The sequence below is a fragment of the Brachionichthys hirsutus genome, unplaced genomic scaffold (genome assembly GCF_040956055.1).
Source record: "Brachionichthys hirsutus isolate HB-005 unplaced genomic scaffold, CSIRO-AGI_Bhir_v1 contig_916, whole genome shotgun sequence".
Classification (NCBI taxonomy): Eukaryota; Metazoa; Chordata; class Actinopteri; order Lophiiformes; family Brachionichthyidae; genus Brachionichthys; species Brachionichthys hirsutus.
In genome coordinates, this window is record NW_027180327.1 from 1 (window position 1) to 142,670 (window position 142,670).

At 41.0% G+C, this 142,670-nt stretch overlaps 10 protein-coding genes across 11 annotated transcripts; 7 read left to right on the forward strand and 3 right to left on the reverse strand.

Annotated features, from left to right (window-relative positions):
* Window positions 1-579: 579 nt before the first annotated feature.
* LOC137912852 (potassium voltage-gated channel subfamily H member 7-like) lies at window positions 580-16,216 on the forward strand (the record flags this gene model as incomplete). Its single annotated transcript, XM_068756983.1, has 10 exons — window positions 580-1,068; window positions 3,188-3,587; window positions 3,752-3,951; window positions 8,546-8,798; window positions 11,000-11,205; window positions 11,279-11,366; window positions 11,509-11,682; window positions 12,744-12,903; window positions 15,287-15,467; window positions 15,932-16,216. Coding segments are annotated over 10 exons (2,436 nt in total), but the record flags the coding sequence as incomplete, so codon positions are not given.
* A 4,672-nt stretch (window positions 16,217-20,888) lies between these two features.
* LOC137912827 (interferon-induced helicase C domain-containing protein 1-like) lies at window positions 20,889-31,131 on the forward strand. The gene is made up of 16 exons (XM_068756958.1): window positions 20,889-21,329; window positions 21,649-21,826; window positions 21,937-22,074; window positions 22,661-22,726; window positions 24,810-25,036; window positions 25,662-25,872; window positions 26,716-26,933; window positions 27,347-27,448; window positions 27,587-27,710; window positions 27,831-28,046; window positions 28,247-28,503; window positions 28,611-28,760; window positions 28,842-29,003; window positions 29,102-29,295; window positions 29,459-29,552; window positions 30,326-31,131. Exons 1-16 carry the CDS (start codon window positions 20,889-20,891, stop codon window positions 30,539-30,541), a joined length of 2,994 nt encoding a protein of 997 aa, XP_068613059.1. The 3' UTR covers window positions 30,542-31,131.
* Window positions 31,132-31,294: 163 nt separating this feature from the next.
* On the forward strand, window positions 31,295-39,273 carry LOC137912831 (dipeptidyl peptidase 4-like). Its single transcript, XM_068756962.1, has 26 exons — window positions 31,295-31,429; window positions 31,673-31,754; window positions 32,140-32,229; window positions 32,329-32,423; window positions 32,518-32,592; window positions 32,711-32,763; window positions 32,885-32,957; window positions 33,229-33,349; window positions 33,440-33,594; window positions 33,686-33,783; window positions 34,092-34,221; window positions 34,377-34,415; window positions 34,500-34,598; window positions 34,701-34,771; window positions 34,871-34,924; window positions 35,055-35,179; window positions 35,327-35,377; window positions 36,097-36,195; window positions 36,959-37,028; window positions 37,116-37,310; window positions 37,452-37,506; window positions 37,594-37,693; window positions 38,241-38,299; window positions 38,391-38,463; window positions 38,588-38,661; window positions 38,846-39,273. The coding sequence occupies exons 1-26, from the start codon at window positions 31,295-31,297 to the stop codon at window positions 38,945-38,947; spliced, it is 2,373 nt and encodes a 790-aa protein (XP_068613063.1). The 3' UTR covers window positions 38,948-39,273.
* A 548-nt stretch (window positions 39,274-39,821) lies between these two features.
* LOC137912840 (glucagon-2-like) lies at window positions 39,822-41,404 on the forward strand. Its single transcript, XM_068756970.1, has 3 exons — window positions 39,822-39,916; window positions 40,888-41,043; window positions 41,249-41,404. The coding sequence occupies exons 1-3, from the start codon at window positions 39,822-39,824 to the stop codon at window positions 41,367-41,369; spliced, it is 372 nt and encodes a 123-aa protein (XP_068613071.1). The 3' UTR covers window positions 41,370-41,404.
* A 3,903-nt stretch (window positions 41,405-45,307) lies between these two features.
* LOC137912832 (sodium-driven chloride bicarbonate exchanger-like) lies at window positions 45,308-66,729 on the reverse strand. The gene is made up of 23 exons (XM_068756963.1): window positions 66,700-66,729; window positions 60,987-61,068; window positions 58,740-58,878; window positions 58,119-58,279; window positions 57,410-57,595; window positions 56,454-56,542; window positions 55,009-55,166; window positions 51,848-51,935; window positions 50,934-51,080; window positions 50,739-50,842; window positions 50,102-50,276; window positions 49,799-49,932; window positions 49,271-49,516; window positions 49,034-49,139; window positions 48,516-48,677; window positions 48,174-48,287; window positions 47,907-48,068; window positions 47,569-47,820; window positions 47,105-47,173; window positions 45,891-46,064; window positions 45,627-45,746; window positions 45,468-45,532; window positions 45,308-45,383 (listed from the first exon to the last, which is right to left on the reverse strand). Exons 1-23 carry the CDS (start codon window positions 66,727-66,729, stop codon window positions 45,308-45,310), a joined length of 3,039 nt encoding a protein of 1,012 aa, XP_068613064.1.
* A 2,405-nt stretch (window positions 66,730-69,134) lies between these two features.
* On the forward strand, window positions 69,135-73,110 carry LOC137912833 (uncharacterized). Its single transcript, XM_068756964.1, has 3 exons — window positions 69,135-69,154; window positions 69,237-69,746; window positions 72,597-73,110. Exons 1-3 carry the CDS (start codon window positions 69,135-69,137, stop codon window positions 73,108-73,110), a joined length of 1,044 nt encoding a protein of 347 aa, XP_068613065.1.
* Window positions 73,111-75,711: 2,601 nt separating this feature from the next.
* On the reverse strand, window positions 75,712-79,212 carry LOC137912839 (T-box brain protein 1-like). The gene is made up of 6 exons (XM_068756969.1): window positions 78,533-79,212; window positions 78,133-78,287; window positions 77,874-77,995; window positions 77,567-77,725; window positions 77,190-77,251; window positions 75,712-76,555 (listed from the first exon to the last, which is right to left on the reverse strand). Exons 1-6 carry the CDS (start codon window positions 79,210-79,212, stop codon window positions 75,712-75,714), a joined length of 2,022 nt encoding a protein of 673 aa, XP_068613070.1.
* A 13,976-nt stretch (window positions 79,213-93,188) lies between these two features.
* On the reverse strand, window positions 93,189-97,131 carry LOC137912851 (TRAF family member-associated NF-kappa-B activator-like). Its single transcript, XM_068756981.1, has 7 exons — window positions 97,018-97,131; window positions 96,656-96,764; window positions 96,431-96,501; window positions 95,714-95,772; window positions 95,498-95,616; window positions 94,502-94,890; window positions 93,189-93,869 (listed from the first exon to the last, which is right to left on the reverse strand). The coding sequence occupies exons 1-7, from the start codon at window positions 97,114-97,116 to the stop codon at window positions 93,699-93,701; spliced, it is 1,017 nt and encodes a 338-aa protein (XP_068613082.1). The 5' UTR covers window positions 97,117-97,131; the 3' UTR covers window positions 93,189-93,698.
* Window positions 97,132-110,235: 13,104 nt separating this feature from the next.
* LOC137912828 (RNA-binding motif, single-stranded-interacting protein 1-like) lies at window positions 110,236-126,078 on the forward strand. 2 transcript variants are annotated; one of them, XM_068756959.1, is made up of 13 exons: window positions 110,236-110,526; window positions 112,815-112,990; window positions 114,861-114,919; window positions 116,656-116,747; window positions 119,653-119,810; window positions 121,151-121,230; window positions 121,749-121,864; window positions 122,337-122,386; window positions 122,486-122,573; window positions 122,847-122,897; window positions 123,374-123,484; window positions 123,627-123,710; window positions 123,807-126,078. In XM_068756959.1, the coding sequence occupies exons 1-13, from the start codon at window positions 110,470-110,472 to the stop codon at window positions 123,876-123,878; spliced, it is 1,194 nt and encodes a 397-aa protein (XP_068613060.1). In that variant the 5' UTR covers window positions 110,236-110,469; the 3' UTR covers window positions 123,879-126,078. The 2 variants fall into 2 exon arrangements, with proteins under 2 accessions (XP_068613060.1, XP_068613062.1); XM_068756961.1 differs by having other exon boundaries at window positions 123,630-123,710.
* A 1,966-nt stretch (window positions 126,079-128,044) lies between these two features.
* On the forward strand, window positions 128,045-130,913 carry LOC137912846 (CD302 antigen-like). Its single transcript, XM_068756977.1, has 6 exons — window positions 128,045-128,163; window positions 128,713-128,838; window positions 128,931-129,041; window positions 129,530-129,712; window positions 129,805-129,825; window positions 129,914-130,913. The coding sequence occupies exons 1-6, from the start codon at window positions 128,091-128,093 to the stop codon at window positions 130,114-130,116; spliced, it is 717 nt and encodes a 238-aa protein (XP_068613078.1). The 5' UTR covers window positions 128,045-128,090; the 3' UTR covers window positions 130,117-130,913.
* The last annotated feature ends 11,757 nt before the right edge of the window (window positions 130,914-142,670 follow it).

Sequence of the window (142,670 nt, forward strand, 5' to 3'; positions counted from 1 at the left end):
GTCGATGCCTAATAACTGCAGTGCATTTTTATTTGTGTCATTGTTGCTGTCAGATCAGCCCTTGGTGTGGGCCTCAGCAATAATTATCAGAAGTATTAAGGATAAGTAGTTGTTGGCATTGCTTCCACACTGCAAGAGGTTTCTGGATTTGAAGCAGCTCACTGTGTAAACTTCTCATACTCACCTCATGCCTGTGTCGGTTTCCTCTGACTTCCTCCCACAACTCAAATACATGCGGTTTAATTGGCAGCTCTACACTGAATGCAGGTGTGGATGTGAACCATTGTCTCCATAGCAGCTTTTTCCACTACAGGAGGAAGGCAGTGTGTTCCTGCTTCAGAGAGCATGGATGGATGGATTGTAAATATAGATTATAATGAATAGCAATTTTCATTCATTTGTCATCTGAACCATTGTCCGAGTCGTGCTGGAGCCTATCCCAGCAGTCAACGGGCGAGAGGCGGGGTACACCCTGGACAAGCTGCCAGTTCATCGCAGTTTATGCCAGATAATATTATTACTGTTATATTTGTTTTCTTTTTTTCAGTGAGTCAATTCAGCTGAGACTCCCACGGAAAGGAAGGACCGGTGTATTCCAGTGATTTTATTTCCCTTCCTAACCATCTTTCTACACTCCTCCAGGTCCTGTCACTTGGAGCTGATGTGCTACCAGAGTACAAACTTCAGACACCTCGCATTGACAAGTTCACCATCCTCCACTACAGTCCTTTCAAAGCTGTGTGGGACTGGCTGATCCTGCTCCTGGTCATCTACACCGCTATCCTCACCCCCTACTCTGCTGCGTTTCTTCTCAATGACCAAGAGGAGCAGAAGAGGCGTGAATGCGGATACTCCTGCAGCCCTCTTAACGTAGTGGATTTAATTGTGGACATCATGTTTATCATTGACATCCTCATCAATTTCAGGACCACTTATGTTAACCAAAATGAGGAGGTTGTCAGCGATCCGGCTAAGATAGCAATCCATTACTTTAAAGGATGGTTCCTTATAGACATGGTGGCAGCAATCCCATTTGACCTTCTTATCTTTGGATCAGGATCAGATGAGGTACGTTATCTCTAATGCATATATTTTTTTACCTGGTTTTGGTTAAAGGGAGCTTTGCTGCACATCAGGCTGACCATGCTTCCACTGTGATCCATTTACTAAGTCCAGACGTGTGCCCCTGAGCCACTGCATAATTCCTGAATCTTTCTGTCTCGGCGCGGAAAGGATTACTTTAAATTGCATGTTTGTTTTTTGTTTTTGTTTTTTGCTTCTTTTTTTTGAATGGTCCTCATTCTAGAATCCATTTACACAGATTAATGGCTTACCAAATGGCAATCAATGATGCATTTATGTGAGTAGCAGGCCAACGGGGCTGTGTGCACAGCTTACATGCAGATGTGAGCCAGCCACTGGTAGACTGCCTGCCAGGCCTGCTATCTTGTTTGTTGGTAGGATATGCCCCCTCAGGCTCTGGATCCACTTCAGTGCTTTATCGTGCTTTGTAGGCAGTCCATTACACCAGAAAAGCTCCTGATTATAAACCATAATCATCTTTGCTGCTGAGTCAGTTCAGTGAATGACAGCAAACCACTAAGAAAAAGGACATATGCCTGTGCAATAAAAACATCATTATAAACATCATATTTCCATAATAGACATGAATTTTGCTTCTTAGAAATCAATGCAGCTCATGAAATAACACTTCATATACCATAATAGCATGTTAATGTATTGCTTGAATTTATAATCTCTCGCCTCTCCAAATCCCAGTTGGCTGCATTGTCATTCAGAAACTAAAAGCAGCTGAGTGAGTGGCAGATGGTTTTCATGAGGCTCATTTATTTCATTCAGCAGCTTAATAAGATAAGCGCTTAATATGTGATCTATTAGATTGGGACAGGGAATATATTTGAAATAAATTTCAATCAATGGCTTGTTGATTTTCAGACAACTAAATCTCACAAGGAGATTAAACATACTGTGAGAAGAATTATGCAAAACTGACACCATGCTGTGTTTTATTATTATTATTTATTTTGAAATAGAAACAATATTTCAAGATGTTTTACTGGGAATGCAGAAGAAAGAATGTAAAAACCTCAGACCAGAGACACGGTTGTAAATACTGTGCTGCTGCGTTTCGTAACTGTTTGTGCAGGTAGACTTAATTGAACTTTCGTTAGATTGCGGCGTGCATTTGGCTTGTTCGTTCAAGCGCCACAATATTTTAAAGGGCAGAATTAATATTTTGTTTTATAATATGTCATCATTAGATTGTTTTGCTCGTACTGCAGGTGCTCACACAAAGTACTAACTATCCATTAAACTCCACACATACTGTGTACTTTTTTTTATTGCCAGTGTTTCTTTTTCACAGATGTATTCACAGATGTATTCCCACGATGGTAATATGTAAAATCAACACAGAAATACTTCAAAGAGAGCACTCAAAACAAATATTATTTTGTAAAGTAACCATCACTGAAAATGAACAGTCTATGAATGAACTAGTATAAAATGTAATTATAAAGTTTAAATTAATTATATTGATATAAGATGCAATGCTTATCCTGGATATAACATTTGGCAACTAAATCAAACTTAGACTGAAAAACAAGGTGCATAAATATCTAGACACAGAATTAGTGAAAATATCATATACACAATAAAGCAGTAAACTTTGTATGAATCAAATGAAGATTAAATGTATTGCTGAGTGGTTGGAGGAGGAGGGGAGCTCTTATGTGGAACGTTAAATTCATAGTTAAAGGTCATTCAATAATAATTGTTGGACAGATAAATGACTGCTAATAGGTATTTTGGTTAGTGATGCTAAAACCATTCTTGCAGACAGAGAAGTGGTGACAAACTCCCAGAGACCCGCCGATGAAGCATTGTTCAGTGTTACATGAATGAGAGTCGCTGCTGCCTTCAGTTCTATGTTTGATTGTTCATTGCGACTCAGACATTACATCAGCTTGTGAAGTGACTCTCATTTGTCACAGATTAAGTTAAGAAAAAGATGAGAGCACACAGCTTTCCCTGGTAGATCTGCAACAAATAAGACTGTTTCATGTTTTGCAGGACAGAATTTTTGTTGTTCCATTGCAATACTGTCACAGTTTTGTTAGACTGACACATTATTCCTATTCAAACTGCTGCTGTATGTTTTGTTTAGACCACCACTCTGATTGGCCTATTGAAGACAGCTAGGCTCCTGCGATTGGTGCGTGTAGCCAGGAAGCTGGACCGCTACTCAGAGTATGGTGCTGCTGTCCTGATGCTACTTATGTGCATCTTTGCCCTCATCGCACACTGGCTGGCCTGTATATGGTACGCCATTGGCAATGTGGAGAAGCCCTACCTGGAGCACAAGATTGGCTGGTTGGACAATCTGGGCGTGTCCATAGGCAAGAGATACAACTACAGCGATCCTAACTCTGGTCCCTCTATCAAAGACAAGTATGTCACAGCACTGTACTTCACCTTCAGCAGTCTGACCAGCGTGGGCTTTGGGAATGTGTCGCCAAACACCAACTCAGAGAAGATCTTTTCTATCTGTGTTATGCTGATTGGCTGTGAGTATGTTATTGTCTTTTTTTGCATTCCTTCAGAATAACTTCACGCTGTTTCTCTCTGCCAGAACATTCAAATTCAATTTTAGAAAACAGATTCTCTGCAAACACTTAAATTGCCCTGCAGATACTTGTTTACCACATTTATCCATCATTGTCTATTACAGCCCTCATGTATGCCAGTATTTTCGGAAATGTTTCCGCCATCATCCAGCGGTTGTACTCAGGTACAGCCCGCTACCATGCTCAGATGTTACGGGTCAAGGAGTTCATACGCTTTCACCAGATTCCCAACCCACTGAGACAAAGGCTGGAGGAATACTTCCAACATTCTTGGGCCTACACAAATGGCATCGATATGAACACGGTAAATGAAAGTCTTAGTCACTACAATCATATGCCAGTATTAAGGCACTGTTAAGTGATGCCATACCATATCATAGAAATATTGTTTGTTCGAGATTCTAAAAAGAGCTTTCTCTTTCTTGTCTGCTTTACATCTGGATTAACATCACTACGTTGGTAAGAGCAGGAGGTACATGTTCTAATTTCCTTACTCTTCATGGCCTAATTTGGTCCTGGAAGTGTTTGTCAGTTCTGTGAGAGTTTCACAATGTGAAATCACTTCCAAGTGAAAGTGAATTTTGTATTTGAATTTAAATCGCTTCTTAATTTGAATTGCTCCAGCAAGGCACATTTCAGACATAAATATTACGCTCACTTGTGTGTTGTGCTTATTTTTACTTTTGTGTCTAGTTTGACACAGTGTTACTGCCGAATTTCATAGAATTGTCTTGACTCTGGATAAAGCTACTATTCCTTTTCACATCTTATAATTTCGAGAAATAAAGGTTTAGACATTTAAGACTTTAAACCAAAGTAAATCTGTAGTTTTTAGTTAAAGCACCCTGTAAACTAGTGGTGCCCCATCATTTTCAGTGATTCGTTGATCCACCAACTCATTTGAAAAAGCAGGAAAGGTACAATAAGTAATAATGGAATATATATGTATGTGTGTGGAATAAAGCGTGAGAGTCGTGATCATCATATAAAGTCACACAGTAGTCTGTGTTTGTACTTTAACAAGTGTAACTTAAAGTGGATGCAAACATTTTATTTTTGGCTCCTGTAAGCGGAGGGATTTACGGTATTAAAACGCTGTTGTCTTTGGTGTCTGCATTTCTCCCACAAAATACTTTCTCCTCACTTTGATATTATGCGCTGCCAGTTCAGGAAACGAGGAGGTATCATGCTGTTTGTAAAGCTGAGAGTGTTGCGTACATAAACCCAGGCTGCAGTTATTTTTACTTATTATATTTATCTTGATGTTGTTTATATATAAATCCATCCATCCATCGTCATCCGCTTATCCGGGGCCGGGTCGCGGGGGCAACAGGCTAAGCGGGGAAGCCCAGACTTCCCTCTCCCCGGCCACTTCCTCTAGCTCTTCCGGGGGGATCCCGAGGCGTTCCCAGGCCAGCCGAGAGACATAGTCTCTCCAGCGTGTCCTGGGTCTTCCCCGTGGTCTCCTCCCGGTGGGACGTGCCCTGAACACCTCACCAGGGAGGCGTTCAGGAGGCATCCTGAATAGATGCCCGAGCCACCTCATCTGGCTCCTCTCAACGCGGAGGAGCAGCGGCTCTACTCCAAGCTCCTCCCGGATGACTAAGCTTCTCACTAAGGGAGAGCCCAGCCACCCTACGGAGGAAGCTCATTTCAGCCGCTTGTACCCGGGGTCTCGTTCTTTCGGTCACTACCCAAAGCTCGTGACCATAGGTGAGGGTAGGAACGAAGATCGACCGGTAAATCGAGAGCGTCGCCTTTCGACTCAGCTCTCTCTTCACCATGACAGATCTGTGCAGAGTCCGCATCACTGCAGACGCTGCACCGATCCATCTGTCGATCTCCCGCTCCATCCTTCCCTCACTCGTCAACAAAACCCCGAGGTACTTGAACTCCTCCACTTGGGGCAGGATTTCCTCCCCAACCTGGAGGGTGCACTCCACCCTTTTCCAGCTGAGAACCATGGCCTCGGATTTAGAGGTGCTGATTTTCATGCTTCACATGCGGCTGCGAACCGATCCAGTGAGAGCTGGAGGGCACGGCCTGCTGAAGCCAACAGGATCACATCGTCTGCAAAAAGCAGCGATCCAATCCTGAGGTCACCAAACCAAACCCCCTCAATGCCCTGGCTGCACCTAGAAATTCTGTCCTTAAAGGTTAAGAACAGAATCGGTGCCCTGGCGGATTCCAACCCGCACTGGAAATAGGTCCGACTTACTGCCAGCAACGCGGACCAAGCTCTGACACGGGAGCGGACACCCCGTATCAGGGGGCTCGACACCCCGTACTCCCGGAGCACCCCCCACAGGACTCCCCGAGGGACACGGTCGAATGCCTTCTCCAAATCCACAAAACACATGTGGACTGGTTGGGCAAACTCCCATGCACCCTCCAGGACCCTGCCGAGGGTGTAGAGCTGGTCCACAGTTCCACGGCCAGGACGAAAACCACATTGCTCCTCCTGAATCCGAGGTTCGACTATCCGGCGGACCCTCCTCTCCAGTACCGCTGAATAGACCTTACCGGGGAGGCTGAGGAGTGTGATCCCTCTGTAGTTGGAACACACCCTCCGGTCCCCCTTCTTGTAAAGAGGGACCACCACCCCGGTCTGCCAATCCAAAGGCACTGCCCCCCGATATCCATGCGATGTTGCAGAGTCGTGTCAACCATGACAGCCCTACAACATCCAGAGCCTTAAGGAACTCTGGGCGAATCTCGTCCACCCCTGGGGCCTTGCCACCGAGGAGCTTTTTACTACCTCAGCAACCTCAGTCCCAGAGATGGAGGAGCCCACCCATGAGTCCCCAGGCCCTGCTTCCTCACTGGAAGGCATGTCGGTGGGATTGAGGAGGTCTTCGAAGTAGTCCCTTCACCGATCTACGACGTCTCGAGTCGAGGTCAGCAGCGCACTATCCCACCATACACAGTGTTGACCGTGCACTGCTTCCCCCTCCTGAGACGCCGGATGGTGGTCCAGAACCTCTTCGAAGCCGTCCGGAAGTCGTTTTCCATGGCCTCACCGAACTTCTCCCATGCCCGGGTTTTTGCCTCAGCAACCGCAGTAGCTGCACTCCGCTTGGACTGTCGGTATCTGTCAGCTGCCTCCGGAGTCCCACAGGCCAAAGAGGCCTGATAGGACGCCTTCTTCAGCTTGACGGCATCCCTCACCACCGGTGTCCAGCAAGAGGTTCGGGAAATGCCGCCACGACAGGCACCGACCACCTTACGGCCACAGCACCGATCGGCCGCTTCAACAATGGAGGCACGAAACATGGTCCACTCAGACTCTATGTCCCCTGCCTCCCCCCGGTACATGGTCGAAGCTCTCCCGGAGGTGGGAGTTAAAACTCCTCCTGACAGGAGATTCTGCCAGACGTTCCCAACAGACCCTCACAATACGTTTGGGCCTGCCAGGTCTGTCCGGCATCCTCCCCCACCATCGGAGTTGACTCACCACCAGGTGATGATCGGTCGACAGCTCTGCCCCTCTCTTCACCCGAGTGTCCAAGACATGCGACCGCAAGTCCGGTGAGACGACTACAAACTCGATCATCGAACTGCAGCCTAGGGTGTCCTGGTGCCAAGTGCACATATGGACACCCTTATGATTGAACATGGTGTTTGTTAAGGACAATCTGTGACGAGCACAGAAGTCCAATAACAAAACACCACTCGGGTTCCGATCAGGGGGGCCATTCCTCCCAATCACACCGCTCCAGGTCTCACTGTCATTGCCAACATGGGCGTTGAAGTCCCCCAACAAAACGAGGGAATCCCCAGAAGGAGCACTCTCCAGTACCACCTCTAAGGACTCCAAAAAGGGTGGATACTTTGAACTGCTGTTTGGACCATAGGCACAAACAACAGTCAGGATCCGTCCCCCCACCCGAAGGCGGAGGGAGGCTACCCTCTCATTTATTGGGGTAAACTCCAACATACAGGCACTGAGCCGGGGGGCAATGAGTATTGCCACCCCTGCCCGGCGCCTCTCACCAGTGGCAACTCCAGAGTGGAAGAGAGTCCAACCCCTCTCAAGAAGAGTGGTTCCGGAGTCCTTGCTGTGTGTCGAGGTGAGGCCAACTATGTCCAGTTGGAACTTCTCAACCTCTCACACCAGCTCAGGCTCCTTCCCCGCCAGAGAGGTGACGTTCCACGTCCCTAGAGCTAGTTTCTGGAGCCGAGGGTCAGACCGCCAAGGTCCCCGCCTTCGGCTGCCGCCCAGCTCACACTGCACCCGACCCCTCTGGTCCCTCCTATGGATGGTGAGTCCACGGGAAGAAGGTCCCACGTTGCTTCTTCGGGCTGTGCCCGACCGGGCCCCATGGTCGAAGGCCCAGCCACCAGGCACTCGCCATCGTGCCCCACCCCCAGGTCTGGCTCCAGGAGGGGGCCCCGGTGACCCGCGTCCGGGCGAGGGACGCCCAGGACCAATCATTTTACTAGTCATTGGGGTTCTTTGAGCCACCCTTTTTCTGGCCCCTCCCCTAGGACCTGTTTGTCATGGGTGACCCTACCAGGGGCATATAGCCCCCGACAACTGAGCTCCTAGGATCATTGGGACACACAAACCCCTCCACCACGATAAGGTGGCAGCCAAAAACGTTGCTGCCTTATTACACTTGAACCTTTCCTTAGGATGCATTAAAGATGCAATGCTTGTGCATCCAACTGTGTGTAATAGTCTGTGCATATGTAACCTGTTATCATCCCATGACCTTAATCCTTGCTACTGTCAAGCTTAATAGTAATGTCTCTTCGTAAAGGTGCATTTATTTTACCACCAAAGCGACCCACAGCCTCAACCAGGTCACAGAACAATTACCTAAATGCATCTGTTTGAGGCGATCAAACCTGCAACATTTTGGACACTTTACTCACACATTATTTCTGCATCACAGGTGTTGAAAGGTTTTCCTGAGTGCCTGCAGGCGGATATCTGCCTTCACCTCAACAGGAGCCTCCTACACAACTGTAAAGCATTTCAAGGAGCCACCAAAGGCTGCTTGAGGGCCCTGGCCATGCACTTCAAAACCACTCATGCCCCTCCTGGAGATACTCTGGTCCACAGCGGTGATGTTCTCACAGCTCTTTACTTCCTGTCACGCGGCTCCATCGAGATCCTGAAAGATGATGTTGTAGTTGCCATCCTCGGTAAATGCAGTGTCTTACTGAGCATATGAAGCATCATAATGTGCAGCTTTAGTAGTGGGTACTAAATTAGCAGGAGACCGTTATATATAGTCATCAAAGAAATGTCTTATAGCTGGAGGAAGATTTTGAGATTTGAATTGTCTCCTTGGCGATGTTCTGTTCTTATTCCACCCTATTTACTGTCCATCATCTCTGTCTGAGATGTAGCAGCAGTCTGTATTGTTCTCAGGACCCCCACCCGTCACAGTGAGGCGAACAACTGTAAAAGGCACCTCGATGTTGTACAAAAGATCACACAGCTGATTGAATCTTGAATGTCAGCATCAAACCTTTTGATACAAGGTTATAAAACCCCTGGAGATCAAAACGGACGTACTGGTTGAAAGTCTGGTTTATCTGACCCTGTTTGGTTTGGGAATTTCGCAAGAGTTAATTTATTGCTTGAACCACTATGGCGTATACTCACATATGAATTGAAGGCTTCTGGTTGATTTAAAATGTCCACGCTCACATTTAAGCATGTCGGGGAGAAGATGCAATTTAATATACACAGGAGTATCCACTGTTGACTTGCTGTGAAGGGTATTAATTATGTAGTTTGTTCTACTTGATTGAAATATTTGAATTATTGATTAAGCTAACCCATCTCTGCCCAGGATGCTTTATTTTTTTAATGTGCCATTAGTTCTGAAAACGATCAACAGTAACAGATTATTGTTGGACATACATGGTTTTAATACCCATCAAGTGACATCAGTGCCATCTGTGTGTATATCAAACAATTATAACGTGAATCCATATGTGAAGAATGATTAACTCCTGACTGCAGCTCATCCACATCATGTACACATGTTTTGACAAGGATGGCAAGGCGTGCCTGCATCCCACCCTTCCTGTCTTGGCAGCAGGGCTGTTCATGTGGCAGGTTGGAGAGACTATGACATTTATATTAAGTGGCTCCATTAAAGGTTGACAAATTCAAAGGACAGAGTGGAATAGCTGCCACTTTCTTTTGACAGCACAGGGAAAAGACCTGAAGCTACAAAATAGAGATTTTTTAAAAAAAGACTGCTGATAAAAGCAAGTGTCAGCTCTAAAACTAGTAATAATATTTCAGTTCATATATTTATACATATGCTTTTATGTAATACAGTATTTTGCCTTGACTTTCCATTATTCAGTGATAGTAGATCCACATTATTCTCATTAGAATAATGAGTATTTACCTTTTTTAGAAGTGTGAATCACAACCAGGTGCTTCAGGCCAAGCTTAGATTAAATTTACCATTACTCATGAGAGTAATGCGCTCCAAAGCGAGACCCGACAGAATGAGGTTTAAGGTTAGAAAAGCTGCTGCATCGCACAAAACCCAGGAAAGCCACAGATCTCATCGATCATCACAAAGCCACAAAAATAATGCTCCATCAGCATCAGTTGGCTCCAGTTTGTTTGGTAAAAATTGAAAGTAGCGGTGGCAGTAAGATGATGTGGATGGCGCTCGTCCAACACGGCTACCAGCATTGGAATTAGCCTCTTGCCCAGAGATAGAGGCTAACAACTAGAAGGATGCTAATGGAGTAGAGATACAGAGGGTCATGCTGGGCTGCTGTCACATCATGCATGGAGTATCTGTGTTCCCTGAAGCCCTGCTTATACTACTGGGTTCAATGGTTGGAAACCAGGGAATTCTCAATCCATCACTGTATCCCCTTTATTTTTATTGAGTTTTAAAGCGAAGTCTTTGGTATATTCCACCACTTCCTAGTATTAGTTTTTTGGCTTTGTTATGCAATAGCCAATATCAGCACAAATGTTTTCCTTTGAAGTGCACAACAGTCTGTCTGTCACAATCTAACCCTCCTTTCCCTCCACTTCAAAGTAGCTTTGAGTTAGCAGTTATTCCTCAGTGTAAATAGTGGATCAAAGCTGGAAAAACAAGTGATGCACAGGCCTTAAGAGAGCATCTAGCCAGGGAGGAAAGGCTGTTTGATTTATGTTTTATTATCCTCAAAAAATAAACGTCTGGTGCCCTTTAGTGAAAGCTAGAGGAACAGCGAGACTGGTCCCGATAGACATCATGACATAAATTCTTCCCCATAATGCACAGGATTATTTGTTAGTTGAGATGATGTTCACATTTATGCCCCATCTCAATCGACCTTAGAAGACAATTTATGGTCCGTTTGTGCATTGATGCCAGGAAAAAATGACATCTTTGGAGAAATGATCCATCTCTTTGCCAAGCCCGGAAAGTCCAATGCTGATGTGCGAGCTCTGAGTTACTGTGACCTGAGCACTATTCAGAGAGAGGACCTGCTGGAGGTGATTGACATGTACCCAGAGTTTGCTGACTCCTTCTTCAACAACCTCGAGCTAACGTTCAACCTCAGGGACGAGTCTGTAAAGGTAGGCATTGATACACTGGTGTCACTGAGCCAGGAGCGCTCACATAGCAATACTAATGCTCTCATTATGGCAGTCGTCCTGCAACGAAGAACTGGGCCAAGATGTTGAGGCCTCTAAGAGCTCTAAATCGAGGATCTCCCTCACTCCAGACGCATCTAAAAGTAAGCAGAGTCTGATCTACTTTGTTGATTCTGTTTTTCCCTTCATTATTGTTCCATAAGCAGCACTCCCAGAGAACATGTGGTCCATGTGGAGTACACTACAGTGTTATTCCACTCATTACTCTTGATTGCCGTTCTTCAGGGGAAACCAGAGAGGCAAATAGGGACATGAGAGTGAAGGAGTCCAGCTCGTGCCTTCAGAAGAAAAGATCTTCAGAAGTCCTGAGTCCATCATCACCTGCAGTCACATGTCCTGCAGTCCTGGATTCAAATGTGGTTGTCAGGGACAACATGGAGAGGAGGCCATCTTTTGAAAGTAATACATTGTGTTTTGCAGTGGAGTTTAAACTTCACATGGACAAAAGCTTTCCCTTTTTGTACTGCTGCCATTTCTGATGTGTCTTTTGCTGAAATAGCAACTTCTGTCAGCAAATGTGTGAATGGAGTTCAGAGCCAGTTTGATCAACTGTATATCCATGACCAGTCTCAGTCCAAAACATATACATTATAATTTGTATGGCACACTCAAACTGGTCTAGGTTAAGTTACCAACTCTACCAAAGCAGATTGGATAGTATTGGCTATTTCAATTCAAGCATCATATTGTACCATTGTTTATGTTTGTGAGTCCATATTTATGGATATCAGCCAATCGAACAACCTATTCTCTAGGACACAGGCATACGTCCAATAGAGATTCCATTTCTGGCCGATATGTGTGTCCGATACGCACACACTAAGCCAATAAGTTTCAAATACACATGTTCAAAATGATAAATAGTGTCTCTTACTGAACCGGTGTGCTTAATAGTGATTGCACGCTCAATTGCTCTAATGAGACAAAACAAAATGCAGAATCCAGTGAAAATAGTAAATGTATAGCCTCCTTTGTTTTCTTCAAGTAGCCTGACATGGGGATTTAAAATGTGCCACTTTAAATGACTGTAATAACATTATATATAAATCTCAGAATTGTGTATGAGCACATCATACTGACATTATAGGCAAGACAAGTCAAAGGCATATACTGTATACTGTTTGTAGTCGTCCTTCAAACTCACCTGGTCGGACTGCAACACGTAGCGTAATCAGAACCATCTCTGTGTTTAAAGCACAAAGAAGCTCAACCGCCATCACAGGACTGCATGCCGAATAGGAACATGTGCCCGCGAGAGATAACAGCGGCATTCGTTTGCTATTGGAAAACACAGCATTAACAGTCCTCCCGATAAAAGGGGATTGATAAATTACAACAAAGACCTTACACACAGCTCTCCTGTGGAGATTAATGACATTCTACTTTCTTTGTCCGGTTAATGACATTGTTCCGACCCACATGTGAGAATGTAAAGCATGCATTTTGGTTTGCCTCTCCAGATCTGTGCTGTGATAAATGGGTCTGCAAGAAGCCTAAGGACATCCATGAGGATGAGTCAGCACAGTTCCAGGAGATGAGAGCGGACGATAATTCTGCCAGCGAAACCACATATGGAGAAGTGGAACAACGCTTAAGTCAACTTCAAGAGCACCTGAACAGGTACGTATTTAGAGTCACCATATGGCTGATCCTCATTTGATAGTCATCATCCATTAAATATGAATAATTCTGATTCCAGCTTGCCACTGGGCCACAGAGCAATTATGATATTCATTTACATGTCCATGCTTGCTATTTAGAAATGATTGTCTTCCACATTTATTTAGGTAAATAACCCAGAAGAACAATCTCAATGCTTCCTGATCATCTGATGAGATAATCAAATTAAAGTGTTGAACATTTTCACAACATTTATGACAGTCGATTCTTCAAAATCCACTAGTTAACCACAAAATTGGCATTTTACCTTCACACTAATTCTTTAACTGCAGTGTGTGATGCATTTGTTCTCTGAACAGAATGGTCCTCAGGTACACAAATAGATTCACCTGATTTGGGTATTTCTGTTTAGAAATCTTGACAAGTTGCAATGCGAAGAGTCGGGAGCAGCTGTTGACTCCACGGGCAGAGCGTTAAGAGTTTTTTTTTTTTTTTACCTGCTGCATCCAACAGCTCAATATGCTGTCTGGCTGTAGCAGTGGTTTACCATTCAAACAGCTGTTAATTTCAAATCCATGTGGAGACTGCAGATTTGGGGGAATGGCTATCAAACGATGCACACGAGATAAAGAAAGACAATAAACATCCAGGTCCACAGAAGATTTGAAGCAAACAGAAACCGGAGTTATTACGTCAAAGCTGTCAGGCAAAATGTTATGAGAATAAATTCCTATTTATGACTTTTCAAAACATAAAACTACAGTACAAGTTACAAGGTCCAATAAAATCTAAATATAGCATTCCAAATTGCTCACTTGGCTTCTTAAAAATAGCTGTCTCATTATACAAACATGATGTGCAATCAGTGAGGCTGATCTCAAGCATCATGGCAGCTGGTGTGCAATAATACTGAGTGTAGTATATTTTGATTATGTTTTAAACCTCTTTTTAATATGAATTCAGTGAAACTTAAATCATATTCATGCTATTTAATGGTGTATTAGCCATTATTAGCTTTCAAAGCAGTGCAAGTTTTAGCTGAAGGATTAAATCCAACAGTAAAGAAAGCAAGCAGGTGCAGGACTAAAGAAAACGGCGTATGCAGATATTTTTATAAGCACCTTTTTTGGTGTGAAGACATTTTGTTGTCATATTCCAAGGAAGTAACACAATTAAAATTATAAATATTCCTGATTATTACTTTTTCAGTCTGAGAGTTAATGGTGTGTTTTACTTCTTAAATTTGTCACCTCCCACACCACTAAATGTAAGCTACATCTCTCAATGGATTCCTCACTGGCAACATATTGTTTAATTGCCAATGTGCATGGGTGGGTGGAGGAAGGCGACTGGCTGGCAGAGGCTCTCGTCGGATTCAATCTACTTGAAGTGCGACGTGCCACACTTGAACTGAAACATGTTCTATGGTACAATAGAAATAGCTTTGAAGCACCTTTGGAATAAAATATTTTTTTGATCTAAACTGACTGTGATTTAAAATATGAATATATATCTAAACTACATTTCCAGAATGACACCCTTGCATTTTGGGCTCATTATTTCCGCTAGCAGAGAACCACTTAGTTGTAAAAACAGACCTGCATTCGATAGACCGCCTGAAATAGACACACAAATGACTAGCAGGCAGTATTTTTAGCTGGAATTATGACAGAGAGTGAACGACAGCAGAAACAGCCTAGATATTTATTTTTATTTTTATCCATTGTACTCCAGCTGGCCTTGTTTTTTTCCCATTAAACTAACTGGTTGAGCAGCACTTCTCTGTCGCTCTGTATTTTTGTGGATTTGAGTCGTCTGAAAAGATATGACAGAGAAAATGTCGGTGCAGCAAGTTCATATAAATAGCCTTTTTTTAATCTATTTGCTGCACCTGCACCAAATGTCACCTGAGTGACTGCTTTGACTGTAGCCTCATTTCAGCTGAGACCAGGAAGATAGAAGACACAATGTCCGCATTTCACCAAAGAAAAAGTAATTAAAATGCTATTCAGCATTAGCCTATTTGGCCTTGTGTGTATATATAGATTTTGGCTCAAATCTACTCATAATTAGATTGACCAAATGAGTGTGATCCTGTCATTTCCACAGTAAACGCTGTGTTCACACCTCCCACACAAAGCTAATTATCACTCCTAGCACAAGCAGTGTCTTTTGTCTACTACATTGGCACAGTGTGTTTCCGTGCCTTTAGCATTTCTCCATTTGTCAGTTAAGAAGCACAAGCTCCCTCTAGTGCTCAGTGAAGCCCAGCTGAGGGCGTTTTCGTCCTTGACGTGATCAGACTAGCCAGACAGTCATCTCCTCTCTTCTCCTGTGATTAAGGGTCCACCTTCCTTATTGTGTTTGTTTTGTGCTTGTTGAGGCTGGAGTCTCAACTGGCGTCAGATATTCACGCCATCCTGCAGCTGCTGCAAAGACAGCCGACGCTGGGACCTCCGGCTTACAGCACTGTGACTGCCAGTCCGACCTATCGCAGTCCTGCTGTGAAGGTTCGGTCAGTTGCGCTGACTGCAAGTCATCTCGTCAGCCATGCAGGAGCTCAAGTAAGGAAGTTGAAGTCAATGGAAGTTCTCATTGTTTCATTGTTTTCTCCTATGCAAATGGGCCATTGTATTTTTTTATGGCAGCTTGCTGAAATCATGCATGAGGTGCTTCCTACAATTACTAGCTGCATTCTCATTGTCATCAGTGATTGTCGGGAGACAATGGGGTTGTCTGCAAAATTTGACAAGCTCCTTCTGTTTCATGATGAACTTGTTCTTGCTCCACTCTGACTGCTCAGCTTTTATGATTGGGCTGTCTTTGCCAGTTAGTTGGAAAATTACACAAGAAGAAATTGCTCATCCATTGTCACAATTTTATATGATGTTTCAACATCTGAGTTGTCTGATGACATCATCAATATGAACAATGAATGAGAAAATGAAATAATGAATCAATCCGTCTGTCTGTCTATCAACAGGACAATCATTTGTATATATTTTGTCTCCTTCCTCTTTCTTCTCAGGGTTCCAACCTTAAACTGGAGAATATCATTCAGGAATCCAAAGACTCTCTGGTGAACGTGAATGTCTCCGTCGAGGACAGCCGTACAGCATTGCCTGTACAGAGACATACAAATTCACAACAACAAACACAGGTCATTGGGCATCAAGACTCTGCACTGGTCCTTCATCCAACTGATACCTCGACCACCTCACCCTCAACTTCCTCTCAATCTCCTGCTGAGGTCAGCCTCAACACAGATGAACTCCATAGGCCAGTCTCAGACCCAGAGCTTCCAAGGCCATGAGTTAGCGGCAGCACAGCGTTCTAACATCTGAGTTGTAATGCTGTCATTACTACATAATTATCAGCATGCTGGCCCAGACATTGGTAGTGTTCTTTTGCAATAGCTTGAAAATAGAATGAAGATGTTTGATTATTTATTCATTATGCATGTGGATAAAATGCTGCTTGCTGGAGATAGCAGTGTATTAAACTGGTTTCTGCTGTTACCAGTGTAAGGACAGTGGTTACGTACGGTAACAATAGTCAGCACTCTGATGACTCTTAGGATAATTACCCACCTATTCACACACCTTCAAAACCAATCAACCAAACAGAGATTGGCCCGATAATGAATGACACAGCAGTTACTACAGCATTATTCTCCTTAATCAGCACAGTTGGTTTCTATTTCATGCAGGCTTTGACTCTAATGGGCTCTTTTTGTGACTCTATTGCAACATTTTATATCCCAATATAAAACTTGTCACGCTGATCTAGTATGGGGCCACAAGGCTAGAGACAGCCATTGCTATCACAGACTGATGCCGCCCCTCCATAGTAGCTCAATTAGCATTTATGAATAAACTATTACCTAAATCTAGGCAGGCGTCAACTGTTCAGCCATCATTGCATCATATCATATGCAATGAGAAAACCCAGGCAATAGCTACCACAGGTCACTAGTGCAGCAGATTGATGTTGGTGAAACAAACCAGGAATAGCATGCAATTTATAACTCCGACCAACTACTCTTCAGTGTTCCAAGGCGAGGTTGAGTGCCATGCATGTGCTGCCATGACCCAGAAAACCATCCAATCTGCCCTATAAAGGTGCAGCTAATAAATGGCCTCTGACCACTGAGCATGCATGTGAACAGAATTATACATTCTTTTCTGCAGTTAGTAGTAGGGGTGTGCGATACATATAATTACTTATGTTCTGTTATTGATTGTTTAAACAATGTTTAAGCTGATATTATTGATAATGGCATAAAAAAATCAACGAAAACTCATCATGAGTCCTTTTCAAGAGGGAATGCAGTGTGTGTTAAGTGTGTGCACATGATTACAGCACCTCATAGTCAGTGTTACTGAAAAATTAGAGAATGTACAGTACAAAATAAAGGACTGATACCATTTGACTTACCTGTCAATCACAGATCAATGCCAGTTGCATATATATGGGCATAGTTTGGGTTTGAAAAGGCTGGTGTTGCAATGCCTTTGAATAGGCATTACCTCCACAGGGAACTCTTTTCAGCATCTCCAAACAATGCTGAAAGAAAGGGAATGATTCAGGAGGCGGCTGACCTCAACAGGCCAAAGTCAGGACAGGTATCTGGAACCTGCCCCCGTATCAATACAAAAACACATTCAGTTCAATTTGGAACAATCACTTCAAGAAAGGCAACAAATGGGAACAGATAGCAATCTCAAAAAACATCTTATTATATATAATTAATGACAAAAATTCCTCTATATCATTAGTGGGCAACAATTAATGTGCTACTAAAAACAGCAAGTACTGCAACACAAGTATTTGATGAAATATTTTTGAAGGATGCAAATCATTGCCAAATTATACTATATTATTATAATTTTTAATTTATCATCCCTTTTGACAAAAATCCACAAAGATATTTATACAAATCTTTCGTATATATCGCACACCCCTTCTTTGTAGTGTGATACAGCGTTATCACAGTGTGTAAGAACAGTTTTCTTACCCTTAGTTGATGCCTGTCTTCTCTGAAATGTGACTCAGGGGTTATGGAATATTGCACTGGAATATACAGTATAGTATTGAGTATGCTGTAGTTTTCTTCTTTTAACAATGTAAATTATTACTGCAGTCACTGGCACTGGCGTGTACCGAGTGTGCACCATTAAGCCAACAGAATGCATCATGCATGTTTGTCCAGGCACAGCTTAACATTCAGTATTCTCCTGTTGTCCCAGAGTTCAGCCTGATTCACTGTATTCACTGTATTATTGTGGGTCGGATGTGATAATAAGCTTGGTTTTGAAAAACACAAAATATTACAAAACGACGGCACGATAATTAAAGATTCTTGTCTGCCTCTGACAGACAAGTATGATGTAGGCATTTCTACAAGGTGATGCATGTGTTTTATATTGATATGGTTAATGTTTTGCACTGCTTATCAGCCCAAAGTAGCAAATAACATAAAATGATGTCAGTAGACTTGTCTTTTTTTAGGCTGCACTTCAAGGAAAGGGAGAGGAGGAAAGGGAGTTTGGGGAACACATTGAAAGGTTGTACTTGCATATAAACAAACCCCAGAGAGGGTCTTGTGCCTATAGACCAATCCAAATGCTCATTCTCCATCCTCATGTACTCTTCATTTTGTTACCCTTTACTGGTTTTGTTTGCAATGTACTGTTACGTCCTGATTTGTACTAATCCTACAGTACATTAATGCTAAAATGTTATTAGATGATTGTTTAAAAAATAAATGCATCATCTTGCCAGATGTTTAAAAAAAATGAAGTTGGTAAATTATATGAGAAAGTTATGAGCAAAAGAGTAATGCATATGTTTGTTTTGAAGCTTTGAGATGAATAAAGAAAAACACACTTACTGTATGATGAAGTAACTACAGTTTATCAATTAAAGTACTCTTGTTACGTTTGCATTGAGCCTATGTGTGTATTGAGAGAGACAGCAGTTGAATAATCCAGCAGGAGCTGCCCTTATGGTGCCCGGAGCACAAACTGTGGATGCCCAAGGATCCGTCAGCACAGGGGCGTCACTAGGTTTTAAGGACAGGGGGGGCTTAGCCCCCAGGCGATGCACAAGATGTGAGCAAATGTAGCGTACGAGCACAAAACCTCACAAACGGCTAACAAGGACTGAGAAATTATACATTATTATTATTTCAATCTGTTTTTAATACAGTACAACAACAAACAGTTTTAGACAGTAACAGGATGTTTACAGCATTAACAAGAAACAAAATGGCTAAAATTACAAGCTACTTGGTGGAAGGAAGCATCAAAGAACGCCGTCTGTTTCTAAGAGTCGATCACTCTGTTGTGATTCTGAAGCTCGTCTTTTTCAATGACTGCAAGACTGTGAGGTATTTTCTGCCCCGTTGTTTGACACAGCCAGAAATGCAACCGACGCGGTGCAACCGACGCAGTGCTCTAAATGACCTTTCACACGAGCAGCTGCTTACGGGCACCGTTAGGGCAACTTGGGTAGAACCTTCAGAGAGGGAAACATGTCTGAATCAAGGAGGTTGTGAACAGACAATATCTCTTTGGGAGAAGATCCAGCCTCTGTTTTCAGGTCACCAGAACCTCCTCTGTTTTCAGGCTGGAGTGTTTTGAGAATTCATTTAATTGTGATACTCAAGAAGTTCTCACATTTAGGCCTGCATGCTGGATGCCTCTGCATCTACTGCAGAATCTGAACTCAAGCTCGCCAGCCATCCTACCCACACAAGGGAAAAGTAACTCTCTTGTCTGAGCTGTTCTCTACCTTACGTCATGAAGTGAGGGGAAACAGATCCATGATCAGATTTAAGTCAATAATGACAGGTTACATGTTTTTAAACATATATTCTGGCGGTTTTAATAGAATATGTCGGCATTTTTGGTCACTGAACAAAAAAAAAGAAAAAAGAAAATATTTTTATAAAACAACCCAAAACTATTTAGGGGGGCTTAAGAATATTTTAGGGGGGCTGAAGCCCCCCTAAAATAGGCCTAACGACGCCACTGCGGTCAGCATGTAGGCTGGGATGACTGGGACTCCAACCAGCAACCGTCTGATAAGTGGCGATGCTTTGATCAAAAGTTCCAAAGATGGAGGTCAGCTGTTAAATGTGCATCTCATTATGTGCTGACCTCACATCACCTCCACTAGAATGGAACGATACTGCACTATGGATTCAGAGAGTAATGTGGGATATCAACATGAAGAAAGAACTCTGTGAAGGGGCCATGGATGGATAGATAGATAGATAGATAGATAGATAGATAGATAGATAGATAGATAGATAGATAGATAGATAGATAGATAGATAGGCAGGCAGGCAGGCAGGCAGGCAGGCAGACAGACAGACAGACAGACAGACAGACAGATAGACAGACAGATAGATAGATACATAGATAGATACATAGATAGATAGATAGATACATAGATAGATAGATAGATACATAGATAGACAGACAGACAGACAGACAGACAGACAGACAGATAGATAGATAGATAAATAGATAGATAGACAGACAGACAGACAGACAGACAGATAGATAGATAGATAGAATGGAGAAACGTGTCAGCTTGTTGAAAGCTGAATACCAGTGATAGTATTAGTACAGGTCTGTTAAAAAGTTGTCCTACAGCAAACACGCAACAAAAGAACGCCTTCGTCACTAATTCATACAATAATGTCATTTTCTGTTCGTCTGTAAATGCTTCTGAATATGTTGTTAGAAATCTTTTATCCTCACTGTTTTTATTGTTCTGCCTTTGCAGCCTTCACGTGTGCGCGCCTCTGAGATGTTCAAATACTGACACCGAGCGGTCGAAGCAAGCTATGAGTTTCATGTGGGAGTAAATGAAAGTGAAACTTCTTTATTGTCGAGTCATGCGTTTCATCCCGACGCGCGTAAGGCCGCATCGCGTTTGATTTCTGAGCCTTATCCGACGTGTCCGTCTTTATTATGGAGTCTGATACTGATAGCGATGAAATAAACGAGCGTCTCATTGAATATTTCAGGCCCAGGTTGCGAGGCCTTATCGAGGTGCAGCAGGTTCTGGATCATTTTCATTTTGTCGCTGACGATCAAAAGGAGCTGATCCGACAGAGGGAAGCGAATGACGGGAATCTATCGGCCGTGGACCTCCTGATCGACGGCGTCATCAGGAAGCCGCATGAGCGCGGCTGGTTCACGGCGTTCGTCGACGCGCTGGAACATTCGGGTTGTCGGCATGCAGCTGATTACATGCACGTCAACCTCCCGGATCCTAAAGTGGAGGAAGAGAACGATCACGCGGTGAAACTCATCCGGCTACTGTCTCCCAGACTGGTGGACATGAAGACAGAAGACGTGTGTCTCCATTGTCTCTCACAAGAGCTGATCACCGACGAAGACGCTGAGATTGTAAGTTCTCTGCTGAGGCGCGTCTCCGGGACCAGCTCAGATCCTCATCAACGAGACAGGATCACTGGTGACATTTAGTGATGGTCAGTGTAGTACTACTAACCCTTAACACGTGTCAGTGTAGTACTACTAACCCTTAACACGTGTATTTTCTGTACTTTTTTCCAGTCCAACTACTTGTACTGTACTGTAAATCGAAATGTGTTTTATTGGCTGTATTGACGATCATTGGCCACAAGATGGCAGACGTGCATTCATATGTTTCGAACCCTAACCCTCACCCAAGCAGTAAAGTCCAGTTATGAAACTCTTGTTTCAGATTGGAACGGCAACAACCAACGGAGGACGCAGGCGTGGAGCCAGAGAACTTCTGAGGAGGATCGTGAGAGGTCAACCAGGATGGTTCTCCAAATTTCTCCATGTTCTGCGTGAAACAGGACACGAGTGCTTGTATCAGGAGCTGACTGGAAGCACACCCGATGATGCTGATGAGCAAGGTGAAGGAAATCACTGGTTACACAAAAGCAGTGGCTTCCATCCATACTTGTTCTATCGATATTCCCATTTCATAAGGGAGTTCTATAAATGTGTCTTTATTTTTGATTAGACTCCAATGATGAACCTTCAGTAAAAGCTGAACCTGCAAGAACTGGAGCGTCTGCAGAGGAGAGTCCTGTAAAAGCTGAAAGCTGTGAAGTCAAAGAGTTAAAGGAGAAGAGCACAGACCCTCAAAATGAAGGCATGGGTTTCATTGAACTCCTCTCTGATCGGTGTTCAGCAAAGACTGGAACTGGACTCCGTTCTCTTCACCCATATCACAAACCACGTATTTCCTGGTAGTGTAGATAGTTTTTTTTATATGTGTAAGTTATAATGGGCAATATTCATAAAAACAAATATTGATGAAAATAAAACATGAAAATCCAGTCTCGAAATCTGAAACAATATATGAAGTGTTATCAAGTGGTTTATCTTTAGTGAATGGGACATGGATCATATAGTTTATCGTCAATGAAAGGACTGCACACTGTTCAGTTCACACATCTGGGAGAGGCAAGAAAACATTTCTCAAAGCTAAATGCCACCAAGAATGAATGTGGAAATTAACATTTACCTCCAGGAGGACGATGTGATTAATTTAATGTCATTTTAATTTTCTTAATGGAGGCATGTGCTCCTTGAATTCCCCTTTAATTAGTTGGTTAGTTTGTTGTGCTTTTACCTCTTGCAGCTGGCACTCCTTATACAATATGGCTCAGTGTTGAATGTCCTAATTCTTAAGTTCTCCACACAGCTGGACCTGAATTTTAAATGGACTGATGTCTTTGCAGACCTTTATGGAGACGCGAGCACGAACTCCCAGGAATTGCCTGACAGCTTGCAGCCCTCACAACCAGGTGCGATTGAGTCCCTCTCCTTCACCTTTGACCCCATGTATTTTGTTCAGATATTTCAAGTATGTATGTAACCTAAATAGTTTGGCCTTCATCTGTATAAGTTAAATAAAAAGCTGGACTTGAATTCAGTGAGGAAAGTACACACTGGATTGCTGATGAAGGCAGGATGGGTTTGGAAAGTTTTGTAAGTGGAGCTTTTCTCCATCCTGCCTGCTTGTCACTAAAGAATATGTTCCATGTGTTTGCCATGATGAATAGTACATAGGTCAGTGAGGAGGGAGCATAGCCAGTGTTGTGAATGAAAACCACATGCTGATTCTGCATCGTAAAATAATGCAAAGCAAAGGTTTAATCCAAGTCTTCCTGTTTGCCTCGAGGCATATATCAAGCCTTCTTTGTTTGGATTTTTCTACAGCTGTTCCCTCAGCAGCATCTTTCATTGCAGTGTGTTTGTGTAAAGTGTGTTTCGGACATTGTGTTCACAAAACAAATTATTGCTTCAGCCCAGAGCATAGATGACATTAAAAAAGGGCATAGATGTTGACTAATAAGGTAATGGAAACAATGATATGAAATGATGAAACACAGGAGGCGCCTTCATTATCCTAAAATGAGGTTATTCAATTCAATTCAATTTTATTTTTATAGCGCCAGATCACAACGCAAGGCATTTATAGGAGTAGCAGGGAAAGACAGAACCCAACTTGATCCACAAGAGCAAGCACTTTGGCGATGGAGGCAAGGAAAAACGTCCCTTAATCAGGCAGAAACCTCGGACAGAACCTAAGGCTCATAGTGGACAGCCATCTGTCTGGACTGGCTGGGTTGAGGAGGAGGGAGAGAGAGAGACATGTAGGAGCAGACAAAAACAAAATGTAACATAGAGGCTGCTGAGCAAGATGCTGACTAAAGAACATAAAGTTATAGAACAGCTTGTCTCGTTAGTTGCCACAAATGCCACAAACCGGACCGCAAAATAAAAACAAAAGTTGCAAGATTGTTCTTTCATAAGAGGCACTGAAATATTTAAGTCTTCTCAAATGAACTGAGCTAAGATTCACTTCACTTAATCATTATGATGAATACTTTTGTTCTCATTGAGTAGTACTTAACATATCACACTGGTAGAACTAGATTCTTAGATCTAGGATCTAAGAATTCAGACTCATTTTCTGCCTGAGACAGACCTTTAACCTCTGGCATACGAATCCTTAGAAGGAAAATGAAAGACGTCCGCACTGAAGGAAGAAACCCATTTTCTGTGGTTTTGAATTCCTCTGAGGTGAAATGCAGAGCTTTGAGTTGAGGAGAAAGGACAGCAGATGCCTTAGTTATGTTTTGTCCCTGTCACATTCTACTCTGGAACTAGCAAGAACGAGGAGAATGCAGAGAGAGAGACAAAAACAAAGTCTTTAATAATCCAAAACATGAAACACTCAGCAAAAGTACTGGGGCGGCTGAACGTCCAGTAACCAAACAAAAAAATCACAGCCAAAAGAAAACCAAGCTAAGTGGGACTGGAGATACAAAAATCAAGTCATGATAAGAATACAAACTTAAGCTTGGTGGAGGACGGAATGGCATCACGGAACACAACACAACAAACAGAGCACTGGGGAGGCATAAGCATCATCCGCTAACAGTTAGCGGCTAATTGGTAGAACAGGTGAGCAGTAAATCAAACAGTCTGGTGATGGGAAGACGGATCACAGGTGTGTCTGCTCCACTCTGCCAGTCCGTGCTCTGCCACGCCCACAGTCACGCCCACAGACACGCCCACTGCCGAGAGGAAAACAGGATGAATATCAGGAACAAGGAACACATAATCAAAATCAACTATCAATAACCAAACCCAGACAATCCCTAACCCACCCACTCCAAAAAGCAACCAAAAGGTTGCTTTTGGTTTTCTGTTCATAGCAGCAATATTTTAGCTTTTTAACTGTAGCATTCAGCAGACATTAGTCACAACCTGGCTCTACAGCCATGACAAAAAAACGTCAGAGGCACAGGTAGATGAGTGGAAGCAGCGGGTATGCTAATAGTCCTGGATCAATAATCTGTCTGTCTCTCTGCATTACAGATGGAACTCACTCGGCAGCAGCAGACAATGGCTCAGAACAAGCTAATATTGTTCTTCGAGATTATCAGATGGAAGTGGCTCAGCCTGCCTTGGAGGGGGAAAACACCATCATATGCCTCCCAACAGGAAGTGGTAAAACCAGAGTTGCAGTTTATATTACCCAAAAACATCTGGATGGCAGGAGGGCAGCGAAGCAGGAGGGGAAAGTGGTCGTCCTGGTGAACAAGGTACTACAGCAACAGTCTGGTGACTTACTGCATGGCTTCACTATTATTGTAACTGTCTGATACCCTCTTCAGACCCAAAGAAAATATTCTGTCTTTCGGTCAATGTGCTCATGTGGGCCAGCTCACCACAAATTACAGGCCATAAGGTTTGGAGACTCTGCTTTGCTTTGCTTTTCTGGATGGGATTGGCTCTGCGCTGAGAAAAGAATCAAACACAGTTTTCAGACTGTAAATCTATTTGCGTTTTAGCAGTTTGAGAAATAAAGACTATGAAACTCACCATAGAGGTTCATTCTTTAACGCTGGAAAGAACAGAATAACAATTGCAGAAAAGGGAGTGTATTTCCCCGATCCTTTAAAAAGAACAACAAATTCTTTACAAACATTGAATGAGTAATTTGAAACCATGCCTTAGCCAAAGGGGAACAAAACATGCTGCTTTATTTGAGCCAGACTGCTGTCTACAATGGCAGAACGCTGCAGCATGACTATGCAAACCTTCAAGTCCTCAGGAGGTTTGTAATAACACTCCTGCTAATAATAGTAATGGAAACTGCTTACGGTTCCTTATTCTTTTATTTTCTCTGCTTTACATTTACGTAAGATGCGCTTGTGTGTTTTGTAGATTCCTCTTGTGGAGCAGCATTACTCCTCAGAGTTCCATCCATTTCTGAGGCACACATATAAAGTGGAGAGAGTCAGTGGAGACTCGCAACTGAAAATCGCTTTCACAGAGATTGTGAAGGAAAACGACGTCATCATTTGCACAGCCCAGATTCTTCAGAATTACTTTGAGCGGTCTGACGAAGGAGGGGATGAAGGGATTGACCTGAGCGGTATGATTTTAGAATTTTACAAAGTTGATTCCAGAACTACAAAACAAAAGTGAAAAACTTTTCCTCAGCTCAGGAATCTCCTTTGGTTTCATTAAGCCAACTATAATTTAAAATTGAATGAGCTCACGATATAACTGAAACCCTGAAACCTTTTGTTAAATATCTGTCCAGGTTTAAACCACAGACACTGACACATATTGGAATGGAAAACAACCCAGAGGACTGAAAGCATCTCTCTTGATAATACCTGACAGGCTCTTGTCAAAGACTTGCGGCTCTGCTGCTCGCTCTTGTTGGCACTCGCCATTCCAAGGTGGAATAGCCACCTCAGTGGAACATATGCTGTCTGTTGAAACGCCTGAGAGCGTGCCATTTGTTTTTTCTTTTTTCCATCTCCTGCTGCTTTCCAGGCCACACGTCTGTTCAACCCATCAGTGTGTGGCTGATCAAATTCACATGAGAGCCTCGATCACCCACAATACATCAGGCTGCCACTCATCATACTTATTTCCTCCAGGGATACATTCGTTTCCCTCTGCATGAACTCACTTATATGTTGGTATAATCTAAAAAACGTAGTTAAGAAGAATTGTTTTTCAGTTATGCCATTCTCAGCAGCTTATTTTGTGGCTTTTAGGTTCCTAGAAAAGGACTGGTTTCCATTTGAAGATCTCAGAATATGAAAGGAAATGACATCCCAACCTTTCATGAAAAATATCAGAAGATGCATAATTCAAAATATTTCTGCTCATTGTAATCCTGTCATCACGGTACTCAAATCACAACTTGCTTGCTTTACATCACTGCAACACTGAAGTTTTGTTGTTGTCATGTCTTCGGTAGATCTGACGCTGATCATAATAGACGAGTGTCACCACACTCAAAAAGGAGAAGTCTACAACCACATAATGATGCGCTACCTGAAGCAGAAGCAGAGGAATAGGAAGAGGAAGAAGGAGCAGAAGCAGACCGTGCCCCTCCCTCAGATCCTGGGCCTGACTGCCTCCCCGGGGGTCGGTTCAGCCACCAAAATGGAGAAAGCTGAAGAGCAGATCCTGCGTGTAAACACCAATCTCAGCTTTCTGTCTGCACCCGAGTGGATAAAAGTTTAGCACACTGTACAAGAAGAGATGAAGGAACTTTTTTTGATGCAACATAATCGTCTACCTCAGATTATTTGTGTTGGTTCGAATTACATTTTACAGGTTACATTTCTTTCAGTGGTTTTATCTTTATTTTTAATTCCGTGTTCATTAAACTGCTACCTTAGTTTAGGATACGGTTCAAGCAGAAAAGCTGCTTCCAATATGCCTCACAGGCAGCCATAAAGACTTCTACTGCCACGAGAGGGAAAGGGATTAATAACAGCCTTTTGGCACTAATGCTGTTAAAGGCTGCAGATATTTTTACACCAGCATCACCAAGACAGAGACGTATGATTTTAATGAAATCTGTGAACGTGTGTCTGTCACAGATTTGTGCAAACTTGGATGCTTCCAGAATCATGACAAGCAGCCATGAGGGGCTCCAAAAGGAACCAAGGAAAACAGTTGCAACTGTTGAAGACAGAAAAGAGGTAAATGCATTTGGCTGGTGATACTTTCATGCGTCCTTTATTTAGACAAGTACGGTAATCGTGTTTTTGAATACATTTTCTTGACGATGACATTTTCTTGGTGATGACATTCGAAGTGTCAACAACATATTTTTTCAGGAACCCTTTGGTGATGTTATAAAGCGCATCATGAATTGCATTCATGTCCATGCTGGCCTGAGCCCCACTTGTGATCTGGGCTCGCAGAGTTATGAACAGTGGGCTGTTCAAAAAGAAGACAAAGGTGAGCACATTTTATGCTCCTTTTTATGACGACGTTAACCCTCGTTCTCACATACCTTCCTTTGAAAAGCAAATGAACCCAACTTGTAGGCATCTGAAATCTTGTCCCCATCTCTTTTAGCTGCAATAGATGAAAATCAGGTAGTGCGGGTTTGTGCAGAGCACCTTCGTCAGTACAGCGAGGGCCTGAATCTCAGCAACACCATTCGCATGCAGGATTCCTTCAGTTTCTTGAACAAATACTACGAAGAGGAGATAAAGAAAAAAACAACACCAGATGAGGAGCAGATCATAAAAATCACAGAAACTGAGAGGTTCCTCTTCAGTTTGTTTGAAGGTATCAATGTTGTTTTTCCAAGAAATTGATTTAATTTGTTAAGATTGCTAAATGTAAGACTGACTGCTAATTATATTAGCCTAGCATAAAGACGAGAGAAAGGTGAAATATGTGAACTTGTGCTAAAAGTCTTATTTTTGGAGTACTGCTAATCCTACTCTAGCAATTCACTGCAATCCTTTGTAATCTGTGTCTCCCAGACAACAAGCAAGAGCTGAAAATGCTTGCAAAACAGCCCGAGTATGAAAATGACAGCCTGTCAAAACTGAGAGCTAAAATTTTGCATGAGTTCAGCACCAGGGAGATGGCCAGAGGGATCATCTTTACCAAAACACGCCGTAGTGCCATCGCTCTAAATCAGTGGATTCAGGAGAATAGCAAGTTCGCTGACATTGGCGTGAATGCCTCTTACGTCATTGGAGGAGGAGATCAAAGTGTCGTTAAACCAATGACGGCTGTGAGTGCACAACACATGTCCTAGTACATTTGTCTCAAGCATCCCATTTACTTTATCCAAAGTGGATTTACCGGTAACTGCATCCATTTTGGGTGTGTGTTCATTAGGCTGAGCAAAAGGGCATCTTGAACCAATTCAGCAAAGGTGAAGTCAACTTGCTGATCGCTACCTCAGTGGCAGAGGAAGGTTTGGACATAGCAGCGTGCAATTTTGTCATCCAGTATGGTCTTGTGACCAATGAGATTTCTATGATTCAGGTCAGTGCTCCTCGTCACCATCAAGTCGTATGACAGCAATATATTCATACGATTGCTGAGCATTGTCTCTGTTCTCCACAGGCTGAAGGCAGAGGTAGAGCCAAAGACAGCAGTTACACTATCATCGACATAAAGAACTCAGGGGTGACTGAAAAGAACTCGGTCAATGAATACCGCAAGAAAATGATGTACAAAGCCATTGGCAGGGTTAGAGCCCTCAATCAAGTGGACTATGACAAACGGGTATCTTCACCTCAAACGTTGTTGTGTGTGTTGATGAATGATCACACCAAAAGCATGTTGTAATAATATTGTACTCAGCAATTCTTATCTCGTTTAAGATCCAGGAGTTTCAGGTTCAGGCTGTAAATGAGGAGATGGTTAGAAACAAAAGGAAGAAGCACAAAGGCATGAAGACTGAAAACCCTGCTGAGGTGAAGTTCAGATGCAGAGGCTGCAGCAAAGATGTCTGCAGCGGTGGAGATATCGAGATAATCGAAAGCATGCACAGGGTCAATCTTACGCCACAGTTTAGGTATTAAAAGTTGTCTAATATATTATTCTGAATCTTAGATATGTACTTAATTTTAGCATAAATATGATGCTGCTTTTCTCCTTTCACCCAGATGTTGAATGATATCTTACTGCACTTAGAAACTTGTCCAGAATCAAATCAAATACTGAATAATTTTTTGCAGTAAACTTTTCATTCTGCGAGAAAACACCACTCTTGTGGAGCGACTTCTTGATTATGAGACGAACGGCTACATAGCGTGCAAAGACTGTGGACTGGTAAGTAGATTTCAGGAATTTAAACTTGGGACTTGTGTGAAATGTGCATAACAGAGGACCAGGGAAATTTGTAGAATGCCAAAAATAAAAAATAAAACTGTTGGTAGTATTACACTAGTCAAGAGCTATATTGGTCCCAGATGATAGCATCATAATGGGGTGCAAACATAACAAGGCTGGCCGGATGAACAGACTCCCGGACATGAACTAGCTGTACAACTTTAGAAACTGGCTCACTTGTTTCTTACCAATAGATTGATAAGGGGATGGACAAGAAGTGTGGTAAATGAGTCACGGCACCAACAACACTATAAGATTTGTCATTCAAAGTGAGAGGAAAATGAATAACAGAAAGACACGTCCTTATATTTTTACACCATGACTTTTATAGTCAGCATTTTGTAACTCATTTCTGACCAAATTATATTTAATCAGGGCACAAACAGAATAAATTAAAGCTTTCATTTAGGTTGTCATTGAGCAAGGCTTCGTAAAGATCTGTGTTAAAGGTAGCCCGATGGTGCAACTTCAGAGTTAGCTTAATGGAGATGATTGCAACTTGCAACTTGGAACTGAAGATCTAAATCAAAGTAATACATTTATAAATACATCACTGGACATCAGACAGAAAGTAATGAATGCCTGATAAATAAATGTGATCACACAAACTGTAAGATGCTGGTGATGTGCGGGGATGATGTTTATGCCATGGCTTTTTTAAAGCCCTGTTGGCATGAAATAGTTAATCAGGCTCCACCATGTCATACCTGCAGAGATGGGGGTCCATGATGCTGTACCGAAGCATCGAGTGCCCCTGCCTCCATGTGAAAAACTTTGTAGTCATATTGAATGAGAAGAAGATCCCCAAATGCACCAGGTGGAGTGAACTCGCCGTCAGGTTTTCTGCCTTCGACTACGCTGGACACGCAAGCCGGGTGGCACAGAGCTCAGAGGAGGAGGAGGAGGAGAAGGAGGAGGAGGGGGCATAAACCATAACACACAGATTTCTGACTGTTGTTATCTTCACTGCGTGTCTAGAGCAGAATGGTGGTTAATTCTTGATAACCATAATCATGGGTGATGTATTTACGCTTTCTCAAAACATGTTTTATCTGGTACAAAAAAATCATTCTTTATAGATTTTATTGCACAGTTACAGTATATCACAGTTATGCTGTTTTGTCAATGTATTGATTTACAAAGTTGAATGAAATGCAAACATTCTCTTGAAGTAACAAAATGCACATATAACCAACTGAGGGGGGAAGCAGTGATAAAATGATTGTCCTCGCAAACCCCTGGGGTTTCATCATCTGGAGCTACTGAGTCTGTGATTGCCCCTCAGAGCCAGCCTGTCAAACACAAGTAGACTTTGAGACAAACAAAGTGCTGGTGAATGTCCATTAAATCCAACTGGCAATGAGTCACACTGTCCAAGCATCCAGCAGGGCTAATCTTAAAACGTTTATGCTATTTTATGTTAACAGGTAGATTTGATCTTATATCTTGGTTGTGCAAAAATACAAGTTGCATGGATTCTAATCATTAAAGTATGATCTGTATCTGTGTGAATAAATACGATGATAAAACGTTCCCATCAACATTTTTTATGGATACATATAACAGTACTGGTGTAAGATATGGAAAAATAAAAAATTGAAAAGGGAAGTAAAGCTATTGTACCCTCCCCCAGCAATCACTTTTGCTGATTAAGTGACTTGCGTCAAAGGTCGCCTTAAAACATGCATGTTGTTCGTTCTTTGAAAGTTGTGGGAGCTGCTGGCTTCAGGGAAGAATCTGTCTGGTGGCAGACTCCTCAGGAATGCAGCGGGAAGTGTGAGAAGCCTGTTCCTCCGAAAGAAGGAAGGAGCGTTGATGTAAAAACATTCCCTGAATGGTTTTTTTTCATTATTCATTTTAACAAGAGATTGTTAGCAAGGCTGCTTGTCCAAGAAGTAATACTTTCAAGGATTGTTAAAGGCTGACTGCTTCACGGGAAACTCTTCAGCATCATGGTCAGTAATGGATCCGTTCCAGTTTGCTCGTGGAAAAAAAAGTATCAAATCTCAAACGAATTTTGGATTTCAGTGTTTTTGCAACTTTTGTGTCACTTTCCACAGCGCTGCAGCAAGGTGCTGTGGTGGGTGTTTGGGGCGGCTGTCGTCATCACGGTAATAACAGTCCCATCAGTTTATTTCAGCAGTAAGTTCCGTCTCAGGTCTGTATGTGTCTTTGTGTGCGCGCTGCCGCCGCGTAAAAGCGCACCGTCTGTAGCTCTAAAACGTATGAAAACACTATTTTCGGCTCATCTGATTTGTTTCAAGTTTTTTTTTTCGTGAGCACCCTACGTTTTTAATCTTAACACGTTTGCTTGTTTTAGCGAGAAACGTACGAATGAACAGTGACAGTGTGATTTTTAAAGTTCCTTTTATCTTGGTGATTAACGTGCAGATGGCTTTGCAAAACTAATTGCGCCACCGCGTGACGCACAGATGGATTTGCTCATATTGTTGCAGAGTTAAAGAGTTAAATAAAATAAAACACATCTGGTGACAACCCAAATAACGCAGGGTGTCCATCATTTCAGAATCCGATGGCTCTAAAAGGAAATTCACCTTTGAGGATTACTTCAATGACACCATTACATGGAAATCCTACAATTTGTATTGGATATCAGGTATCACCAGGCAGACCAATCCTTTTTATCAGACATGCTGTTCTTTTGGGCAAGATAATAAATGAATCTTCATGTTCCATGTTGTTTCTGTGTCTGCAGACAACGAGTATCTGCATAAAACAAGAGATGGGAATGTGTTCCTGCACAACGTTCAAACGAAAGAGGAATCACTATACTTGAGCAATTCAACCTTTGTAATAAATCCCGTTTTCATAGTTTATAACAAGATATAATAGCAGCATCAATGTAGCGTAATAACTTATATTTCCACCATCATTTTCATTGTAGGCTCAAGTGAATTCGACACATTACCTGTTGTCAGGTGATTATAAATATATTGCTTTTGAAAGTAATTTCACAAAGGTAAGATGTTGCTTTTTTCATAACATTCATAAACATTTATACTGGTTCACTGTAAGTATTTCTTTTAGTTTGACCATGAAAAGGTCTGAAAACAACTTTTGTGTTTGCAATCCATCAGAAATGGAGACATTCCTTCACGGCTTCTTACTCCATTTATGACAGAGAGAGTTTGTAAGTTGCTTTTTATTACAAATTAAAGGGTATTAAAGGGACAATTTGGGGCCCCAAAAATCTGACTGAAGTCAATCAGCAATATATGGAAATATATTTCTATTTCTTCCATATTTTCCAGAACATTTGTTATGCCTGTGAGTCTTCCCTCTTTTGTGCAGTACTTTGCCTGGGCCCCGACAGGAAACAAATATGTAGGTGTATAACATGGTATTACTGATTACAATGTTTATTTTTTACATTCTGTTAAAATTACTGACATTGCAGCTCCAAAAAACATAACTAGTTTGTTCTGACTTTCTATGTATGGCACTATAGAAGCTAATGTGGCATTTTACAAAATAAATGTCAGCACATGTGAGTCTTCTGTGAAAGTAAAATTGCATTTGATGAAATAACATGAAGAAAATGAATGAATTTTTAGGCATATTTATGATTATAATTAATTAGAATTCTCTTTTCCAGGCTTATGTGTCAGACTTCAATGTTTTTTTCAAATCCAATGTCACTTCTGAAGTTGTACAAGTGACCCACAATGGGAAAGAGAATGAGATCCTTAATGGTGTTCCTGACTGGGTCTACGAGGGTGAGTGGACCCAGTCACTTTTTACAGAGGTGGCTCTCTCTCAAAGGTGGCTAAAATTAGTTTTACTTTTTCCCGCTTTCCTGATTTTAGAGGAAGTCTTTGCATCAAATGGAGCGATATGGTGGTCATCAACTGGAAAATTCTTGGCTTATGCAGAGTTTAATGATACAGATGTTCACAAAGTGGAATTCTCTTTGTATGGAAATGAGCAATATCCTCAGACAGTGGCGGTTCCATACCCAAAGGTCAGAGACATATTCTGCATAACTGCATAAATTGTTTTCTTGATATGCAATTAAATTTTTTAAAATGCATGTTTCATTCTGCTTGGTGCAGGCTGGTTCAACCCTCACCAAGGCGAAACTCTTTGTGGTCGATACCACGGATCCATCAAGTCGCACACTGGTGGTTCCCCCTGCATCGGTTTCTTCTGGGTCTGTATATTATTAACTTTATAACAGAAATGTTCAAAGCAGGAAGCATGACAAACAGCAGTTCTAGGACCATTATTTGTTAGTTGTGTATGATGGGATCAAACCATATTCCATAGGTAACCAGTTGTTCAGTGAACTAAAACTGGGGCCTTATTTCCATCTTTGCTTGAGGATAAACCCACTACTCTTTGAAAGCCCCTTGTTTGTGACATTGCTTACATCAAATTGCATCGGAAATTGAGTCAAATGCATTGTCTTTCTGTTCTGTCTCATGAAAGTCATGTCTCTTCCTGTTGTGTTTTCCTCAGTGATCACATTTTGTGCTCAGTGACCTGGGTTACAGACGAGCGTGTCGCTGTGCAGTGGCTCACACGGAAACAGAATTACCTGGTCGTACAGATCTATGACCTCGATGGAACCAGCTGGAAAGACAAACAGGTAAGGTAGCTCACCCTCCGGTGGTTACCACTCCAGGCAGGAAATCATGAGTAGTGTCCAGCTGGATCACCTTGAGGATCCTGACACGTTTATTGATGTTATGTTCATGTGATTAAATGTTAATTAACAGAAAAACACGTCTTTACTCCAACTAGACATTTGAGCAAAGGAGCAAGACAGGCTGGATCGGACATGTAAGTCTCTATAAATCTACCAATATAGATTAAAAAGGTTAAATTATTTTCTTGATCTGTGACTCTAAAATCTCATTTTTCCAGTATGTGCCTTTACCTCTTTTCTTTGCTGAGGATAAGTTCAGTTTCTACAAAGTGATGAGTGACACTCAGGGATACAAGCATATTCATTATGTGAAAGATGTAAGTATTTCTTAAGTAAAGTAAAGTAAAAATATTCCACACCATAGCATTCACCGTGTCTTTAGTGCTCAATTATGCATTCATTAAAGGCATTTTGTTCAGGGCAAAGCAACACCTGTGACTTCTGGGAAGTGGGAGGTGATCTACATATCCAAATTAACAAAAGATGCCATGTGAGTAATGATACCAGTGGGGGGAAAAAAATCATGAACACCGAAGAATGTAAGGAATGACATACATGCACATCTGACGTGTTAAATTCTTTTCAACAGATATTATGTGAGTAACGAGTACCAGGGAGTACCCATAAAGAGAAACCTGTACAAGTAAGGCGCAATGCTTCTCCAGGCAGCGACATCAACACGGATCATGCTTCTATGGCTCCCATGAAGCTGAGCGTTAACTGATGCTGATATTACATGAGCTCAAATGAAGTTGTTGATGGTTTGTTTTCAGGCTTCTGATTGGAGGCATCTCTTCTACCCCTCAATGTCTCACCTGCAACCTGAATAAGGACAGATGTCAGTACAACTCTGCTTACTTCAGCTTTGATGCCTCTTACTACCGAATGGATTGCTATGGTGAGTTGGACATTTCCTCTCAAGCAATGTGTCATCCATGGTGATGGCATGTGTGAATGATAAGCATGTTAAAAAAGTTAAAGCACTCCTAAAGTCCAATAATAGAATTCATGTAAAATTGTGCATGTCTTTATTTTTATTTTGCAGGACCTGGTTTTCCCCTCTACACACTCATGGACAACCAGGACTCAGGTGCAGGTCTGTGTGAAATGCACTCACACTAAACCCATTGCAAAACGATTTATTACAACTGGGCCATTTTACCGTTTATTTTACCGTTTATCATATTCTAATCCTATTCGTGCGGAGTTTGTATGTTCCCCCCATTTCCGCGTGGGTTTTCTCCAGGTTCTCCGGTTTCCTCCCACCTCAAAAAACATGCAATTGAAGTGAATTGAATACTCCAAATCTTTCCATATTCATTCATTCATTAACCTGCTGATCAGATCTAGACATTCTCTCTACACACTAAACATGTAACTCTCTTCTCAAAACATACAAACCCATATTATGAAGCTATTTTACATATTTTCCACTCCTTTTAAAATACTCTATGAATAATATAATAAACGTGAATCATGCTAGTTGTTTCTTTGTTGTGGTGTAATTTGCCCTGTGTCTCTTCCACTGTCTTTTTCATTCATTTGCCTCCATTTGTTGGCATGCAATTCTGTGTGGATTACCTTTAATAGATATCAACATAAGGATGCTATGAATCATGGCTTTATATTTTATCTTTGCCACAGGCTAGCCCTGGTAGTTACACAAAACGTATCAGACAGAATTTCTTTATAATTCAAAGAAGTTGTTAAACCTGGAAACATCATTTTCCTTAACTTTAATAATGTATTTTTGGGCACATCAATAATTTTCTCTATTACTTCAATTGCTCTCTCATGTCTGTTTGTTTTCGTCAGAGCTTGCCGTCCTTGAAGACAACAATAATCTGGAAAATGTGCTGTCAGAATACCAAATGCCATCAATGCAATATGGCACACTAGAGGTTGCAGGATTTGGTAAGATGTTTCAGAATGTCTGCAGCGATAAAAAAAAAAAAAAAAAAAAGGCTGCCTTGAGCAATAATCTGTTCTTTATAGCTATTTCACACAGAAAAAACTTTCCTTTCATTTAAAAAGTACTGCGAGATCTGTGGCGCCTAGTGGACCATGATTCAAAACCATCTGCACAGACGTGTTAAATTGATAAGAAAGGTTAAAAAAAGGACCTTCCTCCCACCAGCAGATTAATTTAGAAAGGTTCTACTGTCATACCATGATGCTTAAATGAAGCAGTAATAAGCAAAATTGTAATTAATTAGATATTTACTATGATGTTTAACCCTTTATTGCCAAAGATATCATAATTGATACACAACTTTTTCAGAAGTTTGAATTTCTATTTTTTCCCCCGAAAAAGCTGACACATGCATTTGCATTTTCCATGAAAAAATTTCAGATTTGGCAAAAGTTACATAAATTAGAAGACTAAAAATGTATATATATATATATATATATATATATATATACTTTATTTCAAACAGATCTTTGGTATCAAATTATGTTAGAAGGTTCCATTAAGACCTTATTTTCCAAAAATTAGAGTGTTCTGACGATTACTTAATGGTGCGTGTGGGCTTTAAAGGGTTAACGTCAAAAAGTGAATTTGCTTTACTCCTCTTGGTGTATGTAGTGTTTGTACTTTTAGTAAAAACAGTATTCATCTGTTTTTTTTAAAGGATGTATTTTGGCTTGAAACCTTAATGACCTTTATTTCAAACAGATCTTTGGTATCAAATGATGTTACCACCAAATTTCAAGAAGTCTAAAAAATATCCTCTTCTCATTGATGTGTGAGTAAACTGTGCTCCTCCACGTTTGCTCCATCCCAATACAATCCAGAGAATGTCCAGAGTAACATATGGCATCCTGATTTGCAGCTATGGTGGCCCCTGCAGTCAGCGGGTATCCTACCGTTTCAAGCTGAACTGGGGCACCTACCTTTCCAGTTCACATGGGATTATCATAGCCAGCTTTGACGGAAGGGGAAGCGGTTACCAAGGTGATGAAATATTGCACTCAATCTACAAACGCCTTGGTACATTTGAAGTTGAAGATCAGATGACAGCCGTAAGGTACAGTGAGTCAAGCCCTCCTGTGGCTTCACCTCCTCCCTACTATACTGTGATGCATTATATGTATTAAAATGGCTTTATGATGCTTTATTACATGTCCAAATAACTGTTTGTTTCTAATGGAGCCAATAAATGTTGCAGGAAATTCATTGATATGGGTTTTATCGACAAAGACAGAATAGCAATATGGGGTTGGGTGAGTTTTTATTCTTGTGTCCTTATCTCTATTATTCATTAATTTTTGTTTTTTAGTTAAATAAATTCATTCTGTTCTCTGCTTCAGTCGTACGGTGGTTACGTCACCTCAATGGCCTTGGGTGCTGGATCAGGACTCTTTAAGTGTGGAATAGCAGTTGCCCCAGTTGCCAAGTGGGAATATTACGGTTAGTACTCAGAGAGTCCATGCGTTTCTCTATCCTGTGAAAGCATTTTGCTTGTATTACCCACAATGCAGCACCACTGCCAATAGTTCAGTGAGATTCAGGTGTGCTATTTGAGCTCTGCTGGCATCAGCTGATCCAGATGAACAAAGCTATCATCAAAGATTGACGATTCATACATAATTTACTGTACCTATCAGTACCCGTTACCTATTTAAAATACATGATTACAACACTGACATGCGCAGCAGAGCCTCAACGCCTATGTTGCCACGTACGTCTACATGAGGTGCAGAAGTGTATTTTTTATTTATTTGTCAAACATGATCAGTGTGGAAAACAGTTTATAAAAAGTGCATGCAGATTTTGTACAGATGGCTTTAATTCTCAGATTACTCAGAGGATGAGTTCCCAGTTAACAATTTCAAAACCTTCATACCCAATATCCTTGGGGCAAAAATTAATATATGATGTCTTTCTGTTGAACAAGAGTTTTAGTGTCTGTTCAGTATTTATTGTACAACTATGACATCAACTCAGTCTGCTGCAGATGCTGTGTACACTGAACGCTACATGGGCACGCCCTCCGATAATTCAGATTCTTATAAGGTAAGCTAAATGCAAGTTGTCAGACTCACGAAAAAGGGCTCAAATCATTGCATAATTCTGATTACCTTTATTGTATTGTTTAACTAAACAGAATTCTTCGGTGACGGCCAGAGCAATGAACTTCAAACTAGTAGATTATCTATTGGTTCATGGAACAGCAGATGGTACGTCCTGTCATTTGATCCAAACACCCTTCTTTTCCATTTTTAAGCATGACAGTACAGCTTTTTCACAAATGAATGAGCTTTGATGTTAAATCACGTAGCTGAAGCACTCTCCTCCCTGCAGATAATGTCCACTTCCAACAGGCAGCACAGATCTCCAAAGCTCTAGTGGAGAAGCAAGTTGACTTTGAGGCAATGGTAAATATTGTCTCAGGGAAGTGGGGCAAATCCTGGCCTTGGTGGTGTTGAATTAATGAAGGTTACAAGTGGAAAAATGACTTATTTATCATTTCATCCAGCGTGTTTCTGATATAAAATGTGCATAGTTTCATAATGTTTTGCATATTTTCATGTGTTAATCCGGTTTTGGTGTTCATTTCAGTGGTACACTGACAAGGACCACTCCCTGAGCGGGTCAGCCTCCCGTCATACGTACACCCTCATGAGTCACTTTCTGCAGAAATGCCTTGTGGATCCCAAATAGATATGAAGAATGTGACGACATTTTCTGTTAACATCACTAGCATTTATTTTCTAATTTGTTCTTACAGATATACTGAAGTATCACGTTGTACTCTGTACATTTGCGTTGATGTGTAATGTTTAATTGCTGGTACAAATGGGCATTTGTATGTTATCTTGATTTGTGAAATATTTGTCAAATTATATGACATTAAATGCTTACTGAAAACCATTGCATGCTGTTCTAATGTGGGTATGATTTCAATAGCTGAATTGCCTTTCACTGCTTTATTTGAGAGTGTTATCATTTTTGTTGCAGTCAAATGAAAGTGAAATAAACATTGTTCAAACCACAATCTTATAATTCTGCACGTTAAATGTGTTTAGAAAAGATTTACCGCCTATGCAATCAGTAGAACAAGTTACCACTATTAATAAAATGAAATAAAAATGAGAATAATTTGTTTTGTTTTATGCAAGACATTATTTGAACACTTGAGCGCTAACGTTTCTCATTGCAGAGCTCATGTTTGACCATAACACCTTAAATAACAGCTTTAATCATGCATATATTGTTTTCTCAAAGTCAAATACATTTTGTGGACTGAAACGGAAGCTGACTAATGGATTGAGAGTAACACACATCTGTGACGGTGGTGTCCTCTGGGAGGATGATCCTCAGCTGTTCTATATAAGACTCAACACTTCAGGAGGGGGCAATGAAGCAGCTTCAGAAGCTGAGAGAGCCAATCAACGCACTTTACATTTCCGATCTGATACTCGACAGAAAGGAGCACAGGTGAGAACACCTTACTCCTTTCGAGCATATCTTTTTTATTTTTTTCTACATTAAAATATTTTCACAGAATCTCTGTCTTTTTTCAGCAGGTCAAACAATGCAAGGCGCTCACTCATTGGCTGGACTCCTGCTCCTCATCATCATCCAAAGCAGCCTGCAGATGGCTGATCAGGACCCAGAACAAAACTCTGTGTAAGTTCAATTTTTTTTTCACTCATATTTTCCTAAAACCTACCGAGACCTACTGGATTATTCAGATGCATAATTGAAATGTTTGAGCAAATCAGCTACAGCAAACCTGGTTGGTTTATTATGTCTCACGATTGTCTCACGATTTTATTATGTTCGCACAATGATAATAAAGTATCTTGAATCTTGAAAAAGAAAAGATGCAAGTGTCTGGTTAAAAGTTTATCCATTTCAGAGACTGATCCATCCAACCAGGTTTGCCGTAGCTGATTTGCTCAAACATTTAAATTATGCATCTAAATAATCCAGTAGAAAATCAATGACCAGTTGTTGTTGTTTTTAAAGATTCTATTTTTTCTATTAATTTCAAATAAATGTAAGTGTTTTGTTTTTTGTTGAGATGGCTGTGAAACTTGTTTTTTTAGATTGAGAATGCTGTGCAGCTTGACAGTTCCAGGTTTGATGCAAGTGAGGCATCATCTGTTAAGGAAAACATCTGCTGCTCAAATAAAGCCAATACGGTCAATTGTTGAGGATTTGTTATAATTTTTTTCAAAGCAAAAGGGTGTGTTTTTAACAACTAGGATGATATTTGGTATCTTTATATTTATGCTGAATTCTCTTTATTCTAAAGCTCCTGGTGGTTTCACATTGCTATTTTGATGGAATTACTGTGTGTTCCACTGAAAACAGGGCACCTCTTATTTACCAGAAACTGTTTGCACAAACTTAATTCAGGGCATTACTGCATATTGCAAATGAACCTATTCAGCACTCAAATAAAAAAACAAAAATCACATGATCAATAAATTCCAAATGCACATTTATTATTAATAATAAATTGAATTGTGATTCAATGATGATTGGTAGGGGATAATGATGAAACGGTAAATACTGTGAGGATTCCAGCAAGCACAGACGATAGGAAGAGGCAATGGCTGAATTGACATTTTAATTATCTCCATGTTTTCCAGGTTTCTTAATGAAAACTCGTGGCTGACTGAACCCATCGAAAGCCTAAACTTGAAGAGACATTCAGAGGGAACATTTTCCAATGACTACAGTAAATACCTGGAGACAAGAAGAGCACAAGACTTTGTCCAATGGCTGAAGAACTCAAAGAGAAACGGGTGAGTATGGTCTTTCCTTACTGACTCGATGCAGTCAGTGATCCCGTTAATTATATTTTAGAAGCATCAGGTCTGTTGTATTTTGTCTAACTTTATTTCTATGGCATGGTTCTTTTTATTCGTTCAGCTTTGATTCCAGAAATACTACAGATTACTCAAAGATATACTTTATCAAATACCACCTAAATGTGGTCTTTTTCCACAGGAGTTTATTTAGACGCCATGCAGACGGCACCTACACCAGTGATGTGAGCTCCTACCTGCAGGACCTGGCAGTAAAAGAGTTTGTGTCCTGGCTGAAGACTGCCAGAGGCAGAAGAGAGTAGCATCAAATGGAGCTGGCTCTGTGTGATTGATAATTTCACAGTCTGTACTATCCTCTTTTTACTTGCTCATGCAATTAAACCCCTCATCAGAATCTCTGTTGGCTTTCAGTGGTTGAAGGGTCTGTTGTTGAAATGCAATCATTTTTGTTTGAGGTCTTTATTTCTTTCTGGATTATTAAATCTGTCCATAAAGGTTTTAGTATGTTCACTATTGCTCTCACATAAACCTGTAAAAATCACCTTGTTGATCTGAAATGCAACTTCAGTAGAGTGTGTAGATTTTCTTGACATTCAGATTAAAGTCACATTTAGTTTTCAATAAAGAATTATGTACAATGTATGATTTTACTCTTTAAGAACTGAAGACATATTTGAAATACTGTTTTGGCAAAGCACAACTTTTTGATCTACTCTAGAGTAGAGCTACATTCTACTACATGCAAGCACATCTTGGACACAGGCGCAAACACATTTATATCCACCCAATCAAAATTAGAAGAAAAATTATTATTATTATTAGTAGATCATGATAGAGTAAATACTACTACTACTACTAGTAGTATTTACTCTATCATGATAATTTAGATTTGTCCAGCAGATCTTCATTTTATAGCATTTGGCAGAATGAAAATGGGTAACTCTCCATGGAGATACTGCATGTGATAGAATCGAGCACTGGGTGAGTCCGGTCTGCCCATGAAACAACTTGAACCGGGAGAATTCTGTATATCTCTTAAAGGCTCCCTTCCATGCAAGACATTATCCTGAGCTTTCTTCTCACCCTGGATTTGACCTCATCTAGGATTTGCACTCATGTGTCAGAAAGAAGATTCAAATGTATTCAAACTTCAATGCTTTCAGTCAATAATTAAATGCTTGAACCTCTCGTGAGAGTTGGTTATAAAGAGAAACGTTTGATATTGAAAAAATAATAGGATGAATTCATCCTATTTCCCAGTGAAACCAAATGCTTGGCGAGTCACTCTCCTGCAGCGGCGGAGCTTCGTGTGCTGTGGGATTTCTACCAGGTGGCGTGTGTCACTTGTCACTTGTTCACTGTTGAGGGATTTCTCATTGATGCTTTGACAGCATGCCAAAGAGGATTATGTGAATTGAAATAACATTAAATCTTGTCAACCGCCTTGACTCATTAGAAAACATGGCTGGATTTACATTCTGAAGTTTCTCTTGGCACTTCAGACAAAAACAGCAATTCACAGGAGCCAGCAGCTTGAAATGCTTTGGGATGTGCCACCTGTCTAAATTGTCGTCTGTAGCACATCAAACCATCTGGTGGTTAATCCCAGAACCTCTGCCCACTTCAGTCTATTTGTCGGGCAATTCTCCTGGGATTGAAATTGGACACTTTAGTCTGGCCTCATTGGTGACATATATCTCTACCATGTGCTCCAAATAATCACTTAGCAATTTAATTCAGATTAATCTGTGATTTGGGCTCAATAGGATTTTAAACACAAAGCATGGTGAGGATGCATCCTGAACCTTGCTGCATGAATGCTTTGTGTCTATTATTTGGAATGAGACCTGGAATAGATCAGGTGGAGGATCTTATTCGGGGGGGGGGGGGGGGGGGGTGATTAGGAGCTGAGGGGATGTAGTCATAACATCTTGGAATATAGGAGTCGGTGCCAAGGGTGGGACCATATCTCTGTGAGTTTCATTATCCCCGTGCATTCCCTATGATAGAGAAGAGGAAAATGTATTCTTTATGCCTCCGACTGTGGAAGAAGCTGAAACAATGAGTAAACCCCACACAAACACCCGGGGAATGTGTTCAGTTTGTGCAAATGGGTCCTGAGACATCCTGGGTTCAGGTCTGGGATCCTCGGAGGGGAAGCAGCAGAAATGAGTCATTGACAAAAAAGAATGGCCATACAATTTATTACGGTAAGTTAAAGTAGCACTGACAAAATGTACATAATAAAAATATATTTTCTCAGTACATTTTTTAAATAAATCAATGCTTTGTTCTTCAGCTCCATTTTTACAGGTTCGTCGTAATCTTTGGATGTGATTTACTTTACTTAGCATGAAATGCATTTTAAAGAAACTCTTGGGATTGTCTAAACTTTATACAAACATTAAAACAAATTAGATTATTAACAATTACAGTACAGTCTGTTTGGCTACAAAATATTCTTAGCAAACAGAACAGAAGTGATTTTTTTTTTCGCCACAACAAATTAAGACATGTGTATCAACTCAAAGAATTTATTCCCACTAGTCAGAATGCTGACATGGAGTCGACAATAGCCAAATGAGAGACAAGAAATGTGGGAAAAGGGTATTCAGGTGGTCTTCATGTAACAGATGTTTATCATAGATTTTCAGAAACTGTGTGTACAGATATGGTCTGTACCGTTCAGTCCAGCCTAGAAAATCACATTTGATTTCAAAATGAAATCTCCGTCTACAGAAAAATAAAAGAAGAGATAAATGTAGGTTATGAGTATAGAAATAAAGAAGTGAAGAATATTTTGAGGAATGGTATTCCAAAGTACCAAAATTACAAAATATTGCTTATACAAATACAGGCAAGACAAAAATTTGACGTGATCACGTCATCACCAAAAACCAGAAGTTCCTCCCTAATTTACATTAAATTTAAGCAACACACTAAGGAATAAATTTGACATTCATGAAATAAGAATGAATAAGAATAATACACAAATAAGTAAGATTGAATGAGAATAATGAAATAAGAAACAGAGGAATTCACTGGTCAAGCAACCAAGAACAAGCAAAAACAAGCAAGAATATTTGTGACATATTAGATGCATAACACAGCTATGAACTTTCTTTTTACAAGACTAAACTTGAAGGATTGATAAACAGCAGCATAAAATGCCGACACCCAGAAGGGAGAGGGACAAAGATTCACAACAACTGTTCTCCATCTTCATCACTTGTCATCTCGGACATCAGTGTTATGAAATACTGTAACTGAACCGTTGGTACAAGAAAAAAACATGGATAGATAATTATTAGTGAATAATATGATTTTCCTTCAGGCATTTAGATTATTTTCTGAAGTAAAAGTAGTTTAATTGTATTACAGGCAGTACTGCTGCCTTGGAATGACCTTTATACCCATGTCGTTAGGTTTGAAAAAAGCGTAACTAAGTTGTTATATTAATAGTAAGCTATTTTGAATGAATGTTTTATTTTTCTAGATGAATTTCTAGTCACATCACAAATAAATGTCATTTTGCAAGTTGGATGGTGTGCTTCAATTCCTTTTGCAAGTAACGTAACTATTGAAAACATTTGTGCCAAAAAGTTCAACTGGTAGTTAATACTGTCATGTTTCCCTCCTTTTTCATGCAGCCAATGTGAACTAGATCTTGGAATTTAGACAGCTGTAGATGAAGCTTAAAAAATTTCAATTTTAATATAACAAAAAAGCCCATATTAGTTCTGTTGAATTGGGTATTTGAGTCAAGTATATTTTGCTATCATTTAAATTTTTACGCTTTAACAAGTTATACGCTGCAGTAAACCTTTTGATAAATTCACTTTTTCAATATGCTGTTCAGAGTTGGAAGCTGATGTCACACGCGTGTGTGTGCGTAGGTGTGTGTGTGTGTGTGAAAAGTTATAACCATAATTTATCTGCAAACTCCTTTAAATCTAAAACGCCAAAACATAATTAAACAATGCAAATGAATTAAGGATATTTTTAACAACGTTTGCAAAATGACATTTGTCTTATGTATGAGTTTAAATAGTGTGCCTGTGTCCTGTACAGGTTATGATAATGTTCCCTGTAAAGTTTCCGTAAATTCAGTCAGGCCAGTTGCTTTTCTAAGTTGTAGGGTTTTTTTTAGATGTTTAACTGCTCTATCTTTATTTATTCTGTGTACTTATAAGTGTAGAATGCTTCACCACAGTGCTTTAAGGTCTTCCTCTCAAGAATCTTAGCTGTTGGCATTCCAAGTATTTCCAAAGGAACCTTTTGACATTTCGTCTGTGATGTTGATGATGGGTATCCCCCTGTGAAAACAGAAGCCAATGTGCTGTGCATGAAATGGTATTTAAAAAATAGTGTTGCAGCTTTGTGAGTATAATATAACTTACTTGTACCCTTCTAAAGGCACTTGCACCTCCCCATCGTCTTCTTCAGCAGTGCTCTGCTCCTCCTCCTGAAGCATGAATGAAACCGAGTTTAAATGTGTTTGAATGTAAATGATATTAACAGATGTGATGAAATAGTGCAGAGATAGGATACAACAGCACCTCTTCTGCATCCTCAAGCTTCTTCTTCTTGCTCTCTGGCATGAGGTCATCCAGCCAGCTCAGCTCTCTCTTGGTAAAGACACAATCCATGAGCTTCCTGATGAACACGAGAGCCAACACCTGTAGAATTAATACGATAGATTGAAACATCATCTATTATAATCATGGAGGAGGATGAATTTGAATGAGTAAAACGCAAATACTAGTGGTTGCAAGAAGGACAAAATAGGTTTTAGACTCTTTGTGTGTGTTCTTCTTGCACACCATCATAGGAAAGACAATGGCAGCCCTGGAAGTCTTGATGATCCAGAGCAGAATCAGACAGGTGAGCTGGATGATGGTGAAGAAGTGAACCTTCCTCAGAGGCACATGTCTCAGATAGATGAAATCTGGTTGGTGCTTAGCCGGCATACCAAACAGTGTCAGACGATCAAAGAACTGTTGGGGATAAAAGACAAGCCTGCAGTCCAAGAATTTCTCAATTTGTTTTGCTCTCTGTGTGCATTTTCATAAAAACATGTGTCTGCTGCAACCAAAAACAATTACTGAGTGGAAAAAGCAGAATAGGTGCAGCTGGACAGCTGAATGTTGACACGGCTATAAACTCCATCATCTGGGTATAGCTGCAGATTCAGATGATATTTCTCTGTAGGCTCATCATTGCTAGTGAGCCTTCTCAAACAGAGATTTTGTTATCATTTTGTTAGGTATTCATCCATATCTGCAGCTCTGCAGCGTGTCAGCATCAAGGCCATCATTTTGTAAGCTTTTTCTTTTGCATTACGCGATTACAAACCCAGCAGTACAGTATAGTTACTGAATGGTTGGTGGAAAGTCATCTATCAAGCTAAATGTTTCTCTGTGTAACTACCTTTACAACTAAACTGTATATTTTTAAAACATATTATAGGAAACACTTTGGCGACGTGAAAAAATGAGGAGTAAACAGAGCAAGTAAATCACCGTCAGGTGTTCTGTAAATACTGGAAACACACTGGCGGCTAATTAACAGGTTTGATCTCAGCAGCCAGATATTATGGAGCCAATTCCCTGTCATGGTTTAGGGAGGAAAAACAGGTTCAAAAGATGATCCAAAGCATCTAGAAATTGAAATTCATCCACACTGAACAACAACCTATGTAATTACAGCCCCTAAGATGATTGAAAATTGTGTGATACATAATCAACCACTTTCAACGGTTAGTTACATTTAATCAATTAAAACCAGGGAAGGTATCAGAGAGTGGTGTTGGCGGCGTGATTTAATTGCTGCAGCCCGATGCTCACTCATTGAGCTTGTTTCGTTGTTGCACTGTACTTGTACTGTGATGACAGTGACAATAGAAGCATTCCATTCCAGTCACTCTGATCAAATGTACTGCAATGCTAGGGGGTATCATTGTTTTCTTAATATAGTGATACAGTAAGATGTGAAGGAAAGACACGCAGTAAGTACACAGAGGTTTTTAGCAATTTACCTGAATGCCTTTGAGAGAAGATGCTCCCATGTACAAGAATACTCCATACAACACAGGCATAGGGATGAACTGAAGAAAAATTTACAGTCGGTGTTATGTCAATAAATCCTTCATTTTACATACATTGTACATTCGACAGTTAATCAATAAATATATATATTCAATCATTTTCCGGACCGCTTTGTCCGTTTAGCATAACCAATTCACCTAATTTGCATGGTTTTGGTGGAGGGAGGAAGCCGGAGAACCCGGAGAGAACCCTAGCAGACACGAGGAGAACATGCAAACTCCTCACAGAAAGCCCACAAGTCGGATTTGAACCTGTGACCTTCTTGCTGTGAGGCGACAGCACTTACTACTGGGCCACCATGCTGCCCATATGTATATCGTTCTGAGGGATACTCTGTATTATATTCAATAAGAATTACTCAAAATGTACTAATTACAAAGAATCAGAATCTGACCTTCAACACAGACGTCATGAAGACGGAGCAGCCCATGAGAGTGAAGATCATCAGCCCGGTAAACCTCTGCTCTCTGATTCCAAGGAATTTGGGCTGCTCCCCAGGAGCAGAGCACTCTGACTCAAGCTTCAGGCTGTTAACGTGGGTGATGGAGAGAACGGTGGCTGCTACAAACCACGGCAAACCCATCATGGAGCACACACCGAGCATCACCCCCACCATGAAGAGATCCAGGTGGTACCCGCAGCCTTTCTGATAGGAGAAAGTACAAGTAAGTAAAGCTGGGAAAAAAAATATTTGAAACCAGTCTAGAGTTGAAAGCTGTGACGGGAAATCACCTTCAGTTTGTGCTCCTTCCTGTTAATGATGACAGCTGTGATCTGCTGGTCCATGAAGATGAGGATGGTGCAAAGCAGAGCTGGGATTACCGTAATGACTGCTGTCCACCAGGGGTTGGGCCCCAGCGGGTTAATGAACCACCCTCGATCATCTCTCGTTGGCTGATTTTACAAAGTGTTGTTGTTTATAAACAGCATCTCATCTGATTGTTAAGAATGATGGTGCAATTTGGTGAACAAAATAATTTATTTTGTGTTCTGTCTCACCTTAAACACACTGGGAACCTTTAATTTTGGAGATGGGATCCCGAGGGCATAGTCCACTATGACCATGGTAAGGATGGTGATGAATACAGCAAAGTCACTGATAGTTGACCTCACCTATTACAGAGCAAAACAAATTAAAATGCCCCTAAATGAGGTATCATTTATTTTACCAGATCGAATCTCAAACATTGGGTTTAAATATCCTTGCAGTACCTGTATTTTACCATCAGGTGGTAACATAGTACCATGCTACATATTTAAAAAACATGCTTTTCAGCTGTCATAGATGCATCTTCATATAAGGGGCTCGCTAATGTTAAACTAGTATATAAAGAATAGTACCTTGGTGGGGAAGTAGTTACTGAACTTGAACTCCTTGAGGAAGGCGGACATGATGACAGTGGAGAAGAAAAGAATAACACACCAAAAGAGGGCATCAGGAACAAAGGGTCCATGAGGGCCGCAGGCGCTGCCCACAAACTCGCCACGCTTTTCAATGCAATCCTGAAACAACAGTTAGTGGGTGGTTATTTATAACCTACATATAATGTGCAATACACTTCCATTAATGCAACTAACCCGATCCCTATGTTGTTACAAGCCAAGTTTACAAGCACCGTGACAAGAAGTCAAATGAGTAAAAAATATTTCATTATAATTTTCAATGGGTAAAACAATATAATCCAGAATTTAATCTCTCTTTTTCATCGTCCTCCATCTGGGAGAGCATGACTGTTCAAGATGGAAAACCCACATGTGTTTCAGTCAGTCTCTGTAACTCAGAGATTCCTGCTGTTGTGTGACATCATGGCCGTCAAATCTGTTTTCCTCATTTTAATTTTAAACCAGGTGGGTGGTACCTTTGTCTCCAGTGCTTCCCAGTAGATTTCTGACGCTGTGACATTATTCATCTCCCAATACTTCAGAGTTAGATTGGTGGGGTCAGAAGGTTCAACACATGAACATCTGTGAAAGCACATGAACATCTGGGTTAAAAATAAATCCCTCATCAATCAGGGATTTACAGCACCTCAAAGAAATGTATTTAAAACGGCTTTCAACAGTATGTTGCTGTGCGAGGACAAGTGTCCGCATACGAGTACAAGGTGAGTTTGTCCAGGTTGTTGTTCTTGTTGAAGGGATAGTGGTCTCCAAGGTGGATCAGTTTCTCTAACGCTTCGTAGATGAAGATGATGCAGATGAGTGAGGCGAAGGCTTCCTCTGTGAAGCGTGTGATGTAACAAACAAGGGTGCTGGCATCTGTAGCCACCAGAACAAGACACAGGAAAGCTGTCCACAGACCGATACAGGCCCTCAGCGACAGATAGGACAAGCCGTACTCCCTGAGTGAGGATAAAGAGACGATATTCATACAAAACACATTATGTAGTGATTATATACTCTTTGCAATAAAGTGTATAAGACAAAAATCAATATCACATTAAGTGGTATATTTAATCAGAATAATTAAGGGCCTATAGGAGACTCGATTAGAGATAGCTCATTTGTGTCCAAACCAAGCCAATCAATGTAATGATAATAACCATGAACGTTGACAATGAACCTGAAATCACTGGTCATTCAGTGACGTGACTGATGTTAACACACACATGAAAATGACATACTTGCAGAATTTGAACAATATCTTTTCAAATACAAGCACCGGTCCTGTGCTGCCCAGGATGGTGAGGGGCTGACCAGCAAAAAGGGAATAGGCGATTCCAGTCAGCGCCGCTCCAAACAGAGACTCAATTGCACTCTGCCAACAGAAATTGACAGAGACATTGATAGATTGATATTTTAGAAGTCATCACCATTTTGAACAACAGCCGTTGTCTGCTCTCATTTCATGAATGGTGAATACAGTTTACAGAAGTACACAGCTAGCCTTGGCAGAGCATTGTGTGCAACTTGAGCATGGGGTTTACTATGCGTCCTTCTGTTGCCTCTCCCAGCAGTCCTCCAAAGGTGATGACAGGGGACATGCAGGCACAGTAGAGGAAGAGGAAGGAGGCCACACACTGTAAACTGAAAGCGTCTGTGTAGTCGGACAGGTAGCGGGGTGCCTTGCGTTTGATGTCTCGCAAGAGACCACCGAACCACCTGGAAATATGAACAAGATGTCAATGATGCCTTTATTTACATGGGAAATATTCATGATGAAGGACCAACTAAAATGTTTGTAATAGCAGTACACGTTAGCTTTCATTTGGAAAGCCTAATTCTTATACACACAACTAAAACTTGCTCTCTTTTTCTTTTTCTTTTTCCCTTTTTCTGTTTTACTGGCTTCATCGATTTACTGGCTGATCTCCCAGTATGACTCCTGCTTTCAGGGAGCAGGAGTCATACTGGGATGGTCAAACTATCATGAGACCTTTGCTTTAAGGTGCAATAGCATATTCAATCAATCAATCAATCAATCAAAATGTATTAATATTTAAGTCCAAGGGGTGACCAAAGGGCTTTCAAATAAACACAGGAGAATAAAATATATGTATTTAGTATTTCTTATGCTCTGTGTAAAGGCATATTTGATATTAAATATCAAACCAGCTTCGCTACCTTCCAGAACGCTGCAGTTCCGGACCCCCATGTCCACCGATCTCCTCCTCCTGATGGCCCTCTACCGTTCCATTAGATAAAATGTTGCTTTTCTTTCTCTTCTCCTGTTTAACAATCGAACCAGAGCAGTTGGATTCTTCTTTATCATAGTGATTGAAGGTTAATGAAGAAACCCACAAACCAAGCCTTGCTAACCTGAGATGGCACATTTTTGGGTGGCTCTATCCGTATTGATGGATCCCACTCTCCTGGAGGCAGGACTGTGACTTGATCCAGGAACTCATCAATCCCGGCAATCAGATCATTGCGGTCTTTAGCTTTGTAGGCAACATCATGGAAAACCTGGAGACAACAAAGTATAGAAGATCAAATAACTTAAAACATGGGGGCCTCCTGTGTAACCCTGAACACATGCTGAATCATTCATGTCTGCTCCAAACTCAGCAAACCATAAAAACACAGACAGAATCAAGGACAGGATACTGAAAGAACAACAATGTTAACTACTGGTTCAAAATGTCACACAAGAGAAAGATTCATCATGTCCAAGTAGCACATACCAAACTTTGGTCTAACCCAGACATGGGCAAACCAAGCCCCGGGGGCCATACTTAATCCGGCCCGCCAAACTTGTCCAAATTATATCATTAAATTAAATTTTATTATAATTAAACCTCATTCATTTTACCTTTTCCCTGTAATGCTACCTGTAAAAGGCCAAATCCTTTCATGTAATGGCTTTTACATGTCATTTATATTAGCTCACACAAATACTCCATCAATCTGCTCCTCGCCCGGCCCCTCTGCCAAATTTCAGAACCCATTGTCGCACCCCCCGAGTTAAAAGGTTTGCCAACCTCTGGTCTAACCAAATCCCATGTTTTCCTCAGTGATAATGGATGGCAGCTGAAATTAAAGGAGGACATGATGTTTGACTAATGCTGACAAACGTTCTGTTACTGTCACTGCAGGGATTTGGTGAGCGCTGACAAACTGTGAATTTATGCAATGTGTGTGCAGGAAATCAACATCAATTTTATATTCGTCTTGGTTCAAAAATCATCGACAATTATTACAAACAAAATAGACTTTATCCAGTGAATTCTTACCTCATCAGTCATCAGTGTTGCAATTGATCTTCCAATCTCGTGATACTGAGGTCCTCTACCTAAGGGCCCTAAAAGAATAAAAATAAACCTAAAAGAAATACACATATATTTTTTAGTATTATATACAGTACATCATTATACATTATTAATTTCAAATAATTTGAGTCAAATGATGCATGTTATGGGAATCATACAGAACAAAAATAAACTTTTGAAAACATTTAGTCAGGAAGACGATTTCTTGGTACACCTGAACCGTAGATTTTCTCATTCTATCCTGATAATTTTGCATCTCTCCTGCATGTCCAGTCTTTATTTTCTGTTATCATGGTCTGGCTTTGTCACTTCAGATTCTCATAAGCTAATCACATAACTACATCAGTTTAAACCCTCTGACCTGTTATGTGTTCAAGACTAATAGGAATAGAAACACTACATACCCTCACAGAAGCAGAGTAAAAAATGCTTTATGCATGTCACTCACACAGTCACACATTTTGCAACGATTCAAACTCAGTCACAAAAAATACAATTGAAAATTCTTATAATGAAAAACATTTTCAACACCTTAACTTAAGGAATAAAGTCTTATAACCTCCTTCTCCTGTCCATCTATTGTTTACGATAATGGGTCACTGCTGTATTAACTTAAATTTGTTTTCCTGTACATTAAATAATATAGGTAATCAAACAAAGTGAACCAAATCCATATTTCAATAATTATTTTTCTCCACTCAGGTAATTCAATTTATGTTCAATTTAGCCTGATATCCATAGTCGCCCATCACCTCTCTTATAGCCTAACCATTAGGCTTCTAAGCAAATTACAACCATTCATCTACAGTTTTTGACTTCAATTTATGATCTACAAAAGCTATTTGGCACACTTATAATACTGTTTTTATCCAATTAAAACAAAGCTACTGAATTTTCTTGCATTTGACCAAAGGACATTCTCATCATTTCTAATGTGGCAGCATCATTCAAAGCAGCATAGTGAAAAGTGTATTAGCTGCTTAATAGGTTGGATTGGTTCTTTGATGCAGCCTTTCATCTCCAAATCCATGAGCACATCCCTACAATTCCCACATGTACACCATTTTACCCCTAGACAGCCTTGGCAGGTGGTGGGGCACCATTCTGGCATTGGCGAATCATCAGGGTATCAAATACTAGCCCTGAATCCCTGAAAAAAAATCCTACTCCAACTTCCCTGTATTCCTCAAGTGTCAGTGTTTGAAGAATCTCTTGAGAAGACAGATGGCACAAGAAACAAGCCTTTCAATACAAATATTTACTGCAAATATTTAATATGTACAAATTATACTTTTGATTATTAGTTTTCTGAATGTTATCTATATCTGCATACATAAATCCTTAGTTCATCAATTACAACATTTGTAATTAATACCTATTTATAACTCACGTAATATTACTTCACAAGACTAAATCATTGTGACTCTCACTTGACACAAAAAAATATGACGGTTGTGCAACAAACCACCGACCACAGGAGGGAGCATGCGCTTCAAGGAACCATGATGTAATACGAACGCAGTGCATGTATGAAATGGGTGACTGGAATTAATGTATGGAGTATGGACATTATCAACAATGCCTCAAAATCAACCTCTCAAATGTAGAGCAAACATTACAACGATCAGAGGGAGACCACACAGCCATTTATCAGATGCAAAGATTAACAGCTGTGGTCTATGTGGGTGATAAATGTGAGAAAGTTCCAGGACGACAGAGAACATCCCAGTAACCAGTAAATCACTGTCACGCCTGCCTTGTTGTTCACAGTATGATAAGATAGAGACAATGCTGCCAGAAGAAGTGCTGATTAAGATCACACTGGACGGCCTGTACTGTAATAAATTACCATATAATGGGATTTTATTTCTCTCTTCTCCTGATGAATCAAATAACAGGGTTGGGTGACACTTTGAAGGATAGGGCCTGAATTATTTTTGGTAATACCAATTGAAGAATATCTCTAGATATTTTAAAGGTATTAAGTGATTTTTAGAAGCATTGATTCCTGCTGACCATGCAATTTAATGCCATTTATATTACATTTAAATTTACTTTTAGACTTCTTTTTTTTATTGACAGCAGGGAGATTCATTTTTACAACACTGTAAACACAGAGGGCTGCACGGTGGCACAGTGGTAAGCAAGAAGGTCACAAGTTCGAATTCGACTTGCGGCCTGTGAGGAGTTTGCATGTCCTGCCTGTGCCTGCGCGGGTTCTCGCCGGGTTCTCCGACTTCCTTCCAACACTCAAAACATGCAAATTAGGTCAATCAGTTACACTACATTGTCCATAGGTGTGATTGTGTGTGTTGTCTACATGTGGCCCAGCGATGAACTGGCGGCTAGTTAAATAGCGTGATGAAGAAGCAAGAGGAGCAGTAACAGCAGTTACTGTTCCAGCAGTTTTTACTTGCCTCTGTCTCCAAAGTGCTTGTGGGACAAGTTGGGTTCTGTCTTACCCTGCAGCTCTTTCCCTGCTACACCTGTAAAGTGCCTTGAGATAACTTTCTGTTGTGATCTGGTGCTATATAAATAAAATAAAATTGAATTGAATTGAAATTCATTTCTTAGTTTTGATGCAGTTATACAGATTGGGTATGATGACAATTAAAAAAATAGTATAAACAGCTTCCTACATTGGAAACAAAGCCTTTGAAAATAAATTTGATAGAACTCTAGCAGTGACTGACGTCATGTATGTCGTCACTGTTGAGTACAAATGCAGACAAGTTAGACAAAGAAGAAGAAGAAAGGAAAAAAAGCCTTTGTTGAGTATCCTTGACTCTTCATCACTGCCAACGAGAGCTGGAGTGATTGTGATTGCTGTAGGATTACTCATGTCTGTTGATCAGCACGAACGCTGAACACTGTCAACGTTGTCTCTGGCCAAGGAAGACATTCTGTGTTGCTTAAATGTAATTACACCTCAATCAAAGTAAAAGTCAGGGGTGATTTAAGGCCAAATACAATCAACTGACTAACCAAACCACATGCACTCTGTAGCCCAGTTGTTGTGCATCCATCTTAGCAATGGAGAATATGTATTTCTACACATTAACTAAATGTTTGGCAGGATAAATAAGACATTAGTAAGGGGTTTAGCTTGGTTAGGCTGCAGTAACCTTGTGGCGATGGGAACTTCTGTCAGTCCACTGAGCAGGACCGCCGGTGAAAGACGGACAAACGCTACCACTGGTTTGTTCAGAAATTCCAGCTCTCCCACTAAGACATTACAAGCCTCAGCTCCTGGAGGGATCTTCTTCATGAAATGAAGGTCAATCTGAAAGAGGGCGTGAAGCAGAGTGTTTGAGTATCACATAAAAGACCTTGAAAAGACCATTGAAAAGATCATTGATGCTTCAAAATGCACTCTATAAATGCATCATGATTATATCAGTTTATCCTCACATTAAACCCCAAATTAAAAGGTTTTACCAGATCTAGTGAATGTGATCCTCTTACAGTTGCTGCATTTGCTTCCCACTCTTTGATGCAGACTTTTTGAGTACTGAAGATGTTGCTTTTAAATGTTAAAGCGATATTGACAACTTGAACATTGTTCTGATTGCGCTCCGCACAATCCCTGTCTCCTGCATGAGTCGAAGAAGAAGAGCAGAGTGGATAAAGTTTATTTTTTGTTGTAATGTTGTGACCAAAATTTGCTCTTTTTTTTATTGTGTGCTAAAAATGTCCCTCACGTCCCTTTACCATGGTAGCGTGCATGTGTGTGTGCTCGCTATGAACGTACTTTTGCTTCCGGGTTTAGAGCGTTTCTGGCAGAGCTGTTGGAGACAGAAATGACGGACGCTGTCCTGCAGCATCTGTTTGCTATTTTGTCCAAAGACTGGCACAGATATTTAAGTGCCTGGGAACTGCATTAACTTGTGGAAAAAGGGTATAATATGTGACCTTTAAACCCTGCCCTGCTCAAGCCCCGGTGCCAGTCTATGAAATGTCGTCTCCTTTGCCAACTCGTGTTTCCCCGTTGCTTGTGTATGTACTTCCAGCGTGTTTCTGCCTTCTCTTCCATGACCATAAGATTTTTCGTATTGTTTTTGTTTTGGAAGGGGTATTGTTTTCCAGCACCTGCCCACTGTATCTAGTTTAGCATTTAGTATTTTGTTTTGGCTGTATTTTGTGTTAACGTTTTTCTGGGACCTCAACCAGTCCAAGCCTTCGTTCTTTTTGTAGAGTGATTTTGCGTTTTCTGATTTTATTCTGTATTCACATTTTTTTATATATATTCATAAAGTGTTGCGTTTTTACTGTTGCTCTCTGCATTCTGGGGTCCACCAGCTTGATCATTATCACTCTTGACACAGACAACCAAATCCACTATAAAACCCATTCCACTCTATTCAAGCTGCAGCCCCATGACAATGAAGCCATTAATCTTTCTGTGCCATCTCTAATTCTGCTTATCCAAATCTGGGTTGCAGATTCACGCCTGTTTGTCGTAGGAAAACGTAAAAAGACAAACATCTAAACGTAAAAAGACAAACATCTTGATTAACACAGTACAGTATTTATTACAGTCTAACTATACTATATACTTTGTGTATTATACCTTGCTAAAGTCCACGGAACTGTTCTCTCTGCTGGTGTCCCCTTTCACCTCAGGTCCAGATAAGTGAGACTGGGGGAACGTCATCTGATCTGGATTAAATGAAACAATAACAAAAATGCAACATTTCTGTAACTGATGGTTTCATTAAATGTATGAATTTAAACAAGCAATGGACGCAGGATATCCTGAGGACGGAAGACAAGCGATCCAAGTATCATGGTCAGAGGCCAGCTTTTATTGGTGCCGTTTCGGATGAAACCACTTCGATTTTTCAGCTTTGTCTCATGTTACAATGATTGGTGTTTTACCATTACCTATTAAACTAGTTCGGTGTCCTCTGCATTGAAACGTGTTATGTTAAGTGTTGACAAAACTCTATATTATAAAAAGCACATTATTTTTATTGAAGACATTTCTCCTCAGTTTTATAGGGAATAATGTTTTCTATTAGAAGCCTGTCCTAGAATTAACTTAGGTCAAGATTCAGCCCAATTATTCTTACATCATGAGTAAATCAACACAACATACAACAGCATTAAATGTATTTTTGAACATTGTTTAGCATGTTTGCTCCGCCAACTTTGACCTGAAATTTTCCAGCCACAGCACAACTCTTGATAATAAGCCTTACCACAATGTTATTTACGTGCATGCTGGTAAAGGGACGAGGACGAACGGTCTAAAGCAGCCCCTGCTGATTCAGTGGGGCTGAGGCAGGTGGGTGGGCAGATGGTGGAATTAATCGGTACTAAAGTAAGAATGATGGATGATATGCAAATTAAGACCGTATGCTTATATATCAGCACATATTGCACATATTGCATATTTACTAAGTATCCACACTTAAACCTAACTGATCATAGTCATGGTCCAAATTCCAGAAAAAGAGTTGAAAAACAAAGTGCGAAACGTGTTATTAAATGATGAATTGTACCACAGAAGCCTGATTTTCTCACCAGTCTTGTCAAGATGGAGCTCCGATGCCCGTCGACCCATGTCAGCAATGGAACGCACGATCGGCAGGCGACTGGCCAGCTTCCTCTGATTCTGGTGATGGTGCTGCTTCAGCAGTGTTTCACGCACTTTGGTTCTGAGCTCATCTCCCAAAGGTGAGTACAGCTCCTGGTGGTCCAAGACCATGTCTAAAGCAGACACACACATGAGGTTTGGATCCATCTGTGTGGACTCTTTCTGGAGGTTTTGTCCAGAGCAAAGAATGAGTCTGATGCTATCTCTAGTTGACAAACATAAATTCACAGTAGCAAGAAAACAAGTGTGGCAAATCAAATCAAATAAAAAGTACCTGAAATATCTCTACATGTTTTTCGTGTGTTTGCAGGCACGCTTATCTAACCAGGCCTGACAGGACATTTCAAAAAGTTGTGCCTGGGATTTGAAGAACTTGTGTGTTAAGGTAAAGCTGAGGGAAACTTTAACACATTTTCAGTTTTTTCAAAATTTTAAAAACTTGGCAATATCATGAAAATTAGTAATCAATTAATCAAAACAATAAAGGAAAAGCAGTTCATAACGATCCACTACTCTGCACACCTGGACCCGGCTCTGGATCATAATCAGCTCAGGAGAAAACTGTGTCTTTTTCTAGCATTAATGATGGTGGCTCTTAATTTGACAAAACTTTATTGCTCATTTCAGATTAGTTACCAGCAAGCTCTTCAATTGTATTGGCCCTCATGTCGAGCAGCACAGTGCAGTTGATGATACAGCTCCGCAGCTCAAATAGACTGTGTAGAGACAGAGTGGCTACGTAGGGTTTACTCCATCGCTCTCCTCCATCCTCAACATCCTCCTCGAACTTCAGCCACCTGCAGCAGCAGCAGTTTGAGTCAGTACAAACCAGCAGACAACAATCTGGACAGCCATCTGCTGTAGCTGCAATAACAAGGCTTCTGCATTCTGGACGCCTCACTCCACACATTTAGCAACTCTCTCTCTCTCTCTCTCTCTCTCTCTCTCTCCTCATTTACTGCCCTTCATTATTGCCTTTCATCAGGACTATTCATAAAATAATTCAAATACCGGTATATATAAATACTTAATATTAATATTATGTATCAAATCTTGATTAAGAGATGTGAATGAAAGTATTTCAATTGCACCAACGAATTTGAATTACTTAGTGTAAACAGGAACACAGACCTCACAGACGGTTATATCTCTCATCAGTGTAAGTGCATGCCTGGTCCATTCAATCACCGCTTTCAGTAATGAAATGTCATGACTAGGAGTAGATGTGAGATTAATGTCATGTCGGCTTCGTCATACCTGGCACTTTCCCTCCAATCAGAATCCTCTCCATGTTTCACACAGATTTCATCCATCTCTGTGAAAAGGTCATGAGGAATATGTTCCTCATCATCATCCTCAGTGCCCAACAGGAACTGCACTCTCTGGGAGGGAGTATCTGGAAACACATGGAATTATAAAGAACACGTCAAGTTCAAACGGCAATTTCTAGTATTTTAGGTGAGTAAAATCCAAGATTGTGGACACATACCATAAACAGGAGACTCTGTTCCCTCCACCAAGCTTGAGGCCCGATCAATACTCCTCCTCCTGTGTTTGTTTCCATGGTGACGATGCCTTCGATGGCTATGGTGCCTGATACTACTTAAAGGAACGTGAACCCCAATATAGAGAGTTCTGTGACCTGGAAACATATCCCAAACAGTTTAGTGTGTGTGTGTGTGTGTGTGCGTGTGTGTAGGTGTGTGTGTGTGTGTGTGTGTGTGTGTGCGTGTGTGTAGGTGTGTGTGTGTGTGTGTGTGTGTGTGTGTGCGTTTTGCGTGTGTGTAGGTGTGTGGGTGTGCGTGTGTGTGTGTGTATGCGTGTGTATGGGTGTGTGTGTGTTCATTATGAACAACAGTGGTCATGATGCAGACAGGTTTTCATCTCTGGAGTGACCTCATTTTGATTTAATTGTTTGTGTTACCCCTTAATACGGAGTGTTTTTCTGGGTATAAAAATATAATGCTTACTGCTTCTATATAATGCAGGTAATATACAACCTGTTATGTCTATAAAATGAACCATAGTATTACTTTCCTTTCATTAAAATAAGGTCATTGCTTTAGTAATGACATTTGGTTTCATTAGAAATGAATTGCAGTAGGATAGGATGTATTTAAGAAGGCTTTTATCTAAAGCCACTGCTTTCTTTGTTAATTACTTTATTTAATTTACCACTTAAACACATTATTAAATATATTTTCTAACCATGTCATCACCGCATCATCTTCATGAAAATATTCTTTGACTGTGGTAAATCATTATCTTGTGTCCAGTTATGTTAGAACTAATAGGACATCCTGACCTTCATTTGGTCCATTTTGGTCCAAAAAAAGGACTGAGAATGATGATTATGAAAAAGAAACTTCATATTAGGTCCATACTGACAAATAGTTAATTTGTTGGCTTTGTGTTCTACGATACATCTGTCCAGTAAAGCCTTATATAGTTAAATAATATTTTCAAGCATGGCCTAAACAAGCACATATAATTAAAGTAAAATGTCATGTTATTTTCTAATAATTAAGAACTATCTTTGTTTCAAAATGATTATGCAACTGTGTGCATTTCTTTCTGCCTGTTAGCTAACTCATGCATCCAGTCATTTTACCGGTTGCTTTGCACAATTGTGTTTCTTTATTCATGCTCATATTTGTGCAGGTATTAAATGATGAGTGAGAGCAAAAGAGAAAAACATGTCTGTTTGAATTTGTAAGTCAGCCCACTCGGCTCACTGCAGTATGTCATTAGACAGCCACGTACTGTGCAGTACATGCAGTACTCTCCACACTGATGGAAAACAAATTTGCCAAAATGTGTGTATATGTATCACATGAGTAAATAATTCAGATATTATGCAATGTTGAAAAGCAAAACCTAGCAGATAGGTGCTCTGAAATCTGTCTGTCATGTTGAAACCCTTCAAACCACTTTTGCATTCTTAAAATAAGTATCATACTAGTGTAATATTTTATGCAACTTTAGATTTTTAAACCTGAACTAACCGAGATATTTTTTTCTCACATAGCTCAGAGCAGCCTAACAATGATCCTGATCACTATTGTGCTGTGTGGAGCATATAAACCCTTCTCTGAGCCGTTCATGTGTTTTCACTTTTACGTCTGACAGTACGCACACCTAACAATGTCAGGTATGTAAAGTCTTTCTATCAAGATCCTGTATTTGTCAATCGACTGTCCCGCTAAAGGCATAGAGCTTCAACGAAAGCTGAAAAGCTGCGTTTTGTTCCACTGTGTGTCTGGAGAAGCGGATACAAACAACAAAGTCAGTGAATCACGCTGTTTGTATCTTCATCCTGATCGACCTGGTTTTCAGGGGTTATGAAAATGCTGATGTTAAGTCATCCACAGTTCTTATCTCTCAGCTATGAAAAAGCTGGAGAGAGGAAGGCAGCAGTCGCAAGGACGGAGTAGGCGGACTTAGCTGTAGCAAACTTCACTGCTTAAAGCTTTCTGTATTTCAGATGCATAGAGAGTCTATTACCTTCCAGGTCTTCCTTCTCAAAGTTGGTGCCCTGTTGGGATCTCGTCCCTCGTCTGTCAACCACGGCTTCATCATCACTCCTCTGTTGGACAAATCAGGCAAACCCATAGAGACACGTATTTAATATGTAATATTATAAACATTGCTCAGAATGCTGCTGCTGCTGCTAGTACACATCTGTGTAACCACTCCGGCTGCTGCTGATGTGTCTGTACTTGTATGGTTTTTGTATTTTGTCATTAATGTTAGATGTAGCACAACTTCACCGAGAAACGTTCCTAGTCTGTGAACCCTCACTGACAATGGCAATAAACCACTTCTGATTCTGATTCTGATTCTGAATATTATCAGATGCACAGTAGGTAGAAAATACTGCAACATATCAACACTAAACTGTTAGAGTTTTCCTAACTCTCTCCAGCCATTTTATCCCATTCAGAGGTGTGTAATCAATGAAGAGAATGTTTTAACATAAAATGTTGCTGCTATCTTGCAGTAAAGAAGGGCGTTATGAATATGATAGCATCTTTCTCAAAACAGAACAGCAAGTCACCAATCTACGATTTAAGATTTTGATTAAAGTCGACTATTGTTGTTAACTGAACCCAAGCACAAGAAAATGCTTCATTTGATATAAAAGGTTGGTCAATTAACATTTATACTCCCTAATTAGTCTTTTTATTTTTACTTTTTTGTTTCCGTTTTGCCTCCTCTTCTACCACCCACATCTATTTACAGAAGGATGTATACATTTCCCAGGCTGATAACAAGCTGAAGGACCACAAAAAATGTTGATATAGTCTTTGAGCATGAGAGATTTCCCATAAATCCTCCCGTCCTACAGAACCGACATATTAATATCGCCTCAGAGTATTCTGCATGCGATGACAGTTGATTAGCAGCCAAACACAGACAGCTTAGTGAGAAACCTGCAGCAGAACGTTCAGTCATTGCCAGCGGTGGAGATGAGAGATCTACTTGATTAAAGTCAGTTCACAAATATAAATGTTTTGTGTAGTCAGTGTTAGCTTGCTCATAAAATTATCATGATAGTGGCCCGCGAGGCAAAATGTTTGCCCACCCCTGGAGTAGATGGTAAGAAGGAAAATCATCACAATCATTATTTGTCAGTGCAAGTAGGGATAAACCTTTGACAAGTCATTCTGACATGATGAATTCTGAACACCAAAACAGCAAAGGCGTGAAAATTCACAGCTATGGTGCACAGCCTCTAACAGTGAATAAGCAAAGCATGCTAATGAGGGCATGACGCAGCACAAAAGTGCCATAACTAGGGGGGGGGTCATATACTCACTGTACTTCATTGATTATGTGAGCACTATGTAAACCAACAACCCCCTCACTCCACCTCACAAGAATCGAAATGATCAGATATTCTGCAAAAATGGATAAATTATGCTTTACAGTAAGTCAACGACCGGTCGTTTAACATTGACTTTTTCCTTTCAGCCAGTCAGTGTTTTGTGGATTTGGAGAAGGCATTCGACCGTGTCCCTCGGGGAGTCCTGTGGGGGGTGCTCCGGGAGTATGGAGTGTCGGACCCCCTCATGCGGGGTGTCCGCTCCCAATATGACCGGTGCCAGAGCTTGGTCCGCATTGCTGGCAATAAGTCGGACCTATTTCCAGTGCGGGTTGAACTCCGCCAGGGCTGCCCTTTGTCACCGATTCTGTTCGTAACCTTTAAGGACAGAATTTCTAGGTGCAGCCAGGGCGTTGAGGGGTTTGGTTTGGTGACCTCAGGATTGGATCGCTGCTTTTTGCAGACGATGTGATCCTTTTGGCTTCATCAGGCCGTGCCCTCCAGCTCTCACTGGATCGGTTCGCAGCCGCATGTGAAGCGGCCGGGATGAGAATCAGCACCTCCAAATCCGAGGCCATGGTTCTCAGTCGGAAAAGGGTGGAGTGCACCCTCCAGGTCGGGGAGGAGATCCTGCCCCAAGTGGAGGAGTTCAAGTACCTCGGGGTCTTGTTCACGAGTGAGGGAAAAAATGGAGCGAGAGATCAACAGACGGATCGGTGCAGCGTCTGCAGTCATGCGGACTGCACAGATCTGTCATGGTGAAGAGAGAGCTGAGTCGAAAGGCGAAGCTCTCGATTTACCGGTCGATCTTCGTTCCTACCCTCACCTATGGTCACGAGCTTTGGGTAGTGACCGAAAGAACAAGATCCCGGGTACAAGCGGCTGAAATGAGCTTCCTCCGTAGGGTGGCTGGGCTCTCCTTTAGAGATAGGGTGAGAAGCTCAGTCATCCGGGAGGAGCTCAGAGTAGAGCCGCTGCTCCTCCGCGTTGAGAGGAGCCAGATGAGGTGGCTCGGACACCTATTTAGGATGCCTCCTGAACGCCTCCCTGGGGAGGTGTTCAGGGCACGTCCCACCGGGAGGAGACCACGGGGAAGACCCAGGACATGCTGGAGAGACTATGTCTCTCGGCTGGCCTGGGAACGCCTCGGGATCCCCCCGGAAGAGCTAGAGGAAGTGGCCGGGGAGAGGGAAGTCTGGGCTTCCCTGCTTAGGCTGCTGCCCCCGCGACCCGGCCCCGGATAAGCGGAAGATAATGGATGGATGGATGGATAAATTAACCAACCCTAACCATTTTTCCAAATGTTCGGCTAGAGCCAAACAAGGAATGAGTAACTGAATCAGGAAATGTGCATGAATGTTGGCATGAAGTTCCCCTCTGGGGAAAAATCTGCCCCCTTTTTAGTCCCTGAACTGTAAAAATCCTAATCTGCTCCCAAAGATTGAAGAAGCATCGGGTTTTTTTTTCTTATATAATAGAGTTGTTGTTTACGCTAAGCAAATAAAGATTCAGATATACTTCAAAGACAAGAGTAAAGCTAAATGTATAATTTAAAAAGTGAAGTCACTTTATGATTACCGGTATATTTTATTATGATATTATATAGAATATCTTTTTCTCAGGGGAGAAATTCAAGGGAGGAACTTTTCCCATAATATCCCTCATAGCAGCCAACTTTAAACAACTTCCATGACGGTTCTGTAAACCAGCACACCCATGCACAAAGCTGCTCTGTGGGATTTCTGCTTTTGTGCCACTTTGATTGGACAGAGATTCTAGGAAGTGACACTAGCACATAAGTAGGACAGCTTTACTCACCAGCAAAAATCCTGTCTAAGAATGACAAACCACACAAATGAAGTGATATCACAGGATGCGTCACATATCCCCACAGATGGCTGAGGACATTTTTGAATCATCAGTGGCAGTAATATCATTAACTGCAGGCTTTCATGTGGCACCATAATCCTGTAATGTTTCTGCTCTAAGCTTCAACGTCTTGTGAGAGGACACATTAGGACTAAAACGTTTTAAAGAGGCTTGACATCTTACAGCGTCGAGCTGTCATTTTGGCAGACTTAATATTCATCTCTAACATGCAAGATGGATTGAATTCATGCTCGTTTAGGACATTTCAAATGTACAAATTGTCCAGAAATTCTGATCTGTGGGACACACATTCCCTTCTGTTACAGTAACCCCGCAACAATTTCCTCTATTGAACAGGTGCGTTACATCGTTACGGCAGTGAGTGCACGAGCCATGCTGCTACAACAGTGGCGATGTCATACCTGATTTTTGAAGAGCCAAGGAGCCTCCAGGTTTTCAGAATGCATGAGCTTTCCTTCTGTGTGCTCTGCTATGTGATCAGTTGAGACAGTCTAAAATCTGAACCCTGCAGTTTACCCCTGCTGTCCTGCTCACACCATGCCTGGTATCTGCCGATGCCCTTCTGTTGTGTTAGACAAATGAAATTTGTGATTGAGCATCTATCGAGAGAGCGACCAGTCTCATCGTGGGATTGGAGCTGTGATGTCATTTCTGTTGCCCAGCAGCATCTTGATTTATTCATACTTGTGCATCCTCTCCTCACTACATGTGTGTAAAATAAAACTATTTGCAGCTGTAAATTCAAATGAACCTGGTCATGCCAAAGACTGTTTTTGTACCTCCACCAGAGAATTTGTTTTCTATGTTTATTTTTTTATTACAGCTTTAAGCAATCCAGGGATTGTTCAGTAACTCACCAAACTGCCAAACCCAATGGAGGAGCCGAGGGAAGAACTGACCTGAAAAAAATACAAAGCTTTGATTTGTCAGGTGTAGGAGTTCATAAAGATGTGTGTTCAAGTAGTGCAGTATTTTGTGTCATCTGGAAAGGAATTAAATGCACAATTACTATCAAATTTAGACATTTCTGTTTCAAATAAGAAGATCAACTGTGATATGTTATTTTTAGATGCTTAAATGTTCATGCCATGTGGCTCTCAAAGTACTGTCAGGGCAAAACAACTTTTAATCTAACAGCATGCCTGCCTAAAACCTTCAGCTAAGAGGAAAAACCATCTGCTTTGACAGGAAATGGATAATGACAAAAATAATTTCCTCTGAAAGGATCAGAAAAAGCACTGTGAATCTTTTTCTGAGATTTGTGAGACTTTAAATTCTTTATTACCCTCGCCGAAGGGTAGGCGAGGGTATTGCAATTGGGTCCGTTTGTTTGTTTGTGAGTCCGCGCGCATAACTCAAAAACTAGTAGCCCAATCACCTTGAAGTTTTTACACAAGCAAGGTTCTGTCCGTGGCTCAGTCCTTCCCGAGAATGGCGTTGATCCGGATCTGGATCCAGATTCTAGAATTATTTTTACGTCTGGAATTGTGCTTGTGAGGTAACATGGGAGTGTCACTTTAAGAGGGAGGGACACAATGGCATTATGGGAAAAAGAGTCCAGAAGGTGTGTTGTAGTACGCAGGAGACAAAAATATTACTTGACGTTACTGAACCGAGGACTGTAATTAAAAGTTGCCAAGCGAAGATGATCGTTCATTTCATTTCAGGGGTGCAACGTAAAAGTTGTATCTTTCCCCTTTCCGGAGCAGCAAGCTAGAGCAGGTTTGGCCCCGCTGATCCGGAAGCCCTGTTTACTGTCTCACAAGATCCAATAGTCTTTTGGAGGCGAGGGTCTGCAATCTCTGATTGTCTTTCTAGTTATCAGTGGGATCAATGGCCTTTACCACTTTCTTTCAACCTCTCAAATAGCAATAGATGTTTTAAAAAAAAGGAATAGAAAAATAAACTAATAAACAACAGGTTTATTAGTTTATTTGTACAGCCCAGGCCATTCACTGCATTTTATATGAACCTTAATCTATCACCTAATTACATCACAAGATGTTATAAGATCACTTCTGGTGGTTACAATTGCTAAATAATAGGAAATCTGTCACAACAGGAATTTATATTGTCTGAAAGTATATAGCAAAAGGTATTGGAACAGCACTTACTTATTGTGCCTTTGTGAAGCATGCAGCAAAATACTGAACAACAGTTCAGTCAACAGTTATGCTTGTCCTATAACTTTCAGACCATCTTTATAAATAGTGTAGTTAAATATTGACTCACAAATCTATCAATGATTTTACAAGATTGATGATTGATGTGGCGCTTTTGAGCTATAATCCGCTCAAAGCGCCACAGATAGGCCTACCTAATCCCAGCGGAGGGATATTCAACCTTTGCGTCAAAAAATGCAGCATTTTCAATCACTTCGCTCACATGTTTCCTTTTGTATTTTCATTATATCACATAGATTGATCTTGATAGTCTAGAAAGGCGTTCTGAACTATTCACCCATTTGCGTAAATAAAGTGTACCCAGAGATCAGGCTCTTACCGTTGGGAGAAGCGGCTCCGCGGGCTCCATCTTTCTCCTGGCAGCGATTATCAGAGACGGAGCAGAGACCTCTGCTGCGTAATCCCAGCAGTCACTGAGCGATCACACGTCGTTCACGGGTTTATAATCGTCGTCGGCCAGTAGTGATTTGTGCTTCTCCCGCTGTCCTCTTTCATAAAACCATGCGCGTCTTTCGTGGCTGGCGCGGACGCGTCTCTCTTTAAAAGTTTGGTTCAGACGCAGACGCGAGAAGTTCAGCAGAAAGAGTCAGTGGACAATGTGGAAGGAATAACAGATGATGAAGCAGTTCTACTGTGTTGCTGTTTATTGTGATTGGGCATTTTAACATGCTACGTGCTGTAGATATGCGTTCCCATCTCTCTGTGACTCAGTGTTTCCTCCACTGTGATGTCTAAAATGATAATGGATGTTGACATGAATCCTCATTTCTGTCATTAGATAATTGATAAAGTGAATGCGTGCGAAATGTCTGTTCCAGAACATATAGATCTACATTAAAAACAGGTTGTTGGTTGTTTTTTTCTTGTATTTTAATGGCCAATTTCCTCTGTGACTGCTTGTGGGTTCGCTCTTTCACTCTGCATCTGTGGATAGAAATTCATATCATAAGAAGAGAGGCAATTTTGAGAAAATTTAAATGCTGTTTTCTGTCAATGATTTAGTTTTTGCAGTGTTGGGGGGTATCCGTCCATTCATCATACATCTCTGCCATTTCTCATCTTCCTCATGATGGTACCGTGATTCTGACATCACAGTGACATCACAGTGACTTCATGCTCAACAAATCAGGACTGAGTCGTTTTAGCACTGTGGGCAGAGGCCCTGCTGGGAAAAAGAAATATCTAAAGAATATGAGCAGACCAAGGCATGAAGTGCTGTAAAACGTCCTGGTATGTTCACGTTGATTGCCTCCCCTGGAATGTATCGCCGGCTCTCGCTACCTCAGCAGAGCTACAAACATTGTCAGAGACTCCTCCCACTCTGGACACACCTTGTTCAACCTGTTGCCCTCAGGACGGCGCTACAGGTTGCACAAGAGCAGGACCAACAGACTCAGGGACAGTTTTTTCCCGAGAGCCATCAGCGATCTCAACAACAACCAGGACTAAACAAACTACTCACCATGTGCAATAACAAATGTATTACTATATGCAAAGTACTAGACAATCTCTCTGCATGCACTGTTTATCACTTTAAATTTGTGTTGTTTTAGTCTTTATATTACTTGAATTGTGTTATTACTTGAATTCTATGTTGTTACTAAACACCAGACGGAGCAGCGCTCCTAATCTCATTGTGTAGCCACTATGCAAGGACAATAAAGGCTATTCTATTCTATTCTGTGAACTCCCACCTCAGGGGCGTCACTAGGTTTTAAGGACAGGGGGGGCTTAGCCCCCAGGAGATGCACAGGATATGAGCAAATATAGCATACGAGCACAAAACCTCAAACGGCTGACAAGGGCTGAGAAATTATACATTATTATTATTTCTGTCTGTTTTTCAATACAGTACAACAACAAACAGGTTTAAACAGTAACAGGATGTTTACAGCATTAACAAGAAAAAATGGCTTTCTAAGAGTCGATCTCTCTGTTGTGATTCTGTAGCTCGTCTTTTTTCAATGACTGCAAGACTGTGAAGTCTTTTCTGCCCCGTTGTTTGACGCAGCCAGGAATGCAACCGACGCGGTGCAACCGACGCGGTGCAACCGACGCAGTGCTCTAAATGACCGTTCATATGAGCAGCTGCTTACGGGCACCGTTAGGGCAACTTGGGTAGAACCTTCAGAGAGGTTGTGGCAACACTCAGGGTGCTTTCACACTGCACCAAGAGGACTCGGTTCCTTTGGGAGCAAATTCCTGCATTTATAATTAGTTGAAAGGTCTGCGTTCACACTGTGATTTCTTCACGAAACAAACTTTCGGAGCAGCGTCGCGTGGCTGAAAGGGGCGCTCATCGATTGGACAAAGTAGAAGGGGCAGTGTAGAAGGGGCAGTGTAGAAGGGGAAGTGTGAAAGGGGCAGTGTAGAAGGGGAAGTGTAGAAGGGGCAGTGTGAAAGCACCCTAAGGGTGCTTTCACACTGTCGCTGTTTGCTCCCTTTTAAACTGACCAGATTCCTTTTGGGCTAGTGTGAACGCGCATCCGGACTCTGGAGAGGATCAAAAAAGGCAGGAACAACTGTACGTAGTGACGCTACGCGGTGCATCTCCGGTAGAGGAAGTACAGCGAGCACTCAAAACTGCTCTGCAGGGGAAGCTCAGTTACCAGAAAAACTAAAAGTGGTGAAATATGTACCGCTGTGTGTAGATTTCATTGCATTAGAATACTTTAATCTTTTGTTCAGAATCAGCTACTTATCACCGGTAACTGACACGACTTCTCCACGCAGCGCCACGGAGCACAGGCAAGCATGAGCGTCGAAACTGGACGGTCATTGGATAAATGCTGGGCTTTGTCCCGCCCATTTATTTGTGCTCCTTGTTTCTATCCCTCTCATCCAACCATAACCAAGAGTTATCCCAAAATACCAGGTTCTCATTGGTCACCAGAAGAAAGTCTGGAACATCAAGGTCTCAGGAGATCTGGGGAAGAAGAGTGAGAGCATAGTGAGAGCCACAAACACTAAACCAGCAACCTCCACTGACTCAGAGACCGGTGGGAGAAGTCAACTCTCAAATCGAGTTCCGATAGGTGCTGGAGTGGTGGACCTGGCATGCGCAAAACCTCCACCCAAAGACAGGGCAGTCATCCCGGGCCCAACAACGGCAGCACGAGCCCCCCAGATCACCCCAAGCTGCAACAGCACCCCAAGAATGACCCCCGGGGCCCCACCAGCGCCACCCGCAGAAGATCCAGCCCAGGGCCCGGGAGCGACAGTCACCAACACAGCCGACGAAACCAAGGCCAGCAAAGCGGCACGGGGCACAGCGGGCCGGGCCGGCGCCCCACCAGCACACAACACCCCCCCCACCGAGCTTGGGCCACCCCCTAACCCGGAGGACCATCTGGGGAACGGGCATAGGTAGCGCAGGGGCTTCAGCTCAACCCGACCCATATCCAGGGGGGGTTAACACCCTGGGAAGGACAGGAGGGTGCAAGAGGCAGGCCCACCAATCCAGAGCCCCAGGCCCAGCCAGTCAAGCCACGGGGACAGCCTCTTAAAAGTTAGCCCAATATGCAACAGCCCCAGAGATCAACCATCCTTGTGTGAAGAACATTGAGCGGGAGACTGGAGCTGAAACAGAAAGTTAGAATGGCTGGGAGGTGATGTAATTCTGAGGTCCACTCGGTCCTGGTGTCAGAAACCGGGTTCCTAAATGAAAACAAAAACAAGATGAGTCATGCAAAAAATGTAAGCAGCATTATCATTGACATCGCTGTGGTGGCTTTCGCCAGCAGGCAGAATCAATTCAATTCAATTCAGTTTTATTTATATAGCTCCAGATCACAACAGAAAGTCATCTCAAGGCACTTTACAGGATTAGCAGGGAAAGACCTGCAGGAAAAGACAGAACCCAACTTGACCCACAAGAGCAAGAACTTTGGCAACGGAGGCAAGAAAAACTTCCCTTTAACAGGCGCGAGAAGTTCAGCAGAAAGAGTCAGTGGACAATGTGGAAGGAATAACAGATGATGAAGCAGTTCTACTGTGTTGCTGTTTATTGTGATTGGGCATTTTAACATGCTACGTGCTGTAGATATGCGTTCCCATCTCTCTGTGACTCAGTGTTTCCTCCACTGTGATGTCTAAAATGATAATGGATGTTGACATGAATCCTCATTTCTGTCATTAGATAATTGATAAAGTGAATGCGTGCGAAATGTCTGTTCCAGAACATATAGATCTACATTAAAAACAGGTTGTTGGTTGTTTTTTTCTTGTATCTTAATGGCCAATTTCCTCTGTGACTGCTTGTGGGTTCGCTCTTTCACTCTGCATCTGTGGATAGAAATTCATATCATAAGAAGAGAGGCAATTTTGAGAAAATTTAAATGCTGTTTTCTGTCAATGATTTAGTTTTTGCAGTGTTGGGGGGTATCCGTCCATTCATCATACATCTCTGCCATTTCTCATCTTCCTCATGATGGTACCGTGATTCTGACATCACAGTGACATCACAGTGACTTCATGCTCAACAAATCAGGACTGAGTAGTTTTAGCACTGTGGGCAGAGGCCCTGCTGGGAAAAAGAAATATCTAAAGAATATGAGCAGACCAAGGCATGAAGTGCTGTAAAACGTCCTGGTATGTTCACGTTGATTGCCTCCCCTGGAATGTATCGCCGGCTCTCGCTACCTCAGCAGAGCTACAAACATTGTCAGAGACTCCTCCCACTCTGGACACACCTTGTTCAACCTGTTGCCCTCAGGACGGCGCTACAGGTTGCACAAGAGCAGGACCAACAGACTCAGGGACAGTTTTTTCCCGAGAGCCATCAGCGATCTCAACAACAACCAGGACTAAACAAACTACTCACCATGTGCAATAACAAATGTATTACTATATGCAAAGTACTAGACAATCTCTCTGCATGCACTGTTTATCACTTTAAATTTGTGTTGTTTTAGTCTTTATATTACTTGAATTGTGTTATTACTTGAATTTTATGTTGTTACTAAACACCAGACGGAGCAGCGCTCCTAATCTCATTGTGTAGCCACTATGCAAGGACAATAAAGGCTATTCTATTCTATTCTGTGAACTCCCACCTCAGGGGCGTCACTAGGTTTTAAGGACAGGGGGGGCTTAGCCCCCAGGAGATGCACAGGATATGAGCAAATATAGCATACGAGCACAAAACCTCAAACGGCTGACAAGGGCTGAGAAATTATACATTATTATTATTTCTGTCTGTTTTTCAATACAGTACAACAACAAACAGGTTTAAACAGTAACAGGATGTTTACAGCATTAACAAGAAAAAATGGCTTTCTAAGAGTCGATCTCTCTGTTGTGATTCTGTAGCTCGTCTTTTTTCAATGACTGCAAGACTGTGAAGTCTTTTCTGCCCCGTTGTTTGACGCAGCCAGGAATGCAACCGACGCGGTGCAACCGACGCGGTGCAACCGACGCAGTGCTCTAAATGACCGTTCATATGAGCAGCTGCTTACGGGCACCGTTAGGGCAACTTGGGTAGAACCTTCAGAGAGGTTGTGGCAACACTCAGGGTGCTTTCACACTGCACCAAGAGGACTCGGTTCCTTTGGGAGCAAATTCCTGCATTTATAATTAGTTGAAAGGTCTGCGTTCACACTGTGATTTCTTCACGAAACAAACTTTCGGAGCAGCGTCGCGTGGCTGAAAGGGGCGCTCATCGATTGGACAAAGTAGAAGGGGCAGTGTAGAAGGGGCAGTGTAGAAGGGGAAGTGTGAAAGGGGCAGTGTAGAAGGGGAAGTGTAGAAGGGGCAGTGTGAAAGCACCCTAAGGGTGCTTTCACACTGTCGCTGTTTGCTCCCTTTTAAACTGACCAGATTCCTTTTGGGCTAGTGTGAACGCGCATCCGGACTCTGGAGAGGATCAAAAAAGGCAGGAACAACTGTACGTAGTGACGCTACGCGGTGCATCTCCGGTAGAGGAAGTACAGCGAGCACTCAAAACTGCTCTGCAGGGGAAGCTCAGTTACCAGAAAAACTAAAAGTGGTGAAATATGTACCGCTGTGTGTAGATTTCATTGCATTAGAATACTTTAATCTTTTGTTCAGAATCAGCTACTTATCACCGGTAACTGACACGACTTCTCCACGCAGCGCCACGGAGCACAGGCAAGCATGAGCGTCGAAACTGGACGGTCATTGGATAAATGCTGGGCTTTGTCCCGCCCATTTATTTGTGCTCCTTGTTTCTATCCCTCTCATCCAACCATAACCAAGAGTTATCCCAAAATACCAGGTTCTCATTGGTCACCAGAAGAAAGTCTGGAACATCAAGGTCTCAGGAGATCTGGGGAAGAAGAGTGAGAGCATAGTGAGAGCCACAAACACTAAACCAGCAACCTCCACTGACTCAGAGACCGGTGGGAGAAGTCAACTCTCAAATCGAGTTCCGATAGGTGCTGGAGTGGTGGACCTGGCATGCGCAAAACCTCCACCCAAAGACAGGGCAGTCATCCCGGGCCCAACAACGGCAGCACGAGCCCCCCAGATCACCCCAAGCTGCAACAGCACCCCAAGAATGACCCCCGGGGCCCCACCAGCGCCACCCGCAGAAGATCCAGCCCAGGGCCCGGGAGCGACAGTCACCAACACAGCCGACGAAACCAAGGCCAGCAAAGCGGCACGGGGCACAGCGGGCCGGGCCGGCGCCCCACCAGCACACAACACCCCCCCCACCGAGCTTGGGCCACCCCCTAACCCGGAGGACCATCTGGGGAACGGGCATAGGTAGCGCAGGGGCTTCAGCTCAACCCGACCCATATCCAGGGGGGGGTTAACACCCTGGGAAGGACAGGAGGGTGCAAGAGGCAGGCCCACCAATCCAGAGCCCCAGGCCCAGCCAGTCAAGCCACGGGGACAGCCTCTTAAAAGTTAGCCCAATATGCAACAGCCCCAGAGATCAACCATCCTTGTGTGAAGAACATTGAGCGGGAGACTGGAGCTGAAACAGAAAGTTAGAATGGCTGGGAGGTGATGTAATTCTGAGGTCCACTCGGTCCTGGTGTCAGAAACCGGGTTCCTAAATGAAAACAAAAACAAGATGAGTCATGCAAAAAATGTAAGCAGCATTATCATTGACATCGCTGTGGTGGCTTTCGCCAGCAGGCAGAATCAATTCAATTCAATTCAGTTTTATTTATATAGCTCCAGATCACAACAGAAAGTCATCTCAAGGCACTTTACAGGATTAGCAGGGAAAGACCTGCAGGAAAAGACAGAACCCAACTTGACCCACAAGAGCAAGAACTTTGGCAACGGAGGCAAGAAAAACTTCCCTTTAACAGGCAGATTTCAATATTTATATTTAATGATTTAAGTGTTTATCGTGATTGTTAGAACTTGAGCGTTAATTTCAGGGTCCCAACATCAGGAGCACAGAACAGGTAGGAGACATAGTTGCTATGGCAACCTCCCAAGAAGGAAGTATCCTGCATTTCTTGACTGATTTTTAGTATTCATTATAGAGGAAGGGGGTGCGGGGAGGGGGGCGGGTGAAGGGGATATTTACCCCACCAACCCTTTAGCTTTGGGGAATTTATGTAAGATGTGCGCACCTGATCTGTTTCACCGTATAAGTGTGGGAAACGTCCTCTGCATGTAATCCTAGTATGTGTTTGACGTGCAGGAATTGACAAATAAAACGACTTTGACTTTGACTTTGACTTTGACTCACAGTGAAGTGACGCCATCTGGTGTAGATGTTTGAAGACCAAGGCAAACCGCAGCATGATCTCTTTTATATGAGGAACATCTTATGTTTATTTATTAATAAATAAATAATACAATTTCTCACCGCTGCTCCAGGACTGATCGGGTCACAAATGAAAAGCTGCTTCATACAGGACCTGTACTCTGTTATCCCCATCTGCTGTTTATCACTGAGAAGGTGATAAACCTCTCTCTCTCTCTCTCTCTCTCTCTATTTCTCTCTCTCCACACCAATTTTTTTCGACGCCAATTAATGCACATTATTTTTAGTATTATTGGCTCAGTTTTATTTACATTTCAGCTTCTTTCATTTGATATAACTTATCAATTATACTTCATATGAAGCAACTAAAATCAGCGATTTAGCAATTAAGTGTAGGCAATAAGAAATATGAGAAGCGGTCGCTGTGTGTTTGATGAAGTCACGTGTTGTGGTTTTTGTCTTCTGCAGGCGTGTTTGGTTCCTCGTTTTCATTTACACAAGCCTTTCTTTAGATGTGTCAGTTCTTTTGGCTGCCGAGCAGAAAACTTGTCAAATTCACAGTTTTTTCAGTGATAAAGATTTTTAAAAAATACAAATAAAAACCAACGCCCTCTTATATTGGCCAACTACATCTACCCAACCAAACGCTTCCGCAACAATCGTTATTGTTGAGTCAGATTGAAATATATAAAGACAGATCCACTGGCCCGATAATTATTAATAACCACCTGGGTCACTTTGAAATGTTGCGGATATAAACGTTACACATTAATTTGGCGCCATCCACAATGTTTCCGTTATTTATTATGTACGAAGTATTTTTCTGTTTTACCGAAATTATTTGTATTCCTCATCAAACGAACATTTATTGTTTAGATTCTGCGCCAATCGCAAAAAAAAAAAAAAAAAGACAGAATGGTCTCTGGAGCATAATTTAAGTGGCATTATTTATTATATTTTAGTTAGAGTCGTATTTGAATATTCTTAATTTTTATTTGGAATACATTCCGCGTCCAGAATCAATTAATGGAAGTCTCGAGGAGCGTGACAATAAATAAATAAATAAGAAATACAAAACAAAACAAAAAATAAACCAAAAACTGTCTTTAGCTGTAATAACATCATTTATTACGTTTCAATCACACTACAGCAGATACAGAGATTTTCACAACAGCATAGCGATACAGGCTGAAAAATAAACGTCTTGACAGAATAAATAACGAGACTAGTTTTTATTACCGACACGTAATGATTCAACCACAGGTATAATTGGAGCAGTGATCTACAGTCATGAACATTTTGTAGCCTACAGCTTTGATAAAGTACAAAATACATACTTTTCTGACGGGGAATATTATTCCAGTATATACTACACAAGAACATTTCATGTACAGATTCTTCATATCTAACAGTTACTGAACAGAAGATGGTTCGATTTTAAAACACTACTTATGAAAGAGATGTTACTATCACCAATAGTATGCACGTTATATTCATAATTACAATTTCTCCGTTATTAACAAAGAAGAAAGGCGCCCAACCCAGAACAAAGGCCTCAAGTCAAGTAGAAGAATGTTTTGATCTTTTTTATTTAATTTAATTGACTTGTTGAGATAGATAGATCGATAGATAGAAATATGTTTAACTGTGATGGTAGAAATTGTAATAACCAATGTCCTTCGTGCAGTTTTTCTCGCACTCTCTCGGTGTCAGCAGCTCGGATTTTAACGGGGACACTGTCTCGGAGACTGGCGTTGCACAAGGCGAGATCCTTCTCCTTTTGGCCTGTTCAAAGATCCCAGAATCACTTGAATCGATTGATTTAATAGAGGACGGCGTCTCTATCCAGTTCGACTCTGACGTGATGTCTTTGGGTTTGGACTCCTCCGACGCGCCGATCGGTGACCTCTCTGTGGGGATAGAGTCTCCCTCCTCGGCCAGGTAATTGGTGCCCACTCGGCCTCCGATAGTGTTAGAGGGCCAGCAGGAAAAGACCGAGCTGGATTTGCCATTCACACCACAATACTGCGGCGGCGTGCGTCCCCCCCAGCCTGACGGGTCTGCGTAATAGCCAAGAGGCCGATTGGAGCAGCCTGCAGTCGGCAGAGGAAGAGCCTTTACTCCGGCCGCTGCGTAGGACAGCAAGGTGGCCGCGTTACCGGCGAAATCGGCGGCTTCGTATGCCGAGGCAGCAAAGTCCAGTCGGTTGTTAGCAGGGGTGACAAACCATCGCTGCGGGGGGGTGGCAACAGTGGGCTCCTCGGTTTGCTGCGGGGAGAGCAAGCTGTTGCCGAGTGGGACGCTGCGCTCCGTGCCAGGACAAGTCCCCATGCCAGGGTGAAAGCGAGATTTGGCATAAGTGCTGACAAATTGGTCCTGCAGGAAAGAGCTCGACATCGCGTATCTCGCACCGGGCACGATCTGTGAATGTGGGGAGTCACCCGGCGATGGAGTTAGGCGGTCGATGTCGCAGCCTGTGTAGACTCTGAAAAGATGGAGAGAAAAACAGAGAAACAATTCAGTTCCGAAACGGTGCGTAAAGGTCCATTCAATTTAGGTAAACATCCATTTCACCAAGTGCCTCAGCAGTGATGACTGAAATCGAAATAGACTTGCGTAATTAAATAAAATAAAAGAATGCATCAATTGCCTCACCAAAAAGTAATCCGTTTGTGTTTTATTTTATTTAAATATTGTCAACATGTATACATAATCCTCAAAGCGTATAAATTATACTCGAATGACATACAATAACAGAATTATGTGAAATTATTTCTGAAGATACGTTTTTAATTTTGGTCAAATATTTACGTGACATTTCTGGCTGCTAAATTTAAGGGAAATCTGTTTCAGTTTCGGTTAATTCTTAAATATAATAACACTCACGGTGAACCTCATATCTGATTAATAAAAATAAGAAATTGACGCCCCCTCGAATTTCGATGAATAAAACATTCCACATGTTTAGGGTTATTTTTTTAGTGCGCGGTGGCTTTGCTGTTGCTTATATATAGTCAAACTTACAGAAGCATCCATTACAAAAAAAATGTCAATTCTATTGACACAATTTAACGACCAACCCAGAGTTTAAAAACAGAAAAAATGAAATAAACTCTTACGTGTCGTAGTTGTCCCGAAATCCTTTAGCAAACGGGTTGTGATCAATTTTCAATTGCGTTATCTGTGGGGAAGATGATGCATCGATCAGAAAAACAAATTTACGAGTTTGGGTTCACTGCAGGGCTCAGTAAAACAATGATTTTATATAGGACGAGTCCTCTTTTTTTTTTCGTGAGAAATCGTGCTGACTGGATGAAGACACTCAATGTCTAAATATTTATTCGATCTCCGATAAAAATACAAAAAATCCTCGTTCCGCGTTATTTAGAAACAAATGAGAATAAAAATAATATTTAAAAAATGCATCGTTTTGATCAAAATATCTATACGTTTAAAACGTTGGTGTTTGTGTTTAAAATATATAAATATTTCGTACGTCGGTATTTTGGTAAGCTGTGACGGCGATGAATTGCGTCTCGGTGAAGGTGAAAGCCTGGACTCTTCCCGGCTGGCTGCTGTCCTCTGTCCCATCCTCGTTGACTTCCACCACATGGAGCCTGGGCTGGTACTTGTGGAGAGACTGCAGGACCACCATCTGGAGATTCAAGGAGAGACGCACGTCAGGAAATAAAACCAGAAACGAGTTTAGAATTATTTTAGAAATGATGCAGCCAGTAAGACAGTAAACCATTTATGATAATAAACAAAAGTGTCGATAACAAATGTCATGTTATATTGCTTACCTGCCCCGTGTTGTTGGTGGCACCTTTGTTGTTTGTCAGCTTTAGTTTTCCAAATGATATTTCTTGACGCATCCAGTGCGCGCCGGTATTTGGCGAGTCTGGGTGCATGTAAACCCTATTTCCTAAAACAAACACAAACATATTTGAATTATAATTAATGAAATTTGTTTAGCGAGATTAAAAAAAATAAAAGTGTTTTACCTTTACATTAGCCGAAACAAACCCACATAAAAATGTCAGAGTAAATAAATTCTAATACCTGTGACATTTGTGTCTGCCTTTCCACATGGCACCCACTTGCCTCCTTGAAACCTCCAGTGATTTGGATCAGCAAGTATCACATCCACAAATATATTGTAGTGAGCAGTTGGGTCAAGACCAGAAATGTTGAAGCTTAAAAATGGAAACATTCGTCTGTGGAAAATAGAAGCACGTGATTTAGAAAACGCATAAAAACACGCACGGAGAGCCGTTATATTTATTTTTCCTGGTGATTTTTCCGTGCTGCTAAATGTGGAGTATTTCATTCATCTGTTACGTTTTTTTATATAAGCAATTACAGATATGATTGCGTCATTTTTGAACTTCAAAATCAAAATCAGTGATCTCCAGAAATGGATTCTTTACAGATGTGAGTGATCGATTACGCGCGCACTTACCGTCCTTGCTTTGTGATGATCATCTCTGTTTGGTGTCTGTGAAACTTCAGCCACAGCGCCCTGTTGCACAGGTACACCTGCGCTTTCCCTGGAACCAGTCCCGCCTGCGCCGTGGAGAACTGGTAAAAAGCCCCTCCTTGGTACGCGTGTCCATACTGTTGTGCGTAAGGGTAGCCCGCTGCCGTGTAGCCTTGAGGAGAGCTGTTGGTTAGAAGGCTGTTGTACGCTCCATTAGTTATGACCGGGTGGTGGGCCATGTAACGGCTGGGACTTGCAATAGAGAAAGCCGGGTGCGCAGGTCCATGCTGGCTCGGGTAAGGGAACATGGCTGCTGCTGAAACTGACTGCGGCTGGGAGGATGGAGAAAAGATGCACCTTTCTCCTGCAGATCCATCGAAATGATGACGAATGTCTCCGTGAAGATCAGGAGAGAGTTTGCCCCTCTGGACGTCCCCTGTTGCGTCCTTGGAGTCTGGAAAATTGTCAGCCTCTGACTGATTCGTCATCTCCCTCGAGTTTTTTTTCTGGGGCGAACTTCTCTCCAGGTTGTCACTTGCACATATAATCGGATGCTCCCGCAGAGACAGCTCTGACCCGTCGGAGCTCGGAAAACCACTGCCCACATTCATACATTTCTTGGAGCGATCACTCGCGGGCGAGACGCAATTCTCGACCTGCATAGCTCAATAGGAAGCCATGCACTATTAGCTCAACATATACCACAGCAGGCTTTTGCAAACGCCTTTCCTAATCTAACAGCAGGAAAACGCCTTGCTGTGACTCGAGAGGCAGCAAAGGAGCCAACTGACACCATCGTGCAATCAGGAAGGATTTTCTTTCCATCACTCCCCTTGCTTTGCTAATGAAACAAGAATTGCCATTGGTTAACTCGAGGTTGTAATTTAATTATAGGCAGCTCTTAATTAGGAGCAAAGCGTGACATGAGCATATCCCGGTATTTGATTAAAACATATGGATTCCCATCTTTCTTCTAATTTACAGAAACACACAATAAATAAAGGTTTTTTTTAAGCATACTGTATTGGCATGGTTTCTACGGTCAGCTGTAACGTCCGCTGCGTTATTTACCTATTTATGTGCCATGAGTGCCAAAGTATGTCTGCAGAAGAAACCACGATATATTATTAACACGCCAAAAATGACAGTCCATGACAGGCAGTGCCTTAAAATGCTTGTGATATAGCGTGAAATCATAGCGTCCCACTGAAGATGTGTTTATGAGTCCCTCGGCTGGTAAATATTTGATGCTGTAAAGTTATGAACCAGCGGCTGATAGCAGACCTGTTGTCACAAATGCATCTGGAAAATGAAGGAACACCTTAAGAAGGCTTTTATGCTTTAGCCTGTTCGGTTCAGATTATTCCGATAGAGCACAATTAATAAATTTATGACTGATGAGGATTTATTATAAGTGTTGCAGGCTTATTAAAATTATGTAATATGCATACAAATTTGTCCAAGATCCAGACAGTAATTGTCAATATGAAGGTTGATATTGATGTCTGTAAGTCTCTGAGGTATTTAGAACATATAAACACGAATATTTATTCCAAGATCTAACATAAAGAACATAAAACAAAAACGTTGTAATTGAATGAAACCCATAGGAAACGGTATGAAGTCTCTTTGATTCGTGAAACTTTATCTGATATCAGAAGAAGAAACCTAATGTGTGTAGAAACAGCTTCCAGGTTAACACAGTCTGCTTCTCAGGGGATGTTTCAGTCTGCCTTTTTAAACTGCTCACAATTTATACATTTCTGTTTCATTGGGTAGACTGCAACAATAATATACAATAAAACCTTCATGGAGCTTTTATTGGAGGTGCTGATTCAACACTGTCATTAATGTAAATTATTGTTACAATTTAGAGATCATTTATTACATATGTAAAATCAGATTCCAAATGCCCTTCTCTCCAGGGCAGTAACAACCGTGTGTGTGTGTGTGTGTGTGTATCCACTATGCTAATTTAAAAAAATTGCATGAGGTGGCATAACCACTAAAATAATATTGCTAGGTGTAACTGCAATCATAGCAAAACATATAATTCTTATTATTATTATTGGTAGTAGTAGTTTTTGTTGTTGTTGTGGTATTACTACTACTAATATAATATTACTGCTACCAGTCAGGTGTACAATAGTGCTGTGTTGGGTTTCTTTGTGGTGTTGCGGTAACACAGCTTGGGTTGGGCCAATCAATGTCAAAAATAGCACTGCCTGTCAATTTAATTAATTTTCTTTAAATGTATTAAATCTAGAAAACGTATTGTATTTTCATATATAAAGTAGAAATTATAATTTTCTGAAGTGTCTTGACATGTTAAGGGGTTTGGAGGTGAGGAACTATTAGGAGTACAGAAAAAACATTCAGTAAAACAAGTAAGAAGACTTTAAAGCATTTTAAATCACTGCAATCCAAACCAGACAAGTCGATGATAGATACACAAGTTTGTATCTCTAGTCTAATGAACAGCTATGAAGCTCTGACACTAGCACGAGGGGTCATTATAGTGCTGTAGGGTCCAGCAATCTATTTCTGTGAAACGTACAAGCACGGACTTGCCTGTGGCAAAGAAAGAGAGGAAGTCTCTGGCCTCCTCATTACAGGATTACGGTTCACGTCCATCACTGCTCTTCAGTAAGTAAAATGAGCTTGTTTTTTTCCCCTTGAAAAAACCAATTGTTGAACAAGCCTGCAGCATCTCAGTTTGTTTCCCCAGGTACTCTCGCTCCTATTTATCAGTCAAAGTCTTATCTTTTCATTGGCTCACTTACTGGACATAACCAAAGCGGAGGGGGGGGATTTGTTATGTTAGTGGCCAGCCTTGTTCCTTGGGGAGAGAGCAGAGTGCAGATTTGGATTGTACAATTGACCAGCTGAGCTTAATGCACTGGCTCCCTAAGAGTATGCTGTTCCTGCTCAAACCTGAAAACACCTTTTGACTCTAATCAGTGTGTGCCTATTGGTGTAATTTGCTAGTGTCGGCATGAGATAAAAATATATTTTTATCTGAATTGCAATATCCTTCAATTAGATGATCGGCTCATCTAAAGAAGATGGGTTGATGGATGGATAAAATGCAAAAATACAAAAGCATATTTTATTTTATATAATAGTGCATAAAACAAAATAAAATGTGTTTTTTCAGGTGCTATATCATTTTTTTTGGGGGGGGGGGGGGGGGCTCAAGAAATCTGCTTGCCATCTGGGTCTAATCTAATCAATGTGAATGACAAGGTGGGAAAAAGCCTGAAAGTGAGCACCAGCTTAGGGACTTTACCTAATGCCCAGCACTGTCACTTCAATGATATGATCACAGCACACAAAATGACAACAAAATTATAGCCAGCAAGGATATGGGGACATAGTGTGCCCCTCCAGTCAGGTGAAATTGCTTTTTCCGGCTATGAAGTGGCTTGTCTCTTGTCGGATGGGTAAACATTTCCTTGTCAGGCCAGTAATAAGGAATGAGGCACACTGGGCTGAACTAAGAGGATAGAGCCAAGGTTATTTGAGATTCATGACAGGTAGTGGCTTATATTACAGCAGCTCTAAAAATTTCATGGGAATGCATTTAAGATGCCCTTTAAGTTATTTATAAGTTGTTTGCCAGATGTCACATTGCAATTTCCATCAATAAATCAAGCTATTTTTTCCTTATTCCTGGCACTTTGATTGAAATAAAGAAAATTCAGTATTTACCTTAAGCCTTTGATTAACATAGTATGGCTAATTTAGTCAAGTGTGCTATGTTAACATGACTATTGCCCCCTGTGGCTCCCTGCCAGCAGTGATCTGCTCTGTCAAAGGGAATCAGGGTGCCCTCTGACAGAAAAGACAGCTGGACGCCTGCTAAGGGGCGGAGTGGACAGTTGTGGCTTTTAAACCCTTATTAGGCGTCCTCCCTGGACACACCAGACACACGTCTACGCAGAAGTGCACTCCTACACCTGCTCATTATTGATGTCTTTTAAGGTTCACCCTGCCAGATCAGACCCAACCTTGATTTTTCACCACAAAGCTCACAACAAATTAACCACAGGACAGATGATCATGATCAGTTCAGGGGAAATGCAAGAAGCGTGACTCGTGTGCTAATACCTGCGCCAAGAGATGATTCACCCAAAACAAATATTTGTACATGTGTTTCTTTCTCTGGAACACACTGAACAAAAACATACAAGTTTATTTAAAGAAAAAGCTATTTCTTTTTTCCGGTACCAGACACATCCTTCATTTACTTTTTAATAAGTTACACTGCGATTTAGCCTTTATATTTGCAGAAATATAAATAATTAGAATTTATTTTCATATGTTGATACCAATTGCATAACAGTGTATTTATTGCATACAACTCTACTTTAGTCTTCTCATTATTCGTCTATTTTTTACAAGGTTCCAAATCTTGTGACAAAGATTGCTATTTTAAAATCTCTGTACATGATTCAAGCACATGTTGCAAGTTCTTTTTGTCTTTCAATCTGACAATATAGTCATTGACTCAGTCCTATATGAAATAAATTCTATTGGAAACTGAACCACAACCTTTCCTCCTAAGAAAAAAAAGGAAAAACATGATAAACATGAGAGAATGAACAATTCATTGATAATTATAAATTAATTGTTTTTTGCCAGATCGGTAAAAAATACTGTAATTGTCTCAGTACAACTACTTCATGCTGAAAGTGTGTTTTCATTTGCTTAACAAATGATGAGGAATCACGAAGTTAATGGAAGGCATCATCTCCACCAGCTCCCTATGAAAACCTCTTTTATCACCTGCTACCGGCCCGTTATCGACTCTTTGGTTTGATGCTAGATTCTTTAAAATTTAAAGACCCCGTGTGACCCAGTGAGTGCAGCTGGGGTTTGTGACCATTTTGTTATTTCTGCTGTCATGCACTGTCAGACGTCTGCAAGTGAAGAACAAGAACCACCGTCCCCAGTAAGCCCATGGCATGAAAAATTCAGACTAGCTCGACTTTTTAAGCCATTTCTGATGAAAAGCACACAGAACTGAAACTGACTTATGCCAAATTAATATCATTGAATTGCAGTGATTGTGAAGCTGATGTTTGTAACTTTGAAATAATTTATAAAACATCAATTCCATTTTAAGAGTAGCCATGTCATGAAGTGTGCACTTACTCCTTTGAGAATCCTCTGAGGTTTCTTGAGTGTTGGACTCAAGCCTGAACGATAAAAATAAAATAAAAAATCCAGTAATGTAAGCATGTCTCTTCTTCTTCATGGGAGCCTTGCAGTGCTTATTCAGTATGCAAATGAGTATTAATTACCCACTCAAGCTGTGTATTGCTCAATCAATAACTAGGTTAACAGGATGCTGAATTTCTAATCTCTAAACAAAACTCAGAAACCTGTTACCGCCAGGTAGCTGAATATCTTTAATGACATCCTGGTGAGTGACCTGCAGAAGAAGCACTTTTGAAATAAAACACAAATGCGGCACAGAAATTAAAATTCTTAGTTTGAATAGAAAAATATTTGGGGAATAAGACCAAATAGGCGACTGTCGTGTTACAAGAATAATCTTCATTAAAATCACAGGCAACAACACCAGGCCAACAGACAGCTCATTGGGAATGCAGTGTGAAAAGAGAGGCCCACAGATTATCACTCTGCGTAACTCATGTTTAATTTATCCTGCAGCAATATTGTCAAGACCGCTACCAGTCCAAAGAAATAGAGGCTGATAAAAGCTGCAATGAGACTCAGGGAAGCCCAAAAATAACAACGATTTTGAGTAAAATGTCGCAAAATGGAGAGAACACACTTGAGAGTGGAGGCAAATCTTCAATATGTTTAGCACAGATTCACAGTAGTGGAAGAACTGCTTTAGAATTGTTAATATTTCAAAAGATGACTTCCAAACGGAATTGATGCTTAAGTGTTCGCACAACAACCAGACTTGATACACAGCCCTTGACCTTTTATTTTGATTTGGGCTACCAAAAAAGTGGGGGAAATAAAAAAAAAGTGCCCCTTCAGAAGAGAGCAGCGCTCTGTACAACCTTTAAACCTGGACACTACAAGCAGAGACAAAAATTCATCTCACAACTTCAAATTCAACTATAAAGCATAACTCTAAACCTATTTCTGTGAGCACTATGGTGTTCTTTTTCTTCCTCCTCCTCATCCTCCTCCCCGTGGCTGAGTGAAATGGAATTGCCTCTCACATTCAAAGACAGCTCTATGAAGGTGATAATAGAGCTACTCCCTGCTGTCTGCAGGCAGGAAATAGGAAAGTGGCATATGGGGCCAGGAACCAAATAGAGAGGAAATGTGACCAGGCAAGGGAAGGAACTAAAGGAAAGGTTAATGATCAGTTCTGAATTCCACGGGGAAGAGAACCATGTTCCAAGTTGAGAAGAACAATAAATGTGAGGTGATTTCTGTCACTGCTGCTTATACGCAGACAGCCACAAGCAAATACTTGCATTTTCTTGAAAGACTTTGCCAGTGGAGAAAAATAAATTAATGTATTGATTTGTTTGTTTGTTTTATAAAAAAATTATCACTTGCAATATAAATGTTTAATGTTTAATTCATACAGCCATGCAAAGAACTAATAAATGTCATGCAGAAAATAATATAACCGAACAGCAGAGCCACTATATCCCATGTACCATTTAATAAAGCGCAAATCCATTTTTCCATCTACACAGCTTTACGCTCTGCGCCAACATGTGCCGTTGTCCTGGCGGTGCCTTTACAGCAGTCGAACGAGCTCTCCGCCCTGCAGCATCTCCAAGAGCTCAGAGGAGCTGCTCCACTCTTCAAGTGGCTGAATGCTGAGCTGCTGCACTGGAGCTAAATTAGCCATTGGACACTATGCACTGATTCCTGTACAAGAAAAAAAAGAACATGGAAAAATAAATGACACAATGACCAAAAACGTTTGCTACTAATGTGAATGAAAATTAGCACTATGAGTGCGAAACGGGGGGGGGGGGGGCATGTGGGGAGCATTAGAAGGCAGTGCATTTTCACCCTGTTAACACACCTTGGCTGAAATAGTTTGTGCTCTTTCACCACAAAGCTGGATACCAACCCTTCAGTTTGAAGGGTTGGCAATTTTGAGGCAATTTTCACTTGGTTTGAACCGCTACAAAGATTCAGAGAACATTTGTGGCAAGTTTCCGTTTTAATTATCCATGTGAGACCATGTGTGACAAGTGACGGAAACAGCGGATTTGAATCAGATGCCATACACAATGTGGCCTTTCATTTTAAATAAGTATGCTTTTGTGTAAAATAAATGATGCACTAACAGAGACACAGATCTGGGTTGTCGTCAATCATCACCAGACGAGTTATATATCTTAGAAATCACAGTCCTAATAGCAGTTTAATGTGTTTTTCTGATACAGACATTGCAACAACTGGACATTGGAGACAAAGAAGTATCACACAGGCTGGCATTTTCCAGATCTGACAGCTAGATCCTTTGAAGCTGACAAGATAACACTTAAATGCAAAGGTGACATGACAGTGTCTTCAGAGCCAGATGGATCAATACTCAGCTTGGCTCATTGGGATCTGAGCAGTGGCTCTGCAGCTAGGTTTTTGTTTTTAATGCTGCCATTTTGAAAATAGGATATGACTCTCACTGTCTCAGCAAAATTTCTGGTGTCTTACGTTACAACTGTAATATTGATCCAAAACTGCCTGGGAATCCAAAGGAGACTAAGAACCTTTTGCATATTTGCACATTTTAAAGAATATTATGGTCTGAGGCCCCCCAAAAAGAGAAACAGCTGCCACATACATAAAATGTGGATCTAAATAAGAGAGTAAATGATCAGCAATCCATCGGCTCATCGTTGCAACGCTGGAAGAAGCCCACTTTACCAAAACGTCTTCCAGTGAGATGGCCAAGAAGTCCCGTAGACCAGTTAGAAAAACTCGGCAAGTTGCCTTGGTGGCCATCCAGGCTGCACCGACTGCCACCATCTCTATTTTACCCCCCCAATCCACATTCCATCCACATTCATGCACTTGAATAAAATAAATAATAATAAAATTCTATCTTTCAAATATTCAACAGTCCATTTTCCCTTTGAGAGGTAAGGAGTATTGTTGAATAATGCAGCCAGACAGGGATCTCCCATGGCTGGTCTCGACCAGCGGCATCACTGAGTGGGTCTGATTCCTCCTGAGTGGCGTCTCCCGTGGTGGCATCATTCATACAAGGAGTAACGATATGATGGTAGTGCAGGACTCTACAGGAGCCAACTCGAGAGGAGGCAGCGGTGTTACTCATTTAAACCGATCAACTGGCCATCTGTTGATGCTAAAATCATGTTCTGCCATTTCTAGATCAAACAGCATCAGTGATTCTTTGCTGCTTTCTGCTCAACACAAACGTGATTTTTTTTTTAGAACGGAAATTGGTAGCATGTGAGACACAGTTTTTTCACAGTGTGTGATTCTGGTGGGCATGTAAACGTAAAAACCACAGGGACGTGCAGCTAAAGATGTAAAAAAAAAGAAAAAGCATCTACATGCAGCCGCAGCAGGTCTCTGCCTCGCAGATTAGGGCACTGGGAGCACTTTGCAGGGTGTTGTCACAGGTATGACGAGGGAGAATTGCGCTTGCTATCCCCAGGTTACACAAGGTGTGAACAAAATATGCAGCCAATTTGTTTTGTGCAGAATTAGAAGAGGAAAACAGGAATATACTTTGGTCTGTCTGCATCCCCCTTTTTTTGAGTGCTTGCATTCCAGCTATGCACAACTCAGAGGTTTATTAGGCCCGAGCGCCTAACAGGCGTATGGGCCTATTGCTTTTATTGCTTTGACTGTCCTTGACCTGTTACTTAAAGGTATATCTGAACATTTATGTTCTGGATTAAGCAGCTATTTTAATTGGACTTCAAGTGTCATCATATCAACAGTTAAACAACAGACACAGCAGCAAAATTAAACCCATCCAATCCAACAAGCTCAACCAAATCACAAGGACAAAGGGAAAGCGTCAGTGTTGGCGCAGGAATCGCTGATCTTGGGGGAATTGGCAAGACCAGCAGCAAGCAAGTGTATTACATATGGCGTGCCATTTTCACAGCTTCCACAAAGAGAACACAGAAAGTGTTATGTCTCACTATCTGAGACCAATAAACAACAATCCAGATATCCTGCATCGGGTTTGTATTTTAACAAAGACAGGAGCTCGGCAAAGGCTTTTCGGTTCATCGTATCCGAGCTTCGAGTTCAAGAAAATGATGAGCTGCATAGTTGAAGCTGACCAAAGACGGTAGATGAACGCGTCCTCCCACTAATTCCATGAGGTGTCAGTCAGGAAACGGGCCTGCCAGGATGACTTTCAGCTCCAATCAAGCCAGATGGTTTCTTAACACTGAATAAATGAATTGATTTGAGTGTAGCGTCTCTAACACGGTTCATATTCTTCCACACACGACACAAAGGTGGTCGGCACGTGAACATGAAAGCTGCGATCCGCTGGCTCAGAGGAGGCCCATTGTGAATCGCTTTGGTCCTGCTGACACGAATGACTCAAATCTTTGCAGCGTTTGTATCTGTTAAAGTGACAAAGTGTTATTGCAAGGCCTTTGTTATCAGAATTGAACATGCTGACAGCTGATGTGTTATTTTCCCTGTCCTACCCCACCATAGTTTATCGCTAGCATTAGATGGATCGCTGCACTTTCCCTATGGTGTGAACGACTATCAATTATATTTCAATTGTTGCATATTGGTAAAATACCTGCTAATGAATTGTGAAGCTGCAGCGTGGGCTTTAACCAGCTCCTGTACATTAGGCACTTTTCTTTTCAATTAGATCTGGGTGACTTTTTTTATTTACTCATTAAGTACTCTTAGTGTAAGAATGTCCACCTTACACTCAGTCAAAGGTGTTTCTGCAGCTGCCGTTATTAGCGAGTAGCATCTCAGGCCCCGTGCAAAGCCACTGCTGCAGGACTCAGAGGACAACACAGTCATACCCGTTGTGATTTTCACGGGGGATTTTGATATTCACACATGTACTAGGTGTTGTTTGGGAGTCTGATAAGCATGTGTGAAACCAGAGGCTTGACTAGAATGGGGATTTTATTTGAAAGGGACAGATCCTTTTTAGATCTATCTGTTGAGGACACAATTTGTTTTTGTATTTACATGTGTGACAATAAAAAGAGACAAAGCTAATCAAGCACGGTGTATCTTAGCTACAAGCCACGTGTCTATTTGAAGCTGCTCGTGGCCATATGGACATGTGCGAAGTATAGAAGGTCCAATAACTACATAAGGATTGAAGCAGCATGTGGAAAAATACAATATTTCCAACATCAGTGCCAGTCTTGGCATCAGCGGCTGCACTGATCACGACTCGAGCATTTATCTCTAAGAATTCATACAAAATTCTACAATTACAGAACATTACAGAGCACTGTGTGATGCGAAAACGACTTTAAGCGTATGAAGCAATCACAGACCTTATCATTACGGGATCAGAGGCTGAAAAACAAAGTGCAGGAGAGTTGCTCCTCCTCTCTACATTGGTGATGTGCACAGGCAGCCTGTTATCGGAGGTGTTAATTGGCAAATTCAGTACAAGTCAAGAGCATGTTCCATGTCGTCCCCGACCAGCTAGACTAGGTCATTAAACCGAAAATGGATTCTTTCATGCTGTCTTAACCCTTGAATTGCGAGCTAACATCATTGCGTTTTAGCCCACCCCCATGTATCAAGAAGAAAAATAACCTCCCCCGATTTAACAGCCACAATAAAACAGGAGAAAGAAGGCGACATAGGAGCCATTGTTTCGATTGTGCAATTATTTCAAATTGGTAGTCAAATGTCTTCAAAAATGTCAGAAGTTTAAAAATGTCTAACCCTCCTCAAGTACACATGAAAAAGCCTCTGATGTAGTTTCTCAACAATGTGATTGTGAGAACAACGGCATCGCCAGACTCGCCTAGTGCTCTGTGTATGGAGCAAGGCCCTCGTCCGCCTGAAATGTGAGCCTCCTTTGGGGTTCTGGGTGCGATCTCACCAGTGCCTCTGTCATCACTTGCTGTGACTGCCAAATCTCTGCTCCAGAAATCAGGGCTCTCAGACCAGCACTGAAGCAAACACAGAGGAGAGGGGCCATTCTGAGACTTTGCACAGGCATCCATGGCTTCAACACATTTCAGCAAAAACAAAGTCAGCTCCACCACTTCTGCACAGAGAGCACGATAAGATCAACGCATGACAAGACAACTGTGAGGTGATGCTCGCAGCTCGCGACGCCATGAGAGTTGGCAGTCTCTCATGCCAACGGTGACCAGTGCACAGACAGTTGAATATGCTTCTCCCCTAAGTTGTTAATTATCGAAATGACATTGATGTGAAGAGGGAATGCTAACCAGGTGACCTTAATCCACTTGCTATCTCTCTCTGTTTTGATCTGATTAAACCAGCTAACAATCTGGGTTTTTTTACACATGTGTTAAATCTCCTTGGCACGCCACGATCTGTTGTTTAAATGTTTAGAAGAGTAACTGTGGAAAATAATGTCTTAGTGGAACGGTGCCTTGTCTTGTTTGACTGTACTTGTACTGCTCTAACATTCTATCTAATAAATATATTCATCATTATCATCATCATCGGCAGCCTGCTAATTATCATCCATTTTCTTAGTAATGAAGAAACTGATGTGATTGTTCATAGAATTTACATATTTTAAATGTTTTTGTTTGATATTATAATTTAATCATTCATTTCGTCATAACTCCAACAAAACATATACTTATATTTGTGACCCATAAATTGTCCATAGAATATAAATTTTATGTTTATGATGTAAAAATTGTCATTAGGTGAAAAGACATAATATAATATATATAATAATGGACATGATTTAAAATTCAATTCAATTTAAGTAAAATGTTCAGTTATGAAAAACTTGTTTACATTGATTATTTTATGTAGCTGTTGCTGTCCAGTATTGCGTCAATAATTCTACAGGAGTGAGTCTTGCAGTTTGATTTTTGTTTTTGGAGGTACCTTTTTTTAAAGTTTATTGGGTAATCCAAGAAGATTACATATTTTATGTAACAGTTTTCTATTCATCAAAACTGAGTGGTGGTTCATTGCTCCACAACACAAATGCTCCAATAATTTGAATTTGAAACACAATATTGTGTAGTGGCGTTTCTTAGGTGAAACAATTCAGTTCACTTTGAATATGGCTGAACATGAAAACAAAGCAGGTAGCATTTTAAGACATGTGCGTCATACTAGTTCTTTTTTTTATTACCTCCGCCATGGAGGTTTTGTTTTTGACGGGTTTGTCTGTTTATTTCTTTGCTTGTCTGTTTGTTAGCAGGATTACTGAAAAACTGCTGGATGGATTTTGATGGAAAAATAAATCTGAATATGGGTCTTCGTCCAACTTAGTCATTAAGGAGTCCGATATGCATTATCATTAAAATGTCTTCTGGATCTGATCCAGAATGAGGTCAGGAAAAAAAAAAAAAATTTAACATTGAAAACTCCATTTATGGATTCAAAAATCAGTTAAAAATACACATAAACTCTGATTCACTTTTAATTTTCATGGTTGGTGTACCTTTAGAACAATTTGGTGATGATCCACGTCACCATGTGGACGGTGTAAATCTAATTAGGAGGGGAATGAGCTGCTGAGCGGAGGTGCTTTTCTAGTTGTTATTGCTTTCTCCATTTAATTGTTCATGTTCATTATTAATTATCAATTAGTATTTGTAGGGACTACTGCATTTAGTGCATGCATTAGATTATAACCTCAACACTACTAATTTATTTTAAATTGATCTAAACTTTAAAAGACAATGCCACATATATACGCTCCATTACACTTTATTCTACAAATTTCACCCCAAGAAAAATACTCCATTCCCATGAGCTCATGTCTCATCTGCTCATCTCCACTCAGGATAACCCAAAAAGCTCAAACGCTGCCAACAGCCAGTACAGTACATCAATTTCCTGCCTCTCCTTACTACTTGAAAATGACTGTGGTCCCCTGAAGCCAGTGACTTCTCCGTCTCCCCAAACTAAGCACCGACTGGTGGTGAAGAAACGCTGCTGATTAGCATGCAGTAATGATGGTGAGCTGAGCTCCATTGTTCTAACACCTCCCCTTTCCTCCGCACCAATCTGTCACCATTCAGTGGGCTAGAGCTGCCTCAAATGCTCTTCTCCACAAAAGAGATGGATAATTAGTTGCCCCTCATGAATGCTGCACTCTTCCCACCCCTGATTGCTTTCACCTTCTTGCTCCTGGCAATTTCGACACCTTGTAATCAGCCTGCCACTTCTCCATCTCAATCTATATTCTCTTTCCTTTTTTGTAGCTCTATTTCAAATCTACTTCCTCTGCACATTACAAGATGTAAGGCACAAATCATATTCTACAGGACACAACAGCTATAACAGTAATTAGAGCTAAAGTGGAGGTTTCTTTAACAGTCCAAATTACTGTATGGTGCATGAAAGTGAGTACATTTACAGGAGATTTACAAAACAAATCCGAGCTGTCAGTTTGAGTTTCTTCTTCCAAGTAACACTGAATGACAACATAATTATGAGCAAGCAGCTGTTCACGATCCCAGAGAGAGAAGCATGCAGGCGGCACAATGTTCGACTCTTCACAGATTAACCAGAAAGGATCATTAGGGATATGTATTTGCCAAAATCTCTGAATAAATTCTCTCCTCAGTGTTCATGTGATTTGAAATGTAAAATTATGTGGTTTCTGTCACTTCAAAATAAGCATGCAATACGTTTTGCACGTTAAATTAGATCAATTTAATTATGTCGGAGAAATAAGCCTAATGGCATGTATGATCATTCTAGTCCACCTCCACGATGTGTTGCAGTTGACAGACCACTGCATAACCACAGTTGAGAGCTTCACTGCATTACTGTGTTACACGCCTATGAGCCATTTAAGACACAGAGAAATGCTCAGAACCGGCTGCCAGGTTAGGATGAACTCAGTCGATCGAGACGAATTTGAGCAATTGTGTCACAAAAAAAATGTAATAAAGAAATAAATAAGTAAAGTTCATTTCCGGTCTTCACACCAAACAACCTACGCAACAAAGTGTTACCCGGCCATCGCTGTAGAACTGCAAAGTTCTGCACAACCGAATGTTCCCGTCTGTTCAAATAGCATCACAATAAAATACCACAAACATGTGCAAAAAAAAAGAACACGCAGGCCTGCAGCAGAAATGAAAGCTGACACATAATGTAATGCATGCTGTGTAAGATGTACCCTTACAGCACCTATTTCCATTTTACAATAACCTGCTTCAGTCTCTTTATTCATTAATAGGTAGGCTATGTCATGTGGAACTGATGCCCTCGTATGTCCATCAGCTTTTATATAGACTTAAAATAGTGTGTTTATTATACTATTGAAAGTAATATCAATGCAATAAATACAGAGTAAGCCTAAGGTAAAACCCTCAGCATTTCAATAGCAAAATAGCCGAGCATCTCACTGAACAATGAGTTGCTGCCTGATGTTAAGTGCTTCCATTTGTGTACAAATTTTAATGATCACATGAGATGAGTTCAAAATGCTTTCAGACTTGAAAATAACAAACACACGGAAATGAGGTGTGTCCCATTCCAACAGCAATGATCACAAACATATCAGTTAATCTCTCCAAATGAAATTGCTCCATGTCATTAATGCATATTGTTTTGTAATAAAAATGTAAAGCATGTTATAAAGATAATAAATACACATTTTGTCAACTGTGTCTTTATGTATGGCTGCATTTAAGAGCATCTGATTTACATTTGCATTTTGAAAACAAATGAATTTAGTTTTTAAATGTCACAAAAGTAAATGCTTTATTTGCTGAAATATAACATATTACTATGCATCATCGTGTCTTAGTATTAGAGTAAAATCTTAGCCAGGTATTAAAAAAATATAATGGGCAAGAAAAGTGTACCATTAAACTCTTCAACATTAAATAAATGGTTTCAAGTCTTATTGCAGTGTCATTTCAAATCCAGTACAGCGCATATACTTCATGGCAGGCAGGACTAAGCCACGAATACAGTAAGTCTGGAAGTAGTTTAGGCCTCGACCCGTCAGCCTCTGCTTCCATTGTTAATTGTCGGCTTCATTTTTAGGAGAGAAATGCGAGTAGAGATGGCTGTTCATTTGGTCCTGAGGAACCACAGCATGGCAGAAAGCACATTTAGCAGGACTGCTGCTCTGAGGCGTCACCAGCTCTGTCCCCACGCCAACTGCATCACACAACTCAGGGCTCCAGAGAGGCTGCAGAGCAGGACGAACCAAAGAGACAATATATTATTCATGCACTAAACAGTTCTTACACTCACTCTATTAAAGCATGCCAGACCACTTGGCCTTCAAGCTAAAGTATCTGTTGGTCTAAAAATGTATTCTACGTCATATAGTCTGGACAAATACTCTCCATCATATGAGGTGAAAGGCTTTTACCAACCGTTTCATTATCTTACAATTAACATATCGATCCAAAATACCAAACAGCCTCGCCCACTGTAACCTGTTGTGTGTTGATGTAAACCGGATAGAAAAAAAACCACATTATCATTTATATTATGAAACAACTTTAGACCTTTGGCTCTTGCAGCACATCATTCACAGTTTTTATTAGGTACTTATACACATCAGCATATAGAATCCCATCTAACCATCCTACTTGATGCGTTTCCATCTGGCTAACACGTTCCAGCAAAAGATGACAAATATAGCCAGAGCATCCAAGAAAAGACTCAGCACACACTACATAGTAATATGCTTCAAGGTAAGACAAGGGGAATATTATTTGGACTTCACACCATTTCACTCCTCCATTAGCAAAGACCAATCAGAAGATGATAATTTGCTAGTAGTTTTGTCAGACGTTCTCCTGTGAATCTCACCTGCTGGGGACCCCGCACGCTCTCCTGGGAGAGCGACAATGATGTTGACGGGGAGGGGGATGAAAGGTAGACAAAGTGCATGGGCAATTCCACAGGCTCCTCCTCTATCAGTGCGGAGGGGACACTACTGAGCGGTCGCTTTGCGGGCACGGTCAGACCAGCGTGTCGCTCTGGTGCACTGTTCAGGAAGTCATATTCACTGTCCGCAGAGGGCGGAAATTTGACGCTGAGTTTGGTGAGAGAGTCTACCAAGTCCTTGTCCTCATGGTTGGTGCCCAGAGGTGTGGGAGGGAGTTGGGTATCCACCGCTGACCTCAGCGCCGAGGTAAAGGGTCTCTCTGCCTCTTCTGTGTGGTCTGTGCACTGGATGGGCATGGAGAACCGCTGATCTGTTAGATGGTAAAAACATAGGATTTCACAATTTGTCTGTCTCACTTAACACGTTGTCCCGTTCCAATCCTAGCTTTAGAATTACGTGTAGCTTTAAGAAATGTCCCACTTCAAAATATAATATATAGTAAAGTAATTACAAATGGAATAAAAACATATTTAAACTGCACTTACTAATCACTACATTACTAAATATCCATCCATCTATCCATTTTCGAGTAGATGAGATGACTTCAATCATCTCGTCTCGTCTACAGCTGCTTTATCTGCTGGAGCTTATCTCAAATGACTATGGCAGAAAGGCAGGGTACACCCCGGACGAGTCGCCAACTCGTCACAGGGCCACGCAAAAGACAAAAAAATCACACACAGCGTCACCCCACTTTAGCAATTACGTTATATAAATAGTTCTACATCTCTTATCTGGAGCCAACATGAATTTGGAATTATTAAATTAGTGCTGTGCTACTTTTGCAAAAATTACCAGCCATATTTGAAAATGCCAAAAAAACATTCAAGTTCTGCAATGTGTTTAACTTAAATAGAGCAAAAACTAGCCAATTTAAACCTCTTTTCACTCAAGCAGGAGAAATAAGATTATTTTACCATTTGAAGTATCATTTCCTCCGTGGAATCTTCTTAGGTGATCTTTCTGTCTCCTGGTTAGGGAACGAATCTGCCGGAATTTCCCTTGAATTGCTTCAAATGCTTCCAGCATGTCCTGACTGAGAAAAAAAAAAGTAAAGAATGAAAAAAAATTCCAGTCTTTAACTGTATCGTCCATTGATTGTTTGAAGTCTTTGTTCATGGAGAGACACATACTAGTCAACGCTGCTGTTGACTGGCATGTTAGGAGCAATAGCACCAGTGGCCATAATGTCCTGAAAACAGAAACATTGCATTCATAGTGGTCATTATGAACAATTATCCGAGGCCGTGTTGTTAACAAATTTTTATTTACACATCAGAAATGTATATATTTATTGGGGAAAACAATCCCGGCCTCTTCGATAATGAACAGGAGAACTGCGCAGAGACATTATCCTCTAGCACCATCTGGTGAAGTAAAACTGGATTCACCTTTTGTCAACTAAGAGACTGGATATTTGTGCAGCAGAAATATAATCAGATATTACACTTTCTTGATTCCTGAAATCCCCAATTATTTAATTACGTAATGTGTAAACAAGATTTGGAAACGCTGGACAAATGATGGATGTGCACGAAAAAGTTATTTAAAGGGCAATACTTAGATGATACAGTATTTAGTATTTAGATACAGCTGCAAAACCAACGCTCAAAATGTCAATGACATATGGATCAACAGGTTTTGAGCGTCATAATTGCAAATATATAAATTTTACATGAATAACCTTTAATATTCTTGTTGACAAGTACAAGCACAAGTAGACATATAATTAACATGCTTGAATAAGAGAGGGAGCTGTGTTCATGTTCATGTTTTATCTTAATTACGATGTTGAAGAAAATCTGTTTTCACACACAACAATAGAAAAAGCTTTTACACTGCAGACTTACTGGGTACTGTATATTCCTATAAGCGTTTATGCCCTCAAGGAGACGGTTGCAGGGCTCACCTTTCATCTCCCCTTAGAAAACAAATCGTGAAAATTAAGCGTTTTCTTCAAGAGGAGAGACGAAATGAAACATATTTAGTCCATTTTCAAAGCCCAGAATGAAATGCAAGAGCAAACCAACCAGTCGGTGCATGAGCAGAGGGATCATCTGGCACATCTCACTCACCTGATGGTTGCCTTGTAGCTGATAACTTGGCTTCAAGTTTTGAAATCAACTCCTGCTGGTCCTCTATTTGCTTTTGAAGTTTTTGAGTGTATCCCTCATAATATTCAGTCTGTGAAAATCAGGTTTCCATTATTTTCTTACACCCAAATCTGTAATATTTTCTAAGATAAGCTAATCTACACATCTGGGCGTCAGTCTCAATGTCATTCACATGAATAATGGAGTTCATGCAATTTGACGCTAGATACAAACCAGAAACAAGTAACAGTGCAAGTAAATGATTACCGAAACCTGGAAACTCCTCTGTGAAGTATTATGTGTGCTATACGGGAAGTATTTCGGTTTTTATGCAAAATCGTTACCATTTGCTGCAGCTGTTTTTTTGCAATGTCCTTCTCAATGGAGACCTGGCGGTAAGCTTCAAAAGCTTTGTTGAGCTGGTCTCCAATATTCCTTTCCATACCGTGGGCTCCACAATCATCACTGACACGGCAGACATGAGCCCTAGGAGCAAGACTCAGTTAGAGAAACATGGCAGCAATTCAGTCCCAAATGAACACAGAACTAAGGACGGACATTACAATGAAAGCAAGTCAATCACAGCTGATGAAAAATGATTTGGAGGATAAAAAAGAAAAAATAGAACTTGTGAAAAACCATATCCTCGTATGCTTTAGTGATTACCACAGATCACCAGGATACACCTGTCAACAGTTACCTGCGCTGAAGAGCATTGACAATGAATGGCAGATCAATCAAGTTGCTCAATACGTTGGGATCGTCTTACACAAGACAGAAGCCCCTCGACTACCGTCACGTCTCCGTCTGACCAGCAGATCAAACTTACAGTTCTAATAGTTAACATGGACGTAAAGAACAAGATGCTGTCAATCATAGGACACACGCGCGCGCACGCACACGCTCATAGAACACACGCACGGCAACACTGGAGTCTGCCGACGCGCGTTAAAGCGTAACACCAAATAAAACACACAAAGTCCCGGACGGTTTCTAAATGCTGCTCCGTTAGACAACCCGGTGTCGGACCGGCAGCGGCCCCGGATCAACCGGCCGCGCTGCCGGTGAGCTGCCGGTGAGCGTCCGTCTGCTTACCTTCATTCAACTGTTAGAGTCGCCTGAACTTCAGCAGCAACGTTACGAGGCGCAGCAGCGGATATGGCTGAGTCTGTTCTACAGCCGAGCCGAGCTGGGAACTTCCCTCGGGGAATCCCCCCCGCTTCGGAGACTTCCGCCTTTACGCGGCTCCGGCCAATCAGCGCGCAGCTTGGAGGAGCGCAGGGTGGTTTGCTGGTCGAGGGTTCTTCCAGCCGACGCGCCTGCAAACCGACTGATGTGCATGTGAAAACTTCACGAACTACATTCAGTGCCAGTTTATTTTGTTTTTAACACAAATGTTTAACTTAATTACAAATATGTTGAGCCGAGAACAAATAAAAGCAAAGTTTAGCCTTGCTGGATTGAACATAAGGCCTTATCAGGGGCCATTGTGGTGACACTGTTACGCAAAGGACTTAAAATGCATCGCTCTGTGTATATTCAGATTTGCTTGCGCAGTTTGTGCAGATAGGTTTCGTATTGTGGCGCATGAACCATTCTCCCCAATACTGATTATTGAGGTCTTAGAGATGAGTTAGTTCAACAAGGAGGTCAAACAATAAGTAGCGTATAACATATCAACATGTCATCTGCGTGATAAGTCCACGACATAAATTAATACTGCACATTTAATAAAAGTTCAAAAAGTTTGAACAGAATGCAATCATGTACATTTACATACCTCTACTGGCAATGCCAATATCCATGAAGTACACAAATGTGTTTTTAAGACTTGCTTGGGACTGACAGTCTTTTACAGTTTTTCTCAGTCGCTTTGGTGCTTTTCTCACATCACTATTTGCACAGCACTTCGTGCATTTCTCGAAACAATTAGTGCAAACTGCAAAACCTAGTGACAACCTGCAAAAGCAGGTCACTTGCTCTAAATGGTTGGTCCATTCCTCAAAAGCAAGTCTTCATGTAAATGAAACTGCCGGTGTCATCAAAATGAGAAGTCTTGACACCACCGTTTATGAACAAGAGTCAAATGGCTTTGTCATGTTTTCATTATGACAGTTTTATTCTCTCAGTGTTTTCCAATAGAAAAGAAAAGGTCAGAAGTCGGTGACGCTACCTGAAAATGCTTAAGACAGCACTTTACAGTAAAGTTACACATTGCTGTAGTTAGGAGAGTACGTGAGTACAAGACACTGAATACGTACATTTCACAATTTTACTGTATATGCTCTTTGCAATTCTATAGCATTGTGCAATAGAAAAATACACTACAGTTACTTATTTAGAACAAACACAAGAAACACCCTTTTGGTAGAGCTGTGCACAAATGTGACCCTTATAACAATTCATATTGTACCAGAACACGGTAAATCATTCTGGCACATATTTTCATCTACATCACAACGGATATCAACATCAACCCTTGCAATGCAGCGAGGAAAGAATCTCCTGGAGTGGTGAATCCACCCTCTGCATGACTCTGCTGTGATGTCACCACATGCTGCATTCATGGCTGCAAGCAGGGCCGTTTGTGCATAAAGAAAGGTGTAAAATTTGCTTGTATTTGATAACTAATTTGACAATTTCTCAGTTGCTTTAGTGCTTTTCTCCGATCAGAATGTAAATTCTCATAACTATTAGTTCAGCGGTGTCAAGCTCATTGTCTCTGAGGTCCACATCAGCATTATGGTGGCCCTCAAAGGGCCAGTTGTAACGGTAACACAGTGTAAATGTAACCAAATCTAATGTAAAGTAAATAACTGCTCCTTAACATGCTGATAAATAACTGTATTTATTATGTACTACTTATTACTACTACATACTTAATTAAGTTACAAATATTACATATGCAATTGCATAGTTCTAAATAATATATGAATAGTTTACTGCTGTAATAATCTCTGCTGAGGTTATGTAATCACTGGCGTCTGTCTGTAACGTGTTCCTCAATATCTCGGTTGATTATTGACCGATGTTTTGGGAATTTAACACAGTCATGTAGGGTGGGGAATTTCATCTGGATGGGATCCAGAATGGAGTCAATAACAAATATTTCATTTTAACATTAAAACCTCATTTACAGATTAAAAATCAGTTAAAACTCAACTCTGATTAACTTAATCAGTTTTTGTAAAATTTTGTAAAATTTTCAGCATTTTACAAAAACAAATGTCTGATCACAACTCTTGCGGGCCAAAAAATAATTTGGCGGGCCGCATTTGGCATCTGGGCCTTGAGTTTGACAAATATGTATTAGTTAAACCTCCATTTAGACATTTGTGCACATCATAGCAGCAATTTCCTCTTAGCAAATTGCAAATGCTTTTGGACATATCAGTTGCTTTCATACAATTCTCTGCTGTTTCATAACATTATCATTTACTTACGTCATGTCAGTCGAAATGAACTATACTTATGGATGCTGAATAATCGTTCCCAATAAAACTAATAGTCTTCATTGCATTGCTTGAGTCATTACCGGTACATACAAAATTGTTGAAATAGTTATCAAATTCTTTCAAGCACATTTTCTACCTTTCTTTTTGTACAAATGTCCCTGCTGGCAGCCATGGATGCAGCATGTGGTGACATCACAGCAGAGTCATGCAGAGGGTGGATTCACCACCAGGACCGATACTCAGTCCTGTCGCTCTGTTATTAATGCCTTTCCATAAGCAACTAATGCTTCTACATTTGATAAATCATCCATTGTTTTATGTGGAAGCATGACTGCACATCATTTAAACGTGTATTTCTGATATGTATCGCCTCAGACTATATTGTGTGTCAAAAGTGGGTATTCTCCCCTCAGTACACAGACCCACCAAGAGGTGGCAGCTGAGAGTGGTTTATTATGACGTTTTATTCCCTTCTTTGCAGTTACTAAAACTTCACGTTATTCCCAGAGAATAGACAGTGAAAATATGAAAATATTTATTTATGTTTCTGATTTGAAGTGTGAGCATGGTAGCAGTATAAAACTTAATAACCAGATCCTATGCTGACAACATCGGCAGCACATTGTTGGTTTTGGGTACCAAAAATAAGCTTTTTATAAATGACTATATAATATAGTGGTAATTAAGCCTGCATTGCAAATAAAGATCCTTTAATATCTGGGGATGTGCCAGACCACTTTTCATTACAACAAAACAGCATGTTGATCGAACAATAGAAAACCACAGTATATTAAGGTAGGAGATTATACACATTCAATTCAAATCAGGAGTTACATTTCTAAGCATGGCTCAAATTTATCCAGATTTTTCTTGCAATGCATTAGAAATATGTTGATCATTTTCATAGATGCAAGACATTTTGCATTCAGTTGCTTCTTTGTCATGGTGAATTGACACAGGTAATGGAATTTTCAATTAACATTTTTTTTTCTTTGAAAGGAAATGTAGCACTGATGTCATTATTGTATTATAGAATTCTAAAAAAAATACCAATACACATATTTTGTTTTAAAATGGAAAAAGTGTTTGATACAATAAGACAATTTTTTTCAGATGGTAAATGATTTCATGCAGACAAGCGCCTGACAAGACCTTTATGTGGTCACTCAGGGTGCTTTCGCACTGCACCAAGAGGACTCGGTTCCTTTGGGAGCAAATTCTTGCATTTATAATTAGTTGAAAGGTCTGCGTTCACACTGTGATTTCTTCACAAAACAAACTTTCGGAGCAGCGTCAAGTTGCTGAAAGGGCGCTCGTCATTTGGACAAAGTAGAAGGGGAAGTCCCTCCCTCTCCTATGTTTGGTTTGGTTTGGAGTGCGCCAGCTGCGGCTGCTGCTCATTCAAGGAGGGGAAGCTCATTTTGTTCTTGCCTACATCATAAATGTTACACAACGCTAGTCGTTTTTAAAGAAGACAAAGTTCAGTGGGACTTCAGGTGCCTGGTTCCTCCAGGCTTTCTGGAGTGTTGCCTCAGAGGTCGTCGTCTCTGACTCTCACTGACATCCCAACCTTAACCTCTAAAAGTGCTACAAACAATCTCAATTCATATACTGTACTGTAAAAGCTGCAATTACTGCCTCACAGTTTTTGTGACATCATACATAATTTAAGTTGAAGCTTTACATCCATGTCATTATAATATGTATAATTGATCATATGTAGTGGAATCTTTCATGTATCATCATGATAAATTTATCCTTTGCAGGGTTAAATGGTAAATGGACTCACACTCCAGTGGTTGACTGCTGCCATTGCTGACCCACCGGGAGCAATTTCAGGTTCAGTGTCTTGCCCAAGGACACTTCGGCTGGGATTTGAACCACCTACTCCCTGACCACTGGAAGACCCACTCTACCAACTGAGCCACAGCCACCCCATCCTGGGTGGTTGAACTAGTTGAACTAGTCCAGCTGACTCTGGGTGATAGGTGAGCAACAATCTAGACAGGACAACAGCCCATCTCAAGGTGGACACAAAGAAAAACAAGTTTCCTTTGTTTTATTGCATGTTTGTGGACTGTTGGAGGAAGCCTGAGAATCTGAAAAGAACTGAGAAGAACATGCAGACTCTAAGCAGAAAGGCCTGAGGTCTGGTTTCAAATTCAGGATCTTTTTGTTATCAGGCTATAATTCTAACAACCGTACTTCCACGTCAGCCTATAAAAGGAATTTAGTTCTGGCAAATTGGAATTAGCCACTTCATTGTATGACAAAAATATATTCAATATCACAGTTGACTTTTGACATTTTGAAAATAAGATTTAATCTCTTCATTATTTTATCCTTCGGATATTATGGTATGTAAATCATCATCCAAAACACATTTTAAGAGGGTCCAACAAACTTTGACCAACAAATTCCAATCTGTCTATCCTTGAATCCAAGTGGAGGTTTTGTCCTCATGTGAATCAAGTCCCTTGGGGCATTCATAAGAAATCACATTTGCAAAGACGTGACAGAAAAATTAAGAAAGAGAAAAAAATACAGAAAAAATATAATGCCTTGGTTAAGGCTGTCACGAGGCATGAAAACTACAGGAATTCCTATAATAGAGGCAACAGCAGGCCATCTGAAGAGTTTACCATATTTTCAATGGTTGTTTTGAACTCTGGAGTGATGACTGCCTCCACATAACTCTTGTCTTGTGATTCCGAGGAAGATAAATGTCTCGGACTGTGTTATACTGATATGCAGTGAACTGACTCGTGAGTCATTTGCATCATTTCAATGACAACCTAATCATTCACCTCAAGTGTCATTTTCTCTTTCTGTTCAGTCCTCAATCTTCCTTTGGTTCATCTCCCCTGAGGATAAAGTTCTATTATCCAGCTGACTGCTTGGGATATAAAATTGCTATAGCAAAACATCAGAAAATCAGACCCAAGACCTACAAACGACTTGGGTGAGGGTAAACCAACAAAGAAGAAGAAAAAAGACAAAAACACAAGGAGACAAATTTATGAACAGTAATCTGCTCTTTTTGATCTCTTATTTTCTGCTTCGCATTCACATGGTTCGTATCATATTTGCCCCTGCAGAGCTCCACCCTGCATTACCTTTAGCTAAGACAGTCAGATATAGGCTTCATGTGTGCCTTTATCACACATCACCATAAAGACACACTGTATGTGAGTTATAGCACCTCGATGACAGGTAGACAGTACCAAAGAAATGTGACAAATACACTAAATTTACTATAAACCATCGTTGCTGTGTTCATTCGTAACAGTATGCATTCAATCTATGTAATAAAATAAACAGCGTGATGTTTTGTTTGAAGAAATTACTTCCCCAAAGCTGCTTTTTTTTATATATATATCCTGACCTCACCACTTAGAAGTGGACATCAGAGGGGCAGAGGGTTCTCAGCAGAGACGATCTCAGGGGAGGTGTGGTGTCCCTTTCCATTATCGTCCATCTTAACTCAGGAGAAGACATTTGACATGGTCAGACATTTATTTATTTAGCTAAAAAAAAAAAGCTATAGGACATTGTGGGTAATTGAAAGAAGTGCATTTCTATTAACCAAAAATATTAGAATGATTTAATTAGTTATTTTCAAAAGAACAGAACGTAGCCACTGATGAGATCGTCCAATATATTCCCAGCGCAGGCAGACCCATTGTTTTCAGCGAATGTGAAAAGACTTCCAAGCTTTCTGGTCTAAAGGGGCCCGGTTCTAGCTAGATGTCACGCTGCAGTCTGGTTGGAGCGCAGCAATAAATCTTTGGCCAGTGAGGAGTCCATCCATGTTTCCTCTGGGTCTAGCAAAATAAACAATCTGCTGTAGGTCTGCAAAAAGACGAGATCAGACGGGGGGCAGAGCGGAGGACTCTGGCATGCCAGGGGGAGGGAGAGCGGAGGAATGCAGGGGAAATACATGGATCAAATTTCAAGGGCTGAGAAAGAGGTGGAAGAGAAACGTTGGAAAAATGCGAGGGGGGGTGGGGGTGGTCGCTTTTTTTTTTTTTTCAAATGAAATGCAATTGGTGTTAATCATCACAATTGTTTTGCCAGCATAATCAATCTCATTGTGAAGGGTTGCAGTATTTGTTTTTGTTTATTCTTGGACTATGTGAAATGAAGCCAGAGCCATGCAGCGCCTATTAAAAGCCGAAGCTGCACACAGCGCTGTTTTGGTTGAAGCTATGGCCTTAGGGGCTTCCTGCTATTTGAGGAGGATGGGTGGGGTTGAGTGCATTGCGAAACTGTGAGAAGATTATGTCGTTCGGAGAATTTTACATAAGTACTCACTCATTCTTAATCTGTGTAAAGCGTTTTTAAGGGCAATCTTCACATCTCTGATGTGCCAAATTCCTGGTAGAATCAGCCCTAGGCAATAGTGCTGTGTGTTAAACTACAACCATACAAATACTTTTCTTAAAAAGTTTCAATTTATGCAGTTATACTACAAGATTCACCTGTGTGCTTGTAACATTTCCTAATTGACACTGAGGGGAAGTTACCCGTATCTCCCTGCCCCAGTTTCGTAAGAGCAAAGCCACAAGCCAATTGTTGTGCAAGATGTAGCTTACATGATATACACTTAACAGAACAGATTATCAACACCTATGGATATTTTTTAAATGATCAATCATTTTACATCATGTCATTTTTTTATTCAGTGATTTGACTGTTTCTACAGTCCAATATTGCTAAAGTTAGCCGATAACACATTACTTGTTGTCCTCAGACACATGAATTGATTTATAATTTATCAATACAGGAAAAGGCATTTTGGACATGCAAAAGCAATAGTGGAACGGTGAGCATGGGGTTCAGTGGAATATTTTATTTCCGCCTGGGAAATTCTGGCATCAACAAATATTCCCTCATAATACTGTACTACTATTACAATACTTGCAAAACAAGGTACAGTGTTTTGCATATATTGCAGGTTCTCACAAGATTTGGTGAGCTTGATGAAACATGATGGAATTTAAGAACCAACTTTTGGCTTTGGATTTTATAGGAAACCGCATTCATGTGTTAGCAGTTGTGATGTATATATAACATATATTTGGTCTTCATAAAGTACATCAATTAAACGCTAAGCATTAGTTAACATCTGTTCAATCTTTTCAATGATTTTTCAGAAATGAGTATATGATGGCAACCGATTACACTGACTGATTACTAGACTATATAATGAAGGACTATTTGATTTAAATAATAGTATGAAAGCATTTAGAAAAAATTAAGTGTAGTTTAAATAAAACTGTAGACATAAAGGAGCGCACAAGGTTAAGCAGAAAGTCCCTTGCTGACTAGCAGGTATCTCGCCACATGAAGAGTGCCTCAAGTCCCTTCATTAGATTTTTTTCTCAGTCGTTTTGGTGCTATTCTCAGATCAGAATGAAAATTTTCATAACTAGTAGTTCAACCTCCACAACATTTAGTCATTTGTGCACATCATAGTTGCAAATTCTCCTTCCTCTGAACAAATTTCAACTGCTTTTGGACATGTTTCAGTTGCTTTCATACAATTCTCTGCCGTTTTAGAACATTATAATTTGCTTATGTCATGCCAGTCAAAATGATCTATACTTATGGATGCTATATTGTTGTTCCCAATAAAACCAATAGTCTTCATTTCATTGCTTGAGTCATTACATACAAAATTGTTGCACTAGTTATCAAATCCTATCAAATGGCATTCATGGCTTGCAGCCATGGATGCAGCAGGTGGTGACGTCACAGCAGAGTCATGCAGAGGGTGGATTCACCACTCCAGGAGATTCTTTCCTCGCTGCATTGCAAGGGTTGATGTTGATATCCGTTGTGATGTAGATGAAAATATGTGCCAGAATGATTTACCGTGTTCTGGTACAATATGAATTGTTATAAGGTTCACATTTGTGCACAGCTCTACCAAAAGGGTGTTTCTTGTGTGTTCTAAATAAGTGACTGTAGTGTATTTTTCTTTTCCGCAATGCTGTAGAATTGCGATGAACATATACAGTAAAATTGTACTTACTCCCCTAACTACAGCAATGTGTAACTTTACTGTAAAGTGCTGTCTTGAGCATTTTCAGGTAGCGTCACCGACTTCTGACCTTTTTTTTATATTGGAAAACATTGAGAGAATAAACTGTCATAATGAAAACGTGACAAAGCCATTTGACTCTTGTTCAGAAACGGTGGTGTCAAGACTTCTCATTTTGATGACACCGGCAGTTTCATTTACATGAAGACTTGCTTTTGAGGAACGGACCAACCATTTAGAGCAAGTGACCTGCTTTTGCAGGTTGTCTACTAGGTTTTGCAGTTTGCACTAATTGTTTTGAGAAACGCACTAACTGCTGTTCAAATGTTAATAGTGATGTGAGAAAAGCACCAAAGCGACTGAGAAAAATTGTAATAAAGCTCATGCAACTTTCATTAGCAGGAGTCTTTCTGCTCGAGATAAGTTTTTCTACCAGCAACATAGAGCACATTCATACTATTGTTACCCTTCAGTGAAGGCAATGCAGATCACGGGCCTACTTCTTAGTGCAGGCATGGGCAAACTAAGGCACATAATTCAATTCAATTCAGTTTCAATTCAGTTTTATTTATATAGCGCCAGATCACAACATAAAGTTATCTCAAGGCACTTTACAGGATAAGCAGGGAAAGACCTGCAGGGAAACACAGAACCCAACTTGACCCACAAGAGCAAGGAAAAACATCCCTTTAACGGGCAGAAACCTTGGACAGAACCTAGGCTCATGGTGGACGTAACATCCCAACTTTTTCCAACTGGGGTTTGTATGTGACAAAAGGTAGACATTTGCATATTATTAATGAATAACAACTCTGAGAAATTACTTTGTAATATTTGTATCACTATTTATAGCTGCCACCATCAAGACTAACTTTAAATAATTGGCAAGGTGAATGCATTAACTATCACAGTGAGAATGTGAACAATGGCATTGTGCTGAGCTCAAACAGCACCATACAATGTTTACAATTTGGAGAGTTGCCAGGCAGCAGAAATGTACACAATGAAAGAGCAGTGGGGCAGCATCAGGCCTGAAAGAACTGTCTTTGTACATTTATGACTCTCATTCTCATCTGACAGGAGCAAAATGAGGGCTAAGCTACACAATAGCACCTTTCCTGTTGTAATCACGTGCATGATATTTTATAATGTGTTTTTCGGAAAACTGGAGGCAAGGGTGCATAAAGCTAAAGTGTATTTATCATTCAAGGTTTAGAAAGTCTTACCGTAAAATAGTGACATATAATAGTGAGTGTGGCTGCTTGTCTGTCTCTGTGTTGCCCTGTAATGAACTGGCGGCTTGTCCAGGGTGTACCCCGCCTCTCGCCCATTGACTGCTGAGATGGGCTTCAGCTTGGCCTGCGACCCGATAACGGACAAAGCGGTTGGAAAATGAATGAATGAATGAATGTTTCTTAATTTCGAAATTGCCTCATCCACAGTTTTTTTGCATTCTTTTCAAGTTTTAATTATTATAGTTGCTTTAGAATAAATTATCCATATTAGCCAACAACTTCAATAAATGTTGCATCATTATCTTTTCAAGCTATCCTGTTCCTACTTTTAAATAGATAGCTTCAATGTTTTCTAATTCTCAGTAACTAAGTCAATAATACTTGGAAAAATTATGAATCTATTCCTTTCATAACTGTAAAGATAAACTCATTTATTTCACTGTAAATCAAATGCAGATTATGTCCCAGATGCAGAGGGGTTGGAAAGAAACCTGTCAGAAAAAAATACAAAATGAACATTTCAAACATCTGAATTCTATTTTATTCATTATTCAATGGAAGCAATAATGTGACTCATTCACTTCTGGACAACTGAGCAGGGACTGCAGGAACACCACCCCCACATCATCACCTCAGATTCATGAATGTGGCCTTTTTCTTCTGTGTGACACACACAGAGTCACCCACCCACTCTATATCCTGCCTAATTTACAGTCTAGACTCAGGGGAAATGAAGCTGCTGCTGCCAATGAGCTATTACTTGGCCCAACCCTTCTATACAGGTAGGAAGACATGGTGCTGTTGACTTAAAGAGGGTTCCATCTCTCTAGCATGTCTGTGCCTCAGAGTCGATTTCTGGTAGAGAGCTTTACATTATTTCAGGGAACAGTAGTGCAATGTCCTAAATTAACCTTACTTGCTTATTTCCCTTGGAAATACCCAGTCTCTCTCTCTCTCTCTCTCTCTCTTTCACTCTCTCTGTGTGTGTGCGTGTGAGAGAGAGAGCCTCTGTATCCGTTGCCGTTCTTGCAATTGTTTTCATCTGCATGTTTGTGCCTGTTACAGAGGTTATGGATGTGCAGTTCAGGCTATAGTGTGTATCCGATGAAAGGAGATCTCCTTCAGGGGAACAGCATGCTCTCTAGGTTCCGTTCTTCTGTTGGCAACATCTACGCTTTCATCAAAACGATCTTCAGTAATTTAATGATATATTCTGCATACGCTGTAGGCTTTACATTCCAGCTGCATGAGCGAGAGAGGAGAGAGAGAGAGAGAGGGAGAGAGAGAGAGAGATCTACTGACCAGTTGACTCATGGTGGCCTGTTGAACTTTTCAAGATTCATTCAGAATGACCTTTGCTCTAATAGAAATGGGACAGCCATGAGTAGGATGACATGGTGGTGCAAAGTTTAGCTCTGACACCTGACAGCATGTTTCTTAGTACAGGAATCGAGAACTGAAGTCTTTAAGTTCTTTCTCTGCCTAAATGAGAGCTATCACTGAGCAGACCTTGATACATGTGATAACAAACACAACAAGTGTTTGATAGACTGTAGATTCATCTGTTAGAATATAGTACACCAGTTTTCGACCATGGTGTTTGTACCTCGCTGAAGTTCACCATTAATTCACATTTTCGGCCACCAGTGTTGGTTTTCCAATCAGCAGGTGACAGTGGTGGGTACATTGCCTTTGATTTATGGCTCAGTTTGCCCCTCCTTAGTTGTTGTACCCCCCCCCCCCCCCCCCCCCCTCACACACACACACACACACACACACACACACTCTCTCACACACATACACTTTATATAACAACTACTCACATTAAGAATCTCCTTGTGCATTTCATTCACAATAGAATCCATCTTGATCCTGACAGATTTCCTTCACTGCAATAACCCATCCTCAATAGTTACCAGATTATTACCAGACCATTTACTGGATTGTATGCATGTAGAATTTTTTTTTACCCAATTATTATTTAAATAATTTTGTAATATGGCGACTGTGAAATTAAACTTTAGTATCTGGAACTCAGATTTGTGAAAGCAAGTAATTATGTTTTGCACTTAGTTAAATCACTTTTAAATTAAGTTGACTTAATGTCAAAATTGTGAATTTTGGCAAAAAGATATCTTACGTTATCGGCATGGTTATAGTGTTATAACAGGTCCACTATTCATTTAACTGGAAAATATATTGAATTTTGGTTGTTCTTGTCCATTGTCATTTCAGTCATTATTTTTAAGTGTAATAATAAGTGACTATCAATATATCGAAATTATACTGAGGAAAAGTCCATTTTGCAAGGCTTTAAAAAGAAAAGAAAATATATATTCAATGAAGTTGCTAACGTTCTCTGTACGTTCATTATATTCAAACAAAAAAACAAACAAACAAATCACTTAAATGCCCCAATTATATTCGTGCTCCATTTGATTATCGGTAGGCTGCTAGATTTTATAGTTTGTCAGTTTGTTGGCGTTTTTCCCGTAAATTGAGAGGATATATCGCATCCAGGTCCAGCTGCACGATGGAATGTTAGGTATTCATTTGATTGATGCACGAACAAGGGGGTGAAACTGTGCTTTTACATTATGTGTCAAGATAACAAAGATAGTGTCCATGAGAGAATATCGTCATTAACCATAGTTTATATTTACCCAAAGTACCTTTAAATATCGATTAGAGTAAATTATTGTGAATTTCAGGAACACTGTCGTTAATGTATTACCCCCGCACTAATGGCTGAAATGGTTTCTTCCGCCGTGGCTCAGTCTGTCCTGCGTCCTTATCGCTGCAAATCATTGAAGCCGGGCCAGCAGGCGGTCGGGCGGGCGGAGTTGGGACCATTTACCGAGGCTTCTGTCGTCGGACGGTCGGAACTTAGGATATGTCCACAGCGATTATGAACAGAGTCCTAATGTTATAACCTTTTTCGGATAGGTGGATATCTTTGTCAGTGGAGAGTTGTTGTTGTTTTTACTTATACGAGGAGTTTGATGTGTTTCGCTAATTATAGTTTAAGGAAAAGGAAAGCCCTCCGTCCTCGAACTGAGGATGATTTTTGCTAACAACGTTACCGGAACCCCGCTGCGGATTCCGTATCGCAAACAGGTAAATGCGCGGATATTTGTATTTTTAGACCAACCCCAGGACAAGATGCTGGGAAGCTGAGTTCATACTTGTCGCGACAAGGATCTGTTGGACGGAAACGCACAGAGCGCACCGAGGACTTTCCTGATTTAACAGAAGGTGTTCCTGTGAGGTTCATGGGAATACCTGCTGCTGTGGGTCGGGTCCCCCGCTGGGGATAGAGGCCTACGCGGCTGTAGCGTGAGACTAGCCTCTTCCAATGACGTTGTTTAGTTTAATATCGGATTGGATTATAAATGGGGAGCTCTAATGGGCAATACTGAAATTCCACCAAACAGAAATTTGGATCATATTGTTGGTTAGTTCTGATTAAACCACTTTGCTTGAGGTTACCTTGTAGAAGTAAAAAGTAACCCGTAAAGCGTATGTTTTCATTATTAGGCCTCTGTTGTAAAAACTTTACAACCAGGAGGACTAATTAGCAACTGATGAATTTATTTTTGCTCCAGTTACAGGAAGATTTATACAATTCCCTTTAAGCAAACCATATTTGCTTAAACATCAGTCTGTTGTGCTGCGGCTGGGGCTCCATGGGCGAGGCCTGCTGCTGAAGCTCTGTGTATTTCCAGCTCGGATATGACAGCCTCTGCTGGCCTGCTGGTGGTTGATAAGGTGCCGTCCTCTCCCCATCAGCCTTTTATCTATGAAAGAAACAAAATTCCCTTTCTGACCCACAGAAAAAGAAAATAATGTTTGTGTGTAACTAATACTCCTGCCTCATCCATAATCGGCCAAATTAAGTAAACAGGGAGGAGCTTATGTGTTCGCTGTTAATTATTCAGGACTTGCAAGTAAATGCAGACTTGCGTCTTGTGGAGATTTATATTTATATAAAAGCTGTAACACATTGCTTTCCATGTAGAGGCCTTCTGCAGCTGTTGGAAGCAGAACCTAGACACTGAATGTGAAACGTGCATTTCCAGTTGTTTCTTACCAGTTGTTTTTTCTTTTAGGGAAAATGCGTACAACACTGTCATTTATACATTTATATCACTCTAAACATCTAAATTAGGCTCTCATTAATGAGGATCCTAAGAAGTCTAGTGTTTCAATACAGCGAATTGTTTATGTTGACTTATGAATACTTTATTTGGAACTTTGAGGTTGTATAAACATCAATACGACTGTTACCTGTGCTGACAGCAACAGTGTGAGGGAGAGTTCTTCTGTTACGGCTCACTGCTTGGTGCAGCATTGATCCTGATACTGGAATCTGAGCTGCATGACATTAATGACAGCATGTCCAGACAGTTTGTCTTATTTTCAATTTTTGAATGTGACTTTATACACATGGCTTTTATGTGAATTTGTGAGTGCATGCATAGACCTTTTGGAGCAAAATTTCTATACATGCATTGTGCAAATGATCTATCATTATTCTGATATAGATCACTATTGTTATAATTATATTTTTCTCCCATAGATATCCCTCTGCCATAATTATACTATTATTATTATCAGTATTAGTAGTAGCAGTAGTATCAGTTTCAATAGCCCCTAAAGGTTTTTGTTTTTTACCACTGCCAGCTTATATAAGGGGCAGAAGTTATAGCAGTCAAATATGAAGGTTATGTTGGGTGGATGCTCATAAGGTTAATGTCAGAAATGTTTATTGGATGAACATGATGTGACTTCACCAACCTGAGAGGGACAAGAGTTACACTGACGTGACTTGAGATGAATTAAAAATGGCCCAGATATTCAAATGGGGTCGCTCAGCTTGATGTAGTTACCTTTAGCACTGAAGAGCATTTTAACTAGCGTTATTAGTTGTGTTCAATCTCACCTCTCAATGGCATTTCCAGATGAAACGGTTCTGAGTTGTGACAAGGTTGTGCGAGTGATCTTTAGGCTACTTTCATAGCACCATTTGACATAGAGCATGGCTAGGAGCTAACTAATGTATTTAATGGATCCTTTTGCAGCTAATGCACTAGAAATTGGTGGAGAGCAAAATGACTTAGAGTAAATGTTGGACTTCTATTGATCAGATCACCAGTTACATGACTCAGAGTCTAATTGAATACACATTACTCTGTTTGTCGGGTGTGTAAATAAGCTAACAGTTTAACTCTGTTAGCTTTTTAAGGTAATAGCATACCAATTTCGTTTTTACAGTTATTTATGTCTTACGATCTAACTTTGCACCCACTAAATGTTATTTCTGTACGTAGAGTTTTAGTACAGTTTGGCGTCAGAAACGACATTCAGCAGTTCTGCTCACCGTTTTTATTTCTGCATATTCCCAGCCACCATTTTCCCCATCATCCCACCCCATGACTCCACCCAGCCCGAGCACAAGCAGCACCAACAACAGCAGCAGCAGCAGCACTGCAGGCTGGGATCAGCTCAGCAGGACCAACCTCTACATCCGAGGCCTGTCCCCTTCAACCACAGACCACGACCTGGTCAAGCTCTGTCAGCCGTGAGTACCGCACTTCCTCTAACCATTATTTGCTATTGATCAGTCGTTGATTTTTAGCAGAAAAATCTAATACCGGTATATATAAACTTACTTTTTTAGCCCACGAAGGAGGGGGCAATGTATATTTGGTTGCAGATATACTCGCAGGACCTTTCAAGACGAGCTTTCTTTTCTCTCTCTCTGGAGTCTGGAGCGTTGGCCTCCATGTCGATAGAAAAGGATTTGTTATTGGACCTGAATCGCACAGATAAACTGTACAACCAAGTCACTGCAGTCTTCTTGAGGAAAGAAAGGAGAAAGGATTTTGTGTTGAAATAAGTGTTTTGGGGGACAGCCGTTTTGTTGAGTGCAAGGATTATATTTATTACATTTTTCATGTGTTTTTGTAATTTTATTTCGTTCATATCAAACTAAACAAAACAAAATAAAATGACAAATTTATTTTTCTTGCTCTTCTGCAATGTATGTGACTATTTTGGCACGCTGGCGCAGCTGTGTGATTGTAGTGGAAGTACACAAAGCGGCTTGTTTCATTGTGTCGCTGTCACATGTGGGCCTATTCCGAAGAACAAATGTGGCCGTCTTTGTTGCTGTCTTTCTTATATTAAACGGAAATATCGCTATTTAGTGTACAATCTTGTTAAAGCTTGTGTATTCTTGGTGGCCTTATTAACTTTTTGGACAAGTTATTTGAAATTCTCTTTTATTTGTAAGTTTGGCAGTACCACGTACTTACCTATAAGTTTTAATTGCCGATGTAGGTTTATTGATTTTTAAATGCTCTGGAAAATAGCCCGTGTTGTACACGATTGAGGTGATGCAACACCCAGTACTGTGTAAGTGTGTTTCTGTATATTATTTCTACAGCCGTGGTGTCAAAAATGTTGGTAGTAAGAGGGGTATTTATTCAAGTCGGACTAAGTAAATGCAGAGCCCGCCACTGTGTAAATCTAATTATAAGGGGAATGAGCTGCTTGGTGGAGGTCTGAGTCCTTTTCTAGACGACAGATAAATGTGACAACAGTTCAGGCTTCATTTGAACACTGCAAACTATATATAATCATTTTACTTCTGACCTAAATGTGAGGTGGGTTGTTTCACTTCCATTGTGTATCTGAGGTCAATTTTACGTTGCACTCTTGCTTTCAAAATGTGTCACATGGTCAGCCTAAATTGATCATGTGATACATTTAATATTACATTTTAATGCGTGGTACTGTAAAGGAGAATATGCTGTACTGGCTGTGTATGGGTTTAGACGTTTACCCTAATCCCTGGCTCAAATGGCCCCTGGGCTGACAGGACTGTACGTCGTTCTTTGTATTGCTCTCACTAAAGATTATATAGGTCATTTTAATGATGCCTGTAGGTTGTGTGTGGAAAAAACATTTTTGAAGAAATGTATTTTAAAAGAAGCATAATTACATTATCTATTTTCTTTGCATGAGAGAGAGTACAGACACACTTCAAAATATAAATGACTGTACAGACTAAATTTATATATATATATATATATATTGGGACTATTCCTTCAGAAGCAGTGTTTAGTGAGGGAGTGGTTCATTCATACTGTCTGTAGAAACATTTACACATTTACTTTTTAAAAAGCAAGGTAGGTGATCCAGCTTTATGTCACCCTTTGGAGACTGTGTAAAGATTGACACTGGAGCTAAAATGAAAGAGTCTGTTTAGCTTTGCACTCGTGTGGTGGGGATTTTCAGGACCCCATGGAAACCACTTCCTGTTTCTCATATTTTAAAGGTGATGTCATAGATCACTGCTGAACCCTCCCTCTGTTTGTGTTTTATAACTGGTTCTGTCTGGTACATAATCCAGCCAACAATGCTTTGCCTTTATGCTCCTCCCATAGGTATGGCAAAATTGTATCAACAAAGGCCATCCTGGACAAGACTACAAACAAATGCAAAGGTGTGTGAAATATTTCTCTTTCCAGTCCTGCTCTCTTTCATGTGTCTGACTCAGTATTTATCCAGAAATACCACAAAATGCAGGACTCCCAACACCTCACACTAAGAGAGGATACGACTCCTGCACTGTGGCTGTTGTCCATATGTTTGAACTCATTAATTCAGCAGCTATGCAGTTGCCTCAGATGAACAGGAAACAGACAGCCAGTCTGCATAAAGCTGCCTCCCAGCTCATGTTATTTTAAGCCCCGGCCCTTGACTGTGTCACCGCTGTGGGTGGTTCCCGGGAAGAAGAGGCTGACTCCACCCCTCTAGTCTAACTAAACCAGCTTGCCTTGGTTCAGTTAGACTAGACTGCCCAGCGGACAACAGGGAGATTTACTAATTCTCTCTGGTTCAGATGGGATTAAGAGAAGGCTTTGTCACCCTCCTCTGGATTATACAGATGCCAGGTTCTCCGTGAAAGGCGACACTGTTAAAGACCTTGTAAAGATCAGACTGAATATTGAATGGAAACTGGAGACGGCTTTAGTAACGTCCTTGGAAAACCTGGATTTCACATAAATCCATTTTGTTTGTTTTTTTACTCATTTCGAAATTATCAAGAATGTATAAAACTCACATTAAACTTTTATCACCTGTGTGATCTATTTCCACACTGAATTAACCCTAACAAAAAAAATCAGCATGTTAAAAATAGCAACTGCAGTTGAGGTTAGCAACCACAGTCTCACCCCGTCTGCACCCGCAGGACAAAGAGCTGACCTGAACCCTGGATGTCACACTGCGATCTGTATCCTCAGCTCTTTTCTGCTGCTGCTTCCAAAGACACAGTAAAGCACATATAAATAGACCAGTTTAATCCAGAAGTATGTATAATGTAAAATCACACGGTAGCACTCTTTATGTACATATTTAAAGTAATGTTAATACCACATTAAAGACGGGGCTGGGTATCACTGGGTATATTGCAAAATTCCAGTTTGAACATTAACTCTCATGGAAAATAGAAGAAATGCATCTTGTGAAATGAAAAACACATGCTAAAAATACTTATTACAATAAGTAGTCAATGTTTTTGAGTTGGCCCTACCAGCTTCCATCCTTTGCTTCAAGCCTTGTGAGTTTTAATGTAACTCTGTTGTAGCAGTGCCTTAATTATCACAGCAGAAGCAGCATGAGGATTTCCTATTCTAGACTTTATTCAACACAGAAATCTGCAACACCTGGAAGAATCTCAACAACCTACTTTCTCAGTTTGCTGACTGGTAAATGAAAAGTCATTTGTAACATGTGACCCAACTTTAGCAATGACCTTTTAACACAGTATCATCTTAGTCATGTCCATGCCAACATGTTTAGAGGCTGGGATTCATGTTCTTCCTTGTTCTGTAAATTAACAACTTGTGATATCTTTTGACATTAAAACTACCAGCATATCAACTGAGGCATGTTTTTCCTGAGAATTTCCATTATTTCGTGCAAATTTCTGTGGTTTTATATATTTGGTATGACATACTGACATGCATGACTTCTGGAAGAGATGGAGTTCTTAGAAAGTGAAGGTTTTCAGGTCATGCAAGCAATCTGCATAGCCTGGTACGTTGGCATTTTTGTAAAACAGTCAAAAATGTTCATGCACCCCTACTTATGACCACATTATTAGGGGTGCCACAGCATTGAACTCAACTATTTGTGCTGGTTACAGAATGTTGCCATGATTTCTTGTCTCCCCAGGTTATGGATTTGTGGACTTTGACAGCCCTGCTGCTGCTCAGAAAGCTGTGGCTGCCCTGAAGACCTCTGGTGTCCAAGCCCAGATGGCAAAGGTGATTCATTATAGTGTCCCCCTGACAGCACATCATTGGCCTAGCAACTTGGGTCTAACGTTTGTGGTATGAAACAACAGTGCTGGTACCCCCCCTTGTCTTGTCTGAGGCACGCACGTGCAGAATTTATCTCCCGTTGTATTGAGTCCTCCTGCATGTATTTTCAGGAGCAGATGTGCAGCGGGTTCTTTCAAACCTCCCTTCGTATGTCAGTGGTTGTGTTTGCCGTGTAGTCAATGGAGAGATGTTAGCGCAGGTTAATAATGAATTAATTATATGTTGGATTATTAATTACATTGTAACTTGGATTTACTGCAATTGCAGTTTGCAATTAATGCGTCAAACAATGTGTTGATCACATTATGTTTGAGAAAAGCAATTTCTCAAACATTAGCTATGATAGTTTTTAATTCATTATTTTTAATATTTTTATTTGATAAAGTATCAGAGTTGAGAGCTAATTTCCCTTTTCCCCCCATTCTGTTTGACTCAAATTTGCAGTCATTGAACACTGCCTATGTTTGTAGAATAGAATAGAATAGAATAGAAAGCCTTTATTGTCCTTGCATAGTGGCTGCACAATGAGATTAGGAGCGCTGCTCCGTCTGATGCTTAATGACAACTTGAAATTTAGTAATAACAGAAAATTCAAGTAATAAAAAAAGAGCACGTATATATTTGTCCTTACCTGCCAAGTATGAGCTCATATAATCACTGATGCTCTTCTGTCAGCTGCTGGTCAGATTAAGACAAGGGTGGCTGTGGCTCAGTTGGGAGAGTGGGTCGTCCAGTGATCAGTCAATCGGTGGTTCGAATCCCAGCTCTGACTGTCCACATGTCAAAGTGTCCTTGGGCAAGACACTGAACCGCAAATTGCTCCCAGTGGGTCTGGCAGCACCTTGCATGGCAGCACTGCAGTGTGAATGGGTGAATGTGAGGTGACTGTATAGGTGCAGTCCATTCACCATTTACACGAGCGGTGCCAATAGTCAGTCTGTCAGATGTAGCGACTGATGTTACTGACAACAGGATGACAAACAAACTATTCACATGAAATATAATCTTTATTAAAAATGAGCTGACAGCAAATTACACTTCATGCTGCAAATATGATAAATATAATCTGATAAAATATTGCAGGAGGTGCAGATGAATAAATGGTTATCCGCACTAGATTTTCAGATGAAAGAAATGGTTCTGCTGGTGCCCACTGATGCGTGGACGGTTGTTCAGTGTCTGAAGACGGATCCATCTTCTCCTTACATTTTCAGATTAAGGGCTTTAAGTATGGACAGAATTACTTTAAGATTCTACTCCCGTCGAAATTACAAAAGGAAGTACCGGTAAAATAATTCTGTGTTGTTATGGTAACAAGGACCAGTCAGGGGTGATTAGTTCCCGTACAGCGCTGAGCAGGGATCCTCTGCCACATTTCCCTCTGGGGTTATAAGGAGCTTCGTGACATGCCTCTGTGCACCTATTTGACTCTTCTGCTTCTTCTTTTTTTTAATTGAGCAGCTATCTGGGACATTCCCAAGACTAATCTTTGTATCGAGTAGGATAAATGCCTTTATAAAGTGTGAGCCATTCACTTCAGCTTCATTCTCTCTGACAAAGGACCTATTTCCTGTTTTTTAATCTGGCCAGGCAGCCCTCATTGGGCTTTCTCACATTATTATTTCGTTGGCAGGTGGTGGGAAGTAGCCAGATAAGAGCTTTCATTCTTTTTACCTTATGTTATTTCACTTCTCACTCTTGCTCTCTCTTTCTCTCTTGCTCTCTCTTTCTCTCTTTCTCTCTCTTGCTCTCTTGCACTCTTTTGCTGGAGGTGCCACAACACAATGTTTTACGCTGTTTGTCATGACTGGAAGGTCACAATCCAATCCCTGGATCAGTAGGCTAAATGTGGGTGTGGGAAGTGAGACAGAAACACATGACAGTCCCTCATCACCACCAGTCTCGTGTCAGTGAAGTAGACCGTTAATGTCCCACCTACTCCAGTAGAGCTGCACAGATAAGAGGTGGTACCGAGCTCCTAACTGGTATTCCTTTAGAGAGGGAAAACAAAGGAATGCTAAACTGGCTGGTTAAGTAAAGGGTGTAATTTCCACAGCACCTCCATCAGCCCTTTGTTTAACAGCATGCATCATTTGCTTTTCAGTATGGGTGTTTCCCCAAGCAACTAACCAAACATACTATTTCTATATCAGTCATGTTCTCCTCACCCTTAAATACTTTTAGTTAGGACTAAATATGATATGCTGAATATGAGACGATTCCTGTTATGTTTTCTGTGTCAACTAATGGTGTGTGGGGGGGGGGCATACCTAACCAACTCCATGTTCACTCTCCGTCTGTTTTGTTGCAACTCAAGCTCGGGCTCATTTATTGTGCTCTACTTCTGTAAATGTTGATTTTTCTGTCGGTGCATTGCATTTCATAATCCGGCCTGCGCCTGCAGCTGACTGAACAGCAAAATGCTGATCAATATTAAAGCTGAGAGGCCAATCCCCTGGGACTCGTAGCTGTGTCTTATGTTTCCGCTGATGCTATTAAAATACAGCGAGAAATCGGCTGACGTGAGTCTTTAGCCAGCGTGGGCTGCATACAGATCTTGATTTATCACCACACAAGGTGACTCTTTACGACAAACTCTGAAAAATGGCAAGCAGGAAGAATCAGACAAGCAAACATATGATTCCGTTCCTGAGATCACTTTAAGAATCCTTTTAAAATATTTAATATGGAATAGCAAGGAAAGCTCTGCTTCTCTCCTATCCTCACCTCCATTACATACTCATAAAGGAATATTTATGGTTTTGTTGTGTTTTTCTAGCAATTCCTGTTGTATAATTACATTACCGGTACATCTGATTCCTTCTTTATTTATTTTTTTACCAAACAGCAACAAGAACAAGACCCGACAAACTTGTACATCTCCAACCTGCCTTTGTCTATGGATGAACAGGAACTGGAGAACATGTTAAAGCACTTTGGACAAGTCATATCCACTCGCATCTTGAGGGACTCCAGTGGAGGCAGCAGAGGAGTTGGCTTTGCAAGGTTATGTCCTGTTCTTTATTGTGGGAGATTTATGGCTGCAATAAGAGACTAATTCTTTTTTGACCACTACAACATTTGTAGTATCTGGTAAAAATTCGCCTCACAGCAACAAGTTTAAATCTCCCTGTGTCTGTGTGCGTTTTCTCCGGGTTTTCCAGTTTCCTCCCCCAATTGTCCGTAGTGTATGAGTGTGTGTGTGCGTGTGTGTGTGTGAATGGTTGCCTGTCTCCATGTGGCCCTGCGATGCCCTGGAAACGCGTCCGAGGTGTACCCCTCACGTAAAACCTGGCTGAGTGAAGATTTTCTTTCATACCATCAGCAGTGACAGATTATTCCGAACTTAATTCAGCAAACATCAACAAACGTGTCGACAGAATATTTTGTACCAGTGTTTAGAGTAAACTTGCTTGAGGCTATTCAAGATGACGACCACAAGCAATATCAGGACGTGAAAAGCCGTAGATTTGTGTGAAGCTGCTTCAAAAGTACAAAGACACGGATATATACCATCATATGAGAAGGAGTTCAAATTAGTCGTAGTACTTCCAGTATTTATTGCTTCACGGATCTCGATATCAGCAAATCGAAGCGACATTACCAAACATGAAATAAAACAATTTATCATTACTTTCAATTTAAAGCTTACTTAATCTGCCTATTTTTGTGCATGAATACACAAACAGATTTTGAAACGTGTTCCAATATATTCTCTATTTATTTTGCCAAGTGGTGGTAATGCGGAATACGAGTTTCGATCTCAAAATATCCTAAATGGCCAAAATAATCTGCTTTTCCTTGATTATAGATGTAAATAGGTCTGTTCAATGTCAAAAAGAAAACACAAACTGGAGTAGTAACAAAGAATTGATGCCAGGGTGAGACAGGGAAGACAAATTGGGAAACTCCATTTACAACCTTGGCGAACAAATTCTGGAAGCAGTTTGATTTATTATTAAATTAAAGGTTGCAAATGTTCCATTAGACTTTTCAAGTCCTTGAGAAAACACTTTTTTTTTCTTGTCATACAAATCTTCGTGCAATTCAGCACAGAGCATTTTTCATTTTTTATATTTAAATGAACACCTTAAAACACCTGGTCATGTTACCAACACTGCAAGGAGAGAAATATTTTATGCATCTAAAGAAAATAGGTCTCTGTGGCTCAAAAGCAAACATACTGGATGTACACATTATTTCACAAATATTTTATATATTGAATCACCCCTTCACAGAACGCAGGTCTGGTACATATGTCTGTCTATTGTATATACTATATTGTGTGTGTGTAAATATATATATTTATATTTCATAATTTTTTTTACTATCTTTTATAATTTTAGGATGGAGTCAACTGAAAAATGTGATGCAGTCATTTCTCACTTCAACGGAAAGTTTATCAAGACACCTGCTGGTGTACCAGGTGAGATAGATGTGTCATTATAAATCGCACCTCAACTGGCAGGCCATAAATGTGAGAATGATTTGAAGAATAGTTTTGTTTAGTGTTTTACCATAATGCATCTCAAGGTAACGGCCGGTGTCGGCTGAAGAAGTGATTCATGCTTCGAGCAGGAGTCGGTGAGTCTGCTGTTAAAGAGCTCAAACACTCTCGGCATTAAGTGGCCGAGCACAGAGAGAGAGGTGCTCTGTGGGGCTCTACTTCCTCTTCAAGCTTTTTAATTGGATTATTAGATTGAAATAGTCTCTGTTGGCCTTGCCTCCTTTAGGAAGGGGAGGGGATTACAGCTGCCAAAGTAGGTGATGTGTTCCCAGACTGTCCAGTAAATGTGCACTCCCAGGCTGTAGACAGTGACTGAATCATATAGCAAGCCATGACAGATAGCTCTCTGTGTGTGCGTGTGTGTGTGTGTGTGTGTGTTGTGGGACATGAGATGAGATAAACCCTTAATTTTATTCTGCATTCCTTACACTCTTTAGCACCACATGAACCCTTGCTGTGCAAGTTTGCAGATGGTGGACAGAAAAAGAGACACATTCACAATAAATTTCATCAGAATGGTCGAATTTGGGGAAGGACCTTGGACTCCAGACTGGTGAGTGGTGTGATTTCAGGTGCCGCTGAAGTGATGTGTGGTAACGACTGGAACAAACACTATAAGTGTGGTCCGGTCGCCTTAGGGGTCCTTAAGGTGGATCTGGGAGGTCTCCGGCAAACAATACAAATATAAACCATATAAGAGTAGCATAATGTCTCAAAGGTTTTATACCCTGTCTGTTATAAACTCATCAAATTCTTACCAAAAGGGAAACCCAAAGACAACATGTGGATACTTGACATGAACAGTTTTCAAAGCTGTGATGGAGAAATAAATTGCACGAATCATGTTTGTTGTTTGTCATTCTGGATATGATCTCTGCTTTTTAGAAAGTCATGTGTAGTCAAAGGTAGCCTAGTTCAGGTTTAGGCACAATAGATACACAATAGGCCTTTTGTATGATGATGATGATGTGTTTGTGTGGCAAGTTTCATTTCAGTAGCCAAACCTGTGGTTTGTTTGTTCACAGGCAGGAATGACACTTACGTATGACCCCAGTGCAGCTGCTATTCAAAATGGGTAAACTGCAACAGCACACTCGCTTGAAATGTCATGGTCGATGAAGAATTCACTTGAGTTCTTGTAATTTTATTAAAATACTCTTTCTTGTTTCCAAAGCTTTTTCCCACCAGCATTCAGTATTTCAAACAGGATGATTGCTCAAACACCCATGTCTCCATACATGTCTCCAATGTCAGCTTACCAGGTTTGAATCTTTCTCAATCAAGACATACCGGTACCTTGACAACAGGACGCATGACATTTCATCGTTTTTTTTACGTAGTCCCTTTGCATTTACTTTTACAAATCCATACGATTCACAAAGTGTCCTTTTCAAAATGGATTATATTTAGTGGTGTGGGTTTAACTTGTGACAAAGGGCACGCCCATTAGTGTCAGATACATTAGCATGTGATTTCTGCAAGTGGCAGCTGTTTAGAGTTACTGTGTTGATGAGGCTGCTTATGTGACGTTCCAGGTGCAGAATCCATCCTGGGTTTCTCATCAACCCTACATCATGCAGCATCCGGTAGAAACAGAAATCTCTACCTTCCTAACTTTCCCGTGTTCTCTTTTTTTTTTCTCTGTGTTATGAACAGGATTAGAAAAAAGAAATTGTTTCATGCATTATAGAGAATAGTAGTTGGACAGATGATGACACTGATCCTTGAGGATTTTTTTGTACTAGAGTGCACAAATCCTCCATGAATCCAGCCAAGCATTTCATGACAGATGGGCTTCATTTGAAAGCAGTGCATCCATTCTTGTTTTGAATACAAGCTATCAGGTCACCCAAGGGCAGATCAAAGTTGCTGAACTTGTGATGATTAATTAGATAGATGTTTTGCGATACAGTTTCTCTGTCATAAATTTCAAAATTCAATAAGTATTTAAATCTTAAATATTTTCTCACTGTATTCAATATGTGTTTAGAATAATATTTTCCTCCAGCTGGTAAAGCCATCTATTGCACATCCTGTACTCCCATCTCCTCTTTTCTCCTAGGGGACTGTGATATCGCCCTCTATGGACCCATCTATGTCACTACAGTCTACATCCATGATGACCCCACTTGCGCAGCAGATGAGTCACCTCTCTCTTGGCAGTGCAGGAACAGTAAGAGAACCCCGCATGGAATGAAAAATGAGTTGAGACATTATGTTTATCGAGATTGACGTGTTAAACCGGGCCTCACTGAGCTGTAAGATGTATAGATCACGATTGTACTGTATGAATGACTGTCTTTCCTTCATTGAAGCAGTTTATGGCTGCTAACACAACTATGCAAGGAGCATATATGCCACAATATGCACACATGCAGACGTCAGCTGTTCCTGTAGAGGTGCGCTCATAGACATGCTGCCTCATTTTATCTTCCATAAAAAAATTGCTTGGAAAATGGCAGTGATAAAAAATATTTTTTTCTGCTTTCTTCTAGGAAAATGGTGCACAGTCACAAGTGGATTCATCTGGAAATCATTCCCAATATTCCTATCAACAAACCAAATAGCGCTCAGTCCTGTCTACAACTGCAATGGATGCTAAGGATCGTTTCACTGTTTTGCACAGTTTCTGCAAATGTTTAAGTGAGACTATTCTCTTTTAGTGTCACTTTCATAAAACAATATCTGGGTTCATCTAGTGAATCAATTCAAATATATGTACACATTATTTTAGATGATTTGGATGTTGTTGTTGTTTTCAGGATTGTCGCCTTTATTTAATGAAATAGCTAGAGACAGATGGGAGAATGAAAAAGATGCTGCGGACGGCCTGGGGTCTAACCTGACCCCGAGCTGCTGTAGAGGACTCGGCCTCCGTGTGTGGCACTGACTATTAGTTTAACCTCTTGGATGAAAGTGTTATTTTCATACTCAAAAACATTTACGTTTTACCATGAATTGTCAGATACAAGAGAGTTGGGACTAATTGTTCATGATTGTAAATATGTCTTTTGTTAATACTTCCAGATTTCTTTCCTGGCGTTTTGTTTCAGCCAGACCTTTTGCAGATGTTTTGCGCTTGCTGTGTGCGTGTTGATGTGATGAGGTGTTCCGTGTTGTTTTCTCGTAAAGTGGTTTATCTCAGTGCTCTAGATTGATCTTGCTGTCAGATAAAAAATGTCCTCCATATTTTTGATACAGTAGTAGTACAGACCTTAACAGAGAGCGGCTATAAATGTAAAATGTTCAGAGCTATTGCCTTGAGAATAACCTCTGTAGGGTTTTTTTTAAATAGTCTGTGGTATTTTTTCTCCCTCCCAAAAACTGATGGTACCGGGAAGTAGAATGCAGTTTAAATGAAATGACATATGTTTATTTCATTGGATTTAATATTTAGTCAGAAAACCTAACATATTTCTAGATGTTTGAATGTGTTTGCTTAAAGGATCACCTTTGAAATCTTGCCTTTTTAGATTGCTTAGTATTGTAGAAGTGCCGAAATTGAACATCTTGGTTTGAGGGAATGAGAAGGGGCAAATGCATTTTGTTAGTCTGTAGTGCTTGTGTCTTTTGCGGTGATGCTTAATTGTCATTTCGGGATGTGTCTTTTGCTTTTATTTGGAAAAACTACCATAAAAACAGACTTATGATTGTGCAAAAAAAAACAACTCATCCAGGCCTTGTGCTTAACCTTAGGCAAAATGTGATTGAATTGGGGTAAAAATAAGCTGAACATGTATTTTATTGCACCTTGCTCTTTGATAGAAAACAAACAACTTGGCACTTACCGGTATTCAAAAAGTAAAGAAATTTAAAGCTGAAAGGTAAGCTGGCCAAGTACAGTTCTACATTTGCTATCTTATGGTATAGCACTGAAACAAATTGATAATAGTAGATTTAAAGCAGGCCTTTTGATCATGCTGTCCTCCAGTCAGCCTGTGATTCGACCTGATGGTCAGTCAGACTAGTTATCTACCTCAGTTTTCTTTCTCGTTACTACGTATGCAAGTCCTGCCCGTCCTTGCAGACCAAACGCCATGCTCAGGAGCTGGCCTCATACAGCTGTTTCATATGGGTTGTTTTAATTGTTGTTTGATTTATGCAAACCTATTTTTAAAATAACATTATTGTAATTAGAAGAGTGGGGCGGGGTGCAAAAACATGTTTCATCTAATGTTCCCTCCCTTAGTTTTTTAAGGTGCTGTTGCATATGACAACGTATTTCAGAGGTGGATCTAAGACCAACAAAGCTCTGTATTGTGTTCACTGGATCAAGGCTCCCTGAAATAACTCCATATTTGTTGCTCTGTCTTGGGTCCAGATGAACTTGCAGCAGCATTTCCTCTGTAATGCACCAGGTTGTAAAGCAAATGTAAAGGGCTGCCATTATTATACAGTACTTGAGATTTCTGTCTAATGCCTGAGACTGAGAAATAATACTGTCTTGTGAGGTTTATGCTGCTCTAGTGTCTAAACCAAGTGCCATCGTATCTGGGTCGGGAGTAGCAGAGGTGCATCAAATAAAATGGGCTCATTTAAGTTACCACCATGTTGAACAGTCATTAAGTTATATGGAAAAAGTTCTAATTTATGAAGGGTTTTTTTGTACAGGCAGCATGAGGAAATAAGAGATTTTCATAAAGTTTTTTTATTTTATTTGTGACAATCTTTCCAATGAAAACTTTTATGTACAGTATTTTTGTTTTGTATTTGTGAAAGCCAAAGACATTCTGGTAGCTTGTTGCCTAAGGTTCTTTTCATTTTCTTTGACATTTTTGAATAAAATTTTTCAACTTTTAATCTCATCTTGTCTTTACTGGCAAGAAATGCAATTCATTCTTTATACCTACAAAGAAATTATGTAAACACATATTATATTAATAACTTAATATAAATGTCACATCTTTGAGAAGCTGACACCCAAATACTCGCTTTGTTTCTCACTTTCAATTCAAATGTAATTGGGAATTAATTGATTTGATTGGCCTTGATTAAAACTAATGCGTTGCTCACTAACTTGATAAATAGTTGAGTGTCCGTGCCGATAAATCAAACTTGTAAAATAACCTGATGACCAGGATCTTTCTGAAAATTTGATTTGCTTTTAACCCATAGGGTAATGACTTGATCAGTGCTGTCACGTGGTATTGTTGACAACATGGATGGAGTGCTAGAGCCTGTGTAGGCAGGCATTACCATGGCAGATGGGTATCCATGCTACCCTACTGGGTGTTGTGCCACCCTACAGGAAGCTATGCTCCAGACGAGGAGCAAATCTCACTGCAGCTGTCAGTGTTTGAGCCGCCTGAGCCTGCTTGCAAAGGAGTATTGGCCCGTCCTGCTGAAAAACATTAATTTTGTCTTGGCTCTGCTCTCCGTCACCTGCACAGGGAAGAAGCTTTCATAATAACATTTTAAAAGATAATATGCTGCTACCTATGCAGCCTCAGAGATAGCTCGGGTGTCTCCCTTGAGCCGGTCCCAAGACCGGATGAACGCAGAGGGTTCCGGCAGGAGTGGCGTCCGGCGTTAAACTTTGTCAGAATTAAGCATGCAATCGATGAGAAGGTTGATTTGCTGTGGCGACCCCTGACGGGACAAGCCGAAAGAGGAAGACATATATAGTCACAATTATAAAAAGATAATTAATGCACGTCATTTACATACTGCATATTCTTTTTGGGCGGTTGGAGTGCTGGATCTCAGTCCTGCTCGCATTTGGTTCGAACCAAGGAACACCTGCTCATGTTCACCGGTTTCATAATGGAGCGTAAAAAGAAACATACAACAATTAGATTCTCCTATTCAGCTCGATTCATTCTGCATGCTATAGTGCAGACCTGGGCATTGTACAGCCCCAGGGCCGCATACGGCCCTTTGGTTGACTCTGACCGGCCCGTGTAAGGTTAATTGGAAATTACAAAATAAACACATTTTTAATTTTACCTCATGCATGGACTAAAACTGCATTCAGTGACAGTTCAATATGATGCATCTTTCTTAATGAGCACAAAGACAATATTGTGATGTCTTTAGGATGCTAAGAGTCTTCACAAAACTTTCCAACAGTATATTAAACTCAAAATGTGTTTTAGAGTCAATGTGACTGAAAACGTTCACATGTATTTTACCAGTGTTTTGAATAATGACAACCTCAATTTTTCATTGCTTAATTATAACATATACTCTTTCAAACTTGTCAAATAAATGCTATTTACTGCTTTTTTTTTTTTTATAAAGAAATACAATGAATATTGTGCAGAATTGAGTTCAGACTTTTGGCCCTCCAGAATATCTTCTGTTTCTCATGTGAAAGATAATTGCCCACCCGGGACCCCTGCTATCGTGCACGTTTTGGGGTTGTGGGAGGAAGCTCAAAACCCACGCACGCATGAAAACCCCTCACAGAGAGGGCCCGTGTCGGATCTGGAGGCCCTCAACCCTCTTGTTGTGGGGTGAGTTGAGGTGACAGAAGAAACCACACGTCATAAAAGGGAACAATGTGCGCGCAGCGCCACCTAGAGGTGCAGTCTGCCGCTGATCCTGAAACTTTACGTCTGCGCTGGAATCGCAACAGCAGCATTAGCGAGGAGTTTTAGACTTGCACAACATGTGTGGGTGGAATCGGTGCAGACCGGTGGGTCTGTTTACCTGTCTGAACCCTGTGGGTGGGAGTGTGCGTGGGAGTGGGCGTGGGAGTGGGCGTGGGAGTGGGCGGGATCTCGCTGACGCTGCTCGTTCGGTCGTGCAGGACTTGGTGACTTTGCGTCCTCGCCGACATGGAGTTCGCCCGATCGCTGCTGTGCTGCGTGTTTGTGATGTCCACGCAGCTGCAGCTCATTGTTACCGCAGGTAGGGCGCCAAAAGGAAATCCTCTAAACGCGCGTGCTCGTGATATCTGACTGGCTCTGGTTCTTTTAGCTGTGCGCAAGGCCTGCGTGTGCGCGTCTGGATTTTAATCACAAAAGACGCGCAAATGCGGGTTTTAAATCTCCCGAACACAGAAACGGAGGTTTTGCATATAGAAACGTGCCGTTAGAACTTTGGCAAACTGTTCGATCGCGTAATTTCAAAGTTGTGTCTGGCAGCATAATGTAAAATAACTGGACAGTGACGTCACGGTAAGGCAGTATTGTTGTTGATTTGAAAAGTTAGAAACAACAGAGCTAGAAAATAAATTCACTTCAAGTTGCAAACGTACATGAAACAGGCTCCGGAATGAAGACAGGCTGCTGCGATAAAGAGGAACAAGGGTCACAAGAACTGGCTCGCCTCCAGAGTACAGACAAGTATTCTGAGGGGGGGGGGTATATTAACTCGGACTAACTGTGGTATGACGGTAACAACCCTAATTCTGTCCCCAGTTTTACTCGTAAATTATTACCCTAGTGTTTTCCTCAGACTGCCCTGCAGACGGACGCACCTGGGTCCCGTTTGAAGGGAAATGTTACCACTTTGTCCACGGAGAAGAAGACCAAATCAAAAGTTACACTTTTGAGAGAGCGAAGAGCCTCTGTCTAGGATTTGGTATGTGAGAAATGTGATTTTTAAAAATGGTATTTGGACACTGTTCTCAACCCGTTTTGTAATCTTGATTTATTTATCCCTGGTTTTCCCAGAACTTTTGACTGTCCAGAGCCGAGAGGAGAATGATTTTGTCATTAAATATAGCCCCAAAGTGTGGAAAGGTGTCGTCAATGTGTGGCTGGGAATGTACTATGACACAGATAGTAAGTACAATGTGACTGGAATGACTAAAAAACTTCCCTCGGTCCACTCTACGGATATTTCAGTGCTTTTAGGACTAATTGTCGGCCAGCATCAGCTTTATCTAGACCTTTGAAACAGTAATATGACACAGTTTAAATCATCCTGACTCAAACTGTCTCTTATTTTCTGCTAATGCCAGCTACTTTTTAGGCTTGTATCACAACACAGCCTCATCCTCTTCTTTAAATCCTGGGACCAACCCAGGAAATCCTGTTTTCTTTACACAGACATTTGAGGCATAGTCAGCGAAGTTTAGCCGCCAGAAGCTCTAAATCTCTTCTGGGTTCGCTTGAATCTGAAGCGAATACATGCAGAACACCCGCAACATTGTGAGATTATTTGTGTTCTAACACGGCAAAGAAAATAGAGATTGTAAGTCCATCATAGCATGATTGACATGTCCGTGATCGTGGTTCCCATTGGAGAACTGATTGGTGTTTCTTGTCAGGTGAGGAAATGAGATGGTTTGATGAAGACTCAGAACAGTTCACCAACTGGGAGGACAATGTTCTGTCATCGGACATCTTGCCCATGGACACATGCGTGGCTCTTCGCAGTAACACAGGGAAATGGGAAAAGGTCAGCTGCCTGGACGATGTGGAGAACGGCGTGATCTGTGAGGCCAGTCAGCGTAAGAGTCTTTTAAATGGAAAGGAAACACTTGCATGTAAATATAGTTGCTTTCTTTCCACTTGTAGCAACTGTGTTTTCTTTTTCCTACAGAGGCAGAGGAAGTCAAGCCGAGTAAGTTGAACTTGAGACCCTTTTTGTTCTTTCTTTAGTTCTTCCTCCGTGGTTTAACCTTCCTTGCATTGTGGCTTGTCCTCCTCAGAGCCCAGCGCATTGGTGTCACTGCTGGTTATTCTCAGCGTGCTGGCCATTGTGGGAGTCTCTGCTGGTATTTGGTTCCTGCACAAGAAGAACAATCACGGCTCCTCCATCTTTGCGGCGTTCGAGTACCACCCTCCGTTCCGAGTCCTGGAAACAGACCAGTCCTGCTTGGTGGAGGCTGAGGACGCTGACAACCTGCCATAGATTCTGAGGCAAGTGATGGCAAACACACGCTGATATTAATTATCTCCTCCAAGGAGGTTAGGATTTTGCCGGCTTTTATCTCTCTGCCTGTCTGTTAGGAAGATAACTCAAAAAGATATGGAAGAATCTTGATTACATTTTCAGGAAATGTTGGGAATGTTACCAAGATCAGATGATTATATTTTGGTGATGATCCATAAGAGATACTGGATTCTGGATCACTTTAAATAAAAATATTAACATTGCAGCCAATGTAGCTTCAAAATTGATTCCTCAATATCTTGTTTGATTATTGACAGATGTTTATGGAATTTGACACAGTCATGTAGGATAGGGATACCTATCTTTCCACCAAATTTCATCCGGATCGGATCTGGATTGCAATACTATAGAGATAATTTAACTTGGATCACTTTAGATTTTGGTTCTGTATGGACTGAATTCTGCACGTTACATAATACAAGGACATTAGAAACTCACCTCCTGATAAGTATCTGTGTTCACGGTGTGTGCCATGTTTTATCTCGTCTTTTGTATTTTTGAATAGTCAAAATGTACCAAATATATTTTTGTTTCTATGAAATAGTGCTTTGCTGCAATGTGAAAGTCCTTATCTATTCTTAGGAGAGCGGTCATAGTTTGGGTGCTGGAAATGATTGATCTGCATATTTCTAACAACATTTGACGTGGGATGGGGTGTTGAACATTTCAATAATGTGAATGCTTTTGTGAGGTATTCAAAATCAAATATACTCTGAGCCTTGTGGTGTTCTCATAATAAAGTATGTTTGACTTTATGAGTGGCCTGTTTTTTTGTTCTTGAATTACTCTGTCCTGTGTGATCTATGCTGAGCACCTCGGTTTGCTATTCACATTGAATGTCGATGCAGAAGTTAGGAGAAAATAGTGAATAAGGACATGGAAATTGGTGATAGAGTCTAATTGGTTCAAAGGGATCCCTAAATCACTCTCATCTAAGAAGTGCCTCCAAATGTCCAGTGGCTCTTGGTTTTTCAGTGGGGGCCGAGACAAAACAGAAATGAGAGAAATCAGCAGGAAATCATTGTTTTTGCTTTTCATGCATGTCAATTTCCAGGCTTCCAAGAATTCTGCTGTAAAAAGTCACTTTCAGTCTTTCCTGCAAATGCATATTTTTGTTGGTGACGTGTTCTTAGTGTTGTAATAATCTGAGAGCAATTTGAGGACCAATGTTTATCAATGCCTCACGTTAGAGAACCATGTTACCTTGTCCTCACAAGAATTGTAGGTCATTTCTTGATCTGGCCACAGGGTGGAAGAGTGAATCACAATTCTGTCAAGACTCAGCGATATGCAGGAAGGCTTTTTTGTTTGACAGAAGGCTGTAAGAAACCCATCAGATTTGTTTCAAACAGTAACAAATTCTGAACATTAAATATTACATTATTACGTTATTGGGTTTTTTTTAAGCATACTGTAACAACTTAGGAAATATATATGGGACTGGAGCCAAATGTGGCTGGACGTATTAAAATACTTAAACTTGTCTTCAGGCTGATGAATATGCAGTACAGGGATAATTCATCTGAGATGAAAGGAAGCCCTCCCCCCCCAATTTACCTTTTAACTCAGCCATGATTACGGTCATTATAATTGTGACAAGCTTTTTTGCTGCTTTTTAAATAATTCAATTAAATATATCAAACATCTTTTGAAGCATAATCATCTGTTTATTCAAACAAACTCCACTGTGCTCCATATGTACCCGAGTATCTATGTATTTTATCAACCCAATGGCTGTAAAGGCCTATAGCCCAGCTCAAATAACTGCTAATGAACCTCATTCACACATCTGCTGGAAGCAGGTCTACACTGACACAGAATGACTCATTTACATTGTAAATGTTCATTGGTATGCATGAATGCGATGTGATATACAGTGGTGTGATGCCTGGAATGAAAATGTGAGCCATCAGTTTATCAAGTCTGTGGATTACTAACGTGTGAAAAACAAAAAAAGTGATATAGCAAAATGCTTCTTCCTCACAGTGACTTTAATGTGTAAAGACATTTACAACAATTTCGACTTGGCCATTGTTTCATGCAGGATAAATCGTTTGGGTTGTTTCACCACAATCCATCTCTGGATTCACAGCTCAGCACTCTCCTCTATTCATGTTCCTGTCTATCCAGGTAAAGGTGTCACCAAGCAGAAGTGTGGAGCGTCTCTTGCCTTTGTGATTTAAGCTTCGTATTTCTCATCCATTCTATAAACAGGCACATACTCCAATTCACAGAGGGAAAACAAAGGCAACTATTTGCATAGCTGCTCTCTGAGGGGTCATTTTAGATTAACAGTATTATATAGTCTGCTATATGTCATCATATGTCAAGATATTTCATAATACACTTCTTCACCATCAATACAGCTATAGTATGAATGTTTAATTCTTAATACTTTGTTTTATTTGCCACAATTTTAAAATTAAAGAAAGGCATGTACAGTATTTGCATGAGCATGATACAAAATTACTGCAAAAAAAAATCATTGCATCACATTATTAATTTAGTCTTCCTATAAATGCATGGCAAAAACCTTCATGTGCCAGTAACGGTACCATTAGAAGATACACTGAGTGCAGGCAAACGTTTGTATGTTATACAACATGCATGGTATAGCAGACACTGGAACTAATATAGAGTAGATGCGCACAGCTGCACACATTAGTGATGAACATACCCAGGTTTTAGCTTAGAGACTGTGCCATTTTCTAAATCAAATGCATGTGCAGTGCTGGAAGGCTTTTGTGTTAAAAGGATCAGAGCATTGTGTGCCGACATGATTAAAATCTGTATTATTTAAATATGTCAGGGGGAGAAAAAAAAATTGATGATGATGATGAGTCCAACTTCAGTGCCTTAGGGGCATACCGAGCTTTCTGTGGACTGATAGAAAAATAATAATTAAAAATAAAATCACCATCTTAATTTATTTTCCATCCGTCTCTGGAGAGATCATCTTTGTTGTGTCTTTGGTATCTCATTATACTTTCTAATCCTGACTTTAAAAATCCCTTTAACCCTTGTATTATGTTGAAAAATAATTACGTTGTTTATGTTAGGGTCATTTTGACCCGCACTGTGTAAATCCACTCAAAACAGTAAAAAAAAAACGCGTTAAACCAATAACATCTTCATTTTAGATTATATGAACATTTAGAAAAGAGACATACAATACATTTTTAATTTCAACACTATATTTAAGAACTATTTAAAGTTTTTCCCTCTTCATGAACACTTTTTTTTTTCATTCGACTTGCTCCATTTCCTCAGATTTTCAATGTTCAACAGCTCTGGTGTCGCGGTTGTCAAATCGGATCACACGAGATATCATGTGACATGTCTCCAGAGACATTGTTGCTCGAAGGATTGGCCTTCCATTCTCTTGATTCCACAGACTTGCAGTTGCTTCTCCCTTTGACCTGTAGACTCCAGCTAATACCAGAATTCCGATGTAAGCATGCAAGTCAGTCTGATCCAGTGGCTTCCATTTCTCTTGAAATACACACCTTCCCTCCAAATTGGTCATGTCCAGTATAATCTTCTCTATTGGTGGGGATATGAAGAGCTGAAATGCTGATTGAATATCATCGACTCGTGTGACAGCAAATCTTGTAGGACCGGGAGTCCTTTTGATGACATTGGAAGATGACAGTCCACCTCGGCTTTGGTGTGGTGCTGTTGACCATTTTATATTACCAACTTTAGATGCCCATGTCCCCTCTGTAAATGATTATTGCTGCATTCCTTGGTTTTCATCTGATGGAGAGGCAATGGCAGACTCGTCCTCTGAATCCTCCTCATTGGAGGAAAATTGACAATCTGGATCATCAATAACATTGTCCCCGGTCTCTGAAATCTCTTCCTCTGCATCACTAAAACCAAAGTAGCATCAACTGTAAACCTTCTGGAGCTCATTTTTGGTGTGTTTGTCAAAGAGATGACATGAGAACAGTGACAAGGACAAGGGAGAAAAAGTTCCTCCTCTACTCACACCTGGGTCTCTGTGTCAAAATAGCTATTCAGAGGAAGTCAAAATACAAATAATTGGGCAATCTAAATAAAGGACATAAAAGACATCAATGTTTATTTTGGATCTGAACAGTTTCTTACCCTCATTAAAGTGTCCGGGTCAAAATGACCCCAACATCATATTCGTATACAAACTCTGCACAGACATTATACTACACATCAAGGTGTCCAGATTTTACACACGAGTTCATGACCCAAGATGAGGAAAAGTCACAAAATTGTGTGACAAAAAACAAAGGATAACCAGTACTTTGGTCAACACGAAAACTGAAACGGGTCAAATTGACCCTTAACATAACATAAGGGTTAAAGGGGACAGACTGTTCTGCTTGCCCTTCCCCCAGCATGCTGCTGCATTGCAGCCATCGACTGCCATTTATTATGTTACAAATGACCAAGGCATGGGCTGACATTTTGATTGTGCAATGTGAAAAAAACATGGCAGTAAAAAAGACTTTTGAAAGAAATGCAGCCCTGATGTCTCCCATCGCTCTTTCTCTCTAACAAAATTGTCCATTACAATTAAAAACCCTGATGTCCTGTGGCTCGACTGACAAATTCATCAATCATTCCCCCCTCTCACCATATGTGTCCATCCAGCCTAGTGCAGCAGTCAGTAGCTCCTGAGAATGCAGCCTCTAAAATGACAAGCGAATAAAGGAGGGAGAAAAATCAGTGAGTGCAAGGAATGGGGACAAGCAAATGAAGCTGTTTTAAATTACAAATGCTGATCAAGGTTTTGTCTCTATGTCAATGTGCTGCTCTGCTTTAATTACTGCATGAAATAACTATCTTAAATTTGTGCATGGTGTTTACTTTACACTTGGCGCTGCTTGCTCATTTATGAGCAAGTGGGTTACAAACATTTTTGTTTGTAACTGTCTTCCGATGGTTGACGAGCGCAGCGAGTCAACCATCGGGTGACCAACACACCCACGCCCACACACACGACACTCAACAGCACACACTCTGACACTAAACAACACACATACAGACACCTGCCCTCGTCAACCATCGGAAGACAGTTACAAACACGGTTGACTCGCTGCGCTCGTCAACTCGTGTTTGTGGATGCCTGTGTGTGTGTGTGTGTGTTGTTTAGTGTTGGGGTGTGTGTGTGCTGTTGAGTGTGTGTGTCAACTCGTGTTTGCGTGTGTGTTGTTTAGTGTCGGTGTGTGTGTGTGTGCTGTTGAGTGTCGTTGTGTGTGTGCGTGAGTGTGTTGGTCTTCCTCAACAGCATGGCAAAGTTGGATGCCGAGGGTTGCGCTCGTCAACTTGTCGTCTTCTGCGTTGCAAAAGCAATAGCCCCTTACGCCTAGGATAGGCGCTGGGGCCTAAATATTTACCTTGACTTTCTCCCCGCTTGACGACCCCGGAAATGAATGACACGCACTGGATTGTGGGTGATGTATTTTGTTTGTCGCGGCACCCCCTCCCTTGTGGGTCAATATATAACAATTTTAAAGACTTTCTGCTCGTTGCTATTTCCTATTGTGTATTCTTTGTTATGATTCCAATAATTATTAAGATGACGTCAAAAACCTGCTTCTGCATTGAGAAAGGCAGAAAGTAGGTCAAAATTGAGCCATCGGAGCCTCCTGTGTTTGGGTTAAGGATATACATTTCTGAGAAAACATGTTAGGTTTCAATTTTGTATTTAATATTTAGTGGTTTACATAAATACATAATATAATATGTAATGTTAGTATAAATGTATGTATGTAAACAAACTGCAAACATACGTAAATTTATAATAATTTATTCGTTGACATGACAATTCAAAAATCTTTATTCAAAGCTCTAATCCCAGACGCTAAACAAACATCTTCTCCCCCACAAATCAAACAAGAGACCCTCACCAGGGAGGCCTTCGAGGCATCCTGGAATAGATGGCCCGAGCCACCTCATCTGGCTCCTCTCAATGCGGAGGAGCAGCGGCTCTACTCTGAGCTCCTCCCGGATGGCTGGGCTTCTCAACCTTATCTCTAAGGGAGAGCCCAGCCACCCTACGGAGGAAGCTCATTTCAGCCGCTTGTACCCGGGGTCTCGTTCTTTCGGTCACTACCCAAAGCTCGTGACCATAGGTGAGGGTAGGAGAACAAAGATCGACCGGTAAATCGAGAGCTTCGCCTTTCGGCTCAGCTCTCTCTTCACCATGACGGATCTATGCAGCGTCCGCATCACTGCGGACGCTGCACCGATCCGTCTGTCGATCCCCGCTCCATCCTTCCCTCACTCGTGAACAAGACCCCGGGTACTTGAACTCCTCCGCATGGGGCAGGATCTCCTCCCCCGACCACACAACGCTCCTCAACAAATCAAGCATCCTGTTCCTGACCCCAGAAGTGGAGCCTCCTAAACAGTCTTCTGTACCACTTGTTTTTCTTGGCCTCCTTCTTCTTTTTGATCTCCGCCTCAAGATCCTCCAGCTTGGAATTCAATGCCTTCTCCTTTGATTCCCAGTCCTGTTCTTTCTGGAGCAGCGTTGTCTTCAGAGCATCTGATATTTGAACGAGGGATGCCTTTTCTACCTCCCACTGGCTCTGGTTGGTCTTGTGATCCTGCGCCTTCTTTTGCAGGGCCTGGCTCATCTCCTCCCCTTGCTTGGTTAGAGACCGGATCGTCTCCTGCCAGTTCAAACAGTTGCTATTAAACTGAAGTTTAGCTTCTTCAAGAGCTGCTTTGGCAGTGTCCATTTCTTCCATCTTGTCCTCCAGCTGAGCCTCCGTGGAGGCCCTCTCTTGCTGCAGATCTCTTTCCAGACCAGCATTCAGATCCTCTAGCTGGTCAAGCTGGGCCTGAAGGTCAATGCAGCAGGAAGTCTCCTGTTGCAGTTTGTTCTGGGTGTCCAGCTGCTCTTCAGTCAGCATTTTTAGCTGGGACCTCAGACTCTTGATTTTCGCTGCATGCTCCTGTTCCATCTGCACCAGCTGGGCTTTAAGACCACTGACCTTCTCCAACTCCTTTGAGTTCGGGGTGGTGGTGGTGGGTTTCACGCCCTTGACTGCATCTGCAAAGTTGACTTTTAGAGGCCGATCCAACTGGGCTTTAAGATGACTGATCTCTGCCATCATCTGCTCCCTCTCTTGGATACAATAGTTGCCTTTTTTCTGCTGATCAACCTTTTTGAGAAGTGTTGTCAGCACCTCTGCCTCCAGCTCCACATGGATTCTGCCTTCCAGCTTTCCTTCGGAGAGATGGACTGGGCTGCCCATCAGCTCCCTCCTGAGTTGCTCTTGCATGTGCTTGTAGTTAAGCACTTTCTTATCGGACATTTTTTTGCTGTTCGCGTGTGTCACCTTGTTCGTTGAATCTCACTGTCTGTATCTTTCAGTGTTTCTTGTGGTTCCTGGGTCCTTTTTATAGAATAAAATCCTTTGAAGCTCATCTTTGCCTTTGATGTCTTGGGTGCCTTTATTGTGCCTTTGATGTGTTGAGGATACCCAATTTGTAGCAGAATCACCTGATTTTCATTCCACATGCTAAATCGCTTTGATGTTTGGTTTTTTTACAGTTCTTGCATAATCCTGTTGACCAACCGGTCAAGCAAACAAATATGGGTGAAAACAGAACCTTCATTGCCTTCTTTTTTACCCTGGCTCTGTACAGGACAGAGAGCTCCTCAAAACTGACCCCCCCCCCCCGCCGCCATCTTGCTGCACCTCTTAACGATACTGTTCAGGCTGTTTTTGTCCTTCACAGTAAGGGACCCAAACCAGCAAATAAAAGAGAATAAAACATCTTCATAAAAGAGGTATCCACACTAAAACTTCTCAACTTCCGGTAAAACACATGCGCTGCTGGGCCTTGGCACAAACAGCATCTGTGTTTGCTTCAAATGTCATCTTAACGTCAATAATGGTACCCAGGTATTTGTACTGCTGTACCGTTTCCACTGCCTGACCATGAATAAAAACAGGGAGGATTGGTGGGGGCTTCCTCCTAAAATCAATGAACATTTCCTTTGTTTTCTTAACATTAATGTTCAAGAATGACATCTCACACCAGTTTAAAAAGTCACTCAACACTGGGCCGTGATCGGTGTCCTTCCTGATTACTAAGAAGTGACACGATCATGCATTTAAATTCTTTCAGAATCTCTCCTCTCTGGTCATTTAAACTCAATTCGTTGACATGACAATTCAAAAATCTTTATTCAAAGCTCTAATCCCAGATGCCAAACAAACATCTTCTCCCCCCACAAATCAAATTATTACTGACTTGTTTCAAAGCTTGTACGTAAAAAATCGAAACAAATTAAAAGCCGTTCAAGCCACCATATCTCAAAAACAAACATTCATAAATGATTGTGCTATTTGCTCAAAAAAGTGAGGGTAAAATACTGATTACAAAAGATATCACTTTAAAAAAATTCTCTCAGACAAACAGGTGTGATTCACAAAATGGCTTCCGTGAGAGGTTAGTCCAGACTGGTGACCGGTGTCAGATCCTCACCCGCTGGGAGCCAGCATGTTCAGTCCTTTCAACGCCAATTCGAACCCCAAAAAACAGGCCTGAGGATGAAAGGCAGAAATGAGGTATTTCAATCAGTCAGTAAAGGGGCAATGGCGACTTGACGGTTAAATCAGAGACAACGTACCGCGTTGGCGAGGAAGGCTTGCAGGAAAACGGCATTGAAGCCCCTTGTAAAGGCCTGCAGGCCCTTCTTCTCTGAGCAGAGTTACCAGGACATCAGAAAAACCGCTGTACTTCCCATGTGCAGCTGCAGACACGGCACACTATCACTGTAGTCGATCGCGTGACAGTGATTTCGTCTGTCAGGGCGTCTTCGGAATCACTTGCCTGTCTGGAATTTGGATTTGAGGACATCTGGAGGAAGAGCGATCGTCCAGTTTAAAATCCCAGCAATGCTGCCAGCCAGGAGGATTCTTGGAGTGCTGAGCTGAGAGACACTAACACGAACAAGATGCACATCATTTTATTATATTTTATTTTGAAATGTCGATTCAGTTAGTTTTTGAGGATTCTTTTTTCACTTTTGTCAACATTGTGAGAAATTATCCAAACTAACTCTTTCCTAGATTAACTAAAGCTGTCAGATAAATGTAAAACACAATTAGAGAAGCGACGTAAAGACAAATACTCGAGTAATTCAACTTCATTACATTACAACCCCGACTTGTTTTACTCACCTTTGGCCCTCAGGTGTCAAGTAGCTCTTGAGATATTTGTATGTCAGGAAGTAGACACCACCGGAGGGCACATCTGAAGGACACACACACACACACACACACACGCATGCAGAACGAGGTATATTTTACTATAGTATTCCCAGTTCAGGTAAGTATTCTATTTTTAGCTGCACTGCATTTATTCGTAGGGGTGTAAGAACACATTTTATGACTTGATACTGATTCCGGGTCCAGGGCGAACCGGGTCACCTGAGTGGCTTTACCTCTGATGAGAGTCAGAACCGTCCCCTTGTAGATGCTCCGGATCCCGTTCTTTAAACAGACTCACCGCGCAGTCAAGCGGGCCAGAGTACTTGGCCTTACTGCTGCTGGCCTGAACCTGGAGACACAAATTAACCCTTTTATTTACATTGAAATTAAAATGTAAGCAGGATGCAAGAGGATCTACTTCGTACTCTACCTAGACCTCAGAGGGAAGTGTTTACGACCTGCCCGCTAACTAAGCCCCACAGGCTAAACCTTCCTGTTAACCAAACCTTACCTGCAGCAAACATTTGATTCTCTCTGCGGGAGCCACGGTTACCGTAGTGAAAACCCCCGCCAGACATCCAGACAGGTATATCTGACTGTACCTGAGAGAAGGAGACAGATCAGTGTCGTTGGCCTCTCACGCCGTCCTGATTAAATGATGACGGTTGACTTCGGTTAATCATCATGCCGTTCTGCAGTAAGGCTTTGCTTTGTGCTTAATACAAAGGTCAGCATTCTGAAGACATGACTGCTGCTCCCTCTCCCTCACATTAAACACGCTCAGTTCATCGATGCGTTCAGGCTGCTAACTGTGTGTGTGTGTGTGTGTGTGTGGTAAACATACTTTCTGGTAATCACGCCGCTGCAGTAACTGATCTGATTTCTCTCAGCATAAACTCCTGACTTAAAATATAAATGTGTAACTTGAACACATTTTTTATTTGTCTCTAAGAATAAATACAAGAAGGAATTGCATTCATTTCTTTGCGTTGTTGCAAAAACCCAAGAAAATAAATCTTATTTTATTTTTTGTTCCCATGGTTACAAATTGAATTTAGGGTAATTCTGCCAGTTGGATTAATCTCAGTTAAATATTTTTCACAAATATTTATTTAAACATCTGCCATGTTGTTTTATTTTAGCTTTTTAATTTAGAAAAATTCATTTCCATTACATATGAATTACAGATATTAGGGGTGACTTCAAGTCCTCTTATTCTTCTTCATTGAAAAGCGCACTTGAAATCAATCACGAAACTGAAATCAATCAACCCAAGAAGCCTAATAATCTTGTGGAGGATCCATTAGGATCATTGGGTTCCAGATTTAATTAACGTGTTTTCAGAGCTTTCTAATAAAAAGGAGCGTTTTCAAACCGATCGCCCAACCTTTTTTTTGTTCAGACCAACACCAGATTCAAAATATGAATGCACAATGGCGAGCTAACATTAGCCGGCTAAACAATAACACGTCGTAGTTTACCGACAGGCTGTCAAACACCGTAACACAAGCTGTTCATAAAGCTGTAAAGAAAGGGGAAGCCGGTGAGCTAACAGAGAAGCTATACTTACACAACCGTTCAATAGTTATCCGTCTATTTATTCACGTTTCTGACATTTCAGAAAAGGTACTTATTGTTCCACGATAAATCTACAAATATATATAATATCTAATGTATTTAAATATTCTACTAAATTTACAGAAACCGAAAGCATCATAAGACCAATTAAAGTAGTTCACAGTTTAGTCAAATCGTTATTTGGATTATATGGCCATCTGCCATCAGGAGTTTTGAAGTTTCAATCCAATATGGCCGCCTTCCTGTGTGTCTGGGGGCGTGGCCATAATTGTTGTTTTTTTTCCCTGACATGACGCATGTCTGTACCGAATTTCGTGGCTGTCCGACAAAGTTGGCGTCGGACCCCCCATAGGCACAATGCATTGTGATTTTTGTAGGTGGCGCTGGCGCGCCACTTTTTCATGCCCAATTTTGAAACACATAAAATAATTAATTTTTTGCCGGTTCTGAGCTTGGTTCAAAGTTTGGTGAGTTTTCGAGCTGCGCTCGTCAACTCGTGTTTGTGTGCATTGTTTAGTGTTAGGGTGTGTGTGTGTGTGCTGTTGAGTGTCATGGGTGTGGGCGTGGGTGTGTTGGTCGCCCGATGGTTGACTTGCTGCGCTCGTCAACTCGTGTTTGAGGATCTCTGTGTGTGCGCGCGTGTGTTGTTTAGTGTCGGGGTGTGTGTGTGTGCGTGAGTGTGTCGGTCGTCCTCAACAGCATGGCAACATTGGATGCCGAGGGTTGACGAGCTGCGCTCGTCAACTTGTCGTCTTCTGCGTTGCAAAAGCAATAGCCCCTTACGCCTAGGATAGGCGCTCGACCCTAATAAAGAATTTTAGCAAAAACAATATAACTTTTTTTCTGAGTGTGTGATTATTACACAAAATACATTTTCGGAATGGTCTTGACGAGGGCTACGCGTCTGTGGGGGCACACAGACACACACAAACACAAGTTGACTCGCTGCGCCCGTCAACTCGTGTTTGTGTGTGTCTGTATGTGTGTTGTTTAGCGTCAGGGTGAGTGTGTGTGTGCTGTTGAGTGTCGTGTGTGTGGGTGTGTTGGTCGCCCGATGGTTGACTCGCTGCGCTCGTCAACTCGTGTTTGAGGATCTCTGTGTGTGTGCGTGTGTGTTGTTTAGTGTCGGGGTGTGTGTGTGTGCTGTTGAGTGTCGGTGTGTGTGTGCGTGAGTGTGTTGGTCATCCTCATGGCAATGTTGGATGCCGAAGGTTGACGAGCTGTGCTCGTCAACTTGTCGTCTTCTGCGTTGCAAAAGCAATAGCCCCTTACGCCTCGGATAGGCGCTCGGGCCTAACTCCACCCTTTTAGCACCATGACTGGGACTCTGCCATTGGAATGCTGGGGCAGTTCTGGGTTCTGGACGGACCTGTGATGAGACTGGGGTTAAACCACACTGAAACCTGTGGGCTTGGTTGAGTGAATGAGAGTGACAGCACTGGCATCCTCCACAGACTCAGTATCAGCTCCAGGCAGGTCTGATTGACGGTTGGGCCGCCATCCCACAGGACGACATCTGGAGGTTGTGCCATTCCTGAATGAAGATTACTGCTGTGATCAATACTGATGGGAGACACACCAAGTCACTGATTGGGAAAAACTCCAGTTGTGTCACTTGAGGACTATATTTTATTTATTTATTTATCCTTTCTTTTCTTTAAAAAAAAATCATTGATTACCTTAGGATCATTAATAGTGAACACAAAAGGATATTATTTTCAT

Coding starts and splice junctions, on each gene's coding strand:
- LOC137912827 (XM_068756958.1), top strand. CDS start 20,889: ATGGAGTCTGATACTGATAGCGATGAAATAAACGAGCGTCTCATTGAA. Junction 25,037..25,661: donor TGGTCGTCCTGGTGAACAAG/GTACTACAGCAA, acceptor TGTGTTTTGTAG/ATTCCTCTTGTGGAGCAGCA. Junction 28,047..28,246: donor CCTCTTCAGTTTGTTTGAAG/GTATCAATGTTG, acceptor TGTGTCTCCCAG/ACAACAAGCAAGAGCTGAAA.
- LOC137912831 (XM_068756962.1), top strand. CDS start 31,295: ATGCATGTTGTTCGTTCTTTGAAAGTTGTGGGAGCTGCTGGCTTCAGG. Junction 31,430..31,672: donor AAGAAGGAAGGAGCGTTGAT/GTAAAAACATTC, acceptor CACTTTCCACAG/CGCTGCAGCAAGGTGCTGTG. Junction 34,772..34,870: donor AAATTAACAAAAGATGCCAT/GTGAGTAATGAT, acceptor TCTTTTCAACAG/ATATTATGTGAGTAACGAGT.
- LOC137912840 (XM_068756970.1), top strand. CDS start 39,822: ATGCAAGGCGCTCACTCATTGGCTGGACTCCTGCTCCTCATCATCATC. Junction 39,917..40,887: donor GACCCAGAACAAAACTCTGT/GTAAGTTCAATT, acceptor CATGTTTTCCAG/GTTTCTTAATGAAAACTCGT. Junction 41,044..41,248: donor AAGAACTCAAAGAGAAACGG/GTGAGTATGGTC, acceptor CTTTTTCCACAG/GAGTTTATTTAGACGCCATG.
- LOC137912832 (XM_068756963.1), bottom strand. CDS start 66,729: ATGGAGCCCGCGGAGCCGCTTCTCCCAACG. Junction 57,596..58,118: donor TACAATTGAAGAGCTTGCTG/GTAACTAATCTG, acceptor TGTCTGCTTTAG/ACATGGTCTTGGACCACCAG. Junction 48,288..48,515: donor GTAACTACTTCCCCACCAAG/GTACTATTCTTT, acceptor GCTCTGTAATAG/GTGAGGTCAACTATCAGTGA.
- LOC137912833 (XM_068756964.1), top strand. CDS start 69,135: ATGAGCGTCGAAACTGGACG. Junction 69,155..69,236: donor ATGAGCGTCGAAACTGGACG/GTCATTGGATAA, acceptor ACCATAACCAAG/AGTTATCCCAAAATACCAGG. Junction 69,747..72,596: donor CATCTGGGGAACGGGCATAG/GTAGCGCAGGGG, acceptor ACCATAACCAAG/AGTTATCCCAAAATACCAGG.
- LOC137912839 (XM_068756969.1), bottom strand. CDS start 79,212: ATGCAGGTCGAGAATTGCGTCTCGCCCGCGAGTGATCGCTCCAAGAAA. Junction 78,288..78,532: donor ATCATCACAAAGCAAGGACG/GTAAGTGCGCGC, acceptor TATTTTCCACAG/ACGAATGTTTCCATTTTTAA. Junction 77,252..77,566: donor CAGCTTACCAAAATACCGAC/GTACGAAATATT, acceptor TCTTCCCCACAG/ATAACGCAATTGAAAATTGA.
- LOC137912851 (XM_068756981.1), bottom strand. CDS start 97,116: ATGGAAAGGAATATTGGAGACCAGCTCAACAAAGCTTTTGAAGCTTAC. Junction 95,773..96,430: donor ATAGGAATATACAGTACCCA/GTAAGTCTGCAG, acceptor TTCTGTTTTCAG/GACATTATGGCCACTGGTGC. Junction 95,617..95,713: donor GTCAACAGCAGCGTTGACTA/GTATGTGTCTCT, acceptor TTTTTTTCTCAG/TCAGGACATGCTGGAAGCAT.
- LOC137912828 (XM_068756959.1), top strand. CDS start 110,470: ATGATTTTTGCTAACAACGTTACCGGAACCCCGCTGCGGATTCCGTAT. Junction 122,387..122,485: donor GCAGCTGCTATTCAAAATGG/GTAAACTGCAAC, acceptor TTGTTTCCAAAG/CTTTTTCCCACCAGCATTCA. Junction 122,898..123,373: donor CCTACATCATGCAGCATCCG/GTAGAAACAGAA, acceptor CTTTTCTCCTAG/GGGACTGTGATATCGCCCTC.
- LOC137912846 (XM_068756977.1), top strand. CDS start 128,091: ATGGAGTTCGCCCGATCGCTGCTGTGCTGCGTGTTTGTGATGTCCACG. Junction 129,713..129,804: donor GATCTGTGAGGCCAGTCAGC/GTAAGAGTCTTT, acceptor TTTTTCCTACAG/AGGCAGAGGAAGTCAAGCCG. Junction 129,826..129,913: donor GGCAGAGGAAGTCAAGCCGA/GTAAGTTGAACT, acceptor TGTCCTCCTCAG/AGCCCAGCGCATTGGTGTCA.